Genomic DNA, 142628 nt, shown 5'->3' with positions numbered 1-142628 from the left:
TTTCCCCCAGCTTGCATCCTTGCTTCACTCCCAGGGTCTGTGACTCCCCTCCTTCAGAGGGCTAGAGTCCCTCAGGAAGGGGGACTGGGCATCTTATGTCTCCTTAGGGCAGGAGGAGAGGGAAAGGACAGAGAGGTTGAAGACACCATGGGAGGATGGAAGGTAGACTCCAGAAATAAATTCCCGTCAGAGCATTGCCATGGGATGGAAAGAAGACAGTAGGACACTGGAGGCCAGGAGAGCCCTGCCATTTAATTTTGTGGCTCAAGAAAGGTTGGAAGAGGACTTGGGAGGGTATGGCAGCCTGTACTAGATGGTTTGATGATAGAGTGGCAGGAAACAGAGCCCCCTAAGTTGCAGCAGCAGCAGCAGCAGCAGCAGCAGCAGCAGCAGCCGCCAGAGAGAGACCCAGGAGGGATGCTGGCCAGGTTGTTCCCCTTCCTCCTCCAGGTCTAGGAATCTCAGCAGTGGGGGAAGGCAGGGAGGAGTGAGGGGCAGAGGACAATTCTAGTTATTTTCTAATCAGTTCAGGACTCTTGGGAGTTGGATACATAATGTGTGGGGCCTGTGTCTGTCATGTTTCTTGTGCTCTTGGCTCTGCTACATGTATGATTTTAGGAAGAGAGACAAGGGGAAGAAAGCTTCCCACCCTCTCCTGCCAGGGGGCTTTTCTCTCCTAGGCTGGTGCCTAAGCCACACTAAGTGTCCATTAATGGGATCAATGCTGTCCACTGGGACTGTCTTCTCTCCCATACTATTGGCTTGGAGGCAGAGGGTAGGGACAGGAGATCATTTCTCTTTCCTTGCTTGCTTGAGGAGGAGGGGTAGCTCTAAGCTTCCTTTTTCCATTATCCCTGTCATCAGGGAGCATGGTCAGTGGTCCCCCAAACTTTGGGAGAGATAGAAAGCAACTGACTTCATCTCTTCCTCAGCCTTCCATCTGCTTCCTACCTCATCTCTGTCTCCCTCCCTCCCTTCTTCCCCCATCTGCCAGAGTTCCAGGACTGGAGGCCTTTTTAGGACATGCTGAACTCTCTGAGCTATTTCTAGGCAAATTCTAGGTTATTTTTAATAGCTTGGTCTCTTGTTATTTCCCCCTCCTCTCTGAAAGTGGCCCCTGGTTCGGTCTCCCAGAGCCAAGCTGGGGGCTTTCCCCGAGGAGCCTGACTGCCTAACCCTGCTTTTGCTCCAGCAAGGGGGTGCTCCGCTGCTTTGTGGCACGTGAGAGGCCAGGTTCCTTGCTCGTTGGGTCTCTACCTTTTGAGTTGCCAGTCGCCTTCACCAGCATCCACCGATTGAAAGAAAGGCTTCACCCATTTCGATGACTTTCAGTCTTGCCCCTGGATGAGACCTTGAAGTCTAACCTTTGCTCTGTAGCTTCAGCCTCCTTTATATCTTCCAGTTGTGAAATGGAGTTTTGATAGTATATATGATAGTACTATCAGATAGAGTTGTAGGATTTAAGAGTTCTTAGTATATACAAAACCCTTAGAATAGCGCAAGGCCCAGAGGGAGTGCTGTGAAAGTGTTAGCACCGTGGTTCTCCTATTGTGCTTCACCGAGCTAGAGAATAGCTTCAGTGCCTTACTGCAAACCTGGATCCAAAGGCTTGGGTAGATCTCCCTGGTTGAGTCAGCCTTCAGGCCAAGCACCCTCCCCAGAGGGCCACCCAGATTGAGAGTCAGGAAGGGCAGGCCTTGGGTCAGAGCCCTGGAGTTTGTGTAGAATCGGGAGGTGTGCTGGTAGTGGGCTACTCCTTTGCTTCCACTTAGCCAGGCCCCCTGGGAATCCCGCTGCCCCCAGCTGCCCACATGATGGTGCTTTTGCAGGCAGTGGCTGCAGCTGTGGCTCCTGTTCTGTCCAGAGGCCCGGGTGGCTGGGGATGGTCAGAAAAGTGTGTGGCTGGGGCAGAAATGGAGAGACTAGAGAAGCTGTGTGTGGGAACTCTTGTTCCAGGAAGAGTGGGCTGGTCTGTTCTCTGCTGAGAGTGAGGTTAGCCGTATGTATGCACACCAGCTTCTTCCTCCATAGGGACCCCGTTCCTCCAGCACCCTCCCTACTCTAGACCTCTATGGGAGATGTGAACCCTGAATGCTGATATTAGCTTCTCCTGGTGCTTAGCTATGTGCTGACCAGCGGAGGCGCTGGGTGAATAAGAGAGCCCCAGTCCTCCAAGAGATGGCCATCTCTGAGTTTGGAGGTAGGGGGGATATTCTGGACTTGTCTGAAGGTTGGCCATACCACCTGGTTTCCTTTTCTGTGTGGGGTACCCTCCCCTCCCCTTCCTCCTGTTCTTTTTCTGGAGTGGTCTGTCACAGTGTTCTGGAGATGGCCCGTCATTGGGTATGGTGGAAAACGCATGGGTTTTGGAATTAGGCAGGTGTGGATTTGAATTCCAGCATCCTACTTAATGCATCTCAGTGGGTTTCCTCAACTGAAAGACAGGAGAAGAATCCTCACATAGGATTGTTGTGAAGCTTCAGTGAGAGAATGCATGTAAGTTGCCTAGCCTGATGTCTGGAGCATTGGGTGAAGGGTGACCAATGTTAGTTCCTCATATTCCTGGCATCTAGCCTAGGGCCTGACCCATAGTAGGTGCTGGATACTATTACTTACTGGTCTCGCCAGGGCCTGGCAGATGATAGGTTCTCAATACATAGCTGTTAATGAATGCCAAATGCATGCCCTCTTCCTTGCTGCTCCCCGCCCCCTCCTTTCTCTGGACACTGGCTCTGATGCGGGATGACAGCTGTGAAGAGACCAGAGCTGTGGGAAGGGAGAGTGGCTCTGTGCCCTTCCCTCCCCCTCAGAACTGGCACAGTGCCCCGTAGATGCCTGTCTGCAGTATTGCTGGACACAACTTCAGGCCTTGTCCCCCAGAAAGGGAGATGGAGGAAAAGAGTGTGGGACAGAGGCCTCCAGGTCTGCCTGCTTCCACTTTTGAGTCTGTCCTTCTGTGAAGAGAGATCCTTGTAGTCAGCTGGGTGCCAGTCACCTCACCTTACCCCTTCCTTCACTCCTGGCCTGCGGTTCAGCCCCAGGAGGCCCAGGCAGCCTCCATTCCCAGCATAGTCCTCCCTTGGGGAAGAAGTCTTGGCTGTGATCATGGAAAATTGTCCTGCCAAGAAAGTTGTAGCTGGGAAAGCGTCTGAGGGGGAGGTAGGAGAGGGGACAGGGTGGGGGCAGGGAGGGTGGGAGGAAAGGGGAAAATCATGGATGTGGGGAGGTATGAGCAGAAAATGGGGGGCAGATGAGAAACTTGCCCCTACCTCTATGCCAGCTAGAGTGACAGAGAGAATCCCAGGCTGGCAATGTTGCAGGGGGGATAGGGTCTCTGATGGGTCCCTGATGAAGGGCTGGGGGACAGACCCATATTGACCCCTTTGCTTGGCCTCTGAAACTGGTCCCTGGGTCACCTCGTGGTGCCAGTCAGGACCCCTGTTACTTTTGCTCTCAGCATCCTTGGTATTTCTGGGAGGGCTCCAACTGGACTGGGTTTGGGGAGGAGGGCAGAGCCTGAGGTTGGGGCCCGGAAGTGGGTAGGGAAGGCCTGGTCAGGAACAGGTGCTGGGAACAGGCGGTTCTTTCAAACTAGCCGCGCTGGCCAGGCCACTTGGTTTGGCATGCGTGTGTGTATCTACAGTGCATGTGGGCCCTCATCCAGATAGTATGTGCATATGTAATGTGATGATTGCTTTGCCAAGTGTATTAATGTGCCCTTTGCCAGGACTCGGGGAAACTGACTTCCGGCCTTCCTCCTTAGTTCTTAACATTGGCTTGGTTCAGAGGGGTCAGGTCTGGGCTGCACTGGGGAGGCACAGCGCTCTGGTTGCTAACTCCGCCCCCGCCCCATTGTGCAGGCTACTGGTGGGTGCTCCACAGGCGCTGGCTCTGCCTGGGCAGCAGGCAAATCGCACCGGAGGCCTCTTCGCTTGCCCCCTGAGCCTGGAAGAGACTGACTGCTACAGAGTGGACATTGACCGAGGAGGTGTGGACCCCGTGGGGCTGGGGAGGGAGCATGGCCCGGGGAGGGCAGGAGAGGACTCGGCCTCCTCTTCCCTCTCCTCATTCCTGCTGTCCTGCCTCCAGCTGATGTGCAGAAGGAGAGCAAGGAGAACCAGTGGTTGGGAGTCAGTGTTCGGAGCCAGGGACCTGGGGGCAAGATTGTGGTGAGTACCGCTCTTTGTGACTGTAGGCAGGGGTGGGGGGTGTGCGCGTGATGGTGTGTGCGTGTGCACAGGTGTGCTTATAGAACACAGGCTGGTGTGTGGTATGATGGCCTGATTCCCAGGACCAAAGGTATAAGACATAGTGCCTGTCCTTACAAAGTTAAAACCATCTAAGCATCCATCTATCCATTTGTCAAACTCTTACTGAGAACCTTTTAAGCATCAGGCATTGTACTAGTTCCTGAGAGAGGAAACATAAAGATGGAGGAAAAGCCTGGTCCATGGGTCACAAAGCCTACTGCAGAGTTCTGGAAACTCTTGTTCTCTGTTTTTCTGTGTCTGTTTCTCTCTGTATCATCACTAATACATGCAAATACAATTAATAATCCGAGTCACTGTGGGAGCAGAATACGGTTAATGTTTTTTTTAGATTTTTAAAATTTTTATTTATTTGACAGAGTGAGATAGAGAGAGAGAATGTGTGGGAGAGGGGGAGAGGGAGACGCAGACTCCCCACTGAGCAGGGAGTCTGATGCGGGCTCCATCCCAGGACCCTGGGATCATGACCCCAGCCCAAGGCAGATGCTTAACTGACTGAACCACCCAGGCGCCCCAGAATATGGTTAATGTTAAGTGAGCGGTACAGTCCCCAGTATGTGAAAGTCCAAAGGAGGAGTAGTGAGAAAAGCCTCCTGTGGGGGGAGCAGGGGGTGGAGGGTAGAGTTCAGCCAGCCTTTCAAGAATAAGCAATGCTTCAAGAGTGGAGAGGGGAGGAGGTTCTTCACAGGCAAAGTGGTGGCACTGACAAAGGTCCAGAGCCAGGAACAGCTTGGCATGTCGGGGATAGGCGCATAGGGCGTGATCATGGAGGCACGAGTGCCCTGTGCTGGCTTGGTACCTGGGGGTCCAGGCAGAATGTGGAACAAGGCGTCTTCCTACAGTGCAAGGCAGTGAGTGCAGATGGGATAAGTATGTGTATATTGCCTAATGCTGGGGGTGGGGGTGGGGGGTGGTCCCCAAGTGATGCATGTGTGTCCATGCGCTTGCCAAACGTCTCATGTGGGCTGTGTGGCTCTGGCCGGTCACCAGCCCACATGGGGCAGGGTGTAGGGGGGGCATGACCCTGTGTCGCCCCCTTCCACAGACCTGTGCGCACCGGTACGAGGCTCGGCAGCGGGTGGACCAGATCCTGGAGACCCGGGATGTGATCGGTCGTTGCTTTGTGCTAAGCCAAGACCTGGCCATCCGCGATGAGCTGGATGGTGGGGAATGGAAGTTCTGTGAGGGGCGCCCCCAGGGCCACGAGCAGTTTGGGTTCTGCCAGCAGGGCACAGCTGCTGCCTTCTCCCCCGACAGCCATTACCTCCTCTTTGGGGCCCCGGGAACCTATAACTGGAAGGGTGAGTCACTCCTCAGGGAGGGGACAAGGGAACCAAAATGTCCTCTGACCTCAGAGGCGGGATTGGGGGGCAGCACGTGGCCAAGCATGCCCACACGTTCCCAGCCATGGTGCCCTGGGGCACCGCCACGTCTGCCAGCCCCCTCACGCCAGCACACACACACACACGCGAGGGTGTCTCCTCTCCTTCCAATGGCCGAGTGTTCCCCACCAAGCCAGCATGAGCCCCCACATGCACGGCTGGGCCTGCTTGCTCCAACACCTCAGCCTCACCGCGTCACTCCCATTCCCGTCTCCGCACGCCACCGCTGGCTGAGCTGACACTCGGTGAGTGGGGTGGCGAGTCTGTGGGACCAGAAGCTTGGGCTGGGCCAGGGGCAGTGAGGGTGCTGCAGAGGAGAGGAGGGGCTTCCCTGTGTGCCTGTGGATCCAGCGTCTGGCCTGAGAGGGGCTCCTCACTCCCCCCGCCCCGGGCACTAACAGGTCTGTCCTTGCAGGCACTGCCAGGGTGGAGCTCTGTGCGCAGGGCTCAGCGGACCTGGCGCACCTGGACGACGGGCCCTACGAGGCGGGGGGTGAGAAGGAGCAGGACCCCCGCCTCATCCCGGTCCCTGCCAACAGCTACTTTGGTAGGGATCCCTCCCTGGCCCAGAGCTGCTCTAACCCTCTGCTCCTCTTTCTTGTCCTCCCTCTCCACGCTCCCATCCTTCTGTCTCTGTCTCTGTCTCTGTCTCTGTCTCTCTCTCTGTCTTTCTGTCTCTGATTCTCATCTCCCTGGTCTCTTTGTCTCTCACATATTCTTTCTCTCCCTCTTCCTCTTCTACTGCCTTCTTCTTGCCATTATGTCTGGCTCTGTCTCCCCATTCTGTGGCCCTTCCTCCTTCCCTGGTGTGTCCCCCCACCTGCCCCCCGCAGGGTTGCTCTTTGTGACCAACATTGATAGCTCAGACCCTGACCAGCTGGTGTATAAAACTTTGGACCCTGCTGACCGGCTCCCAGGACCAGCCGGAGACTTGGCCCTGAATAGCTACTTAGGTTTGTAAGCTCCCACCATGTCCCCCTGGGCCCTGTGGGCTTGGCCTGGTCTCCCTTCCTCTCTTGCCCTGCCCTCACCAACACACACCCAGGGAAAGACATATTGGGCCCAAATTTCAAAGAAGCGCTAGGCCCGGTGACCAGGCCTGAGAAGATGCCCAAGGGGGGGATGGCCTAGGGGGCTGTGAACGGGGGGTCTCCATGGAGAAAGAACCAGGTGGGCTGAGACTGTACTGGAAAAGGAGGGTAGAGCTCTAGTGAGACTTTCTCTGAGAGATGGATGGTGGGCACATGCCAGAGAAAGGTCTATCCTTGCTGGTAAGTCTCTTTCGTTGTCTCGTCTGCAGCCCTCTACAAAGGGGAGGAAACCAGGCCTGGGAGGTGTTTGGGTGAATCAAATTCTTTCCCACGCCCCCTTCTCTCCCGTTTATCCTTGTGAAGACTTCCTCTCCCTGTGAGCATGGTGGGAGGAGGGGGCAAAGAAGGTGCATCCGATGGGGCTGGGGCCTCCTGGGTGTGCAGAGGGGAGAGCAGCTCCCTGGGGGACCTTAGGCATGGTGCCCTGCTCTGCTCTTGCCCAGCCGGCCGGCCTTCCTAGCCATTGCCTTTCTCTTTGTTCCCCAGTCCCTGAGGCTGACCTCACTGCACTTCTTGTGCCAAACTCCAGTTTCTGGGTGTGGGAGGACAGCCAGGCCCCTGGAGGGGGAGGCAGAGCAGTCCAGCTGTGCTGGTGATAACTTGGAGGGCACCTGTACCTTTTGGCTCCAGACCTGTGAGGAGGGGGTGGAGTGGGGGGAGCCCAGACACACCTTGGCTCCTGAGTCTTTTGGGGAGGGCTCACTGCTAAGTCACCCCACTCAGGTTTCTCCATTGACTCGGGGAAGGGTCTGATGCGTGCAGAGGAGCTGAGCTTTGTGGCAGGGGCCCCCCGTGCCAACCACAAGGGTGCTGTGATCATTCTGCGCAAGGACAGTGCCAGCCGCCTGGTGCCCGAAGTTATGCTGTCTGGGGAACGCCTGACCTCTGGCTTTGGCTACTCGCTGGCTGTGGGTGATCTCAACAATGATGGGTGAGAGTGGCCACAGGGGAGTGGAGCCTGGGGGAGGCTGGGCCTCTGGCATCTTTCTGACTCCCATGGCTGGGGAGGGAGCCACACTGACTGTCTCCATCTCTCTGTCTCTCCCTAGCTGGGCAGACCTGGTAGTGGGCGCCCCCTACTTCTTTGAACGCCAAGAAGAGCTGGGGGGTGCCGTGTATGTGTACCTGAACCAGGGGGGTCACTGGGCTGGGGTCTCCCCTCTCCGGCTCTGTGGCTCTCCTGACTCCATGTTCGGGATCAGCGTGGCTGTCTTGGGGGACATCAACCAAGATGGCTTTGCAGGTGTGACTGGAAACTGGAAAGCCTTGGGGGAGGGAGGGGCAGAGGCAGGGATGGGGAAGGGCCTCAGAGGTCCAGGGAGAGGCCTTCCGAGGGCTCCGGGACAGGAGCAAACTGGGCTGGCGTCATCCTGAGCTTTACCAGCTGTGTGACTTGGGTCAAGTGAACTTTCTGAGCTGGTTCTATCTGCAGAGAATAGCTAAGAGGCTTAAAAATGATGTGTGCAAGGTGCCCAGGACTTAGTAGCCTCTCAGTAAAATAACAAACATATTATATAGAACTGAGTGACTGAGGGAAAGTTAGGGTCAGGATGACCAATCCCCCACCCCCGCCCCAAGTCTGACTACCTTTTTCCCATACCTACAGATATCGCAGTGGGGGCTCCCTTTGATGGGGATGGGAAAGTCTTTATCTACCACGGGAGCAGCCTGGGGGTTGTTGTTAAACCTTCCCAGGTGAGGGGGTTCGTTGGGATGAGGTGTGGGGGGGAGTGGGTGTGGGGGGAGTTGGGGGGGCACAACAGCAAAGGGCAGGGGGTGGAGCTGGGGGTGCTGCTGTGGGGGAGCTGATGGTCTGGTCCCGCAGGTGCTGGAGGGTGAGGCTGTGGGTGTCAAGAGCTTCGGCTACTCCCTTTCGGGGGGCCTGGATGTGGATGGGAACCATTACCCAGACCTACTGGTCGGCTCCCTGGCTGACATGGCTGTGCTCTTTAGGTGAGGTCCTCCCTCTCCTCTGCCTCAGCCTCTCCCTCCCTGAGGCCTGCTCCTCTCTTTCCCTGCCTCAGAGTCTCATGTTACTTGTGCCCAACTCCCCGTTCCCCAGGGCCAGGCCTGTCCTTCACGTGTCCCACGAGGTCTTCATTGCTCCCCGAGCCATCGACCTCGAGCAGCCTAACTGTGCTGCTGGCCACTCTGTCTGGTGAGGCGGGGCCCAGGGGGAGGCAGGGAGCTTTCAGGGCCCACTTCCCCCACTCTCCCTTTCCCTGCCCAGTGTGGGGCTGCAGCTGGGGCGGCAGGGAGGCGCTGGCCGGTCAGCCTTGCCTGGCTCAGGAGCTCCCCTTGCCCCCACAGTGTGGACTTGAGGGTCTGTTTCAGCTACATTGCCAGCCCCAGCAGCTACAGCCCTATTGTGGGTGAGTGAGGTCCCCCTGCTACTTCCCACCCCGTTGTGTTTCAGGGTGGGTCACTCTGAGGTGGAGAGAAGGGCGTCTCAGAGATGGGGTCAGATGAGAGCAGTTCTCCAGCTCACTGGCTCCTCTCTCTTCTCCACACACCACAGCCCTGGATTATGTGTTAGATGGAGACACAGACCGGAGGCTCCGGGGCCAGGTCCCCCGTGTGACCTTCCTGAGCCGTGGCCCAGATGACCCCAAGCACCAGGCCTCAGGCACTGTGTGGCTGAAGCAGCAGCATGACCGAGTCTGTGGAGACACCATGTTCCAGCTACAGGTGGGCCCTGACCCCTTGGCCTCTGTGAGTCATTGTCATTACATGATTTCTTCTCTTTGATTCCTTTTAGCTTCCTCCCTAACATGTTCACACTTCATTCTTTGATCTCAACTTTTGGGAATCTTCCCTTCTGGGCTGACCTCCTCCTCACCTGCTGCCTTCTTGTATCTTCTGCCTTCTGTGTCCAGAGTATAAGTTCTGTCCTCCCTGAAGATGGAGACGGCAGTTTCTTTTGTCACACCTGGTCCTCAAAGCCCTGGATCCTGGTCTCCTCCCTTTTCCACCTCAGTTGCTCTCCCTCCCCCTCACTCTGGTCTCTACCTCTCTCTCTCAGCTCCTCAAGCTTCTTGACAGCTTTCAGAATCTGTCCTAGGTCTGGCCAGTGCCTGAGGATTGTTCTAGTATGCATGTCCATCTTCCCTCTTCCCAGGAGAATGTCAAAGACAAGCTTCGGGCCATTGTGGTGACGCTGTCCTACAATCTGCAGACCCCACGACTTCGGCGACAGGCTCCTGGGCAGGGGCTTCCCCCAGTGGCCCCCATCCTCAATGCTCACCAGCCCAGCACCCAGCGGGCAGAGGTGAGCATGGGTTCTGGCTTAGCTCAGGAGAAGGAGCTGGAAGGAGTAATGATCATCATCCCTCACAGTGACAAGCATTCATAGCTTCCAGAACTCTTTCACATGCTACTCTAGCAGTTCCTCACGTCTCTAGGTGCTGTGACAAGTAGACCACAACATGGTAAATAGCTCAAGTGATCACATGTTCCTCCTTCGAGGGGACACTGATCCCCCATTCCATGCATTCATTCAGGGGCCTGGGCTGACGGGGATCTGCCATCTTCAGACGTGGCCTCCAAGGTCCTTAGGTCACCTCCATCCCTGTCAGTTGGAAGGGGGAGCATGAAGCTCTTCTGGTCAGTCTGAAAGTGATGCCCTTCACTTCTCTTCACATTTGAAATCCGGAATCAGTCACATGCAGTGTTGGCTAGGGAGATGTGGTCTTGCTGTGGGCTGGTCTGCTAGCCTCTACCTCAGCATCATCCCTTGCTCACTTCAGTGAGGGCCATGTAGCTCAGGGTGGTTCACTGACCAGCTCAGTGCCACACAGCTAGTGAGCAGCAGATCTGAGAGTCGAAGCCCCGTTGCTTCATCTTGTGATACGCCACCCCACTGTGTCCCATGGCGACACATTCGCCTTCTGCCTCACCCCTAGGAATGACCCTCTCCTCGCGTCTCTCCCTAGATCCACTTCTTGAAGCAAGGTTGTGGCGAAGACAAGATCTGCCAGAGCAACCTGCAGCTGGTCCATGCCCGCTTCTGTGCCCGCGTCAGTGACACGGAGTTCCAGCCTCTGCCCATGTGAGGGGAAGTGAAGGGTGGCAGGGGTGGAGGTGGGAAGGCAAGAGATCAAGGAAGAGAAGGAAGTCCCCTCAGGAGGGCCAGGCCGAGGGAGGGCGGAGGCTGATAAGTCAGAAGATGAGGGTCAACAATGGGGCCACAGAGTCTCTCCTGGCAAGGAATACACCTTCCCAGGACGTATAATGATAATGGTAACTCCTACCAATAGCTCCTCTGTGGATGGAGAACAGGGGCCTAGAGAGGTTAAGTTCCTTGGTAGGTAGAAGAACTTGGACGGAATAGCGGTCTCCTGGCTCCCCGTCTGGTTCTCTCGAGTGTGGGAAGGCCTGAGGCTTGGCCTGGTGGGGAGGGCTCTGTGGGGGAGCCAGTGGGAGGAGAGACCAGGGAGCGGAGGTGGGAGGGGAGGAGGCAGGAGAGGCAGGGAGAGGCAGAGGAAGGCGTTCAGATTTAGAGTGTGAGTGGGATCTGACCTCCAGGGATGCAGATGGGACAACAGCCTTGTTTGCCCTGAGCGGGCAGCCGGTCATTGGCCTGGAGCTGACGGTCACCAACCTGCCCTCGGATCCAGCCCAGCCCCAGGCTGATGGGGATGATGCTCATGAAGCCCAGCTCCTGGTCACCCTCCCTGCCTCTCTGCACTACTCAGGAGTCCGAGCCCTAGACCCTGCGGTGAGGGCCTGTGGCAGAGTGTGGTGGGGTTCCTCGGGGGCTCCGGTAACCCAGACTGACCTCTCCCTCTCTCCCCACTGCAGGAGAAGCCGCTCTGCCTGTCCAATGAGAATGCCTCCCATGTCGAGTGTGAGCTGGGGAACCCCATGAAGAGAGGTGCCCAGGTTGGTGTGTCAGCCTTATCCCTGTCCGAGTGTCTCTCTAAGCCCTGAGCCCTTCTGCACCCCCTAGCCTTCCCGGACTCTAATCACTCTCCACTCTTGGCCTAGATCACCTTTTACCTGATCCTTAGCACCTCAGGGATCACTATCGAGACCACAGAGCTGGAAGTGGAGCTGCTGTTGGCTACGTGAGCCTGGGGGCACCTGGCGGTGGTGAGGGGAAGGGCAGCTGGGTTGGTGTCCACCTGGATGGGGCTCTGTTGTTTTCATCTGAGCCCTCGGGGTGGCACCTGTGCCCTGTTGCCCAATGTGTGCTCCTGCCCACTTAACCAGGATCAGCGAACAGGAGCTTCATCCCGTCTCTGTCCGAGCACTCGTCTTCATTGAGCTGCCGCTGTCCATCACAGGGTAAGCTCTGTCCAAAGGGGCACATTGGCCCGAGGGGTGGGCACTACTACTCCCAAGCTCTGGCCTGGGTTCTGCCTCCTGGCCCTCCAATCAGCCAGGCCCCAGGCCTCCTCAGCCCCCTCGTTTTGACCCTTCCCCACTAGGGTGGCCATTCCCCAGCAGCTCTTCTTCTCTGGTGTGGTGCGGGGCGAGAGTGCCATGAAGTCCGAGCGGGATATAGGCAGCAAGGTCAAGTATGAGGTCACGGTGAGTGCTCCTGGTGAGGCCCCTGGTCGGGCCCCTCCCTTCTTAGCGCAGAGAGAGGCTGAGACATGTCACAAGGCTGTAGTTCTCCTACCGTATGGTGGCATGATAGTCCAGTGAGTTCAAGGCCTCTCCTTGCTCCTGGACCTTGATTGTGGGCAGGTGTTGGTGTTGGGGGCCTCGGTTGACCATTTCCTGGTCATCTCTGTGTGGACATCTCAGTTGCTGGTCTGGGTAGGCCATGAGGGTCCTGGGAAGGTTTAATGTCAGGGTCTTTGGCGGAGGGATGGGGCCAAGGGGGAGGAGGACTGATGTCTCTCTTTAGAACTCTGCCCTTGCTTAGCTGGGGCCTCCCCACCCTCTCAGGGACATCTCCAGGCCTTCCTGGTTTTGGGGTAGGAGAGAATGGTGCCTGGTGGGGTCTAGGATCCCAAGTCTTTGTTGAAATTCTGCTTCCGGGGGCCTTCCCCTCAGCTCTTGTCCCCTCCATCTCTGCAGATCTGTGGCCCGCTTAGAAACGGAGTGCCCTCCCTTCACACTCCCTTCTGCCCACAGGTCTCCAACCAAGGCCAGTCGCTGAACACCCTGGGCTCTGCCTTCCTCAACATCATGTGGCCCCATGAGATAGCGAACGGGAAGTGGCTGCTGTACCCCATGCGGGTGGAGCTGGAGGGCGGGCAGGGGCCCGGGCAGAAGGGGCTCTGCTCCCCAAGGCCCAACATCCTCCAACTGGTGAGGCTTAGGCAGGGTGGTCAGGACCACTGAGGCAGGGTGGAGGGGGGTTAGACCTCGGAAAGGATGTTGTGGGGGCTGTGGGAGGCCCGGAGGAAGGCAGTGGGGAGGAGATGCCGTCTCGGGATTGCTGCGTTCAGAGTGATGCTCACTGCTCACATTCCCCGCATCCAGAATGTGGACAGCAGGGACAGGAGGAGGCGGGAACTGGAGCAGCCCGAGCAGGAGGAGCTGCCTGAGCCTCCAGAGCCCAGCACATCCTGGTGGCCGGTGTCCTCTGCCGAGAAGAAGAGAAACATCACCCTGGTGAGGGCAGGGCAAGCATGGGGCAGTCTGAATGAGAGGCGGGGTGTTGGTGATGAGGATGTGGGGGGACAGGGAGTTTTATGGCGCTGGGTGTCCAGGAGGCTGGCCCGTTGACAGGCGTGATGGTCACACACCTGGAGCGAGTTGACAAGACAGTTTATGTCACAACTGTGAAGCAGCTGCTGGCAGCATGGGTTCCCCTGTGACCACCGAGTATTCACCCAGAGCGGGGGTCTTGGCTGGCGGCCAGTTGGCCACACAATCAGTTCCTTGTTTGGCACAGTTTTGTTCTTCAAGTGGATGTGTTGAGCCAATGAGCATGCACTCTGTGCTCATCCCTCGTAGGACGGCGCTGGCCATGAGTGTGGAGCGGACAGATTGTGGGTATTTGGCCTGGCTGCGAGGAGGTGGAAACCCAGGTGTGGAAGGGCGGGCAATAGAAGGAGTCAAAGAGACTGCTGGTAGGGGGATGTGAACAGCTGGGCCAGGTCTGGCGTCGTCTGTCTGGAAGGGAGCTCCACTGTCACACCCTCTCATGGGGGCCCTCAGCTCCCCTGCTGCTGGAGAGCATGGTGGGAGGCACACAGGGGAGTAGCGTAAACTTGCATCATGGTCGGTTCCCTGCTATGGATATTGTTCTGCCTTCTCCACGTGGCTGATTTCCCCCTGAAAGGCCTCCATTTCTAAGAAGAACTTGGAAATGGATTCTTTTACTTAAAATTACTTCTCAACAAACTGACCAAGGATTCTTTAATTGCTCGAAAGTGGCAAAATGAAAGACAATTCAAAGAACTCAAATGCTCTCAAAGCCCTTCTCCTGTACAGGAAGTGTGGTGCATATAACATAATTTTTAGAAAAGATTTTATTTATTTATTTGACAGAGAGAGACACAGTGAGAGAGGGAACACAAGCAGGGGGAGTGGGAGAGGGAGAGGCAGGCTTCCCTCAGGGCAGGGAGTCTGAACCTGATGTAGGGCTCGACCCAAGACCCTGGGATCATGTCCTGAGCTGAAGACAGATGCTTAGTGACTGAGCCACCCAGGCACCCCTGTAACAATTTTTAGGCAGACTGGATCATCAGGTGGGATTGGGCCAAATGGATGTAGGTCAGATCTGGAAGGAGATGGGCTTATGTCCCTGGTCCCCCAGCAGCTCCTGGGACAGCCTCCACCTCCTTCAGTGGGTTTGGACTTACCATAGGAATGCACAGACCTGGATTCAAATACCTGTTCTACTGCTTACCAACTTGCCAGCTGTGCAAACTGAGCCAGGTCACCTGGCCTCTTTTTTTTTTTTTAAAGAATTTATTTTTGGGGTGCCTGGGTGGCTCAGTGTGTTAAGCCTCTACCTTCAGCTCAGGTCATGATCTGCTCAGAAGGGAGCTTGCTTCCCCCTCTCTCTCTGCCTCTTTGCCTGCTTATGATCTCTCTCTGTCAAATAAATTAAATATTAAAAAAAAAAAGAATTTATTTTTAAGGAGTGCCTGGATGGCTCAATTGGTTAAGAGTCTGCCTTTGGCTCAGGTCATGATCCCAGGGTCCTGGGATTGAGCCGTAGCCTCCTTCTCCCTCTCCCTCTACTGCTCCCCCTCCTTGTGCTCTCTGGCACTGTCAAATAAATAAATAAATAAATAAATAAATAAATAATCTAAAAAAAGAAGAAAAAAAGAATTTATTTTCAAGTAATCTCCACACCCAATGTGGGGCTCGAAGTCACAACCCCAAGATCAAGAGTCTCATGCTCCACTCACTGAGCCAGCCAGGTGTCCCTCCCTCCTCCTTTTTTTTTTTTTTTTTTTAAAGATTATTTATTTATTTGACAGAGAGGGAGAGATCACAAGTAGGCAAAGAGGCAGGCAGAGGGAGAGGGGAAGCAGTCTCCCTGCTGAGCAGGGATCCTGATGCGATGTGGGATTTGGGGCTCGATCCAAGGACCTGAGATCATGACCTGAGCTGAAGGCAGAGGCTTAACCCACTGAGCCACCCAGGCGCCCCCCTCTTTTTTTTTTTTTTTTTCTTAAGTGATTTCTTGGGCCAACATGGGGCTTGAACTCATGACCCCGAGGTCAAGAGTTACATATGCTCTATGGATGGAGCCAGTCAGGTGCCCTGCACCTGGCCTCTTTGAACTTGAATTTCCTAATTTGGAAAATGGGGGTGATGATAATATGCACCTTGCAGGACAGCTTTGATAAGTCCCTTGCAGATAGCAGGTGCTCAGTAAATGGGACCGTTGTTCTGTAACACAAGCATTAACTGGGGAAGCTACTCTGTTGCTGCTGTCAGATAAGAGACCTCCTCCCTGCTCCCCATGTATTCCAAGGCCAGACAGACCAGATTTGGGGTAGACTGCTCTTTTGGACCATGGACTTCCTGGAGGAGGTGAGCTTGAGGTCAGGTGAGGAGAATGGGAGAGATAAGAGTGAGGAACAAGGGCAGTAGGGGGTCCAAGGTGTGGGAGCTCATGGACGGACAGCGTGAAGTCTCTGGGCAGATTCTGTGTCCATGTGAGCACCTATATCAGGGTGCTGGGCCCTGGGGAGGCTCAGTGGGCTGGGGTCAAGTGGCTCAGAGCCCTGCCTGTCCTGGTCCCTAGGACTGTGCCCGGGGCACTGCCAGCTGCGTGGTGTTCAGCTGCCCTCTCTACAGCTTTGACCGCGCCGCTGTGCTGCACGTCTGGGGCCGCCTCTGGAATAGCACCTTCTTGGAGGTAAGAGCACCATGGCGGTGGGGCTGGCATCTTCTTCCCCAGACCCACTGCTCTTTCTGCCTTCTCCTTGTCTGAATGCAGCACCCTCTTAACCCAAGACAGGCAGAAATGCCCTCTGCATTGGGCACGATTCCACTTACCGTTTTGGGAGCTGGGGTGGGGGGCCCTGGAGCATTGAGGAGAAGGCGGTCCTCTTCTGCTTCCGTAGGAGTACTCAGCCGTGAAGTCCCTGGAAGTCATCGTCCGAGCCAACATCACCGTGAAGTCTTCTATCAAGAACTTGCTGCTCAGAGATGCCTCCACAGTGGTGAGCTGCGGGCCTGGGCGTGTTGGTGTGGGGAAGCTCTTCTTTCCCTCTGCTCCAGCCCCTGTTCCCTTAACTCTTCATTCCCCAGATCCCCGTGATGGTTTACCTGGACCCTGTGGCCGTGGTGGCAGAAGGAGTCCCCTGGTGGGTCATCCTCCTGGCCGTCCTGGCCGGGCTGCTGGTGCTGGCGCTGTTGGTGCTGCTCATGTGGAAGGTGAGGCTTGGGGCTGGGGATGCTGGGCTCCCCTGGCTGGCTGCGGGCCTTTTGTGCTATGCTTCTCTGTCCCACCTGCCCTCTCATTTTTTTGGCCCACCTGCACCAAACACTTGTATGTCCCAGGGCCTCTGTCGGGCTCTGGATGATTCAGAGAGAAGTCAGATGCAGATCTGGTCCTCTGGGAGTTGATAGTCTAGGGGGTTGGCAAACTTTGTCGGAAGGACCAGGCAGAAGGCACTAAGGCAGGAGAGAGCAGAGGGAGTTCAGAGGTGAGAAAGCTGGAGAGCATGGGGCTTAGCACAAGGTGGGGTCATAGGATCTGGAGGTGGAAGATGAGGTGGGTGGGACCGTGGGAGGCAGAGCCATGGAGGCGGGAGAGTGGAGTCTGATTTAACCAGAGCATGGCAGGGAAGGCTGGGAAGGAAACTGTGACAAAGAAGACACAACAGCACGGAGAACCTTCTCCAGGGACTGCCTCCAGGACTGAACTCAGACCCTCCATGTACTAGGCTCTGCATGGAACCGTCTTCATACGCACAGAGTGTAGACAGAATCCCATTTGTGCCGGGGCTCCCACCCAAAAGCACACACATGCACATGTCAGTACGGAGAATCACATCCCTCACCCATTGTCATACCCCGAACCGCATGCCACATCTGGGCTGTGGGGCACCATGCATGTCTTTGGGGCCCTCTGGAGAACTGCCCCCAGTCCTCCCTGGACCAGTTGTAGACCACGTGTACTGTTTGGCAAATGTGAGTCATCAGCGGACTGGGCCCCTGGATGAGCTTCCCAAGTGCGGGGAACCTGGCCAGCCTTCGGGGAGGTTCATACTTTCATGAAACTGGCTCCAGAATCCCTGTTCCCTGCTTTCTTGGAAGGGGGACAGAGTAGAGATAAGGGCCCCATCTCTCCTGAGTCTTCCCATCCTCCACCTCTTCTGCTCCCCTCTGCCCTTGACATCCCAGTGTGGCTTCTTCCATCGGAGCAGCCAGAGCTCATCTTTTCCCACCAACTATCACCGGGCCCATCTGGCTGTGCAGCCCTCGGCTGTGGAAGCCGGGGGCCTGGGGACTGTGGGGTAATTGCGTGTGTGTGCATGTGTATGTGCGTGTGAGTGTGTATGTATGCGTGTGGTAGAGCCCCCAGCATTCAGGGCACCAGGGTGAAGAAATGAGATTGCACGAGGGTGGTGTGAGCTCTAGAAACGGGGGCGGGAGGTCATTATAAGGGTGAGTATCCACAATCGGAGGCATGTGCAGTGGGGTGGCTGGGCTCATGCAGTATGAGCATGTGGGAGTGCAGGAAGATGCTGTGCATGGCTTCTCTGTGGACATGAGACAAATGTGCAAGGACATGCTGTGCAGTCTGAGCATGTAGGAGCCTCAGGTGGCCCCGAGTGTGAGTGTGCAAGGGGCATATTTCCACTTTGGTATGGAAGGGCCAGCATCTTCATGAGGTAGGGAGGGGTGAGGCCACCCTATTCATGGACCAGAGGGCCCTGCCCCAAGGGAAATGCCATTTGAGTACATGGGATGTGTGTTGGGGCTTGGGAGGACTCATTCCCAGTAGGCAGGGGTCCAGAAAGCCATCTTTTGGTCTCAGATCTCGTTTATGTTCTGGGGCATGCTGTTCGGTCTCTTAAAAGGCTTGAATGGGGCCAATGGTCCTGCTGCTCCATCTTCAACCCCCTCTTCCAGGACCCAAGGCAGAGGTCCTTGGTCCTGCATCTTTGGCCCCTCCTGGTCTTTCTCTGGCCGTGAGCGAGGACCTGGGGGCCCGGCATGAATTGTGGCACCTGTGGGGGTCGTGCACTGCACGGGATGCTGTCTGCCCCAGCTCCGTCCTGCTGCAGCGGTGACGCTGTCCGCCCCAGCTCCGTCCTGCTGCAGCGGTGGAGGCAAGGTGCTGGGCTGTGCTGGGCATCTGCCCCGGGGGCCTCAGCCCTGCAGGCTCCTCACATCTGGCCTGGGGTCCTTACAGATGGGATTCTTCAAGCGGGCGCGGTACCCCGAGGCCACCGTGCCCCAGTACCATGCGGTGAAGATCCCGCGGGAAGACCGGCAGCAGTTCAAGGAGGAGAAGACAGGCACCATCCTGAGGAACAACTGGGGCAGCCCCCGGCGGGAGGGCCCTGATGCGCACCCCATCCTGACTGCTGATGGGCACCCTGAGCCGGGCTCCGATGGGCATCCCGTGTCAGGCACCGCCTAGCACCCTGTGTCCCAGCCTGGCCCACAGGTCCCCTCCACCCTTTCCCCAGATATGGCTCCTTGGGGTGAAGAGGGTAGAGTGGGTTGTTGGCATCCCATCAGGATGGGACAGGATCTGCTTCCTCAGGGGCATAGGCATCTCCCCCCCTCAACAAGGAGCATCCCCCAGAACTTCCCCTTAGAACACTGTGAGATGAGGGTGGTAAGTCAGGAATGGGGTTGTGGGGTAGAAGGAGAAGGACAGTGATGTCCTGATGAAAACGTGGGAGAAGGGACCCTGATCCCTCCCTCTCCCATTCATCCTGTTTAACAGGACCCCAAGAACCTGTCCCCCAGAAAGTGCCTTAAGCCCAGAGGGTTGGGGAGGAGGTTGTGTTGCTGACTCAGGGGCTCTTCCCTCCCTAGTTTTGCCTCTTCTCGGACCTTAGTTTGCTGCATCAACCTAGTGGATTTTGTCTATTTATTAAAAGATATTTGAGGACAAAACTTCTGGCTTCTTTGCTGAGTGTTGCTCCCCCGCCTCCAGGGTCTCCAGGAGAGGACTGCTTCTCTGCACCCCCACAGCTCAGGACAAAGGTGGCAGTGGGAGGGAGGGCCAGGGGGCCCAGCAGGAGCACATGACTTTTGTGACCAGTTCCTGGGGGCACATGACTTTTGTGACCAGTTCCTGGAGGCACATGGCTGTGGTCTCGAAGAGGAAGGGGACCCTTACTACGGGAACAAGGGAGAGGGACAGGGAACCACCCTAGCAGTGGGTGGGCAAAAATTGGGAGACCCAGTCTAGAATTTGTCATGGATATGACAGGATATTGCTTTCCTCCCTGTGGTCAGGTTAGGAATAGAGCTTTTATACTTTGGAAGGAAGGATTGAAATTAGACGCCAGGCAGAGATGGGGGAAGGAAGGAGAGGGGCTGGTGGGGGGAATTGCTTCTCTGACTAGATCCCTCTCAGGAGAAGACAGGTTAGCCGGTGGGGGGATCACTCTGGCTGGAGGCAGGACTCCGGGAAGGGTTATTTCACAGCCTTTCCCATGATGTGGGGCCCAACAGGCAACCACTTGAAGGGAGGGGGCTGGTATTCCATTTGGAGTTGAGAGAACTGGGCACTCTCGAGGTCCTTCCAGGTCTCTCTGGTGAGGCAGCAGCCATCCCCAATGTGTTTCCAGGTGGGCTCTAAAACTTGCTGCCACAGAAAGGCCCAGCTTCCACGTGGCTCAGCCACATGCTCCCAGAAAAAAAACACTCCTCCCTGGGAGAGAAGAGAAAGTTAGCGTCACTTCTTTCCTCCATTCCACAACCTTCCTCCCACCTCACCTCCACCCCGCTCTTGGTGAAGTGGGGGTTGCTGGTCCCCAGGTTTATGAAGCATGTTATTCTGCTTCTGACTTTCTCTGTAGGCCCTGGCTCCTCCCCTCCCACTCAAAAGCACATGTGAAGAGCTGCCCAGTGGGGGTGACGGGTGAGCCATCTTTAAAGGATGACTGAGGGACAGCCTAGCAGAGGGCAGATGGATGGGGAGCTGGAGAGAGAGGAGCAGAGATCTCACTGCAGACTGAGACGTTGTCTTCTGAGACTCAGATGCATACATCCAAACTTATCCTTTGGCCAACATCCTAGGGAAAACTTGCACCTGACTCATGACAAATACTGGGGTTCCTTCCGCCCTTCTCTCCTTGCTGAACCCTCTCTAGGTGATCTCATGCACCCCATGTGCTCTGAATTTACAGGTTGTGACTTCCATATTTTTCTCTGACTCCCAACTGCCTCTGTGGCTTTCCTGCCTGCCTGTTTCAGTGGCACCTCAGACCTAACAAGTCCCAAATAGGTTTCTCTCATTTCAGCAACTGAGACTTCCCTCTACCCTCCCTCTTTCCCTCCACCAGTCACTCATGCCAGAAACCTGGAAACTGTCCTCAACTCCTTTCTTTACCCAGCTCCAAATCATATGGATTCTATGGACTCTAATATCTCTATCCAGAACCCTTTTTTATTTCCCCCACTTCTCCACATCCTGCGTAATCCCTCAGATCTCAATGTAAACATCACTTCCTTAGGTGTCTCTTCCCCCTGGAACCCCGCAGCTGCTGCGTTAAGTGGCTCTCCTGCGGGCTTCCACAGCACCCTATTCTATCCCTTGGAGGCCCGGTCATGTTCACTGTTGACCAGCAGGTGGCGGTGGATGGTGTATAACATGCCCGCGCACCAGAGTCCGGATCCCAGGGCGGCCCTGCAGCTGTCGCCTGCCCCACGCCCATTCCCTTTCCACGCTGCTCACCGGCCTCAGCACTCTGTGGACTTCCTGCAGGACCTTCCTTGGACTCTGCACGGAGCACAGCACCAGGGTGCTGACCACCGCATCCATGCAGCCGTCCGCCAGTCCTTTCATGTCCTCTCCGCAAGCCACCACAAACTGTTCATACTGGAGGTGCCTGTTCTTCGCCATGCTCTTGGTCAGGAACTTCTCGAAGTGAGGGTTTGGGTCCAGGCAGGTGATCCTGCAGCCCGCTGGGTAGAACTGGAAGTTGGTCCCAGTACCGCAGCCCAGCTCCAGCAAGGACACCTTCCCGGAGGCTCCCGCAAGCCCCTTTATCTGGATGAAGAGCTGCTGTTTCTTGCTCCCCATCTTGCGGTTGCACTTGGCCGTCAGTGCGGCCATCAGGTAGGGGAAGCACATTTTGCACAGGGGCTGCCAGCAGCCCAGCAGAGCCAGCAGGTGCAGGGGCAGCGTCAGGAGCAGCACCAGCAGCTGCAGGAGGCGGACCAGGGCGTCCATGACTCGCCAGCTCGGAGCCAAGTTCTGCTGGGACACTGGCCTTTTCTCTGTCTCCAGTGCCGCAGACGGGAGCCTCTCCTCCTCCTGGGTTGGGACTTTGTTCCCTGTGTCCTACTTGTCTGCTTTCTCTTTGCCAGGGTACAGTGAGTGCATGGAATCCCTCCAGAGGGCATGGGTCCTACAGCCCCATAGTTTTTTGTGGAGTGAAGGGACAGGTGGCATTAGTGCTCTGAGTTCTGGGGCCCTGTGTGTTGAGGGTGGGGGTGTGCTGATCATTTCAGAGAGGAGTGGGAAGGGCAGAAGGGGATAGATCTCAGATTGCAGCTTTGTGGGGGCCAACCCGGGACGGGGCTGACACATGGGTCTGTGCTGGCCTCATTCTGTCCCCAGGATCTGGTTATGCAAGCTGGGAAGTCTGATTGGGTTCCCCTGGCACACCCCCAGGGTTGTGTAAACTGTAACATGCCTTTGCCCCAGATAGAAGCCAAGCACAGAGGATTCCGGGTAAGGGCAGATTGGTCAGGAGAAGGAGGGAGACTGCAGGTCGAAAGAAAGGCATTTTCTCAGCTGACTGGTGTTTATTATCACATTCAAGACTGCACTGCTCCAGCAATAGAAGAAAAGAAGGGAGAAAAAGACAGCGTGGGGAAGAAGAATCAGCAAGCCCCGATCCCATTATAACTTGCCGTGTCTCTTTGGGCAAGTCTTTTTACTTTCTGGGCTCCAGCTTCTCAACTGTAAAATGGGGAGATGAAGACAGATTGGATGGGCCTTCTGTAGTTTCTAACAGCTCCTCCTGCTCCTGCATTCGTGTGATCTAAGGGGAGTGGGGGAGGACAGGTGGCAGGTGACCCCAGCTCTCCTCACAGCCCAGGATGGTACTCCCGAGGCTTTGGTCCCAGGCTGCCACTGAGGCAGGGCAGTCTCAGAGCCCAGACTTTGGGGTCACAGGCATCTTAGCAGAAAGTCCCCAAATGATTAAGCTGTGGCTTCTCTTTTGGCAGAAGCCTCCCTCAGAAGCGTGGGGGAAGCTTCCCACAGACAGTTCCACAGGCTGCCCACCAATTGCCTAGTGGCCAAAGGGAATTTTGTATAGAGAAAAGAAAATCAACAGCTTTTTCTCCCTTATTTCTTTTTAGTCTATCACCATGGAGTGTGATGTTTGCTCTGGGTATTTATTAGGGTTATGTGAAATATATTTTAGGGAGAACTGACATACTTTTTTGTCTGAAAGTATGTTCTATTTCCCCAATTGTTCATATCTTCTTTTGTCCTGTCAGTAGTATTTCAAAGATATCTTCATGTAGGTACCTAACATTCATTCATTCATTTCTTTCTTTCTTTCTTTCTTTCTTTCTTTCTTTCTTTCTTTCTTTCTTCTTTCTTTCTTTCTTTCTTATTTCTTCTTTTTAAAAAAATTTATTTGACAGAGAGAGACACAGTGAGAGAGAGAACATAAGCAGAGGAAGTGGGAGAGGGAGAAGCAGGCTTCCCGCTGAGCAGGGAGCCCAATGTGGGGATCAATCCCAGGACCCTGGGATCACGACCTGAGCCAAAGGCAGACGCTCAACAACTGAGCCACCCAGGCATCCCAGATAACAAACATTTCTTAAGCTTATTTCTAGTTATATTACCTTTTTTTTTTTTTTACTAATATAAAAGGAAGTCTCTTCTTTACTTCTATCTTCTAACAGGTTTCTATTTGCATATATATCTCATCATTTTTGTTTCTGAATGTTAGTTTTGTACCTAGTCATCTTATTAAATGCTCTTATTGTTTATTCTTTTTATTTGATTCTTTTTTAAAAAAGATTTATTTATTTTAGAGAGAGAGAGAGAGGGGAGAGTGCGAGTGAGGCGAAGGGCAGAGGGAGAGGGAGAGAGAGGGAGAGAAGCAGACTCACTGCTGAGCTGAGCGTGGAGCCCCACGAGGAACTCAATCTCGGGACCCTGAGATCAGGACAAGCAGAAATCAAGAGTTAGACACTTAACTGACTGAACCACCCAGGCGCCCCTCTTTGGGTTCTTTAAGCATAACATGATCTGTGCCAGTAATAATTATTTACCTCTTCCTTTTCAATTTTTATATCTTTTATTTCCTTCTCTTGCTTAATTGCTTTATCTAATTCCTTAGAGAAATATTAAATAGTAGTATGGGTACTAAATCTTTTTGTTCCTGAAATTAATAGGACTGCTTCACATGCTTTCCCACAGGCTATATCTATTTCCCCTCAGCTTTTCACCCACCCTTTTATTCTTTGCTCTGTATTGCTGGGGTTAAGAGCCTACGTTTACCTGGCTCACTTGCTTGCTGGCTTCTTTGTGAGTTCTGCCAGTAATAAGTACTGCAGGGAGAGCAGACTGTGGGAGGAAGAAGGTGTGTTCGTGCTGCCAGCTGTGCCGTGTAGCAACTGTTGGCAGTGGTGGTTCCATAGGAGCAGTGGAGATGGGGTGCTCCCAGATTCCATCTGCCTGAGCCAAAGGCTGCACCTTTTCAGCCACTCCAGCTGTGCGCTCTTCAGCAGATCTAGAACGTGTGACATTGTCCGCAGGACAGTGGCAGGATTGTGGGCTCCAGGGAAGTTAGCAGTTTCTGATCTCTGGGTATCATCTCTTATTCCTCTTGTCCCCCACTCCACTTCTTAATTTCCCCTTGGGGGGGAGGAAATATATACAAAACCAAGGGGGAAAATATATGTGTATATTTTAAACCAAGGGAAAAACATATATATATATATATATATATATGTGTATATATATGTTTTATATATTTTGTGTGTGTGTATATATATGTTCTCTATATGTTTTATATATATATTTATATATATGTTTTATATATTTTAAAGATTTTGTTTTTATTTATTTATTTGAGAGAACCTGAGAAAGAGTGAAAGAGAGCAGGAGTCGGGGAGGAGAGGGAGAAGCTCAGCAAGGAGTCTGACTTGGCTTGGGATTCGATTCCAGCACCCTGGGATCATGACCCGAGCTGAAGGCAGATGCTTCACCAGCTGAGCCACCCAGGGGCCTCCCTCTTTTTTTTTTTTTTTTAAGGGCCCAGCATGGAGCCCAGTGCGGGGCTTGAACTCACAACCCTGAGATCAAAATCAAAACCTGACCTAAGACCCCGAGATCCAGACCTGGGCTGCGATCAAGAGTCAGATGCTTAACTGACTGAGCCACCCAGGGGCTGCACAGCCAAACTTCCGGAGTCATCTGCTCATGTTATCTCAATGTACTCACTTCCCATTCACTCTTCCACCCACTCCAATCCAACACCATAATAAAAACTGTTCTTATCTTATTTGAACATTGCCAAATCCAATAGCTCTTTCTGTTCTTATCTTATTTGACCTCTTACCAGCCTCAGGAACAGTTGTCTACTACTTCCTTCTTGGAGTACTATCTCATCTAAGCTATCCCAACATCCAGGCCTTCTTGTTTTTATACCCCTGGCTGTTCCTCCTCAGCCTCCTTTCTTAGGTCTTTCTTATCTACTCAACCTCTGTATTTTGTTTCTTTAGGTTCAGCCTTAGATCTCCCTCTGTCTACATTATCTCATTAAGTAATTTCATCCATTTTCATGGATTTAATTATTTACATATTAATCTTTAAAAGCAGACCTTCCCCTCCCCAGTTTCCTTCAGATTTGCATAAATCCAATTGCCTACTTGACAAATTCCTCAATATGTGTCCTGAATGTGTCACTTAACACACCCAAAATGATCCTCTTCAAGTCTCTTCTGCCCATTCTCCTCACCATCTCAATAAATGACACCATGAGCTTCTCAATTGCTTAAGCAAAAACCTAGGGCTTATTTTATTTCTCTTTCTCTTCCTTCTTTCACCCTCCTTCCCCCTCACCTCTTTGTTCTCCTCCTTCTGTTGCTTTCTCTCTTTTTAAACTTTGTATAATGGATGATTCTGAATAAACACAAAAGTTGGCACAGTCAGGGATCCCCATGTATACATCATCCAGCCCTAACACAACCATCAAGCCATGGGTAACCCCTTCTCCATCCACATCCTCATCCACTAACCCTCTTCCACCCTGGGTATCGTTTTGAAGTAAACTCTAGACATGCCATTTCATCTGTAAATATTTTAATACATATCCTTAAAAGATACATAACAAAAAATATAACCAGAATATTATCACACCTAAAAAAGTCTAGCATAATTCCTAGGACTCACTTTTTTGAGTTTCTTTTTCCCTTACTCCCCGATCCAAGCTCTCCCCAAGTCCTGCCAGCTCTATGTCCTCATTTATCTTTAATTCAAGCACTGCTAGCATCTTCACTGGCACAGAGCAGGCCACAGCCCTCGTCTGTGTGGCCCATTACAATAGCCTCATAACTAGTCTCCCCACTGCCACCCCCTGCTTAAAATCCTTTAGTGAATTCCCCTCAGTATTAGCATAAAATCCAAAATCCTTATGGTGGCCCAAAGCCCTGCAGATCCAGCCTCTGCCCACTTCACCCTGTTCTCCCACACTCACCAAGCTTCAGCTATACAGTCTTTCACTTTCTCACATTCTCACTTTTTTGCTTCAGTGCTTTTGAGCTTGTCATTTCCTTTGCCTACTACGTCTCTTTCTCTGCAGCAGTCCTCTTCTCCCTCCTGCCTACTTAACTTTTACTTACCTTGCAGGTCTTAGACTGAAAGCATCCCTCCCTTTCCCCCATCGAGGCCAAGAACTCTTAGCTTAGTTTGTAATGACTGTTTGTTGCTGTTATTATCTAATTAATATCTGTCAATAAGTTCCATGAGAGCAAGGATTATCCCTTTTTTCCTTATCATCACATATCCAGCACCTAGCATGGTGCCGGGCAAGTAGTAGTCACTGAAAACGAGACAGATGAACTAAAGGGACTCCATGAAAAGCTGCTTTTTTGTTCCTTTTCCTGCTTCTATTCTTGCTAGGACCTATAGCCTAGCCTTACACCTGCCTTATAGAACAGATGATGTGTGTCCTGTCTGTAAAGGTCAAGGAGTTAATGATGTCTTTTGATTCTTGCAGCACAATAGACAACATCTAAGGAGTGATGGGGTGGGATTGTCAGAAACATTTTCCAAGACCACTGACTCACCAAGATCCCTGGCTGCAGGGCGTAAGTGCCTCATTGAGGACACCTAACCACTTGTCTTTGTTCCTGGATGCCTGAGAAGACACATCAGGATCATGATCCTCAACAAGAACCCAGGACCCCAAGCAAAGATGAGACTCACTCTCCTTTCCTTTCCCAGTCTCCCAGACACTCTGTGTGTATCTATCTACACTCTCTCTGTGTCTTCAATAAACTACTTTCACTTCCTCTCGGCTTGTATTTGATTTGCATCCTGCATGAAGACAAGCACCTTCTTGGCTGGTCTTGCGTGACCTCCTCCTCCCTTTGGTCCTTGGACCCAGCCAGCCTGCATCAAAAACATGTGTGGTCAATAAACAACAAAGAGTTTTATCACAATTTATAATTGAAAGCTTTCTGTCAATAATTTAAAACCCGCTGTTTCCTCTAGTGAATTAATGTTACATTGTCAGAAAGCATATTTTCCTCTTCATTGCCTTATATACTCAGGGCCATTTCCAGTGTCGGTCTCAGAGATCACTCAATCCATCAGATTTATTAGATGGATGAATAAAAGGTCCATATCACTGAAAAAGGGCCCATTTCATTGAGAAATGTCTGTATCATTGAGGATCTTATATGCCAACCTAAGGTGTTTGGATCTTATTCTATAGGAAATGGGAAGGAGTCATATGGTCTGATGGCTTGTTGGAAGCATCTCTCTGATGACTGGATTTACAGGAAAAAAGACTGGAGGATGGGGGCGCCTGGGTGGCTCAGTGGGTTAAGCCACTGCCTTCGGCTCAGGTCATGATCTCAGGGTCCTGGGATCGAGTCCCACATCGGGCTCTCTGCTCAGCGGGGAGCCTGCTTCCCTCTCTCTCTCTCTGCCTACTTGTGATCTCTCTCTGTCAAAAAAAAAAAAAAAAAAAAGACTGGAGGATGGGATACCAGCTGAGAGATGATTTGCTTTGACATCAGCCGTAGAAACATTTTTTTCTTAGATATATCTCCTTTGGCAAAGGAAGAAAAAGCAAACTTAAATTATCAGGACAACACCAAAATATAAAGCTTTTGCACAGCAAAGGAAACCATTAACAAAACAAAAAGATAACACACTTAATGGGAGAAGATACTTGCAGTGATATATCCGATAAGAGGTTAATATCCGGGGCGCCTGGGTGGCTCAGTTGGTTGAGCGACTGCCTTCGGTTCAGGTCATGATCCTGGACTTCCAGGATCGAGTCCCGCATCGGGCTCCCAGCTCCTTGGGGAGTCTGCTTCTCCCTCTGACCTTCTCCTCTCTCATGCTCTCTCTCACTCATTCTCTCTCAAATAAATAAATAAAATCTTAAAAAAAAAAAGAGGTTAATATCCAAAATACATAAAGAACTTATACAACTCAATGCAATAACCCCCAAATAATCCCATTAAAAAGGCAAAAGATATGAATAGACATTTTCCCAAAGAAGATATCCAGTTGTCCAAAAGATACATGAAAAGATGCTCAACATCACTCATCATCAGGAAATGCAAATCAAAACCACAATGAGATATTATCTCATGCCTGTCAAATGGCTAAAATAAAAAACCTAAGAAAAAAAACAAACGTTGGCGAGGATGTGGAGAAAAAGGAATCTTTATGTAATGTTGGTGGGAATGCAAACTGGTGCAGCCACTCTGGAAAACAGTATGGAAGTTCCTCAAAAAAGTAAAAATAGAATTACCGTATGATCCAGTATTCTACTACTGAGTATTTACCCAAAGAAAACAGAAACTCTAATTCAAAAGGTATATGTGCCCCTATGTTTATTGTAGAATTATTACAATAGCCAAGATGTAGAAGCAACACAAATTTTCAAAGATAGATGAATGGATGAAGAGTCTGTGATATATATGTGTGTGTGTATGTGTATATATATATATATATATATATATATATATATATAACTCAGCATTAAAAAAAGAATGGGATCTTGCCTTTTGCAATAGTGTGGATGGGCCTAGAGTGTATAAGTGAAATAAGTCAGAGAACAACAAATACCATATGATTTCAGTCATATGGGGAATTTAAGAAATAAAACAGATGAACAGAGATGAAGACAGGCAAACAAAAAAACCAGACTCTTAAATACAGAGATGAGACTGATGGTTGTTGGGGATGAGGAGGGGGTTGGGAGGAGGGGTGAAATAGATAAAGGGGATTAAGAGTACTTTTATCATGATAAGCATGGAATAATGCATAGAATTGTTGAATCACTATATTGTACACCTGAAACGAATATAACACTGTATTTTAATTACACTGGAATTTAAGAAATAAATAAAAATTTAAAAAAGATAGATGAGGGGCACCTGGGTGGCTCAGTTGTTAAGGTCTGGCTTTGGCTCAGGTCATGATCCCTGTGTCCTGGGATTGAACCCCACACTGGGCTCCCTGCTTGGTGGGAAGCTTGCTTCTCCCTCTCGCACTCTGTCTGCTTATGTTCCCTCTCTAGCTGTCTCTGTCTTTGTCAATTAAGTAAATAAATAAAAATCTAAAAAGAGAGAGAGAGAGAGATGACTTACAATGGTCTGGGGAAAGGATAATGAAAAATGGAGCAATAGTGGGGACAGAGAGGAGATTTATGTAGGAGGTGGTAAGAGTAGCATTTTGTTTTTCATTTACAAAATTTTGGTAAAATATGCATAATATAAACGTTACCATTTAAATCAATTTTAAGTGTATAGTTAATGGCATTAATTTCACTCCCATTACTGTGCAATCATTGCCACTGTCCATCCCCAGAACTTTTTTTTTCTTTTAAGATTTTACCCACTTACTTGACACACACACACACACACACACACAGATTGAGAGCACAAGTAGCAGGGAGCAGCAGGCAGAGGGAGAGGAAGAAGCAGACTCCTTGCTATGGGGCTCCATCCCAGGACCCCAGGACCATGACCTGAGCTGAAGGCAGATGCTTACTGACTGAGCCACTCAGGCATCCCATCCCCAGACCTTTTTGATCTTCCCAACTGAAGCTCCATGCCTATTAAACAATAACTTCTCATAGCTCTCGGCAACTCACCATTTATCTATTTATTTATTTATTTTTAAAAAATTTATTTATTTATTTATTTGACAGAGAGAGCAAGATCACAAGTAGGCAGAGAGGCAGACAGAGAGAGGGGAGGAAGCAGGCTCCCTGCTGAGCAGAGAGCGTGATGTGGGGCTCGATCCCAGGACCCTGAGATCATGACCTGAGCCGAAAGCAGAGGCTTAACCCACTGAGCCACCCAGGCGCCCCTATATATTTATTTTTATTTTTATTTATTTATTTATTTTTTTTTTTTTTAAAAGATTTTTATTTATTTATTTGACAGACAGAGATCACAAGTAGGCAGAGAGGCAGGCAGAGAGAGGAGGGGAAGCAGGCTCCCTGCTGAGCAGAGAGCCTGATGCGGGGCTCGATCCCAGGACCCTGGGATCATGACCCGAGCCGAAGGCAGAGGCTTTAACCCACTGAGCCACCCAGGCGCCCCTATATATTTATTTTTAAAAAAGATTTGGTTATTTATTTGAGAGAGACAAAGAGAGCACGAGCAGGGGGAGGGGCAGAGGGAGAGGGACAAGCAGAATCCTCACTGCGTGGAGATCCCCATGTGGGGCTCGATCCCAGGATCCCGAGATCATGACCTGAGCTGAAGACAGATACTCAACTGACTGAGCCACCCAGGTGCCCCAAAGATTTATTTATTTATTTTAGGGGGAGAAGGGTAGGGAGAGTCTTGAGCAGGGCAAAGCCTCATGTTGGGCTCAATCTCAGGACACCGAGATGAGAATCTGAGGTGAAACCAAAAATGAAACCGAGAGTCAGACGCTTACCTGACTGTGTCATCTAGGCACCCTGTAAACATTTATAATTCTTAACAGATTATTCTGAGACTTCTGACTCTGGTCACTAGAGGCAATTTATCAGAATAAGGACTTTTGGGGCATCTAGGTGGCTCAGTGGGTTAAGCCTCTGCCTTGGGCTCAGGAGGGAGCCTGCTTCTCTCTCTGCCTGCCTCTCTGCTTAGTTGTGTTCTTTGTCTGTCAAATAAATAAATAAATAAATAAATCTATCTTAAAAAAAAAAAGACTTTTTTTTTTTTTTTTAAAAAGATGGTGAATTTGGTTTTGGCATGCTGACTTGGAGGTGGTATGTCCAGTGAGGAGTTAAATATGTGATTCTGGAATTTTTTTTTTTTTTAAGATTATTTATTTATTTATTTGACAGACAGAGATTACTAGTAGGCAGAGAGGCAGGCTGAGAGAGAGAGGAGGAAGCAGGCTCCCCGCCAATCAGAGAGTTTGATGCGGGACTCGATCCCAGGACCCTGGGATCATGACCTGAGCCCAAGGCAGAGGCTTTAACCCACTGAGCCACCCAGGCTCCCCTGATTCTGGAATTTTGACCCACTGAGCCACCCAGGTGCCCCAGTGGGGCACCTGGATTTTTTTTTTTTTTAAGATTTTATTTATTATTTGACAGACAGAGATCACAAGTAGGTGATTCTGGAATTTTGAAGAGCATTTTAGGCTAGAGATAAATACCGGAGACCCGTTAGGATAGAGGTTGTTTCTGGTTTGGAACTCTAATTCAGCAACTCTTCCTGTCCTTTCTGATTTGGTTGGATACATTGTCATTCCCCCAAGCCAAGTGCCAGGGAGCCATTCTTCCCCTTCCTGTTCTCTCACCCCCGTCCCCATTCAATTCCGCACTAAAGCTTGCTGTGTACTTTCAAATACCTTCTCAACATCCCTTGAATCTCTTTCCTCTCTCTTATCCCAACCGCCAGTGCTGTAAATTCAGGCCCACATCATCGGGTTCCTGGACCATGAAAATAGCTGCCTAGTTTTCAAATCCATTCTCCACACAGTCAACAAGCCTGGTTTACCTAAAGTACAAACATCACCATGCCATGCCCTTATTAAAAATCTGAATTGTTTCCTCATTGTCATCCATAAGATAAAGTCCAAGCTGCTTGCTACAGTAGAAAGGCCTTCTGTGGTCAGTGCTGGTGGACGGCTCAGCCTCTTCTCTGAGGCTGTCTCCTTTGCTAATGTGCTTCGACAACCCCAAGTGTGTGCAGTTCCCCTGCTACCCAGCCCTTTCATGCTGGAGCCTCTGCCAGGCGGGACCCCTACACTCAATTGGCTTACTCCTTCTCTTTGTTAGATTTATTCCGGCTTTCCTTTACCCAGAATGGCTTTCCTGTGGGCTCCTGAATTCTGATACTGTCCTGGGCCTCTTTTCCCTCACACTTTATACAGATACTATTGTTGTACTTACCATAGTGTGCCAAAAATATCTATTTATGTGTCTGTCTCCTTTAAAAGCCCATTGGCTTATTGAGCCCAGGGGACTACGTCTTAATATGTTCCTCTAGTCCCAACACAGTAATAATGTTTTTTGCAGAATGAATGAATGTTGCAGAGGAACCAGATGTATAAGCAGTGAACAAAACACAGATATAGGACACTTTTTTTTTTTTAAAGATTTTATTTATTTATTTGACAGACAGAGACCACAAGTAGGCAGAGAGGAAGGCAGAGAAAGAGGAGGAAGCAGGCTCCCCGTGGAGCAGAGAGCCCGATGCGGGGCTCGATCCCAGGACCCCGGGACCATGACCCGAGCCGAAGGCAGAGGCTTCAACCCATTGAGCCACTCAGGCACCCCAGATATAGGACACTTTTTAAGCAAGTTTTTATTTAAATTCCAGTTAGTTAACATATAGTATATTAGTTTCAGGTGCACAATACAGTGCCTCAGCACTTGCATACAACACCCAGTGCTCATCACAACATACAGCAAACTTTTATGTGAAATTCGAAGCACTATTGCAGGTCATTAGTACAAAATATGCATGGGACAGACTCCAAATTCTGTGCGCTGGAGAAAACTATGAAGGAACAATTTCTCCTCTTCCCTTGGTGACATTAGGGCTGTTGTTACTGTGAAATATTTTTTTATTTTGCAAAATGGCAATATTTAGTATTCCAGAAACTTCTAACTCAAAGTGTAGCCCCGGACCAAAAATATTGGCTTCACATAAGTATTTGTTAGAACTGCAGTCTTAGGCCCCACCCCAGACCTCCTGAATCTAAATCTGCATTTTAACAAGGTCCCTAAGGGACAGGCGGCGCTAGGTAGGGAGAGATAGACCCCGCTAGGCGATCAGGCTCACAGAAATCCCCAAAATGTGCAGGTGTGGGAAAACCAGAGATAAAGGAACAAACTGGACCACTCTGCCCTAGGACTGCTCTGCCCTAGGCGTGGGAGGTGGGTGTCTTTTTTATGATAATCACCTGTGACCCACAAAGAATAACCAGACCCTACAAAGGAGGTGGGCCATTGAAGGTGTTATCACTAGTCCTTGCTCAGTGGTGTTATCAACAGAGAGGTTAAAAGGATTTAAGGTCCCTGGTTGGTTTTCTATAAAAGACCAGTCCTAAAGGCCCTCATTGGGACCCTGTCAGAACACCTTTCACTAGCGAGAGCTTTTTCTGTATCTTCATTTAATAAACCTCTATTGCTTTACTCACTTTCCTTTGTCCCCAAAATTCATTCTTGGACTCTGTGAGACAAGAACCTAGCTCTCCCACGTCACCCAGGTCATTCCTCTGTGTATTCAAGTTTGAGAACCACTATCTTGTAAGAAATCACTTTATTGTCTGAAAAGGAGTCTGAAGCCTCGTGAGCTCAGGAGCTCAGGTCCTTAGTTCGTCTCACTCCTCCGGGAAGCAGTGCTATGGAGGGCTTGGCTGGCTGGACATTCCAGAGCTTGACCTCAGGGAGGAGTGGTGGCAAAGGACCAAAGTAGCAGCTGTTCTCATAGTCAGGTCTAGAGACTGAGCCCCTCACTGGTGGGGTCAAACAGGAGCTGTCTGGGGCCTGCGACTGGGCTTGGGTAAGTAGGACCAAATGGAGTCCAGCCAGGATTAGGCAGGGAGAAGTGGCAGAAGGACCTGGATGGAACCGTTGGGGGAGACAATCAGGGGCCTGGTCAGTGAGCAGTGGTCAGGGCCAGAGGATCAGATGAGCCCATTCCTGGGCTTGGGGCAGGGACTGGGACTGGGAGTTCGGCTTCAGGAATGGGGCGAGGCGCAGGCTTGGAGTAAGGGTCGGAATGTTGAGTGTAAACAACATTCTTGTTAGCTCCAGGCACGAGGTTTAACCTTCATAAGAGGTGGCTGTGCTAAGATGTGCTGCTTTCTCTTGCAGTGGACAGACTTTCATCTTCTGTCCCTGGTTGTAAAAACAACTCCCAGGGAGCAGGTGGTGGAGGGGCAGAGTGGCTGTGGCCCGCCAGCTCCTCAGTGTGCTCTGCTAGGTGTCTATATTTGTTGTGTGACTCCTGCATGTACCCTTTTATGTTCAAATGTGATGTTCTGGTATTCTGCAACAAAAATCATGAAAGCCATCAGGTGTTAGAATGCACACTGTGCATTAGAATGCACTGTGATTTGTGAAGCATTAACACCTGCCCTTTTCTTCTGTTGGGGAAGAGAGTTGTGGATCAGAATTTGGACCTCGCATCTGGCCTGGGAGGGCTGATTGACCAAGTAGAGATACCGCAGCTTTGGGAAGAAAGCAAGTGTTCCTTAGCTCAGTACTGTTAGGGTTATCATTTTGAAGGAATAGGGTCAAGATCTTAATATCAGGGCAATATTTAAATCTTTAAAGTTTTTAAATATTTAAAAAATTTTTAATGTATTTATTTGAGAGAGAGAGCAAGGGAGCGCCTGAGCAGGGGAGAGGGGAGGCAGAGGGAGAGGGAGAGAATCCCAAGCACACTCCCCCTGAGCATGGAGTCTAATGTGGGGCTCAATGTCATGACCTGGATATCATGGCCGGAGTGGAAATCAAGAGTTGGACACTTAACTGACTGTCCCAGGTGCCCCAATATATGCTTTCCTAATACGAAAGTGGATTTTATTGATTTGGGAGAAAAATGAATCCTCACTAGGATGAGGCATGCTTGGTTTTTAGGTAAATTGTGAGGAAGTTGGCTACAGCACACAATGTCTACTTTATGAAATCAGAGATAATTCGAATCTGGTAAAATCTGGACAGAGGAAAGCTTCTGTTAGCTTTTGGCTAAAACCTGAAGTTTGAACATGGGTAGAGAGAGAGCAGAAGGGGCCACAAGAAATCCTTTTCTCCTGGGAAGTGGAGATGCAAGGCGGGGGGGGGGGGGTGGTTAGGGGGAGGTAGGAAAAGAAAAAATGAAAAGATGGGATTGGGAGGGAGACAAACCATAAAAGACTCAATCTCAAGAAACAGACTGAGGGTTGCGGGGGGGAGGGGGGACGGGAGAGGGTGGTGGGGAAATGGACATTGGGGAGGGTATGGGCTATGATGAGTGCTGTGAAATGTGTAAACCTGACGATTCACAGACCTGTACCCCTGGGGATAAAAATACATTATATGTTTATTAAAATAAAAAAAAAAGAAATCCTTTTCTCCTGAAGATCTAGGTCTATAAGGACTCTTTTGCTTGTATGGTACAAGGGAATAGTTTCTTTAGATAAAGCATCTCTTCTAATTGTCTTCTGGACTGTTCTGTAGTAGTTCCCTCTTACAGAGCTCTGTAGCGCTCCATGAGAACGCAGGGGGTGATTTTTTTTCCTTCTGGGGAAGCGCAGAAAGGCAGGAGGACACGATCGGGGCCTGAGATGAAGCCATGAGTTGGAGAGGATGCACTTCTCCTCACCTCCTTGGGTGTGTGAGGAAGCCCCACCACTTTGATCACTGAGCTGTATGTAGGTGGCTCTCCTAGCACGAGAGAACTTGAAGTTGGTGTATCTAAATTCTCACTATGTCCCCAGCCCTGGGAAGCAAAGGACTCCCCAGTAGTCTTACTACTTGGGGAACCAGGAAAACTACAGGACCTGGGCCTCGTATCCATGAGGGGCCTCAAGTACAGTGTTTGCTTTATTGCCAACTAAGGGCACTCTGTCTTTGTGTTTATTAGTTGTAGTCAAAGTTTTGGTTAGTTAAAAATAAGTATCTATTAGGAGTGTTCTGTAGTTCCTCGAGTACAGATCTTTAACCTCTTTGGTTAGGTTTATTCCGAGGTATCTTATGGTTTTTGGTGCTATAGTAAATGGAATCGATTCTCTAATTTGCCTTTCTGTATTTTCATTGTTAGTGTATAAGAAAGCCACTGATTTCTGGACATTGACTTTGTATCCTGCTACATTACTGAATTGCTGTATGAGTTCCAGTAGTTTGGAGGTGGAGTCTTTCGGGTTTTCCATATAAAGAATCATGTCATCTGCGAAGAGAGAGAGTTTGACTTCTTCCTTGCCAATTTGGATACCTTTTATTTCTCTTTGTTGTCTGATTGCTGTTGCTAGGACTTCTAATACTATGTTGAACAAGAGTGGTGAGAAATCAGAAGAGACCCCGAATTGCTAAGGAAATGTTGAAAAACAAAAATAAAACTGGTGGCATCACGTTACCTGATTTCAAGCTTTACTACAAAGCTGTGATCACCAAGACAGCATGGTACTGGCATAAAAACAGACACATGGACCAGTGGAACAGAGTAGAGAGCCCAGATATGGACCCTCAACTCTATGGTCAAATAATCTTTGACAAAACAGGAAAAAATATCCAGTGGAAAAAAGACAGTCTCTTCAATAAATGGTGCTGGGAAAACTGGACAGCTATATGTAGAAGAATGAAACTTGACCATTCTCTTACACCGTACACAAAGATAAACTCGAAATGGATAAAAGACCTCAACGTGAGACAGGAATCCATCAGAATCCTCGAGGAGAACATAGGGAGTAACCTCTTTGATATCAGCCACAGCAACTTCTTTCAAGATATGTCTCCAAAGGCGAAGGAAACAAAGGCAAAGATGAACTTCTGGGACTTCATCAAGATCAAAAGCTTCTGCACAGCAAAAGAAACAGTCATCAAAACAAAGAGGCAACCCACGGAATGGGAGAAGATATTTGCAAATGACAGTACAGATAAAAGGTTGATATCCAGGATCTATAAAGAACTCCTCAAACTCAACACACACAAAACAGATAATCATATTAAAAAATGGGCAGAAGATATGAACAGACACTTCTCCAATGAAGACATACAAATGGCTACCAGACACATGAAAAAATGTTCATCATCACTAGCCATCAGGGAGATTCAAATCAAAACCACATTGAGATACCACCTTACACCAGTTAGAATGGCCAAAATTAGCAAGACAGGAAACAGCGTGTGTTGGAGAGGATGTGGAGAAAGGGGAACCCTCTTACACTGTTGGTGGGAATGCAAACTGGTGCAGCCACTTTGGAGAACAGTGTGGAGATTCCTCAGGAAATTAAAAATAGATCTTCCCTATGACCCTGCAATTGCACTGCTGGGTATTTACCCCAAAGATACAGATGTAGTGAAAAGAAGGGCCATCTGTACCCCAATGTTTATAGCAGCAATGGCCACGGTCGCCAAACTGTGGAAAGAACCAAGATGCCCTTCAACGGATGAATGGATAAGGAAGATGTGGTCCATATACACTATGGAGTATTATGCCTCCATCAGAAAGGACGAATACCCAACTTTTGTAGCAACATGGACAGGACTGGAAGAGATTATGCTGAGTGAAATAAGTCAAACAGAGAAAGTCAAGTATCATATGGTTTCACTTATTGGTGGAGCATAACAAATAATATAGAGGACAAGGGTAGATGGAGAGGAGAAGGGAGTTGAGGGAAATTGGAAGGGGAGGTGAACCATGAGAGACTATGGACTCTGAAAAAGAACCTGAGGGTTTTGAAGGGGCGGGGTGGGAGGGTGGGGGAACCAGGTGGTGGGTATTAGGGAGGGCACAGATTGCATGGAGCACTGGGTGTGGTGAAAAAACAATGAATACTGTTACGCTGAAAATAAATAAAAAATTAAAAAACAAAAAAAAAAAACCAAAAAAAAATAAGTATCTAAAATATATCGATATTTTAGTAACTCTGTTCTGGCATTTCTTTATTTTTTAATTTACCCAGAGCCTGAAAAAGGAAGAGGACTAGTTTTTTCTCAGTCTCCGAGTGGCCCTGCCTACCACATCCAGGTTGTAGATAGAATGTGAAGTCAGTTAAGACAATTGTAGAAAGTTACTCATGGTTCTGTATGTTGTGAAACACTGTGAAAATTATTTACCCTTGGTAACATAGGCACTAAAAACAATGGAAAACCATGAGTGCTAGCTAGTCCTATGGACCAACTTACTACTATCACAAAAGCTGGTGACTGACTCCTCACTCATCCCAGCAGCTCCAGTCCTGCCCAGCTCCTGAGGCACTCCCTGTCGGCACTGGCCCTGCTCTCCCAACATGGCGATTACACCCTCCACCCCCAAAACCTTGGTCGTGGGGAAACAGAGGGCTCATCCTGAGGTTTTATGACTCTGGGACCTGGCAAAAGGCAGACTTGAAGTCTTTGAAATCGTTTTGGTTCTGTTGTTTCTGCAGGACCAACCTCCTTCTGAGATCCCAGGGAACCATGGAGGAAGTGTGATGAAAACTCAGAGCAGGAGGAAGCCCTTCTGGAATGGTGGAGTAAAGACCTCTGAAAACAAGTTTTTCCGTAAAAGCAATAAGAACACTGACAAAAATTGTCAAAATCAGGCGTTTCAGAACTCTGGAAATTAAGGGCTTAACAACCTAAGGAGCATTTTATTTTTTTTAAGAAAAATGGCGGAATCTTGCAAGAACAGTGAGTTTTGCGGTGTTTTAACTTGCCCTGTTCTTACCCTCTTTCCCCAGTTCCACGTAGTATTGAAACCAATGGCCTTGGATCCACAGTAATTGCAAAACCCAGACTCCTAGCAGCTACTGGAAGGTGTAGAATGACCTTGAGCTCCCAGAAGAGCTGTTTTCCAGAGACTTGTTACTCTTTGACTTGTCTGAAAGCTCTCTGGGAAAGTCCCATTTATCAGGGCTTCTCTTTATTTGCTCAGTGAGGAAATCCTTGCCTTTAGGGCGTTGGTTAGATAATCACTGGCAATATTTAAAAATCGCTGTTGCCTGATGTGGCAATCCTGTGGGGCAAACAAGAGGCTGGCTAAAATTATGAAAGGAGGATTTGGGGATGTTGATAGGGGGCTTTGAAAATCTGAGGGTCTAGAATCAGGGTAGCCGTGCAGGGCTGCACATCTGCCACCTCTGGCTGACCTAGGGACTCTATTCAAGCAGGAAATGAAGACTAAGTGGGAGCTGTAAACTGCTGGAGAATCAAAGGCGTGCCAGGACACACACACTCCACCTCAGCAAAGCGGGGAGATTTAACGGTCAAAGTACTTAAGGAAATCTGTTTTGATCGTTAGCTCATTGCTAAGCTAGCCAAGCAGAGAGTTAGGTGGCCACTCGAAACAAAGAATATAGACTTTATAGAATTAGTCCAGGAAAGTCACTCAATAAACAACGATAACAAACAGCAACAACAAAAATCCCCAAGGATGTGGGAATCTGATTTTTAGAGCTACCACAATGTTATTTAAAATGTCCAGTTTTCAACAAAAATTGTGAACACATGCAAATAAACAGGAGAGTGTGGCCCATCTACAAGAAAAAGAAAAAAAAGCCATGAATAGGTTTGCCAAGGAAGGCCAGATGTTAAACACATAATGTACTCTTATCATCTTTTTTATTTTTTAAATTATTTTTTTAACAATTTTATTAATTTATTTGTCAGAGAGAGAGCAAGAGAATGAGAGAGCACAAGCCGGGGGAGCAGCAGGCAGAGAGAAAAGCAGGCTCCCCATACTCAAAAAGCCCAATGCAGGCCTCAACCCCAGGACCTTGGGATCGTGACTGGAGTGGAAGGCAGACGCTTAACTGACTGAGCCACCCAGGTGTCCCAAACTTTTATTCTTTTTCTTGACCAGTCTAGCTGAAAGCTTGTCAATTTTGTTGATCTTTTCAAAGACTCAGCTTTTTGTTTTGCTGATTTTCTCTGTTTTTAAAAAATTCCTACTTCATTTATTTCCACTTAATTTTAAAAAAAAGATTTTATTTATTTATTTGACAGACAGAGATCACAAGTAGACAGAGAGGCAGGCAGAGAGAGAGGGGGAAGCAGGTTCCCTGCTGAGCAGAGAGCCTGATGCGGGGCTCGACCCCAGGACCCTGGGATCATGACCTGAGCTGAAGGCAGAGGCTCAACCCACTGAGCCACCCAGGTGCCCCTCCACTTAATGTTTATTATTTCCTTCACTATAGAGTGAATCCTATATCCCTGTAAAATGTTCTTCTTTATCTTTAGTAATAAATTCTGTTTTAACCTCTATTTTTGCCTGGTATTGGTAGAGCCACCTAACGACAAATAGAGGAAGCCAAACCTGGCCGAACTGAAGGCAGAAATAGACAACTTAACAGTAATATCTAGTAACTTCCACACTCCACTTCCAATAATGGACAGAACAACTAGGAGGAAGATCAACTGAGAAATAGAAGGTATGAACAACACTATAAACCAAGCAACAAGTGCTAGATGTGGAGAAATTAGAACCATCGTTTATTGTTGGTGGAAATATAAGAAAGTGAGGTTATTTTGGAAAACTGGCAACTTGTCAAAATATTACACTTACAACTATCGTATAACCCAACAATTTCATTCTTAGGTATATACCCAAGAGAGTTAGAACCAAATGTCCACACAAAAGCTTGTACGTGAAAGTTCACAGCAGACTTACTAGTAACAGCCCCAAAGTGTAAACAACCCAATGTCTGTAAACTGAATGAATAAATAAAATAAATAAAATAAATTGCCATACAATGGAATATTATCTGGCAATCAAAAGGATTGAAGTATTGATAATATGGACCAAACTTGAGAAAATTATGCTGAACGAAAGAAACCAGGCACCAAAAAAACGGACTTTGCATGATTGATTATATTATATAAAATGCTCAAAATTGGCAAATCCATAAGAGAGATACCAGATTACTTGTTGCCAGAGGTGGAGGTGTGGGAGATTGTGTGTGTGAGGGGAGGAAAATAGGGAGTGACTACTTTGGGGTATGGAGTTACTTTTGAAATGATGAAAATATTCTAAAATTAAATAGTGGTGATGGTTACACAACCCTGTGAATATACTAAAAAACAAACAAAACAACACTGAATTGTATATTTTAAATAAGTGAATTTTTATGCTGTGTAAATTGTACTTCAATAAGGCTATAAAAATAATAAAAATAAAACCGAGTCCCTTCTTTGCCTCTCTGCATTAAAAAGAAAATAAGAGAGATGATTTCTACTGTGGGATCAGTGGTTCTCAGTGATTTTGTCCCCGAAGGGACATTTGGTTGTATCTGAAGACATTTTTTGGGTCACTGTTTTGGGGAAGGGTGCTCCTGGCATCTAGTGGGCAGACATCTGGGAAGCTGTGACTCTACAACGCACAGGACATTCACCAAAGAATTATCTGGCTCCAATCCTCAGTAGAGCCAAGGTTGAGAAATCTTCCCTAAATCAAGCTCTATATCAAGACAGAGCAGGGTCTATGGTGTCCCCTGCCTCTCTCACAGTCCCAGAGGTCCTTTGGTGTGATGGCCTCCCCTGTTACTAGAAGCCATCCTGGGTAACTCACTCTCAAGGCCATGCAAGGATGTGAGCCACGGTCATCTCTTTAGGATTGTCCTTGGGCGAAATTTCTGTCTGATCTGGGCTCCAAGAATAATTGTACTGCCCTGAACAGCCTGTCTCTGTTTTAACTCATGGACACTGTGAACCCTGGAACAGATGAGACTTTCCTTTTTGGATTGGCTGCTAACCAGTTTGGGCCAAACTTGTGGCTCACCCTCAAGTAGGGCATAGGTCTTACATTTTGATTTTTAGTTTTATTCCTGGCCCCATCTTATGTCCCTACCTTTCTTTTTCTTTTAAAAAAGTCTCCTTTCTTTCTCTTTCTTTCCTTTGTTCCCACATTTCGTTTTTGCCATCTGGTGGTGTTCCATCTGTCCTGGCGAGTTATTCATGCTGTGCAACAAGAACCAAGACAAGATGTTAACACATAGAAGTAGTGAGTTTCTCTGTAGCTCTGGGATGGAAGGGGGAGGGAGGAGCAGATAGATAATCGGGCGGAGTTGTGGTGGTGTTACGGGGGCATAGTGAAGACTGTGGGCTCAGAGCAATGACCATGCTCAAAGGGTGCACTTGTCCGTGTTCCAGAAGCCAGGCTTGGTGGTGAGAGCATGAGGAAGCGGGGGACCTCTTGGAGGAGGTTCACTGTTCCTGGTTGCTGTGTGGGATGCTGTGGCCTCTTGGTGTTGGAAGGAGCTGGGTTTTCAGAAGTCACAAAACCCATGTGGGGACAGAGCTGGTAGGAGAAGGGGCCCCACGATGGGCAGGACTGGGTGGTGCTTTAGAGTGTCCTGGACTGCGAACCAGGGGTTTGGCTTCTGGTTTCAAGTCCCAGTTCCACTCTTGTCAGACAAGTGACTTTGCAGTCACACGATTCCTTCAGTTTCCCATCATCAGAACTTGGGAGTAATAGCTGTTAGGCCTGTTTCTAGGGTCGGTGTGTGAGGACCGAATGAGACAATGAAAAGAAATTGCTGAAGTGCTCTGTTCATTTGCTAGGCTGCCAAGTTTTTCTTTTTTTTTTTTTTAAATGTTGAGGGACAAAAGTCATTGCGGAACTATTGTGCTGGTGTGCTTACTGAGACGTGCTCATTTGGAGCAGGTAATTGCTGTTGCCAAGGCCCTGGGGGCTGTGGAGCTGGGAAGCAGGCCTGAGGGAGATGCAGCGGACAGGAGGGAATTAATTAAAACTTACACAACACTCGCGGGGAGCAAGTATTTGGTAATCATTCCAGACACACATCTGGAGGGATGCAAGTTACCGCTTAGGCTTTTATTTTTTTATTTTATTTTATTTTTTTAAAAGATTTTATTTATTGATTTGACAGAGAGAGATCACAGGAGACAAAGAGGCAGGCAGAGAGAGAGAGAGAGGGAAGCAGGCTCTCTGATGCGCGACTCGATCCCAGGACCCTGAGATCATGACCTGAGCGGAAGGCAGCGGCTTAACCCACTGAGCCACCCAGGCGCCCATAGGCTTTTATTTTTTAGAAGATTTAATTTATTTGTCAGAGAGAGAGAGAGCACAAGCAGGGGGAGTGGCAGGCAGAGGGAGAAGCAGGCTTCCCGCTGAGCAAGGAGCCCGATGTGGGACTAGGTCAGGACCTGAGCGGAAGGCAGATGCTTCACTGACTGAGCCACCCAGGTGTCCTTGTTTAGGCTTTTAAAGTAAAAATGTCTCAGGGGTTGGAGAGGCCAGTCCCCGGCCCCCAGCTCTTTCTCTCGGGGGCTCTTAGCAGCTATGAAATCTTCGCTCACCAGTTTCCCTACAAAGAGAAAGCTTGCCTCAGGAGAGTGAGGGGTTCAGGATAAACGGATCTCCTAGACTCATGTGTTCTTTCCTGATCTCTAGAGGGAAGGAAGGTCTAGTTTCTTGGGTCTAATCGTGATGTCTTCAGCTGCATCTTGAGGCCAGTTTCATCTTCTGGTATTTGTGGGGTTGGCTAACAGTTCATTTTCCTTTTCCTTGGCTCTCCTCATGTCCCCCCACGAACACACACTCCGGATGCTGCAGCCAACCAATTTTTCTTTGTAACTGAATAAAAATGTGACCAAGAAAACCTTCTCCTTGCCTTTGTGGTCTATGAGAGGAGGGCCTCCTGAGCCTTCCGTTCACTGAAAGTAATAACTTTCAAGGTGTTTTTCCTTCAGTCCCACACTTTCTCCAAACTTGGTACCCTTTTTTCTTATGGTACTTTTATTTTACTGTCCTCCCAGACTAGGGTGGAAATGGGTATAGTAAACTCATCTCCATGGGGCACAACACTGGTTTGATTATATACCAGATATTGTGCTAAGTGCTTTTCAAGCATTATGTTGTTGAATTCTTTTTTTTTTTTTTTAAAAACATTTTATTTATTTATTTGACAGCAAGAGAATGAGAGAGAGAGAGAGAGAGCGAGTGAGCATGGGGGGGTTGCTCAGAGGGAGAAGCAGACTCCCTCCTGAGCAGGGAGCCTGATGTGGGGCTCAATCTGGGGACTCCAGGATCATGACCTGAGCCGAAGGCAGTTGCTTAACCAACTGAGCCACCCAGGCACCACGATGTTGTTGAATTCTTGCAACAACCCCAAGAGGTAAGAATTCTCTTTATTTTACAGATGAGAATACCAGGCTTCCAAGAGGTTAAACAACACAGCCATGGTCACTCAGCCCGTAGGCGGTGAAGCCAGAAATCTAACCTGGAAAGTGGTCAGTGGCAGGCAGTTGAGGTAGAAAGGGCATGGGCTTGGGTCAGAGCTTGGGTTTGAATCCTGGTTGGATCACTGAATAATGGGACCTGGAGCAAGCTGCACACATTACCTCTCTCTCTGGGCCTCAGCACTGTGATCTGCAAAGAGGGGATCCTGATGCCTGGCTCATTAGATGGATGAGGGGATTTAACTAAAGTGCTTACTCAGCCCGGGGCTAGGCTCAGGGGCTGCTCAGGGAAAGCCACTGTCACAGCTGCACGGAGGGCAGCAGCCTCTCCACTGGCCCCCACCACTCCCCATATCCTGGGGGTCGAGCCTTCAGGTAACCCCATTTCCTTGAGCCAATGGAGACATCAGGTCCTTGTCTCATGGACCTTTCCATTGAGTGGTTCACAACATGGCAGATGCCCTCCCTCTGAGAGAGAGAGAGAGTGAGAAAAACCAAAGTTACAGTCCTTTTGTAACTAGGATCTCTTTGGCTAGAATTAGTGACTCACTTGTAATTAACCATGCACAGCGAAAGTTATGGGATGTCACTTTGGAGATTAGGTCACACGAAGACTGCGACTTCAGTCTTGCTCACACTCTCTCAGTCTCTCCTTTGTTCCCTCACTTGAAGGGAAGGTAGCTGCCACGGTGTGAGCCGCCCTGTGAAGATGCCCACGTGGTGAGGAATTGATGTCCCCAGGCAGTAAGCAGCTAAGGCCTGCCAACAGCCCCGTGAGTGAGCTCAGAAGCACACCCTTTTCCCAGTGGAGCCTTGGGTGAAGGCAGCCCAGTTGACATCTTCCCTGTAGTCTTGTGAGAGCCACAGCACCCATTAACTCACACCTGGACTCCTGCCTGAGAAACCATGAGATAATAAATATCTGTTGTTTCAAGTTACTAAGTTTTGAGGTAATGCTACATGGAAGACTGTGGGGTGATGTGGTTTCAGTGGGAGAAGCAGGGGAGCTTTCTCAGGGGAGGTGTGTCTGTGCTGGGCCTGGATGGGTAGACAGGATATGAACTTGAGGAGTAGATAGAGGAAGATTCTCAAGCTGGGGAATAGCTAATTGGAGTTTTCCAGGAATGTGAAATCTGGTTTTGTGGAAATCACCTCACCTACATTCGTACCTGAATGAAAACATCCTACATGAGGCAGGAGTGGCTCTTCTCTATTAACAGTATGTGCCTGCATTGGGCCTGTGGTCTTTGTGCTGGGCTCCTTCCCATCTTGCCCTCAAGTGGTCTGGCATGAGCTCGGTGGCACTAGGGCACCCCCATCTCAGGGGCATCGGGAAAGTTCCTCGTCTCCGGTCATGCTTTTCCCTCTCCTGCCAGTACTGCCTTTTCTTCCAGCTCTGTTCTGTCTCTCAGTTTGCCTGCTTCCCCTCCACAGGATCCACGTAGAGGCTCAGACATGGAGTTCTGCACTGAAGAAGGATCATGGAAGAAGCTAAGCTTCTTGGTTGGGGGAGGTCCCCTGGGCTTCTCCTGGGGGAGGAAAGGGCTTAGGGCGTGAGCCCTGCCTATTTATAGGATGTCTGACCCCCCTCCCCACCAGTGGCCTCATGTGTCCTTTTGAGCCTCGGACACTGGACTTTGGGGAAGAACAGTTGACCCTTGAACAGGATGGGTTTGAACCACACGAGTCCTGTAGGGTTTTTTTTTTTTTTTTAGTACAGTACTATGAATGTGTTTTCTCTTCCTTACGATTTTCTTAATAACATTTCTTTTTCTCTAGCTTACTTTATTGTGAGAATACAGCAAATAATACATAAAACATACAAAATAGGTATTAGTTGATTATGTGACTGGTAAGGATTCTGGTCTGCAGCAGGCCATCAATAGTTATGTTTTTTGGGAATCAAAAGTTTTAAGTGAATTTTTGACTGTGTGAGTGGGGAGGTTGGCGCTCCTAACCCCCACGTTGTTCAAGGATTGACTGTAGACCCCCGGGTTATGGCACCACTGAAGCATCCTTAGTCCCTCAGGGCCCCAGTTGTGGTGCCTTACACCATGGGTGACTCCTTTCTTCCCTTACCTTGGTCCAAACACAAGGCCCTGCAAAGGGGCAGGTGCCAATTTGAGAAGCTCCTGTTACTGGTGGGGCCTCCTCTGGGGTTCTTATGGCTCTTCTTCCTATATGTAGGATGGTCCCTGCACACACCTGTATGGAACACATGTGCACCCACACAGCACACGTGTACACATGCATGTGCATGTACACAGAGTTGCAGTAGATTGGTAGGTAAAACAGAGGCTGAGGGAGGGCATTAGATGAGGAACCTGCCCTCAGTCCTCGCTCTGTCCCTGTTTCTATCCCTCCGCCATCTTTGTTTCCTCTTTTGTAACATGATGAGACTAGAGCAGATGTCTCCAAGGTGTCTTCTCTCTGTGATCTAGATGCAGACACGTTACATGTGGGATAGGCATTGGGTTTGACAGAGACTGGGTTTGTAGTGTTCAGTTACACTGGCTTTGGGAGCAGATAGACTGTGAGTTCTGGCTCTGCTGCTATCAGGCTGTGTGACCTCAGACAAGACACTTCATCTCTCTCATGCATTCCTCTACTGTAGGGTGGGATGAATGAAACCTCATTGTGTCAGGCTTTGGTGAGGTGATTTATGCAATGATGTCATGACCTATAAATGACACATGTTATTATTGGTCTCAGCTCTGCCCTTAATTCACTGAGTTATCTTAGGTAAACCAAATGAGCTTTCCTAGATCTGTTGGAGAAGGTCATTGAAAAGACGGGACCATTGGTTGACCTGTGAGGTGGGCCCCAGTGATCATAGGCTCCTCGCCCCCTCCCCTGTGCTTGGAGTGTGGGTTTCCCTTGCCTTTCCTGCTCCCAGGGGCTGCTCAAAGGCCACAGCCTTGAGATAGCGACGTGGTGTTGACAACACATGCATGGTATACGTTACTGAACCCAGTTAGGGCCTCTTTATAAACCCTTAAGATGCAGTGGATGGGTACAGGGATCCATTCGTCTTGTTGTCACCCAAGACAAGCCTTGTATGTAAGTTCCCTTTGCTTATTAAAACTGCCACGTACCCACCTGGAGTGGCCTGCCTCTTTCTTCTGTCTCTCCCCAAGCTCTGAGCATGGGGCTGGTTTCAGATTTCACCTGGGAAGCTCCCTAGCAGGTTACAAACTGAGAAGATCTCAGTTCCCTTCTCCGCAGACTGAAGTTGTGATGAGTAGATCTTCCAAGCCCTTTCCTTTTACCACCCTCAACACGCTCCCAGAGGAGCCAAGGTCGAAAATGGTTATTCTAAGATTGGCCACAAGGGGGCGATGCAATTCCATTTTGAAAAAAACCCTGGAATCTGGTGTTCTTTAGGGAAAAAAACCCCTGCCTTTTTGGGTTCCTTTTCAGACTTCGCACGCCCCCTGCTGTTTTTATTTGTAACTCTTTTAAATTGGAAACTTGCAGAAATGCTCAACATCATGGATTTGAAAACAATCTAAGTGTCCAGAGCTGTGTGACTCATAGCTTTGGAAATATTCAGAAACATTCACTTTTGATGAAATTGCAAAATTAAACTATTAATAAAAACATTTCCAAAGGTGTAAGTAGGCATAAATGACTGAAAATAAATCAGACATTTAAAAATATCAAAATACGTTAAAACAAATTTCATCTTTTTCTTCTAACGTTTTATTTTTATTTTTTAAATTTTTATTTATTTTTTAAAAGATTTTATTTATTTATTTGTCAGAGAGAGTGAGCACAGGCAGACAGAGTGACAGGCAGAGGCAGAGGGAGAAGCAGGCTCCCCGCTGAGCAAGGAGCCCGATGTGGGACTCGATCCCAGGACGCTGGGATCATGAGCTGAGCCGAAGGGAGCCGCTTAACCAACTGAGCCACCCAGGTGTCCCTTATTTTTATTTTTTAAATTTTATTTTATTTTTAAACAATTTTATTTATTTGACAGAGAGAGAGCAAGAGCGCATAAGCAGGGGGAGTGGCAGAGGGAGAAGGAGAGGGAGAGGGAGAGGGAGAAGCAGGCTCCTGGCTGAGCTGGGAGCCTGACTTGGGGCTGATCCCAGGACCGGGAGATCACGACCTGAGCCAAAGGCAGATGCATAACCACTGAGCCACCCAGGTGCCCCTCTTTTAATGTTTTATATATTATTTTTTCCTACTGTATGGTCGTTGGATCAAAAAATATTAAGAAGCACTTGGGTGGCTCAGTCGGTTGAGTGAGTGACTCTTGGTTTCTGCTCAGGTCATGGTCTCATGGGTGGTGAGATGAAGACCTGTGTCTGGCTCTGTGCTCAGTGGGGAGTCTGCTTGAAGATTTTTCTCCTCCCTCTCCCTCTGCATCTCCCCCGACTCTCACATGCACACCTGTGCCGTCAAATAAATAAATCTTAAAAAAAAGTGTGTGTGTATATATATATATACACACACACATATATGTGTGTGTATATATATACACACATATATATGTGTGTGTATATATATGTATACACACATATATTATAACCAATACAAAATAAAGGAACATAACAAAAACTCCAAGTCCATTCCATTTAGAGCATATCATTGTTAGTACTTTGGTGTCTATCTGATATTATTGAGAATTTATTGTTTTTTTATCTTGCTTTTTTCACTTAATATGTTGTATACACCTCACCTTTCTCTTCTCAACAAATTAATTTTTAAAAACACCCGTCCCCCCTGCTAAAAGGTTTTTTTTTTTTTTTTTTTTAAAAGCACGGGGACAGGATGGGTGGACAGAAAGAGCTGCTCTGGGGCTGTGAGGAGCAATTGATAATATACTTTGAAGTTGGGTGAGGCAGAGGAAAGTTTCTAAAAAGGCTTTCCTATGTTAAAGACTCACAGGATCCTGGAGACCTAGATATTGTCAAGCTAAAGTTGTTTTTCCCTCTAGCAAAAACATTAACATTAAGACACTTCAGAGTTTTCTAGAGGAATGTTATATTCTGACTGCCTCAAGTATTTGTCAACAGCTGCACGTTAGAAGGAAATTTTTTATCTACATTTCCTTCTTGCCTTTGTTCTCCACGTCATTCCCCCCTGCATAGTTTTGACCCTTTTCTTTAAGGCTGCTGAGGGCGGAAGGTCTTCTCTTCTGTAACTTCTTCCTGCTGAATAGGGGTATAGAGATGTCCCTGCCCGTGGCAGGGACCCTTACACATAGGAGTTACCAAAGGCAGAGGCAGCTGATCCAACATGACCTGAGCTGAAGGTAGATGCTTAACCCACAGAGCCGCCCAGGTGCTATTAAGAAAAAAAAAAAGAAAAAAAAAAAAGAAAAAAAAAAGAAAAAAAAAAAGAGTTGGAAGGGTGGGAGAGAATCCTCAAGAAGACTCCTGGCTGAGAACGGAGCCTGCGGCAAGGGCTTGATCCCAGGACTTTGAGGTCATGGCCTGGGCTGAATCAAGAGTGGGCTGCTTGGGGGTCCCTAGGTGGCTCAGAGGGTTAAAGCCTCTGCCTTTGGCTCAGGTCATGATCTTGGGGTCCTGGATCGAGCCCCACATCGGGCTCTCTCCTTGGCGGGGAGCCTGCTTCCTCCTCTCTCTCTCTGCCTGCCTCTCTGCCTACTTGTGATCTCTCTCTGTCGAAAAAAATAAATAAAATATTAAAAAATAAAAAAAAAGAGTGTGCTGCTTAACAAACTGAGCCACCTAGGTGCCCCAAGGGTTTTGTATTTTGAATGCTTTCCTTAGCAGCTGAGGAGAGGATTGAATCCCTGGGCTGGTTTGGAAAGTTCTACCAGAAGTCAGACCAGTTGCTATCCCAGCAATTTCTTTTCTTCGAGTATTAGCACTGTTTTACAAGAGGATTTTGAAAAAGTGTTTTCTTTCCGGCTTTCCGGGTGCTGGCAGGTAGAAGCCTAGGACCAGTTCTGGGAACGGACCACGACTGAGGGCAGCTATTAGGGCCGCAGGCTGAACAGTTCGGCAGATAGGCACTGATCTGGGAGCTAGAACGCTTGGTTTCTCGGCCCAGATTCGTTCAGAACTTGCAGAGGGACACCAGATCCATACCACCTCTCTGCATCGTGGTCTCTCTGTTGTCCTTGGGGTGGGGTCCAGACCCCGGACTTAACTGCAGGGAATTCCAAGGTGCTTAGACATGGTGATGGGGCAGGAGAAAACTGCTTCCTTCTTCTTGGACCCCAGACAAAACTGCCTTCCCCCTCCTTAGCTTCCCCTGCCTACTTTCCCTCCCTATCCTCTGGGAATCAGGCTCTTGGGGGGCCAGAGCTCCTGGTGATGTGCCGCCTGGGAAGGGTGTCCTGAGGGCCGCGGGGACTCATCTGTGGGTAAAAGCACCCCCGTGCCTTCTCTCTGTAGCCCTTGATCCTGTGTCTTCTCTTTCTCTCTTATTCGCACTCCAGCTCTTCCTCTGCCTCATGATGGATCTATTTTTCTTCTACTTTCCTGCCAGTCTTATTTATTCTGTCCGCTCACCCACCTTTCTGCCCAGTTTTACCCCCACTTTCTCAAAAGGGAGCTGTTCCACCTGTCTCTGCTCTTTGCTCCTAGAGCCCAGTCCTTGCTGAATAGAAGGACCACCCTGGTGTCGTTCAAGTTCCCAGGCTGGAGGAAGGTCTGCCTCCTCCCTCCACTCCCCTGGTGTATCTTCTTTCTGTTCTGAGGGATGTTCCAGGAGGGAATTGCCAGCAGCTCAGGCACTCACCTGTCCTGTTCCTGGGAGCTGGAATGTTCTTGTAGGCTATTTCACGCCTTTCCTGCTGCAGTGGGAGCCTCTGTCTTTGCCCGACTACCTTCTGGTGCCGCACGAGCCCCCTCTTAGGTCCTTCTTCCAGCCTGGACTTGAGGACATGGGGGCTGGCAACGGCACAGCAGTAACAGAATTTGTTTTGCTGGGGTTCTCAGGTTTTGGTTCCCTTCGGGGCCCTCTGTTTTGGGGAGTGCTTTGTATCTACCTGGTTACCTTGTTGGGCAACTCCCTGATCATCCTCCTCACGCTGGCAGACCCTGCCCTGAACTCCCCCATGTATTTCTTCCTTCGCCACTTCTCCATGGTGGAAATCCTCTACACCACAACTACCGTGCCTAGGATGCTGGCTGACCTCCTGGCCTCCTGCCCCACCATCTCACCTGCCAGCTGCTTCACCCAGCTGTACTTCTTTGCCCTCTTTGGCATCGCTGAATGCTGTTTGCTTACTGCCATGGCCTATGACCGCTATGCTGCCATTTGTAGGCCCCTCCGTTATACCACCCTCATGAACCAGGGAGCATGTGTGAGCATGGTGGGGGCCTCCTACCTCATGGGCATCATCACTGGTACCACTCACTCCATCTTCATCTTCACTTTGCCCTTCTGTGGTGCCAACACAATCCACCACTTCCTGTGTGACATTCTGCCTGTGCTGAGACTGGCTAGTGCCAGCACCTTCTGGGGCGAAGTGGGCAATCTTGCCCTTGCGATCGCCTTTATCCTGACCCCCTTCTTACTGATCATAGCCTCCTATGGCTGTATCCTTGCCACCATCCTGGGGATCGCAACATCTCAGGGCCGTCGGAAAGTCTTCTCTACCTGTTCCTCCCACCTGTTTGTGGTCATGCTCTTTTTTGGGACTGGGACTGTTGCCTATATGAGGCCTTGGGCAGGCTCCTCTCAGGACATGGACCAGATCCTTGCCTTCATCTACACAGTTGTCACTCCCATGTTCAACCCTTTTGTCTATACTCTGAGGAACAAGGAGGTCACAGGGGCAATGAGGCGCCTTGTGAAGAGGTACATTTGGAGCCCTTGATTCCCTCGAGTTCTTGACGATAAAGGCCTGATCCTTGGGTATTTTCAGAGGGAGAAGCTAGGACCCTCAGTCCCCAGGACTCTCTGTTCCTGTTCTGTGCATTGTGATTGTGGGATTCCTTGGCCTGCCCAGCTGGAAGGCCCAAGGCACTGACGTGCTGCTCAGCTCCATGTCTGGAAGTCTCCTCTTATGGCCTTGATCTGACTTGTTTGTAGGTGCAGAATGGCAGAAATATGCACTTGAGGGAAGAGTGAGGAGGGAAGGTGACTGTGCCCATGTTGTATGCAGACTGAGCAATTCTGCTCTGTCCTGAGGCTCAGGGCACCTTCTGGGGCTACAATTCCTGGAGATATCTCTTTCTTCTTCTCCCAGACTCCTCATTTGAGAAAAGCCTTCTCTCTTGTATCAGTTGCCTGTGGTACAGAAAGAGCTCCATTTACTCCAGGCACAAGGTCTGGTCTGTGTGACTGAGTTGGTAAGGAAGGAACAGGAGTAGGGTCTGGCTCAGATGCTCAGGTGCCCAGTCTTTCTTGGTGTTGCTTTAGGTCTGGAAGCATCTGTCTAGGACTTTGCTCCTGATTTACAAAGGCTATCCTGGGATCCCTACTTAGCTTCCTTCTCACCTGCTGCCTGACTTGCTCTCTATTTTCTTCTCTGGTCCTAAGGTAAAAGGGCACGAACAATTTCTCTCCCATGACCAATCAAAAGGTCCAATCTGACCCCTAGACTCCCAAGATGATGCTTTTGTTTCTTGTAAACTGTGCCCTATTTCTACCTGGAGGCCACCTTGATTTGCTGGCTGGAGAGACCTGGCACCATTTAATTTTTCTTGGGAAGCCAGTTCTTGTTTGTTCATGAACTCTCCTTCAGCAATAAGCCATAGGAGGGGCCAGTACAAGTGAGGAAATTACTCTCAAGACACTGTAAATGGGGGCCTTTAAAATAGCATTGATTTTCAGTTTACAAAATCACAAAATTGCAGAGAATTTTACATTCAGAAGAAAAGAAAATAACTATTACCATTTTGGTTTTAATGTCCTTGGGAAATTATTGCACTCAGATTTCCCTCCATATGTGTATATAAATATATTTTTAAAAACTAAAAATGGGATTTTATTATTTAAATTATTCTATAACCTTTATTTTCCACTTTATTAAACTATGTGTAGCACTTTACCATACAGGTAGACTTTTTAAAAAAATTTTTTTACTTATTTTTAAAATTTCTTTTCAGTGTTCCAGAATTCATTGTTTATGCACCACACCCAGTGCTCCATGCAGTATGTGCCCTCCATAATACTCACCACCAGGCTCCCCCAACCTCCCATCCCCCGCCCCTTCAAAACCCTCAGATTGTTTTTCAGAGTCTGTAGTTTCTTATGGTTCATCTCCCTTTCCAATTTCCCCCAACTCCCTTCTCCTCTCCATCTCCCCATGTCCTCCATGTTATTTCTTATGCTTCACAAATAAGTGAAACCATATGATACTTGACTCTCTCTGCTTAACTTATTTCACTCAGCATAATCTCTTCCAGTCCCGTCCATGTTTCTACAAAAGTTGGGTATTCATCCTTTCTGATGGAGGCATAATACTCCATAGTATATATGGACCACATCTTCTTTATCCATTTGTCTGTTGAAGGACATCTTGGCTCTTTCCACGGTATGGTGACTGTGGGCATTGCTGCTATGAACATTGGGGTACAGATGGCCCTTTTTTTTTCACTACATCTGTATCTTTGGGGTAAATACCCAGTAGTGCAATTTCAGGGTCATAGGAAAGCTCTATTTTTAACTTCTTAAGGAATCTCCACACTGTTTTCCAAAGTGGCTGCACCAACTTGCATTCCTACCAACAGTGTAAGAGGGTTCCCCTTTCTCCACATCCTCTTCAACACACGTTGTTTACTGTCTTGTTAATTTTGGCCATTCTAATTGGTGTAAGGTGGTATCTCAATGTGGTTTTGATTTGAATCTCCCTGATGGCTAGTGATGATGAACATTTTTTCATGTGTCTGTTAGCCATTTGTGTGTTTTCATTGGAGAAGCGTCTGTTCATGTCTTCTGCCCATTTTTTGAAGTGATTATCTGTTTTGTGTGTGTTGAGTTTGAGGAGTTCTTTATAGATCCTGGATATCAACCCTTTGTCTGTATTGTCATTTGCCAATATATTCTCCCATTCCGTGGGTTGCCTCTTTGTTTTGTTGACAGTTTCCTTTGCTGTGCAGAAGCTTTTGATCTTGATGAAGTCCCAAAAATTCATTCTTGTTTTTGTTTCCTTTGCCTTTGGAGACATATCTTGAAAGAAGTTGCTTTGGCCAATTGTGGAGAGGTTACTGCCTATGTTCTCCTCTAGGCTTTTGATAGATTCCTGCCTCACATTGAGGTCTTTTAACCATTTTGAGTTTATCTTTGTGTATGGTGTAAGAGAATGGTCAAGTTTCATTCTTCTACACATAGCCGTCCAATTTTCCCAGCACCATTTATTGAAGAGACTGTCTTTTTTCCAATGTGTATTATTTCCTGCTTTGTCAAAGATTATTTGACCATAGAGTTGAGGGTCCATATCTCGGCTCTCTACTCTGTTTCACTGGTCTATCTGTCTGTTTTTATGCCAGTACCATGTTGTCTTGGTGATCACAGCTTAATACAAGTAGACTTTTAAAGCATGATTTTAATATCCTTATGGTATCAATATATGGATAGATGCTATAATATTAAGCAACTCCTATTATTGGAATTACTCATTTTTGGTATAAATATTACAGAGATAGAAATCATTGCACTTATATCTTTGTATTCTTATGTCTTTTATGAGCACAAACTTCTAGAAATAGAATTGTTGATTAAAAGCATGTACAGTTTTAGAGCTTTTGAAACATATTGGCAAATTGCCTTCCAAAAAATTTTTTATTGTTTTACAGTACAATTTTAGGGCAAGGAAGTGAATTAAGGGTCAAGAATGTGTTAGTGCTAGATGGCCAGGGGAAAATAAACATGGGGAAGTGTGAATATTTAATATTCTTATAGTGCAGAAAAGGTCTGATGAAGAAGACAAGAACCCGCTTTGCCTCAGTTGACCAAGGACTGGGTGAGACAGGTGGACCGAGAGGCAACATGAGGCATCACAGTCACACCCAAGGATAACTTCCTGACAGAGTTGGTGTCTGAACAAGATGAGGGGAGAGAACTTTTCCTCTACTGTTCTGAGCTGGGGATGTGACAAGAGGAGGGCATGATGAAATCAGACTGGATCAACCCTAGGTGGCTTAAGGCTTTTCTCCCTAGAGATTATGATATTAGCTCTGGAAGCTGAGGTCCCCTATTTTCATGGTCCTGGATAGAACTGTTAGGAACATACAGAATGCTCTGTTAAATTTGGATTTCAGATAAACAACTAAACCATTTTTTAGTATAAGTATGTCACATAAAATATTTGGTCACAGGGATTTAGCACTATTTTATATTTCCAGGGAAAGAAATATTCCGGGGATGCCTGACTTGCTCATTTGGTGGACCCTGTAACTCTTGATCTTTGGGTTGTGAGTTTGAGCCCCACGTTGGGTGTAGGGATTACTTAAAAATAAAAAATATATATATATATATTTTATATATATATATTTTATATATATATACACACACACACACACACATATATTTTTTAAGATTTTATTTATTTATTTGACAGGCAGAGATCACAAGTAGGTGGAGAGGCAGGCAGAGAGAGAGGAAGAAGCAGGCTCCCTGCTGAGCAGAGAGCCCGATGCGGGGCTCAATCCCAGGACCCTGGGATTATGACCTGAGCCGAAGGCAGAGGCTTTAACCTACTGAGCCACCCAGGCGCCCCTAAAATATATTTTTTAAAGGAAATATTTGGGAGATGGAGAGAAGTGAGTTGGGGGAAATTGGAGAGGGAGACAAACTGTGAGAGACTGTGGACTCTGAGAAACAAACTGAGGGTTTTGGAAGGGAGGAGAGTGGGGGGTTGGGTGAGCCTGGTGGTGGATATTATGGAGGGCATGTATTGCATGGAACACTGGGTGTGGTGCATAAACAATGAATTCTGAAACACTGAAAAGAAATAAAAAAATTATTTATTGTTCATCAGAAAGTCAAATTTAACTGGGCATCTTGTATTTCCATTTGTTAAATCTGGCCAACATGTCCCCAGGTATTATTCAAGCAAGGTTGGAACTCCATTTGGAGATGAAGAATTAGATAGAAAGCTCTGCTCACCTCCATTCAGGAAGAAGGAAGGCTCTTGGGAAATAGAGTAGTTTTCTATGACATGAGCTTTGTTTGACCAGAGCTCTGCTCTGAGTACTTGTGTGAACATTGCCCTCCTGTAAGTGCACAAGAGGATGTGGAATTCTGAAGATGGAGGGTCCCATATCTATCCTGGGGAATCAAAGGCATTAAAGAGTAGAATGGGGTCCCTTATTTTATTGGAAAGTCTAGTAGTGGAGAGTATGGAGATGGCTAAGGAAGTTTGACCAGAGGCTAGGTTATAGATGACAGTATGGCACAGTGCTTTAGAGCTTGGCTTTGGCGTGAGGCAGGTACAAGATCAAATCCTGACTGCTGTTTACTATCTGTAAGACCTTGGGAGATTTCTTTCTTTTCTTTTTTCTTTTTTTTTTTTTAAAGATTTATTTATTTATTTGAGAGGAGAGAGAGAGTGTGAGCAGGGGATGGGACAGAAGGAGAGGGAGAGGCAAAGAATCTCAAGCAGACTCCTCACAGAGTGTGGAGCCTGATGCAGGGCTCAGTCCCATGACCCTGAGATCACAGCTTGAGCCTAAACCAAGAGTTGGATGCTCAAACAACTGAGCCACCCAGGTGCCCTGACCTTAAGAGATTTCTTAACATTTTAGGCCTTAATTTCCTTACCTGTAAAATAATGATTATGATTTTTTTTTTTGCTTCATGGGATTGTTGTAAAGATTAAATGTAGCTCTCCCCAATCATTCCTTACTACACAATCACTTAGCAGGGTCTGACACTAACTTGTTAATTTATTTGTGGTTTCTCTCCCTTCACTAAAATATATGTCCTGTAAAGACAGTAATGCTGCCTGTCTTGTTCACCAGTGTATTCCTAGTGCCTGGTACATAGTGGATATTCAGTAAATATTTGTTGACTAGATAAATGAATAAATAAATATAAGAGAACTCCTTAGCATAGTCCATGGCAAATAGTGAAGTGTTTACTAATCTATTTTGATTACTACTGTGATTGTGACTAGTATCATTTGTTATTTCTAGGATGACTTTATTTCTTTTTTAAAATTTATATGAGAGAGAAAGAGAGAGAGAGTGTGAGTGCACGAGTGGGGGGAGGAGCAGAGGGAGAGAGAGAGAAGCAGACTCCCCACTGAGCAGGGACCCTGACATGGGGCTTGATCCCAAGACTCCGGAATCAAGACCTGAGCCAAAGGCAGATGCTTAACCAACTGAGCCACCCAGATGCCCCACTTTAAAAAAAATATTTTATTTATTTATTTCAGAAAGAGAGAGCATGCACAAATACAAGTCTGAGTGGGGGGGAGGGGCAGGGGGAAGCAAACACCCTGCTGATCAGGGAGCCTGATTTGGGACTCAATCTCAGGACCCTGGGGTCATGACATGAGCCAAAGGCAGATGCCTAACAGACCAAGCCATCCAGGTGGCCTCTACGATGACTTTCATAGAGGTTTTTAGATCTTAAAAATTAGAGACTTTCTCCAATAAAAAGAGTTCCCTAAAGTTGCTGGAAAGTCTAAAATGTGTTATGTTGAAAAGAGGCAAGGGAGAAGTGGGGTGCGGGCCTTTGAAGAGAGGGGATTTGGAAAATAGGAAATCCTACTGCAAACTGTGAATGGGGATGGGCCATGAGAGAGGAGGAAAAGGGTAGCAAGTGAGCAGCTCTGCGGTGGAGAAAAAAGGACTCTGGTGGTTCAAAGAGTTGGTAGAAATCCTGGAGAACCAGGCTTAGAAAATGATCAGGAATGAAGAGGACTTTAGAGACCAGAGCTGCAGCTAAGGTCATACCACAAGAGTGGTCTCCTTAGGAAGCTGTTGGCACTGCCACCACTGGTTATTGGTGACTCCTCTGGCACTGTGTGGCCCTGCTGACTCTGGGCCCTGGATGACACTGCTGCCATCACCAAAATGAGTTGTAAACTTTACTCTTCTCTTTGCATCACTTGCACTCGATTTAAAGTCTTGAGCACTAGAACTAGCCAAGGTCATAGACTTGTGTCTTAGCTGCCAGAGTTTAGGGAAAGCCAATATTGTGGCCTTTATTGGCTTCTGTTTAGAAAGGTGGAGACTTGAAAAAAAAAAAAAAGAAAAAAAAAGAAGAAAAAAAAAAAAAGAGAAAGGTGGAGATTTGGCTTCCACAAAGCCCTTCACCACCAACCCAAACTAAATGGCGAGTTGTTCTCAGCAGTGGTGCTAACTGAGTTAGCTTAGTAAGGGTAAGCCCTTTTTTGTCAAGTTCATGCATAGCCTCCTTTCTTGCAATTGTGGCCATTTTATTCACAGGCTCATTATGAATGAACTGGCTGTGATTTGCTGGGGAGGGAGGTAGATGAAATTTTTGTCTTCAGGATGTGCTTGGGCCCTATCTGAGTTTGACACTTACACTTATTTTTTTTTAAAGTTTTAATTTAAATTCTGGTTAGTTAACATACATTAACACTTCTACTTATTGATGAAGTGCTATTGGGAATACCTAGCTTTAGGCTGGGTGGAACAAATGCCACCCAATCTATGGAAGGCAATACAGTTCAATGGGCAGTTGCTGTCCACTGGTCAGGTATTAACTACATAAGGTTGCCTGTGAGAACCACAAGAACAGTTTTGAAAGAAGATATTAATTATTTGTCCCAAAGGGCAAAAGCTCCCAGATCTGTGATTCACCTCTTGGGTTTACCACAGTTTCCATTGTCCTCAAGACTGAGCATCTTAGGGTCTACTGGGTAGTTGAGAGGGCCAGGTTGCAGAACTGTAGCCTGGATCAGCTTGAGAACATTTTCTTGCTCTGGCTTTTAAGACATCTGACAAGTGCTGTATGTTGCTTCCAAAAGCTATACAGCCACAGGGGGTCCTTTTCAATGAGAAAAGTGAGACATGTAAGAAGACATCTTGGGAATGCTTGGGTGGCTCAGTAGGTTAAGCGGCTGCCTTCGGCTCAGGTCATGATCTTAGTGTCCTGGGATCAAGTCCCACACTGGGTTCCTTGCTCAGCAGGAAACCTGCTTCTCCCTCTGCCTCTGCCTGCCACTCTGCCTGCCTGTGCTCTCTCTCTCTCTCTGACAAATAAGTAAATAAAACCTTAAAAAAAAAAAAAAGACGATGTCTTGACATCCCCCCAAAACCTTCACTGAGGTGGCCAGGACCTAAATTTGATAAGATTTATTTCCCAGTCTCCGGTATGAAGGTACTGGAGATATGTCAGATATACCTGACATATCTGTCATAAATGACATATCTGTCATTTGCTTCTCTCCAGGTGCTATGAGCATAGTCGCCTCAACATAAGGGGCCATGTGGTGTCCTAAGCTTGGTGAGATGATGACAATACCCGTGGATTCTGTGGACATTGAGCTAGCCAGCTCAGCTGGTGTAACTCGGAGGCAAGACAAGAAAGAAGAACTTCTGTACCTTCCAGGAGAATGCCTACCAATTCTGGAGGTTTCCCACTTATAAGATAGGGAAAAATGCACTTTCTAAATTCAAAATTCACACACCCAGTTTGAGGTGAGAAGTGGCTTTCTGCCGGTCCAGGCTGTCCTGCTGCTTCTCGGTGCCATTCATTTCCTCTTCTTCCTCCTTTTGCTCTGTTTATTCTCTTTAGCCCCTTGTCCTCATCTTCCTACTTTCTCCAAATTATCAGAGGGAGAATTTACAATGTAGAGCATTAAAAGTGTGAGCTTTAGAGTTAGAAACTCCAATCTGTTACTTCCTGACTGTGTTACCTAGGGAAAGTTCTTCAACACTCTGTGCCTTGGTTTCCTTCTTTTGTTGAAATTGACATAATAACAGAGTCTACACAGAAGTTTATTTACTGTGAGGCTTAAGTTTTTGGGGCTCTTAACTTGTATGGGCTCCCTATAAGGGCCTGGAAAGAGCTCTAGCAATTGTGTATATATGGTTATATATTGTTATGGAAATTGCAAAAGTAACATATTTTAACCATAATCTGTAGCCATTTCTGTCTCCCTCCACTCTGACTTCCCCTCTGTCAGATTTCCCCCTCTGGAAGATAGTGTTCAAGTGGTCATGGATATTCTTGGATTTAAGGCAAAGTTGAGTTGGAGATAGATTAAGTTTGAGTTTGGTGGGATGTGTTTACGTAGCTCACAGTCATTTCTGAGTAGGATAAAGTGATTGCTAGTAGTCCTGATGTAGAATGACTTCCAGGAATATGCCTTTCACCCAGTGTGCTCTATCACTCAGCATTCCAGCACGAAGTGAGGCACCAGAGGTTAACTCATGATAAAAATGTGTCTGATGGTGCCTGGCATTGAAAATCCATGGGTAGTAGAGGAAAAACAAGGTTGGAATGTATGGCTTGAAAAGTTGTTCTAGGGATAAAAACCTTCTTTTTTTAAAATTTATTTTTTAAGATTTTATTTATTTATTTGACAAGGAGAGAGAGATCACAAGTAGACAGAGAGGCAGGCAGAGAGAGGGGGGGAGGCAGGCTCCCTGCTGAACAGAGAGCCCAATGCAGGGCTCGATTCCAGGACCCCAAGATCATGACCTGAGCCAAAGGCAGAGGCTTAACCAACTGAGCCACCCAGGTGCCCCAGATAAAAACCTTCTAATTGAGGAGGAGTCAAGATGGCGGAGAAGTAGCAGGCTGAGACGACATCGGGTAGCAGGAGATCAGCTAGATAGCTTATCTAACCATTGTGAACACCTACAAATCCAATGGGAAATCGAAGAGAAGAAGAGCAACAATTCTAGAGACAGAAAATCGACCACTTTCTGAAAGGTAGGACCTGCGGAGAAGTGAATCCAAAGCGACGGGAAGACAGACCGTGGGGGGAGGGGCTGGCTCCCGGCAAGCAGCAGAGCAACGGAGCACAACATCAGGACTTTTAAAAATCTGCTCCACAGAGGGACATCGCTCCAGAGGCTAAACTGGGGGGAAGCCCAGGCAGGGTCAGCGTAACTCCAGGTCCCGCGGGGTCACAGAAGGACCGGGGGTATCTGAGTACCGCAGAGCTCACAGGTATTAGAGCGGGGAAGCCGGCTGCAGCGACAAAGCCGAGGAGTGAGCTCTCAGCCCGGGGTTACCTTGTGCCGGTTGCAGGCTGGGTGGGCTCGGAGCGCGGCCGGAGGCCACCGAGACGGAAATGACCGGGCACTTTTCTCCAAGTGCCAGCAATTGACTGCTTTCTTCCAGGGGCGACTGCAGGCCAGGGAGGTGGGGCGGTTGGGCGCTTTTCTCTGAGGGCACACTGAAGAGCGGGACCCCAAGTTCTCGGCTCCTCTGGGCCAGAGATTGGGTGGCCACCATCTTCATTCCCGTCCTCCAGAACTCTACGGAAAGCACTCAGGGAACAAAAGCTCCCGAAAGCAAACCCGAGCGGATTACTTAGCCCGGCCCCTGGCAAGGGCGGTGCAATTCCGCCTGCGGCAAAGACACTTGAGAATCACTACAACAGGCCCCTCCCTCAGAAGATCAACAAGAAACCCAGCCAAGACCAACTTCACTCACCAAGAACAGTGGAATTCTAGAGGAGGAGAAAACAAATCTTATCTGGACAAAATGACAAGGCGGAAAAACTCACCACAGAAAAAAGAACAAGAGGCAGTACCGAGGGCTAGGGACCTAATTAATACAGACATTGGTAATATGACAGATCTAGAGTTCAGAATGATGATTCTCAAGGTTCTAGCCAGGCTTGAAAAAGGCATAGAAGATATTAGAGAAACCCTCTCCGGAGAGATAAAAGCCCTTTCTGGAGAAATAAAAGAACTAAAATCTAACCAAGTTGAAATCAAAAAAGCTATTAATGAGGTGCAATCAAAAATGGAAGCTCTCACTGCTAGGATAAATGAGGCAGAAGAAAGAATTAGTGACATAGAAGACCAAATGACAGAGAATAAAGAAGCTGAGCAAAAGAGAGACAAACAAATACTGGACCACGAGGAGAGGATTCGAGAGATAAACGACACCATAAGACGACACAACATTAGAATAATTGGGATTCCAGAAGAAGAAGAGAGAGAGAGGGGAGCAGAAGGTATATTGGAGAGAATTATTGGAGAGAATTTCCCTAATATGGCAAAGGGAACAAACATCAAAATCCAGGAGATGCTAAGAACGCCACTCAAAATCAATAAAAATATGTCCACACCTCGGCACCTGATAGTAAAATTTACAAGTCTTAGCGACAAAGAGAAAATCCTGAAAGCAGCCCGGGAAAAGAAGTCTGTAACATACAAGGGTAAAAACATTAGATTGGCAGTGGTCCTATCCACAGAGACCTGGCAGGCCAGAAAGAACTGGCATGATATATTCAGAGCACTAAACGAGAAAAACATGCAGCCAAGAATCCTATATCCGGCTAGGCTATCATTGAAAATAGAAGGAGAGATAAAGAGCTTCCAGGACAAACAAAAGCTGAAAGAATTTGCAAACACCAAACCAGCTCTACAGGAAATATTGAAAGGGGTCTTCTAAGCAAAGAGAGACCCTAAAAGTAGTAGATCAGAAAGAAACAGAGACAATATACAGTAACAGTCACCTTACAGGCAATACAATGGCACTAAATTCATATCTCTCAATAGTTACCCTGAATGTTAATGGGCTAAATGCCCCAATCAAAAGACACAGGGTATCAGAATGGATAAAAAAACAAAACCCATCCATATGCTGCCTACAAGAAACTCATTTTAGACCCGAAGACACCTCCAGATTTCAAGGGAGGGGGTGGAAAACAATGTACCATGCGAACGGACATCAGAAGAAAGCTGGGGTGGCAATCCTTATATCAGATCAATTAGATTTTAAGGCAAAGACTATAATAAGAGATGAGGGAGGACACTATATCATACTCAAAGGGTCTGTCCCACAAGAAGATCTAACAATCTTAAATATCTATGCCCCTAACATGGGAACAGCCAACTATATAATTAATTACAATTAATAACAAAATAAAAGAAATACATCAACAGTAATACAATAATAGCAGGGGACTTTAACACTCCCCTCACTGAAATGGACAGATCATCTAAGCAAAAGATCAACAAGGAAATCAAGGCCTTAAATGACACACTGGACCAGATGGACATCACAGATATCTTCAGAACATTCCATCCCAAAGCAACAGAATATACATTCTTCTCTAGTGCACATGGAACATTCTCCAGAATAGACCACATCCTGGGTCATAAATCAGGTCTCAACTGGTATCAAAAGATTGGGATCATTCCCTGCATATTTTCAGACCACAATGCTCTGAAGCTAGAACTCAATCACAAGAGGAAATTTGGAAAGAACACAAATACATGGAGACTAAACAGCATCCTTCTAAAAAATGAAGGGGTCAACCAGGAATTTAAAGAAGAATTGAAAAAATTCATGGAAACAAATGATAATGAAAACACAATGGTTCAATACTGTGGGACACAACAAAGGCAGTCCTGAGAGGAAAATATATAGTGGTACAAGCCTTTCTCAAGAAACAAGAAAGGTCTCAAATACACAACCTAACCCTACACCTAAAGGAGCTGGAGAGAGAACAACAAAGAAAGCCTAAACCCAGCAGGAGAAGAGAAATCATAAAGATCAGAGCAGAAATCAATGAAATAGAAACTAAAAAACCAATAGAACAAATCAACAAAACTAGGAGCTGGTTCTTTGAAAGAATTAATAAGATTGACAAACCCTTGGCCAGACTTATCAAAAAGAAAAGAGAAAGGACTCAAATAAACAAAATCATGAATGAAAGAGGAGAGATCACAACCAACACCAAAGAAATACAAACAATTCTAAGAACATACTACGAGCAACTCTACGCCAACAAATTTGACAACCTGGAAGAAATGGATACATTTCTAGAGACATATAAACTACCACAACTGAACCAGGAAGAAATAGATAACCTGAACAGACCCATAACCAGTAAGGAGATTGAAACAGTCATCAAAAATCTCCAAACAAACAAAAGTCCAGGACCAGACAGCTTCCCAGGGGAATTCTACCAAACATTTAAAGAAGAATTAATTCCTATTCTCCTGAAACTGTTCCAAAAAACAGAAATGGAAGGAAAACTTCCAAACTCATTCTATGAGGCCAGCATCACCTTGATCCCAAAACCAGACAAGGATCCCACCAAAAAAGAGAATTACAGACCAATATCCTTGATGAGCACAGATGCGAAAATTCTCACCAAAATACTGGCCAATAGGATCCAACAGTGCATTAAAAGGATTATTCACCACGACCAAGTGGGATTTATTCCAGGGCTGCAAGGTTGGTTCAACATCCGCAAATCCATCAATGTGATACAATACATTAATAAAAGAAAGAGTAAGAACCATATGATACTCTCAATAGATGCTGAAAAAGCGTTTGACAAAGTGCAGCATCCCTTCCTGATTAAAACTCTTCAAAGTGTAGGGATAGAAGGCACATACCTCAATATTATCAAAGCCATCTATGAAAAACCCACCGCAAATATCATTCTCAATGGAGAAAAACTGAAAGCTTTTCCGCTAAGGTCAGGAACATGGCAGGGATGTCCGTTATCACCACTGCTGCTCAACATAGTACTAGAAGTCCTAGCCTCAGCAATCAGACAACAAAAAGAAATTAAAGGCATCCAAATTGGCAAAGAAGAAGTCAAACTATCACTCTTTGCAGATGATAGGATACTATATGTGGAAAACCCAAAAGATCCCACTCCAAAACTGCTAGAACTTGTACAGGAATTCAGTAAAGTGTCAGGCTATAAAGTCAATGCACAGAAATCAGTTCCATTTCTTTACACTAACAAGACAGAAGAAAGAGACATTGAGGAGTTAGTCCCATTTACAATTGCACCCAAAACCATAAGATACCTAGGAATAAATCTAACCAAAGAGGCAAAGAATCTATACTCAGAAAACTATAAAGTACTCATGAAAGAAATTGAGGAAGACACAAAGAAATGGAAAAATATTCCATGCTCATGGATTGGAAGAACAAATATTGTGAAAATGTCTATTCTACCTAAAGCAATCTACACATTTAATGCAATCCCTATCAAAATCCCATCCATTTTTTTTAAAGAAATAGACAAATAATCCTAAAATTTATATGGAACCAGAAAAGACCTCGAATAGCCAAAGGAATATTGAAAAAGAAAGCCAAAGTCGGTGGCATCACAATTCCAGACTTCAAGCTCTATTACAAAGCTGTCATCATCAAGACAGTATGGTAGTGGCACAAAAACAGACAGATAGATCAATGGAACAGAATAGAGAGCCCAGAAATAGACCCTCAACTCTATGGTCAACTCATTTTCAACAAAGCAGGAAGGAATGTCCAATGGAAAAAAGACAGCCTCTTCAACAAATGGTGCTGGGAAAATTGGACAGCCACATGCAGAAAAATGAAGTTGGACTATTTCCTTACACCACACACGAAAATAGACTCAAAATGGATGAAGGACCTCAATGTGAGAAAGGAATCTATCAAAATCCTTGAGGAGAACGCAGGCAGCAACCTCTTTGACCTTAACCGCAGCAACCTCTTCCTAGGAACATCACCAAAGGCAACAGAAGCAAGGGCAAAAATGGACTATTGGGATTTCATCAAGATCAAAAGCTTTTGCACAGCAAAGGAAACAGTTAACAAAACCAAAAGACAACTGACAGAATGGGAGAAGATATTTGCAAACGACATATCAGATAAAGGGCTAGTATCCAAAATCTATAAAGAGCTTATCAAACTCAACACCCAAAGAACAAATAATCCAGTCAAGAAATGGGCAGAGGACATGAACAGACATTTCTGCAAAGAAGACATCCAGATGGCCAACAGACACATGAAAAAATGCTCCACATCACTCGGCATCAGGGAAATACAAATCAAAACCACAACGAGATACCACCTCACACCAGTCAGAATGGCTAAAATTAACAAGTCAAGAAATGACAGATGCTGGAGAGGATGCAGAGAGAGGGGAACCCTCCTACACTGTTGGTGGGAATGCAAGCTAGTGCCACCACTCTGGAAAACAGTGTGGAGGTTCCTCAAAAAACTGAAAATAGAGCTACCCTATGACCCAGCAATTGCGCTACTGGGTAAATATCCTAAAGATACAAATGTGGTGCTCCGAAGGGGCACGTGCACCCAAATGTTTATAGCAGCAACGTCCACAATAGCCAAACTGTGGAAAGAACCTAGATGTCCATCAACAGATGAATGGATAAAGAAGATGTGGTATATATACACAATGGAATACTATGCAGCCATCAAAAGACATGAAATCTTGCCATTTGCAACGACATGGATGGAACTAGAGGGTATTATGCTTAGTGAAATAAGTCAATCGGAGAAAGACAACTATCATATGATCTCTTTGATATGAGGAAGTGGAGATGCAATGCGGGGGTGTTGGGGGGAGGTAGGAAAAGAAAAAATGAAAAGATGGGATTGGGAGGGAGACAAACCATAAAAGACTCAATCTCAAAAAACAGACTGAGGGTTGCTGGGGGCAGGGGGGACGGGAGAGGGTGGTGGGGAAATGGACATTGGGGAGGGTATGTGCTATGATGAGTGCTGTGAAATGTGTAAACCTGGCTATTCACAGACCTGTACCCCTGAGGATAAAAATACATTATATGTTTATTAAAATAAATTAAAAAATAAAAATAAAAATAAAAGTGGGTTGTGGAAAAAAAAAACAACCTTCTCATTATCACCTATGTGAAGGTGTAAGCAAGGAATTGATTTTCATCTTTTACATAAAAAAAAATTCTCTCCTGTTACAGATGTCCCTGATAATGAAGGAATAAATAATTATAAACAAATCTTAATTCTTTTCTTTTTAAGATGGGGATGGAGTATTTGATTAAACTCATATACTTCATTTTAACTAAAATTTGAAAAGATGTTTTGGGTGCTTCAGTAGAAAAGGTGAGATATATAGATACTTGATTTGGATGTGTATGAAGATACCTTGTTTTGTCTCCATCAAATTAATTTATAAAAGAACTGAGAGAAAATCTAGATGAAAATAATGAAATATGACACAAAAGCTATGAAGATAAAAGACAAAACCAATGGAACTTATCCTTATATTGAGAAATGAATTACTGAAAATTTCAAACTTTATTAAAAGCTGTAATTCATCAAGAGGAAGGGGTAGATTTTGCATGAAATATAGGCTTTTGGAATACTAGATTATCTCTGACAGATAGTATTTCCCAAATATTACTGCAGCAGTATCTCCTATCCCACATACACTCCTGTAGGGTGACCTTGGCACTCCCCTAGATTAAGAGGTGGAGTCTCATTCTCCCTACTCTCGAATCTGGGCTGGCCTTCGTTACCCACTTGTAAATAGTGGAAACTGGTGGAAATGATGCTGCGTGACTTCCAGGGTTAGGTCAGAAGGAGCCTCACAGTTTCTGCTGTAGCTCTTTGAATGCTTGCTCTCTGGATGTTTCCTCTTGGGATACTCACTCTTGGAATCCAGCTGCTCTGCTGTGAGAAACCCAAGCCACACATATGTAGGTATTCTGGTTGACAAACCCAGTCAATGAAAGCAGCTGACATGTGAATGAAGAAACTGTTGGGTGATTCTGCTCCTTGCCCTTCAAGTTACTTCCAGCTCTTGAGTCCCTCAGCTGATGACACAGACATCGTGGAGCAGAGACAAGCCATCTGGGTTGTGCCCTGTCTAAATTCCTAACGTGCAGAAATTACAAGCATGACGAAATGACTGTTGCTTTAAAAAAAAAAAAAAGATGTATTTATTTATTTATTTATTTGAGAAAGAGAGTGAGAGAGCAAGCACAAGCAGAGGGAGTGGCAGGCAGTGGGAGAAGCAGTCTCCCCACTGAGCAAGGATACCGACGTCGGACTCAATTCCAGGACCCTGGAACCATGACCGGAGCCGAAGGCAGACGCCCAACAGACTTCATCACTCAGGCATCCCTGACTGCTGTTTTATGCCACTAGATTTGGAGTGGTTTGTTATGCAGCTATGGTGACTCAAATACTACCCGATTAATGAAGCGGAGTGAACCATACGAATGCATTGGAAATAATTTCAGGTTTCTTGCTGGTTAGATATCAAATACTGACCTCAAAGAAGAAAACACAATATTTAATATGTGACTATAATGAGAACCTAAACTGGCTAACGAATCAAATCCGTCCAAAGATTACATAAGATAATTCATTGCCCAAGAAAAATCTTGGAATGTTGTGAAAATTTATAGCTAGTAGATAAAAGAAACTTGATAATGGTTTGGCCAAATTTGACAGCAATCCTGAAAATATACATAAAAGCACCAATAATGAACTGTGAAGTTGAAAAAGTTTTTCTAAAATGTTAATAAAAGAACAACAAATTTTAGTCAACCATGCTAGGGGAGAGAGAAATCATCTTTCCAATCCCTCTGTGGAAAGTGCATTACAAAATCAGTGTCATATGAATATGAAGGCAACGAAAGAGTACGCAGCAAAACAATGTAGGAAGAAAAGATTTATAAAGGTGATCAGGTAGTTAATGAACCAAAACATACTACTTTTCTGGATATGACATTTGTGGCATTGACCAGTTCAAAACAATTTCTAATTTTTATAAATTCTTTTTTCATTCTAAATAAACGTTTGTACCTGATTTTATTTTATTTTTTTTAAAAAAGATTTTATTTATTTATTTGTCAGAGAGAGAGAGCACAAGCAAGGGGAGCAGCAGGCAGAGGGAGAAGCAGGTTCCCCCCTGAGTGAGGAGCATGATGTGGGACTCGATTCTATGACCCTGATTGTGACCTGAGCCGAAGGCAGATGCTTAACAGACTGACCCACCCAGGTGTCCCCCTAATTTTATTTTTTAATATTTTTGTTTTATTTTATTTAATACGGCCATCTCAAATTATATAAGCTTTAGGTCCCACAAAATTGGTATCTATCCCTTTGCCTATCACATAGGTTTTGTATGGGAATTAAATGAGATGATTATGAGTCAAGAGATTGTAATCATGTTACTATATGAGTCTGGTATGTACTCACACACAATATTAGCTGTTATTATTACCATTCATTCTGCCTCAACTACCTTTCTGTGCTTTCTGTTTAGGCCCTAATCACTTCCTTTATGCCTCAAACTTCTACCAGCTCACTGCACTGTATTTTCCCCTTCTTTTCAATGGAGAGTTTGCTAGAATGGTGTGGATTCCAGTTGCAGCAGTGGAATTTGTAAATGGTAGACATTTGTCTTTTTTTTTTTTTTTGTCTTTCTAGCATCTTTTAAACACCCCTGTAATGTTTGGGAAGTTTCCTGCCTTATAAGTCCCCTCTTTCTAAAGTAGTAACCAGGAAACTTGCGTTCCCAGCTACCTTTGCAGCTAGGGCACTGGCTTGTGACTGGGGTTCTGCTGGTAAGTCATACATTGGTTTGGAGCTGAGCAATGGGACAGGGGGATGCAGGATTTATGGTCTGGAGGGTGTGTGGAGAAGTCATCTGGCTTTTGGGGGCAGCTGTGGCAGAGCTCCAGTCCCGAGGGTCATCAGTATGCACTGGGCAGAGTTGGGTGAACTGAGTGCTGATGTCAGGAGTGTGGATGCTGGAGTGCCCTTGTGAGCTGTTGAGTTTCATCCCTGACATGTAGCTGAGGACCCCAGGCTTTCTGCATGGCTAAGTCTTCTTTGATTAATTTTTCTCTGCTTAAGATGATCAGAGCAGAATCTGTTGTTTGCAATTGGATGCCCTGATTAGGAAACTGGTTAGTGGTCCCTGGATCTTTTTTTTCTGCCACTGTTATCTATTCTTCACATCACAGCTAGAATGACCTTTTAAAAACTCAAATCCCATCTTGTCACTCAGGATGAGTCCCCAAATTCATAAGTGACCCCCCCCCATCCATCCCTCATGCTCTGTCCTAGGTAGGGGTGGGATCACATCTGTTATCCTCCTCCTTAGGTTTTCCACAAAATGAGGGGATTTTTTATTCCCTTCCCATTAGGGAATAGAGTCGAAACATCCCTCGCATTTCTCTCGGCTTCACTCACTTCCTGAGAGGAGGAGAACTTACTGGTGATGCTGGAGAAAGAGTTTTGCCCATGCATGACCTAAGCCCTCTTTGGCTTGCTTTCTCAGGCTGGCCTGCTTTATTTAGGCTGCACACACTTTTTCCCTCTTCAGGTGGCAAGCTTGAGGCTGGGCTTGCTTGGAGTGACTTGTAATTTGTACAGATTTTCTGCCTGTAACTGGGGGAGGGTGGTAAATGTGGGGAGTAGGAAGCTCATTTTGACTTTGGGTTCAAGCCATAAAGTCCAATTCAGTAAGAAAGCTGAACTTCTGCTCCCTCTCTATTATCAATATATTTTCTTAGTTGGTAGAAAACCCAAAAGGGAAAGAGGTTAACTTGTTAAATGGACCTCCTCATACCCCAGCAATTTCTCTCTTCCTCCTGTTTTGTCTCTTCCATGTTACTCCCTATACTCAGTTGTAAAGGATGCCTTGCAGTTTCTAGATTGTGCCACGCTCTCTGTCACCTATGGGCTTCTGTACATTTTCTTCCCTTTCTTACCTCTACCTGTGGATAACTTCTTGTTATTCAGACTTCAATTAAGATATCCTCTCCTACCTGAAGCCTTCTCCATCTCTCTCAGACTGGGTCAGGATCTCTTCTTTGCTTCTCACCACCTGTCTTGCTGCTCTTTTTGGTACACATCTCATATAGAATTATAAGATTGTAATTGGTGAGTGAAGTTGTGTTTTATTCCCCTCTGTCCTGAATTCCTGGGACACAGCTTGACATAGTATTTTCTTTTTTAAAATTTTATTTATTTATTTTTGAAAGATTTTATTTATTTACTTGACAGAGACAGTGCACGAGTGTGGGGAGGGACAGAGAGAGAGAGGGACAAGCAGAGTCTTTGCTGAGCAGGGAGCTCAATGCAACGTGGAGCTCCATCCTAGGACCCTGAGATCATGACAGAGCTGGAGTCAGATACTCAAATGACTGCCGTCTAGGTGCCCACTGACATGGCATTTTCTGAATGAAAAACTTGATCTTCCTAAAGGTGCATCATGGCACACTGGAGGGCCATTCATATTGGAAGTGTTCTGTAAGAGAATGATCCTCTAAGTGCTTAGTTTCTGCATGCATGGGGTCTTGGAACAGACAGCTCTCCAGCCGGTTGGATCTGACTATGAACAGCCTTGCCTGGGACTCCTCAGGGGGAAGCCCAAAAGGAGTGGGATTTGGGAATGCATGCCGAGGTTCCTGCAGTTGCTGAGAAAAATGAGCCATAGCCATTGCTTGGCCTCGGTAGGCTGAGCCACCCAGCATGGGCTCTGCGACCTTCATGTCTACTCCAGCAGCCAGCTCCTGAAGGTCCTGCTGCCTCCTGTGGACGAGGGGCCCATGGAGCTGTCAAGGAGTTGGGCTTTCATGTGCTCAAGGAATACAGAATGTAGTCCAAGGTGTTGCCCTCATGGGTTGGAGGGTGGGGAGTCTAGGGGACCTTCTGAGAAGTCAGCTGTCCACAGTGGTCCTGAATATCTGTCTTCATGCATATCCAATACTTTTGTCTGTTACTTGCTGGCCTCACTGTGGTATTTAAGCTGGCCTCATGGAGGCTGCTCTAACAGTGCCTGTGCATTCTGCGCAGTAGAGCTCCAATGGTGCTCTGTTGAAATACTTGACACGAGAAAGTACGATTGGATATTAAATCCTTTTTGATTATTACAAAAATTTTCAAAATTATCATTTGTCAGTACAAGAAAAGGAAGAGCTAGTAAACATAAATATGCCCTTGCATGTAATTCCAATTATTGCAAAATTTTGAGTGACTTTGAAAAGGTTTTCCAGTTTTGATCACCCACGTCTGTGAGTAGTTTTCTTTGATGGTGACCATCAGTTATTATTATTATTTTTAATTTAATTTAATTTTTTTTCAGTGTTCCAAAATTCATTGTTTATGCACCACACCAGTGCTCCACGCAATACGTGCCCTTCACAATACCTACCACCAGGCTCACCCAACCCCCCACTCCACTCCCTCTAAAACCCTCAGTTTGTCTCTCAGAGTCCACATTCTTTCATGGTTTGTCTCCCTCTCTGATTTTCCTCAACTAATCAGATCAAGATCTGATCTGCATCAAGATAAAGATCTTGATCAGGAGGCATTTAGTCATTTTCAAGCACAAAATCTAGTATAAAAATTATGTTTACAGAACCAAGCTGAAGTTTCCTATAAAAATATGAATATTTTATTTGGAAGTTTTATGCAAAACCAGTATTTAAAAACTTCCATATTACTATTTTCCTTATAATTATATAGTGAGAAGAGAGTACAATGAATTTTTTTTCCATCAAGTCCTATCTATATGCCCTTGATTACCTTCAGTTTACTCTGGTGTGCCACTCAAATATTAACACTTTCTATGTGTGCCACAGTGTGAGGAAGGTTGAGAAGTATTGCACTGAGTGGCTTCTTTCAGCAAGACTTCCAGAAACACCGTCAAACGATTATCAATCATTAACCTTTCAATGCATGTTTATACATCTTTATAATTATTCTCATTATATTATGTTTCTGCCGGTTTGCTTTCTCTCCATTCCAGTCTCTCCATGAGCACCCCCAGATCAGGAGTCCCAAGAGAGCAACGTATTTTCCGAATATCAGGAATGCCATAGAGCTGTGGGCTCCTTGACTCTGACTCTTTGTCTGAGGATGTTCTCTGACCCTGAAGTTCCCTTTAGCTGGTCTTTCTTTTTCTTTTCTTTTTCAGATGGTCTTTCTAAACAGGGTCCAGATCATTTTATTCCTAGTACAGTACACCAGATTTAAGGTTTTCCCTTTGATGCCTCCAGCCTTCAAAGTGATTGAGTCAGTCAAAAATCTTTTTTTTTTTTTTTTTTTTCTGGGGTTGAAACGTCTTTTCAGTAAAATTTTTCTATAAAAAACACAAACATCATATCCTCCTTACTAGGTAGGCTCCTTCAAGGTGTAATGGTTATCAGGTACCTTACATTTTTGTGTCTCTCCATAGGTCTAGTGTAATACCTGGTTTTCCTGCTTAGCACTTAGCATACGTAATTGTGAATATATATATATATATTTTTTAATTTTTTTTATTTTAATAAACATATAATGTATTTTTATCCCCAGGGGTACAGGTCTGTGAATCGTCTGGTTTACACATTTCACAGCACTCATCATAGCACATACCCTCCCCAATGTCCATTTCCCCACCACCCTCTCCCATCCCCCTTCCCCCCCGCAACCCTCAGTCTGTTTCTTGAGATTGAGTCTTTTATGGTTTATCTCCCTCCCAATCCCATCTTTTCATTTTTTCTTTTCCTACCTCCCCCCAAACCCCCCCACCTTGCATCTCCACTTCCTCATATCAAAGAGATCATATGATAGTTATATTTCTCCGATTGACTTATTTCGCTAAGCATGATACCCTCTAGTTCCATCCACGTCGTCGCAAATGGCAAGATTTCATGTCTTTTGATGGCTGCATAGTATTCCATTGTGTATATATACCACATCTTCTTTATCCATTCATCTGTTGATGGACATCTAGGCGCTTTCCACAGTTTGGCTATTGTGGACATTGCTGCTATAAACATTCGGGTGCACGTGCCCCTTCGGAGCACCACGTTTGTATCTTTAGGATATATACCCAGGAGTGCAATTGCTGGGTCGTAGGGTAGCTCTATTTTCAGTTTTTTGAGGAACCTCCACACTGTTTTCCAGAGTGGTGGCACCAGCTTGCATTCCCACCAACAGTGTAGGAGGGTTCCCCTCTCTCCGCATCCTCTCCAGCATCTGTCATTTCTTGACTTGTTAATTTTAGCCATTCTGACTGGTGTGAGGTGGTATCTCATTGTGGTTTTGATTTGTATTTCCCTGATGCCGAGTGATGTGGAGCATTTTTTCATGTGTCTGTTGGCCATCTGGATGTCTTCCTTGCAGAAATGTCTGTTCATGTCCTCTGCCCATTTCTTGACTGGATTATTTGTTCTTTGGGTATTGAGTTTGATAAGCTCTTTATAGATTTTGGATACGAGCCCTTTATCTGATATGTCGTTTGCAAATATCTTCTCCCATTCTGTCAGTTGTCTTTTGGTTTTGTTAACTGTTTCCTTTGCTGTGCAAAAGCTTTTGATCTTGATGAAATCCCAATAGTTCATTTTTGCCCTTGCTTCTGTTGCCTTTGGCGATGTTCCTAGGAAGAAGTTGCTGCGGTGGAGGTCAAAGAGGTTGCTGCCTGCATTGTCCTCAAGGATTTTGATAGATTCCTTTCGCACATTGAGGTCCTTCATCCACTTTGAGTCTATTTTCGTGTGTGGTGTAAGGAAATAGTCCAATTTCATTTTTCTGCATGTGGCTGTCCAATTTTCCCAGCACCATTTGTTGAAGAGGCTGTCTTTTTTCCATTGGATATTCTTTCCTGCTTTGTCTAAGATTAGTTGACCATAGAGTTGAGGGTCTATTTCTGGGCTCTCTATTCTGTTCCATTGGTCTATATGTCTGTTTTTGTGCCAGTACCATACTGTCTTGATGATGACAGCTTTGTAATAGAGCTTGAAGTCTGGAATTGTGATACCACCGACTTTGGCTTTCTTTTTCAATATTCCTTTGGCTATTCGAGGTCTTTTCTGGTTCCATATAAATTTTAGGATTATTTGTTCTATTTCTTTAAAAAAATGGATGGGATTTTGATAGGGATTGCATTAAATGTGTAGATTGCTTTAGGTAAAATAGACATTTTCACAATATTTGTTCTTCCAATCCATGAGCATGGAATATTTTTCCATTTCTTTGTGTCTTCCTCAATTTCTTTCATGAGTACTTTATAGTTTTCTGAGTATAGATTCTTTGCCTCTTTGGTTAGATTTATTCCTAGGTATCTTATGGTTTTGGGTACGATTGTAAATGGGACTGACTCCTCAATTTCTCTTTCTTCTGTCTTGTTGTTAGTGTAAAGAAATGCGACTGATTTCTGTGCATTGACTTTATATCCTGACACTTTACTGAATTCCTGTATAAGTTCTAGCAGTTTTGGAGTGGAGCCTTTTGGGTTTTCCACATATAGTATCATATCATCTGCAAAGAGTGATAGTTTGACTTCTTCTTTGCCGATTTGGATGCCTTTAATTTCTTTTTGTTGTCTGATTGCTGAGGCTAGGACTTCTAGTACTATATTGAACAGCAGTGGTGATAACGGACATCCCTGCCGTGTTCCTGACCTTAGCAGAAAAGCTTTCAGTTTTTCTCCATTGAGAATGATATTTGCGGTGGGTTTTTCATAGATGGCTTTGATAATGTTGAGGTATGTGCCTTCTATCCCTACACTTTGAAGAGTTTTAATCAGGAAGGGATGCTGCACTTTGTCAAACGCTTTTTCAGCATCTATTGAGAGTATCATAGGGTTCTTACTCTTTCTTTTATTAATGTATTGTATCACATTGATGGATTTGCGGATGTTGAACCAACCTTGCAGCCCTGGAATAAATCCCACTTGGTCGTGGTGAATAATCCTTTTAATGTACTGTTGGATCCTATTGGCCAGTATTTTGGTGAGAATTTTCGCATCTGTGCTCATCAAGGATATTGGTCTGTAATTCTCTTTTTTGGTGGGATCCTTGTCTGGTTTTGGGATCAAGGTGATGCTGGCCTCATAGAATGAGTTTGGAAGTTTTCCTTCCATTTCGATTTTTTGGAACAGTTTCAGGAGAATAGGAATTAATTCTTCTTTAAATGTTTGGTAGAATTCCCCTGGGAAGCCGTCTGGTCCTGGACTTTTGTTTGTTTGGAGATTTTTGATGACTGTTTCAATCTCCTTACTGGTTATGGGTCTGTTCAGGTTATCTATTTCTTCCTGGTTCAGTTGTGGTAGTTTATATGTCTCTAGAAATGTATCCATTTCTTCCAGGTTGTCAAATTTGTTGCCATAGAGTTGCTCGTAGTATGTTCTTATAATTGTTTGTATTTCTTTGGTGTTGGTTGTGATCTCTCCTCTTTCATTCATGATTTTATTTATTTGCGTCCTTTCTCTTTTCTTTTTGATAAGTCTGGCCAGGGGCTTATCAATCTTATTAATTCTTTCAAAGAACCAGCTCCTAGTTTTGTTGATTTGTTCTATTGTTTTTTTAGTTTCTATTTCATTGATTTCTGCTCTGATCTTTATGATTTCTCTTCTCCTGCTGGGTTTAGGCTTTCTTTGTTGTTCTCTCTCCAGCTCCTTTAGGTGTAGGGTTAGGTTGTGTATTTGAGACCTTTCTTGTTTCTTGAGAAAGGCTTGCACTGCTATATATTTTCCTCTCAGGACTGCCTTTGTTGTGTCCCACAGATTTTGAACTGTTGTGTTTTCATTATCATTTGTTTCCATGAATTTTTTCAATTCTTCTTTAATTTCCTGGTTGACCCATTCATTTTTTAGAAGGATGCTGTTTAGTCTCCATGTATTTGCGTTCTTTCCAAATTTCCTCTTGTGATTGAGTTCGAGCTTCAGAGCATTGTGGTCTGAAAATATGCAGGGAATGATCTCGATCTTTTGGTACCGATTGAGACCTGATTTATGACCCAGGATGTGGTCTATTCTGGAGAATGTTCCATGTGCACTAGAGAAGAATGTATATTCTGTTGCTTTGGGATGGAATGTTCTGAATATATCTGTGATGTCCATCTGGTCCAGTGTGTCATTTAAGGCCTTTATTTCCTTGTTGATCTTTTGCTTAGATGATCTGTCCATTTCAGTGAGGGGAGTGTTAAAGTCCCCTGCTATTATTGTATTACTGTCGATGTATTTCTTTGATTTTGTTATTAATTGGTTTATATAGTTGGCTGCTCCCATGTTAGGGGCATAGATATTTAAGATTGTTAGATCTTCTTGTTGGACAGACCCTTTGAGTATGATATAGTGTCCTTCCTCATCTCTTATTATAGTCTTTGGCTTAAAATCTAATTGATCTGATATAAGGATTGCCACCCCAGCTTTCTTCTGATGTCCATTAGCATGGTACATTGTTTTCCACCCCCTCACTTTAAATCTGGAGGTGTCTTCGGGTCTAAAATGAGTTTCTTGTAGGCAGCATATGGATGGGTTTTGTTTTTTTATCCATTCTGATACCCTGTGTCTTTTGATTGGGGCATTTAGCCCATTAACATTCAGGGTAACTATTGAGAGATATGAATTTAGTGCCATTGTATTGCCTGTAAGATGATTGTTACTGTATATTGTTTCTGTTTCTTTCTGATCTACTACTTTTAGGGTCTCTCTTTGCTTAGAGGACCCCTTTCAATATTTCCTGTAGAGCTGGTTTGGTGTTTGCAAATTCTTTCAGCTTTTGTTTGTCCTGGAAGCTCTTTATCTCTCCTTCTATTTTCAATGATAGCCTAGCCGGATATAGTATTCTTGGCTGCATGTTTTTCTCGTTTAGTGCTCTGAATATATCATGCCAGTTCTTTCTGGCCTGCCAGGTCTCTGTGGATAGGTCCGCTGCCAATCTAATGTTTTTACCCTTGTATGTTACAGACTTCTTTTCCCGGGCTGCTTTCAGGATTTTCTCTTTGTCGCTAAGACTTGTAAATTTTACTATCAGGTGACGAGGTGTGGACCTATTTTTATTGATTTTGAGGGGTGTTCTTAGCATCTCCTGGATTTTGATGTTTGTTCCCTTTGCCATATTAGGGAAATTCTCTCCAATAATTGTCTCCAATATACCTTCTGCTCCCCTCTCTCTTTCTTCTTCTTCTGGAATCCCAATTATTCTAATGTTGTGTCGTCTTATGGTGTCGTTTATCTCTCGAATCCTCTCCTCGTGTTCCAGTAGTTGTTTGTCTCTCTTTTGCTCAGCTTCTTTATTCTCTGTCATTTGGTCTTCTATGTCACTAATTCTTTCTTCTGCCTCATTTATCCTGGCAGTGAGAGCTTCCATTTTTGATTGCACCTCATGAATAGCTTTTTTGATTTCAACTTGGTTAGATTTTAGTTCTTTTATTTCTCCAGAAAGGGCTTTTATCTCTCCGGAGAGGGTTTCTCTAATATCTTCGATGCCTTTTTCGAGCCCGGCTAGAACCTTGAGAATTGTCATTCTGAACTCTAGATCTGTCATGCTACCTATGTCTGTATTGATTAGGTCTCCAGCCTTCGGTACGGCCTCTTGTTCTTTTTTTTGAGGTGAGTTTTTCCGCCTTGTCATTTTGTCCAGGTAGGATTTGCTTTCTCCTGCTGTGGAATTCCGCTGTTCTTGGTGACTGAAGTTGGTTTTGGATGGTTTGTTGTTCATCTTCTGGGGGAGGGGCCTGTTGTAGTGATTCTCAAGTGTCTTTGCCGCAGGCGGAATTGCACCGCCCTTGCCAGGGGCCGGGCTAAGTAATCCGCTCGGGTTCGCTTTCGGGAGCTTTTGTTCCCTGAGCGCTTTCCGTAGAGTTCCGGAGGACGGGAATGAAGATGGCGGCCTCCCAATCTCTCGGCCCAGAGGAGCCGAGAGCTTGGGGTTCCGCTCCTCAGTGCGCTCTCAGAGCAAAGCGCCCAATAGCCCCGCCTCCCTGGCTTGCGGTCGCGCCTCGAGGAAAGCAGTCAATTGTTGGAGCTGGAGAAAAGCGCCGGGTCGCTTTTGTCTCCGTGGCCTCCGGCCGCGCTCCGAGCCCACCCAGCCTGCGACCGGCACAGGGTAACCCCGGGCTTAGAGCTCACTCCTCGGCTTTGTCGCTATAGCCGGCTTCCCCGCTCTAATACCTGCGAGCTCTGCGGCACTCAGACACCCCCAGTCCTTCTGTGACCCCGCGGGTCCTGGGGTTATGCTGACCCCGCCTGGGTTTCCCCCCAGTTTAGGCTCTGGAGCGATGTCTCCCACTGGAGCCGACTTTTAAAAGTCCCGATTTTGTGCTCGGTCGCTCCGCCGCTTGCCGGGTGCCGGCCCCTCCCCCCGGGGTCTATCTTCCCGTCGCTTTGGATTCACTTCTCCGCAGGTCCTACCTTTCAGAAAGTGATCGATTTTCTGTTTCTGGGATTGTTGCTCTTCTTCTCTTTGATTTCCCGTTGGATTTATAGGTGTTCACAATGGTTAGATAAGCTATCTAGCTGATCTCCTGCTACCCGATGTCGTCTCAGCCTGCTACTTCTCCGCCATCTTGACTCCTCCTCAAAAATCTTTTTTTTTTTTTTAATGCATCAGTCAAAATTCTTGACAAAGCAGAAGCTGCCAGGGTGATAAAACAGAAGAATATTTGATTAACAAAATATAGAGGGATGAGGACCATGCTAGAGGCTAAGCTTCTAGGAATAACTTCCAAACATGACCTGGTCAGCTGACAAAAAATGCTACCTGGGGCTGCCACCAGGGACCAGATGCCACTTCTATGCCAGAAACTTGCTGTTGCAGCTTTCTTTGCTGTCCTCCAGGAAAAAGTGCTGCTCCTTGCCTCTTGTGGGCACCAGCTACTAAGTCAGGCATGGGTACATTTATTGGTGGAACTAGGTGAAACTAGGAACTAGGAACTCTAGGAGGGCTGGGAAGAGTTCTCAGCTGCACAGAGGGTTTCTCTGCCCAGCGGACTTCTAAAGAGGAGAATTCTCCAAACGTCAAAAGAGGGTCAAATGCTAGGTGGCCAAAAGGAACGTTAAATGTTTATTCTCTAGGTCCTCTCCAAGATGGCCCGAGGCCTTCACCCAGTCTGAGATGCTGGCGAAGGAGGTATGGGATCAAGCTGATGGTACACACTGGGAGGGGAACAAGGAATCCAGGGAAATCCTCTTGTCAGGCTGGACATTCTATCACCCTTTATGGATGATGTCAGAAATCAAGGGTGGAGAAAGACAGGGAAGAATATTTAAATATTTATGTGGAATATTCCAAGGGGGGAATAGCTGTCTCTCTTCTAAAAGGCCCCAGAGCATAAGACTATACTGTGTTTCTGGGAGAAAACTAGATCGAAGAGCCAGGCAAACTTCTTCATGGGCACTGAGTAGGTGACTGAGTTAGTGTCAGTTTTATAGACATTTGTCTTCATAACTGACACAGACTTCTCACCACTGGTATAGACACAGCAATCACCTTGTTCAGGGATCCAGAACAATCTAGAAGATGCTCTTCCCCGTAAATGTTCTTTCTTGTGAGCACCATTTCCTTCCACTCTATCTTGTCCTAATAACCCATGCTCTGATAGTGAGTCTGGGGTGTGGGACAGGAGGTAAGATACAGATCTATCTCTGTTTTTAATTCCAACACTTTCTGCCAGGGAGCCTTATTTCTTTGAGGGCCTGCATGGTTTCTGTTCAGCTGGGGTTTAAGTCCAGCACCCGAAGGAGAAGGAGGAGTTGGTGAGTGAGCAGACATCCCCTGGGTCCCTTCAGGGTGAGGAGACCTGCCTCTTGGCCATGTGGCACAGGGCGCCTGCCACCTCCTTGTTCCGAAGGGTATAGATGATGGGGTTGAGCATAGGCGTGATGACTGTGTAGAAGAGGCTGAGGATGCGGTTCATGGTGACAGAAGAGCCCGCCCGGGGCCGGATGTAGGTGATGCTGGCTGTTCCAAAGAAGAGGCAGACCACGAGCAGGTGGGAGGAGCAGGTGGAGAAGACCTTGCGGCGGCTCTGGGTGGAGGCCATTGCCAGGATGACCCCCAGGATGCGGGCATAAGAGGCGACGATCAGACAGAAGGGGACCATGATGAAGACCACAGTGGCTGTCACCACAGAGATTTCACTCCTGTGCTTCCCAGCACTCGCCAGCCTCAGTACTGGCAGGATGTCACAGAGGAAGTGCGGGATGATGGGGCGGCTGGGGAAAGGCAGAGTGAAGATGAGGGACGAGTGGGTGGTGGCTGTGATGACGCCCATGAGCCAGGAGACAGCCACCATGGCCATGCAGGCCCTCCAGCTCATGAGGGTGGAATAGTGCAGGGGCCGGCAGATGGCGGCGTAGCGGTCATAGGCCATGGCTGTGAGCAGGCAGCACTCTGAAATGCCCAAGACAATGAAGACATACATCTGGGCTACACAACTCTGGAAGGAGATGGCCCGGGACTGTGGGGAGGCCAGGTCAGCCAGGGTCCGGGGCACGATGTCCGTGGTGTACAGGAGCTCCAGCACTGAGAGGTGACGCAGGAAGAAGTACATGGGGGAGTGCAGGGTCGGGCTGACCTGTGTGAGGAGGATGATCATAGAGTTACCCAGCAAGGTGACCAGGTAGAACAGAAGCACCACCCAGAACAGGGGGCCCTGCAGGGCCGGGAGGTCAGAGAATCCTAGAAGGAGAAATTCAGGCAGAGTCTGATTTTCCTCAGCCATCACTTCAGGCCAGAACCTACGGCACAACCAAGGAAGAGATATTTACACAGAAAAAAGCAGCATGTCTGTAATTTAGTAAAGCACTTCTCATACAGTCCCTCTGGAATCAACGGAGAGAATTAGGGTCTCTACTTTATGGAGGATTCCATTTTGTCTTGGAGGAGGTAAATAATTTGCTGAAGTAATACCAAGGGAGTTGCAGGCCTGGGACTTGAACCAAGGTTTCTTGGCTCCAAATTTGCTGCATTTCCCACTGTTCCTGATGCTCTGAACCTTGGTGAAGGGCCTAATTCCCAGGGGGAGAGACCCCTGCCCTGTACTTTGGGTCTTTCTTTGGAGTGGAGATGGAGCAGTGCTATGTCCTAAGCCCCTTTGTATTTCCTGGACTGAACCCCCAACCTGAAAGAGACAATGTAGCACCTGCATTATGGGCTCAGCCAGGGACTGTCCTAAGATGGTATCTGATGATCACCGTGGAGGGCTTCGGATTTAGAATGCCATGCAATGACGGGATTGTGATAATACTGCCTAATTGTATCATGCTGTGGGATTCTATCAGGCCCCCTGTCACAGATCACTGGGTTTCAGCCTGCGCCCTGTGAAGGGAGGGGGCCAGGGATGGGCCACACTGTATTTGGCTCCTTCTTATCTGGGTCTCTGTGTTGAGCTACACCAGCTACTCTGTTTTAGCATGCTAGTTGGTCTCCCAAGCTTTTACACAGAGTGTGCCCCTGCAGAGAATGTTTCTAAGCATTCTGTTAAAATCCTGCTCATCCTTCAAGCTCAACTCAAATTCCACCTCCCCTATGGCAGCTTTTCTGTGCCTCAAGGTCAGAAATGATTACTTGTGGCATTTTGGTATTCTATGTGTCAATAAAGGTTATATTTTTCAGCATGGTTCCAGGCTTATCAACATCTTCGTGGGATGCTGGGCAGTGTCTGTGGGCACATCTGCAGTGATAGGGAGCTGACCATCTTTGGCGCTAGCCCCATCTAACTTTGGCCTCCTCTGCTTGTGGGATGGATCTTTCATTATATTTGTCTTGGCTAAATTTTTAGCATTTTACAGAATGTGTCACCCCCTCTTGCTCCAGATAGCTCTTCCCCCATTTGAAGATAACACCTTCCTCTGTGTTCTTGTGAGTCATTAGTTGTGTCTGGGTCCCAGCCCTTTTTAGTGCAATCTCCACCGTAAGGTCCTGCAGGACAGTTGAGGAAATTATAGGGGGCCACCTGTTTTAACAGCTATGGGTGCTTTCCAAGTGCCTGGTCCCTGCCAGGCGCCATGCCAAAGGGCTTAACATTCTCGAAATCACTGGATCTTCATAATCACACTATGACATAGATACTTTCTCCATTTTATAGACGAGCAAATGGAAGCCCAAACAGCATTAATACTTTTCTTTCTTTCTTTTTTTAAATTTATTTGACAGACAGAGATCACAAGTAGGCAGAGAGGCAGGCAGAGAGAGAGGAGGAAGCAGGCTCCCTGCCGAGCAGGGAGCCCGATGCGGGGCTCGATCCCAGGACCCTGGGACCATGACCTGAGCCGAAGGCAGAGGCTTTAACCCACTGAGCCACCCAGGCGCCCCTTAGTACTTTTCTTGAAGTCACTCATCTAGTAATGGAGGACGTTGGGGTTTGAACCCAGCCCCACCTAATACCAGAGTCTGTGCCTTTAATCATCTCTCTATTGTCATAAAGGCAGTTTAATTGCTGGATAACTAACAGGAGATCTTGCACATGCCAAGCGCTCTGCCAATTATTTATTAGATAAATGAATGAATCCTACTTATAAAGATGGGTGAACTGATGAACAGAAAGATGAAGTGATCTGCCTTAAGTTAGGCAGTCAGTGAGACAGACAGGACACTGGGCCCAAGTCTTGTAGAAATCTGGGTTCCCAGCATTTGCAGGGCCTTATCACCCATGTTCACCCCATACACGAGATTAGCCCGGCCATCTCCATTGTTAGGCAGGAGAGTCTCACACTTTCTGCCTATTGCTCATAGACCCAACCTTCCTCCCACCCCCAGTTTGTCTGCTTACTGTTTTTTTTTTTTTTGCCTTACGTCATTTACTCTACAGCTTACACTTAGAGATTACTGGTGTGCTGGGCATTGTGCCCTATCTCAGGGGCCTTCATAACAGCTCTAATGCTAGTTGTTATCTCATCATTGCAGAGAAGGGACCAGAGCTCTGAGAATTTATATTGCCGACAGAACCTGGCAGAACCAGAATACTAACTTGGAGCCTGAGGTTTCAACCATCATGCCCACAGTATCTCCAGCGAGGCCTACAGCCTTACCCTACACTTCTGGGAGATAAACTCCATCTAGTGGGTTTGGACACAAGTAATATCTGAGTCCATTGGTTCTCTTCTCTTCTGGTTATAACCCTTCAGAGGCTCACACCACTAATAATAATGTATGGAAGAAATCTTGTTATTTTCAAGTTTAAAAAATGTTATTTTTGCAATTAAAATACTTAAGAAATATTTGGAGTAAAGTCGTCTATGATTTCCGCACCTGAATTAATTTCTTTTCTTTCTTGTATATTACCTTCAAGTCTTTGTCTCACCGCAAACCCATTTTACATGCTTGTAATCATAGTGTATATACAATTTTGTCTTTTTCCTTTCCTTTTTTTTTTTTAAAGGTTTTTATTTATTTAAGTAATCCCTATGCCCAATGTAGGGCTCGAGCTAACGACCCCGAGATCAGGAGTTGTGTGCTCTTCTGACTGAGTCTGCCAGGTGCCCTTTTCCATTTCCTTTTTAACATTTGCTTGAAGCATTTTGCTCTGTGGTCTTTTTTTTTTTTTTTAAAGATTTTATTTATTTACTTTTGTGTGTGTGTGAGAGAGAGAAAGCACGCGTTGGGGGCAGAGAGAGAAGTAGAGGGAGCCTGAAGCAGGACTCTATTCCAGCACCCTGGGATCATGACCTGAGTGGAAGGCAGACGCTTAACTGACTGAGCCACCCAGGTGCCCTTCTGAGTGATCTTATTCAAAGTTCTTATTCAAAGTTGAATTTCTCCACCACCATTTAATCAACACTTCTTATACTCTTGCAACTTAAATTCTTCCACTGGATGTATTTGTTCTTTTATATAATGATGGAAACAATATCTTTGTGTATTGTCTCATTTTGTTTCTGTTAACTTATTCCCTTAGGAAAAATTTCTAAGAGTGGTAATTGGCTAAACATTTTAATGTCCATATATGTCTTGACATGTAATATGTACTTTTGGATTTCCTTTAACTGAACGCAAGTGGCCATGCCAGCCTTCCTTCCCTGAGTAAAGCTGGGATTCTTCTTCATCCTGTCTGTCCTCATTAAGTCTCTCCCACCATCATCACCTCATCTTTTTTTTTTTTTAAAGATTTTATTTATTTATTTGAAAGACAGAGATCACAAGTAGGCAGAGAGAGAGGAAGGGAAGCAGGCTCCCTGCTGAGCAGAGAGCCCGATGGGGGGCTCAATCCCAGGACTCTGGGATTATGACCTGAGCCGAAGGCAGAGGCTTTAACCCACTGAGCCACCCAGGTGCCCCCGTCACCTCATCTTTGCCACACCGTGAGCATCTCTTTAGCTCAGTCCTCTAATTACATTTAACCCCAAGATATCATCTGTGAAGGGAGAAAGGTAAGTTTCTCCTTCCTTAATTTATTCTCTCTCTTCCCTGCTCTATCCCCAGCTCCATCTCCCCTGTTTGCAGTCTGCCTGTGGTCATTTCCCTCTTAACTTCTCTTATCTCCAGTACATCCTGAAACAGTTGGGACAATCTTCAGAGAGACACCGGCCCTGAGGCCACTCTTATTTTCTTTAAAATCTCCCATAGAGGGACAAAGAGAAGGACAGAGAGCCTTTTTGGGTCATAGAGAGGGGCTGAGGCTCTCTTTCTTTTTTAAAAAAAGATTTTTATTTATTTACCAGAGAGAGAGAGAATAAGCAAGGGAGGGGCACAGGTAGAGAGAGAGAGAGAGAGAGAGAGAAGCAGACTCCCCGCTGAGCAGGGGTTCAATCCTAGGATCCTGACATCATGACTTTAGCCAAAGCAGATGCTTAACTGACTGAGCCACCCAGATGCCTTTTAAAAAAAAATTATTTTTAATTGTGGTAAAAACACATAACATAAAATTTACCATCTTAACCACTTGTTAGTAGTTTAGTAGTGTTTAGTAGTGGTTTAGTAGTGTTAAGTACATTCACATTGCACACTGAAAAGAAATAAAATAAAATGATTAAAAAAAAGAAATGAAAGAAAGTATATTAAGTATATTCACATTGCTATGCAACGAATCTCCAGAACTTTCTCACCCTGCAGAACTAAAACTCTATACCCACCAAACAACTTCTCATTCTCTCCTCCTTGAAAACCTCTTTTGAAAACCGAACCTCTCACCCCCAATGCCTTCCGTAAGTCTTAGTGACATAGGCAGCTGGATAAATCAATCAGGTAAGTGGTCTGTGGATGGAGCAACAGATAACTTGTGTTATTTGGCTAGATGGACAGAAGGTGAATGGATGAAGGTGTGGCTGTCTGGCTGTATGAGGCCTAGAGAGCCCTAAGTCCAGGAGGTGAGGCTCTCAAAAGGGGGCAGGAATGGATAGTAGCTCTTTAGGTGTAGATCTGATATCTTAGGGGCAAGGGAGCTGGGATTTTGGAACCCACGGAAGGATGTGGGAAATGGGGGGAGGACTGCCTTTATGAAGTCAGGGAGGTCTTGGGGAGCATAGCCAGACAACTTATCTTTGTTCTTTCAGACTTTTTTTTTTGCCTGAAACATTAATAATGGGAGTTGCACATGGGTTTGTGCTTGTGTGTGTGTGTGTGTGTGTGTGTGTTAGGGAGGATACAGGACAGCAAAGGAGGATGTGAGTAGCTCTGTGGATGGGGACCATTAACAGGAAACTGGGAAAGAATGTCCTAAGTTTTCATCAGGCGCTGACCATAGACAGTCTGGAGACTATGCCTGCCCACCTGATTTACCTACCACTTGTGATCCCACAGACTTGCATGCGCTCGCTGCCCACTGCCTCACTTCCACCTCTTCGCCATACACATGTCATCACACATTGAAAGGTTTGCATAGTCTGAGAATGGACACACTTGCCTTGCTGTATTATATGCAGTTTTATCTGGGATCCCCATCCCCTTCCCTTTCTCATTCCTTCTCCCTGTCCAGCCAGCCTGGTGGCCCCCGAATCACACCTTTGCAAACGCAATGGTAAGGATTCGGGAAACTTCAGCTGGATTCTTTTCTCCAGTGCCCAGGGACATGTATTGGCTCCCAGCCCACAGAGAGAGGTTCTAAGGCCCTCTGTTCCTCTTCCCTTTCTACCCTTGACAGGGTCTAGCCTTGTCAGAGAAGGGCCAAGGCTGCCCAGCACTGTGTGGGGGCACATACCTGGGGGAGATGGAAGAGGTCAGCTTGCCGGGGTAGGGGCTGCTGGGTACAGACTTGGGCTCTGCTCTTCCTTCCCCTCTTGGAAGTCTCAACCTCTGTGGTGCCCATAGTTATTCTCCAGCTGCTGTTATGTCTTCACCCCCTTGGGACTAGGAGGCCCTGACTCTTGGCATTTCCCTAGGTGACTCTGAGCTGAGGTAGTATCATGGGCCAGGTGATTCTGCCTGGGTCCCCAGTGCCTACTGTATCCTCTCATCTCTCCTTGATCTTGTCTTCCTTGGCCAACCTGGATCCTGTTCTCTTTCCTCACACCTTGTTCCCTCTCCTGTCTAACTTTCACCTTCTCACTCATTTAGGGTCTCCTTGTTCACAGATTGCATTAGATTTGAGGGTCTCCCTCTGATATGTCTAGACTCTCCATGGCTAATTCATTCATCTGCACGAAGTCTTGGCTTCGAGTTAAATGTGGAAACTTATGGAAAATTCTAGAAGTTAACTATAGTGAAACATGATTTAGTCACATTAATCTCTATTCTTAGTTTTCTTTTTAGATGGAAAGTGTTCCAGTGAAGACATTGTTTGTCTGGTTGCCCAGGCAGGCAGGGAGGACAGGATTTCCATCAATCTCCAGGTCTCTTGTGTTACTGCAGACATTCTTAGTGGTGCCATTAAACAGAGAGTAAGCATTCTGAATGTTTTCAGTCTGGGAAGGGTTTTGAAGTTCAGGGGTAGAAGAGAGGTATTACCTGAAATAGCCAGGGCCAGTCCCTCAACTTCTGATGCCCTCTAGTGGACACTGGCTTCTTTTCCATTTCTTAACCCCCGTTTTCTGCATTTGTCCCTACAACTCCACTGAATCTTACTAAAACCACTGACAATCCTGTTTTGTCAAATCCACTGGCTAATTTTCAGTCTTCATCTCAATCTCTCAATGGTATTTGGTTCGCTCTCCTTCTTAAAACATTTTATTTTTTAACTTCTGGGACTCCCAAGCACACATCTTTGACTCTGACTTCTCCTTGTATACATAGTTGAGTATCTCCCTTTTGATGTCTCAGAGCATCTCAAACTTACTGTGTCTCAAGTAGAACTCTTGCTCCTCTTCTGAGCTTCCTCATCCCAGAAAGGGAGCTGTTCTCTCCCAGTTGCTCGGATAAAAAATCTAGCCCTCCACTTTAATTCATTTAACACTCCACATTCAACTTCTCAGCGACTTCTGTCAGTTCTGCCTCCAAAATGTAATCCCAACCATCTCATCATCTCCACGGCTAGAATCTTAGCCCAGCAAACTGTTCCTCCCTAGGGCCATCCTGTTCTCCAACTTGTCTCCACCCAGCCAGTGTGATTTTCTCCAAGTGTAAGTCGATGATATCATTCTTTTCCCTTAAATCCTCCAGCAACTCAGTAACTTCTGTTTAGATAGAATAAACTGCAAAGCCCTTCCCTTGATTTATAAGATGCTAATAATTCGGTCCCTGTGTATTAAGCATGTCTTTTTATTCTGATGTTTTGACATCTGGAACCTTACTCATCCTGGCTAGACTGCCCCTCCCAGGGTCAGCTAATTCCTAGAGATAACCAATGACTCATCTAGAAGTGTGTCTCTCATATGCAGACCAACAATCCAGAGGCCGTACTCTCTGCCACCGCCTTTATTGGGTTCTAACACCCTAGGCCCACATATTCCTGGGACCTAATCATCCCAGAGTCAGGTGCCAGACAACTAGAGACAGCCCCTAAACTTAGAACTGGCTGAAATTATCCAAACTAGGTAAACCGAAACTTGTCTAGTCTGTGCCTTGCCTGTTCCTTCCCTTGAAAATCACAACACAGGCTCTTGTCCATAGGACCTCTCACTCCCTGCTGATCTACCCTGGTGCTTCTCCATGTGGCCCTGTGTGAAGCAGCATGCCCTCCTCTTGGGAACTGTGAGTAACAAACTATCTCTTCATTGGGAATTGTCTTCTGATCTGTTGCCCTCATCCTAGTGGAGAAATAACAATGAAACCTACATTTTACGATTTTCCCTTCCACTGTGCTCCTGCCACACTAGCCTTTGTCCTCGTCCTTATCATACTTCTGGTTCTTTTTATTTTATTTTATTTTTATTTTTATTTTTTTAAAGATTTTATGTATTTATTTGTCAGAGAGAGAGTACACACAAGCAGGCAGAGAGACAGGCAGAGGCAGCGAGAGAAGCAGGCTCCCTGCTGAGCAAGGAGCCCGATGTGGGACTCGATCCCAGGACTCTGGGATCATGACCTGAGCCGAAGGCAGTGGCTTAACCAACTGAGCCACCCAGGCGTCCCATATACTTCGGGTTCTTCACACTTGCTGTTCCCTCTGTCCAGAGGCTTTGCCCTACATCTTCCACAGGTGCCTTCTCATTATCATGCCTCCGCTCAAATTTCACCTCTTTAGAAAGACTTTCCAAACTGCCTGAGGTATTGCAGCACCATGCCCCGATCGTCCTATTTCATATCCCAGGCAGAACTGTAATCTTTGGTGTTTTTGTTTGTTTGGGTGTTTAGTGTGTGTCTCCCTCACTGAGAAGTATGGTCTGCACAGGCAGGGACTTTGTTTCATTCAAAGCTGTTGCTTCAGAGCTTGGAAGAGCCGTGGGTTGGTAGCTTCGCAGAGATGCTCTGACAGGTGTTACTGAGGACACATTCAATTCCATTTCACCTCTTTCATAGCAGAGCAACTCTTTTTGTCTCCTGCAGTCGAGAGAGCTAAAGATGACAGTCCTCAAACTCCCTTACAGCTCTTATTTGTCTAAGAATTTCTTAGTTTCAATTTCAATTTTTTAAAACATTGGAGTATAGTGGACACACAGTGTTAAATTAGCTTCAGGTGTACAACAGAGTGACTGAACATCTCTCTGTTATGCTCTGCTCACCACAAGCATGGCTGCCGTCGGTCACCACACATCGCTGTTAAAATACTATTGACTATATCCCTTTTGCTGTACCTTTCATCCCTGTGACTTATTCATTCCGTAACCGGAAGCCTGTACCTCCCACTTCCTTTCACCTATTTTTTGCCCATCTCCCCAAGGCTGCCGTCTCTGGCCAGCATGTATGGTAAGTACCCTATAGGGCCAAGTTTCTTTCATTTTTTTTAAAATTTATTTACTTATTATTATTATTTTTTTTATAAACATATAATGTATTTTTATCCCCAGGGGTATAGGTCTGTGAATCGCCAGGTTTACACACTTCACAGCAATCTCCATAGCACATACCCTCCCCAATGTCCATAACCCCAATCCCCTCTCCCGACCCCCCTCCCCCCAGCAACCCTCAGTTTGTTTTGTGAGATTAAGAGTCACTTATGGTTTGTCTCCCTCCTGATTCCATCTTATTTCATTTATTCTTCTTCTACCCCCCTAACCCCCCATGTTGCATCTCCAGTTCCTCATATCAGGGAGATCATGTGATAGTTGTCTTTCTCCGATTGACTTATTTCGCTAAGCATGATACCCTCTAGTTCCATCCACGTCGTCACAAATGGCAAGATTTCATTTCTTTTGATGGCTGCATAGTATTCCATTGTGTATATATACCACATCTTCTTTATCCATTCATCTGTTGATGGACATCTAGGCTCTTTCCATAGTTTGGCTATTGTAGACATTGCTGCTATAAACATTCGGGTGCACGTGCCCCTTCGGATCACTACGTTTGTATCTTTAGGATATATACCCAGTAGTGCAATTGCTGGGTCATAGGGTAGTTCTATTTTCAACTTTTTGAGGAACCTCCATGCTGTTTTTCAGAGTGGTGGCACCAGCTTGCATTCCCACCAACAGTGTAGGAGAGTTCCCCTTTCTCCGCATCCTCGCCAGCATCTGTCATTTCCTGACTTGTTAATTTTAGTTGCGCCATGTTTCTAAAGCTGCCACCCGCCCTTGCCTCAAGGCCAGATAGGCACATTTGCTTTTCCACTGGTCCTATTGTGTACCCACTGTCATTGTCCCCCTCTGCGTTGGTTTGGAGGATGGTATAGCACCCACAGAAGCCCTTACTAAATTCGTTCAGCAAGCCTTAAATGATAGCCAGCCAAAAATGTCTTTCTTTTTTTTTTTTTATATATATATTTTTTAATTTTTTATTTTAATAAACATATAATGTATTTTTATCCCCAGGGGTACAGGTCTGTGAATCATCTGGTTTACACATTTCACAGCACTCATCATAGCCCATACCCTCCCCAATGTCCATTTCCCCACCACCCTCTCCCGTCCCCCTTCCCCCCCGCAACCCTCAGTCTGTTTCTTGAGATTGAGTCTTTTATGGTTTGTCTCCCTCCCAATCCCATCTTTTCATTTTTTCTTTTCCTACCTCCCCCCAAACCCCCCCACCTTGCATCTCCCCTTCCTCATATCAAAGAGATCATATGATAGTTATATTTCTCCGATTGACTTATTTCGCTAAGCATGATACCCTCTAGTTCCATCCACGTCGTCGCAAATGGCAAGATTTCATGTCTTTTGATGGCTGCATAGTATTCCATTGTGTATATATACCACATCTTCTTTATCCATTCATCTGTTGATGGACATCTAGGCGCTTTCCACAGTTTGGCTATTGTGGACATTGCTGCTATAAACATTCGGGTGCACGTGCCCCTTCGGAGCACCACGTTTGTATCTTTAGGATATATACCCAGGAGTGCAATTGCTGGGTCGTAGGGTAGCTCTATTTTCAGTTTTTTGAGGAACCTCCACACTGTTTTCCAGAGTGGTTGCACCAGCTTGCATTCCCACCAACAGTGTAGGAGGGTTCCCCTCTCTCCACATCCTCGCCAGCATCTGTCATTTCTTGACTTGTTAATTTTAGCCATTCTGACTGGTGTGAGGTGGTATCTCATTGTGGTTTTGATTTGTATTTCCATGATGCCGAGTGATGTGGAGCATTTTTTCATGTGTCTGTTGGCCATCTGGATGTCTTCCTTGCAGAAATGTCTGTTCATGTCCTCTGCCCATTTCTTGACTGGATTATTTGTTCTTTGGGTATTGAGTTTGATAAGCTCTTTATAGATTTTGGATACGAGCCCTTTATCTGATATGTCGTTTGCAAATATCTTCTCCCATTCTGTCAGTTGTCTTTTGGTTTTGTTTACTGTTTCCTTTGCTGTGCAAAAGCTTTTAATCTTGATGAAATCCCAATAGTTCATTTTTGCCCTTGCTTCTGTTGCCTTTTGGCGATGTTCCTAGGAAGAAGTTGCTGCGGTTGAGGTCAAAGAGGTTGCTGCCTGCATTGTCCTCAAGGATTTTGATAGATTCCTTTCGCACATTGAGGTCCTTCATCCACTTTGAGTCTATTTTCATGTGTGGTGTAAGGAAATAGTCCAATTTCATTTTTCTGCATGTGGCTGTCCAATTTTCCCAGCACCACAAAAATGTCTTTCTTGAACACTGAAATGTCTCTAATGAGAAAAGCTGTGCTCCGAAATAGAATGACCTTGGACATTATTACAGCCTCAAAAAGAGGCACCTGTGCTATTATCCAAACAGAATGTGTGTGTTCATGAGTCTGCTGATGGACCCTCTTTATTAAATCACACGAGGACACAAGTGATGCCCTGAGTGATCCAACCTCCCACCTAAGGGACTTAATGAATCAGTGAGTGATTCAGATTAGGGGACTCTGGGTGGAAAAAAATGGTCTCTTATTTTGGGAATCATTCTGTGAATCTTGTTTTTTTTCTTGCATGTGCCTATATTGCTCTGTGACACCTGTGTCCCATGCATCCAGGTAGCCACCCAACGTGACACCATCACACCAGGAAAACCCTTTGCTGCAGAAGACGGAGAGTGGGGCATGCAAGATTGTAAGAGCTGGTCCCCAGACATGCAATGCAGGAGGAGGTCATCGGGAGGATATGACCTCGGGTTGACCCCAGGGCTGCATCTGTGCAATGGGGGGCTCCTTATTCCCTCCCCTGTCCTTTGAATGTGCGTTCCTCCCTCTGTGGGGAGCCATTTTCAAGGACATAATGTTGAGGGGACAAGGTGTTGTTGAGACCTCCTGGATGGTGTTCGTTACCAAACCGGGTTAAGTCCTCCATACCAACTTCTACAATTCTGGTGGGCGGGAGCCGAGATCAACGTGTCTAGTGGCTGCTGGAGACCAGCCTGTAGGTAAGTTTCCTTGCGTGGTAAACCTGCCACCTGCCAGTCGGAGCTGCGTCTTCTTTAGGTTTCTCTTTGTTCTCGGTGGATCCGGCCCAGTTTATGCACTGACAGCTCAGAGCTGCCTCTGCTAGGTCAGGAGACCAGTGTCCCAGGTTCTGGGTGTGGGGACCCCAGAAGGATTTTGTGTGATGCCCGGCAGTGTGCCCCGGTTCCCCTGTGCCTAATGACAGAAACTGGTTCCCTGCTCCAGAGGTGGCATTCCTGCCTCATTCGCAGAGAAGCTCCCTAGAGAGGGGTTTGTAGTAAGGCTCTTTGTGTATGTGAAAACTAATCTGACAAGTCCAGAACAGACAGGTGGACAGATGGATTGCCGAATAGATGAGTCCATAAAGGGATGGATGGCTGACCACGTGGGCAGAGGACGGGTAGCTGGGGGTGTGGCTGGTGGGCTGGATTAACTGGGTGGCCAGGGGGCCTGTGAAAGCAGGAGGTGGCACTCTTGGATGAGGGGTGAAGTAGAGGCTCCTAAGGGGAGGTTGGCTCCACAGGGGCAGAGGACGTCTGTCTTGATGTCAACAGGAAGTCGTTTGGAATTTGGAACGAAGAAAGATAATCTTTTTTCAACTTGGGACCTGAGAAAGAATGTCTAAGATTACCTTTTGTCACTGGCTCTGGGAATGGAGCCTGTCATGTGTGTAGTGTCTGTGCTGGGAGGGAGATGTGGTCAGACAGCGGGTGTAGACATGTCCTGTGCAGCTGGAGTGTGACGGGCCTGTGGATGTCTGTGATGTACCCAGGGTGTGCTATGTGGAAGAGACTGTCTACAGAATCCCCTGGACTGTTTTCCTCAGCCTGATGTGCAGCTTCCATCTGGGGATGGCTGGGAATGCCTTTCACTCTCTTTTGAATTGGAGCTCCTGCTTCCCGGATCCAAGGTCTTTTTCTTTCTGAGTTTGAATGGGGTACATTCTCCAGTAGCGTTAGGTGTTTTTGGGTGATGGACAGGAAATGTAGTATTTGGGACTTTGCACATCTGAACATTCTTTATTCTAATGTGCTTGATTGAGAATTGGCTGGGTATAATAGTCTAGGTGTGATTAAGTAGTTAATTAATTATTTTCTAAAAAAGAATTTTGAAGGTATTATTCCATTATCTTCAAGATACCAATGCGATTGTTGAGATAGCTGAATCCTTACATGATCATCTCCTCTTTACGATCAATAATCTTTTCTTGAAAAACGGATGTTTTTTGGGTGAAAATGCTACTTGGGAACTTATTTCTCATCATTTTAAATGGGAAAAAATATTTTGTGATAATGTCGACCCTAAGCCTCCAATTTCCTAAAAAATAGTTCAACACAATAAAAGGTAACCAAAGTATAACACACAATAACAAGTTATCATGTTCGGTTGTAAAATGCTTAAAAAATCACCCCGACCATCAGTTAATATGGTTGTTCACAGATGGTTGCCTTGTATGGAACAGAAACTCTCTTCTGGCCGACAACAGCCAGCATGCACATTCTTTTTCATGATGCTCATTTCAGATCATATCTATGTAACTCAAGGCTTTTACCGCAGTGTTTTGCTAAAGTGCTTGCAGTGTTAGCAATGTAAATAGAAAACTCTCTTACATAAACACTAGCTGGGAATGGTGCAATTGTTAAAATGTTTCCAATGCGTCACTGTAAACTCTTTAAAATTACTTTGTTAACAGGGCATCTGGTGGCTCAGTCTGTTAAGTGTCTGCCTTTGGTTCATGGCGTGATCCCAGGGTCCTGGAATCGAGCCCCATGTCGGGCTTTGCTTCCTGTCTCCCTCTGCCGCTCCAATCCCGGTGCTTGTGCTCTCTCGCTTGTTCTCTCTCTCTCCAAAAAATAAATAAAATCTTAAAAAATTACTTCTTAACAGAGACAAACAGGAGCTTCTTGTCCCTTTTCAGCTTAGACGCTGCTGCAGATCTCTCCTCTCCCACTTTCCCTCTCTCTCTCTCTATCCAGTCTGTCTGAGCACATTCATACGTTCATCTTCTATTTTTTTGTCTTTTAATTTTTGATGTTGAATTTATTGAAACTGTTGTAACAACTTTGAGATCATAGTCACTATGATTAATACCCACAACTTAAAAAAATTGTCAAATTAGCAATCATGAACTCCACACATTCAAATTTGAGTGGTCATGTAAAATTAACCACACATGCAATGATATACGTGTACACAACAATACTTACAATAGCTGAAAACAATTTTGAATTGGGGACAAAGGGCTCTCAAAAAACTTTTATAATTAGATTTAGTTCCCTTATGTACTGTTGAATTTCTGCCATAAATGCTTTTACCAAATCATAATAAGTTTGCTCTCTTGAGGTGGAAGGCTCTTCATCAGTTAAAGATAATATATCTTCTATCTACCTCTTGATGAAACATGTCCACTAATACCTTATCAGCACACATTGCCACTTTAATATCTTGTTTTGTAATTTCATAATGCCCTGTATTTTGTACATAATTCCCCACCAGCTTTAAAATGTCTGCAGAAATGTCTTCTAATACTGCTACTATGTAAACAGAAACCTGGTGGTCAATTTTGTAACCTATGACTTCCTTTAATAAAGGATGAATTTTTTCTACTGGGAGAGATAAAGGGTTTTTTCGCTTCCTCTTTTCAATAGTCAATTGGGCATCAGCTATTGCCCTCTTAATAACTGGATGAGGGAAACTTTTTTGAACACATTGCTCTAACTTTGGGGCAGAGCTTGGTGTAGCATATTTAATAATTTTAAGATTAATTCTTCAACATATTGAAGAACATCATAACTAGACCCAAGAATCTGATGAATTTGCCCCTGGACGGTTTTCAGCGCCAGCACCAGCAGCCCCCACCACTTGGGTGTGTTGTCCTCTCTGAAAAACTTGTATGGCAGGAGCTGCCCATATTGTCATCTTTTTTTTTTTTTAATGTCCAATTGGCCAACATATAATACCTCATTAGTTTTTGATGTAGCGTTCAATGATTCATTAGTTGTGTATAACATCTGGTGCTCATCACCACATGTGTCTTTCTTAATACCCATCACCCAGGTAACCCATCCCTCACCTCCCCTCCCTTCTGTGACCCTCAGTTTGTTTTCTGGAGTCAAGAGTCTCTCATAGTTTGTCTCCCTCTCTGAATTCTTCCCATTCAGTTTTCCCTCCCTTCCCTTGTTGTCCTCCGAGCTATTCCTAATGTTCCACATATGAGTGAAACCATATGATAATTGTCTTTCTCTGCTTGACTGATTTCACTTAGCATAATCCCCTCCAGTTCCATCCATGTTGATGCAAATTGTGGGTATTCATCCTTTCTAATGGCTGTGTAATATTCCATTTTATGTATGAGACACATCTTTATCCATTGAAGGACATCTTGGCTCCTTCCACAATTTGGCTATTGTGGATATTGCTGCTATGAACATTGGGGTGGATGTGCCCTTTCTTTTCATTATATCTGTATCTTTGGGGTGAATACTTAGTAGTGCAGTTGCTGGGTCATAGGGTAGCTCTGTTTTTAACTTTTTGAGGAACCGCCATACTGTTTTCTAGGTTGACAGCACCAGCTTGCATTCCCATCAGCAGTGTAAGAGGGTTCCGCTTTCTCCACATCATCTTCTTCTTCTTTTTTTTTTTTTTAATTTTATTTATTTATTTGACTGGCAGAGCTCACAAGTAGGCAGAGAGACAGGCAGAGAGAGAGGGGGAAGTTAGGCTCCCCGCTGAGCAGAGAGCCCGATGCGGGGCTCGATCGCAGGACCCTGGGATCATGACCTGAGCTGAAGACAGAGTCTTTAACCCACTGAGCCACCCAGGCACCCCTCCACATCATCTTCTAAATAGAAGTTTCAAAAAAATGTTTTTTACATCTTTACAAATAAAATCTTAAGTCTTTATAAAGTTTTAAAAAAATTTATACTTATTTTTCTGCATGTGGCTGTCCAATTTTCCCAACACCATTTGTTGAAGAGGCTGTCTTTTTTCCATTGGACATTCTTTCCTGCTTTGTCGAAAAATGAAACTGGACCATTTCCTTACACCACACACGAAAATATACTCAAAATGGATGAAGGACCTCAATGTGAGACAGGAGTCCATCAAAATCCTTGAGGAGAACACAGGCAGCAATCTTGTTGACCTCAGCCGCAGCAACTTCTTTCTAGGAACTTCGCCAAAGGCAAGGGAAGCAAGGGCAAAAATGAACTATTGGGACTTCATCAAGATCAAAAGCTTTTGCACAGCAAAGCAAACAGTTAACAAAACCAAAAGACAACTGACAGAATGGGAGAAGATATTTGCAAATGACATATCAGATAAAGGGCTAGTATCCAAAATCTATAAAGAACTTAGCAAACTCAACACCCAAAGAACAAATAATCCAGTCAAGAAATGGGCAGAGGACATGAACAGACATTTCTGCAAAGAAGACATCCAGATGGCCAACAGACACATGAAAAAATGCTCCACATCACTCGGCATCAGGGAAATACAAATCAAAACCACAATGGGATACCACCTCACACCAGTCAGAATGGCTAAAATTAACAAGTCAGGAAATGACCGATGCTGGAAAGGATGTAGAGAAAGGGGAACCCTCCTACACTGTTGGTGGGAATGCAAACTGGTGCAGCCACTCTGGAAAACAGCATGGAGGTTCCTCAAAAAGTTGAAAATAGAGCTACCCTATGACCCAGAAATTGCATTACTGGGTATTTACCCTAGAGATACAAATGTAGTGATCCGAAGGGGCACGTGCACCCGAATGTTTATAGCAGCAATGTCCACAATAGCCGGACTATGGAAAGAACCCAGATGTCCATTGACAGATGAATGGATAAAGAAGAAGTGGTATATATATACAATGGAATACTATGCTATTTCATTTCAAAAGAAATGAAAACTTGCCATTTGCGTTGATGTGGATGAAACTAGAGGGTATTATGCTTAGTGAAATAAGTCAATCAGAGAAAGACAACTATCGTATGATCTCCCTGATATGAGGAAGTGGAGATGCAATGTGGGGAGCTTGGGGGGTAGAAAAAGAATAAATGAAACAAGATGGGATCAGGAGGGAGACAAACCATAAGAGACTCTTAATCTCACAGAACAAACTGAGGGTTGCTGGGGGGAGGGGGTTCGGGAGAGGGTGGCGGGGTTATGGACATTGTGGGGGGAATGTGTGCTGTGGTGAGTGCTGTGAAGTGTATAAACCTGGTGATTCACAGACCTGTACCCCTGGGGCTAAAAATACATTATATGTTTATAAAAAAATAAAAATATTTAATAAAAAAAATTTATACTCAGAAGGAAATTCTTAAGTAGTAAGTAGTTTTGCAGAACCCATTCCCTGAACACTTGAAAGTGTATTTGTAAATAACACTTTCAAGATCAGGGTTTCTGTCTCCCTTCTTTCTTTCTATTTTCCCCCATTTCCTTCTTTTCTTCTCTTTTATTTCACCCTTTTCTTCCTTCCTTCCTTCCACCTCCTCCCCCCTTCCTCCAGTCTCCCACCCCTAGAAGGTGCTGTCTCATCTAGGATAAGCACAGAGGTGACTGTGCACATATTAAAGCAGAATGAAAAGTTAAAGCAGTACAGAGCTCCACCCTCTCCTTCCCTTCATAGAAAGACTTGGCACCTGTTATTAGAAAGGAAGAAAAAACTCCACGTCACTGTTTTTCCCTGTTTGAGCTATGCAGCAAGAGCAGACAGCAGATGTATACTCAATTCCGACTATTTTCTTTGAGGATTTTACTTTGGTCTTTTAATTTTTATTGAGAGTCCTTAGATGGCTATTGGGAATTGTATCTAAACAGAATTCCTTAATCTGTGAGTACTCGGCTTCAGTGTTCTAAACAACAATATTTATATTCTCAGTCCTGGTAGATCAGAAAACCTACTCAACCATTTAATTAATCTTTCCCATTAATACCAACATGCTACTTAAATTAATAAAGTCTTCATAGACAGGCTTCTCCCTAGATCTGGTACTTTCTTTGATTAAAGTTAAAATAAAAATACATTTAATTAAGCCTTAAAATAAAAATCCCCATAATTCTTAACCTTAACAGGCTAGAAAGAACTACTCAACAATTTAAAAAATCATTCTACTAATACCTCTGCATCACTTAAATTTCTAAATTTCCTATGGGCAGACATCTCCCTAAATCTGACTTGTTAATGTTTAGTTATTAAAGCAAGGCACTGAAAATGCCTAGGTGAGTTTATTAACTCCACAAACACAACTTTTAATTAATTTTTATTAAATTAATTTTAACCAAATTACACACGACAGTATCTGCATCACAGAGAGAATGCCCTCCAAATCAACAGCTATTAAAAGGAGCAGGCATTAAGAACAGTAAAAAAGGGACGCCTGGGTGGCTCAGTTGGTTGAGTGGCTGCCTTCGGCTCAGGTCATGGTCCCGGCATCCTGGTATCGAGTCCCACATTGGGCTCCTTTCTCAGCAAGGAGCCTGCTTCTCTCTCTGCCTCTGCCTGCCACTCTGTCTGCCTGTGCTCACTCTCTCTGACAAATAAATAAATAAAATCTTAAAAAAAAAAGAACAGTAAAAAGTAGCTCACAATGCCTTACATAACCTGATCACGCCCATATGGGACATAGCAGTGATAAAAATTAATCCATAAATTAAAGTTTGACTAAGTTATATTGGCTAGGGTTGGTCAATTTTGTGCCAGCCACTGTAGTTGACATTTTCTAAAACAAAACAAAACAAAACAAAACAAAACAAAACAAATCAAAACAAAACAAAACAACAAAAATTCTTAATAGAGGGAGGTGTTTGTTTAGATAATTCCTTTGACAGTGGTTCCATTGTTTGAGAACTTAAATCCTCTGAGTTTTCTAAACTGTGGTGTGAGTGTGACATTGTAAAAATAGAAAATCCCACTAGAGAGAGCCATTTACCAGATTGTCTCTGGTTCCCTGCCTTGAGAATCTGGTTTCTTCAGCAGGTACACGTTTTAAGTGGCTTTCTGGGTCTTCAATCTCTCTCCGCATTCCTGTTCTGGTGGGGTGCCTCACAAAAGAGTTATCTTCACATCCTGATAACTTCAAAGTGGAAGGTGGAATGTGTTTATGAGGTACTGATACAATGTGCTGGGGCTTGAGATAAGAACAAAATGTGTGCATGCAGAGCGTGTGCCTGCTTTGGACTTGGCTCATAAATTGTGTCTTTAATGGGTTTGGAGAAGGAAAGGGATACATTCACTTAAGACTGATCTGGGCTGAGAAGTGAGTGAATCAGCACATCGTCTTCCTCTCTGACTGCTTCCCGCAGCTTCTGAGAAGAAGACACATAGCCTGGGGAGCTCTGGGTCTCTCTCGTGTAGACCATGACCTTCGTATGAGACTTTTATTCTCTGGGAACAGAGTTCCTGGAAAAGGGTGTCCTAGAAATGCTCCTGACAGGAGTGTGGGGACTTGAGGCTCCAGGTGGCTTCTGAGTTTTCTGGGAAACTCATTGCACATAGAGAATGTTCAAATCAGGCTTCTTGGGATAAGACTTTCAAAGTCTACTGAGGAAACATCCCCATTTGAGTCTTACTTTAGGGGCCACACTGCCTGGGAGAAAGACATGGAATGCCCCAGAAGAGAAGTAAATAATTTTGCCTCAGTTTGCTTTAGGGCCTATTTCTTGGTAACTTTCTCTGGCCTGCAACTATAGACGAGAAGAGGTAGAGTTCTCTTTCCTGACCTAACCCAGTCAACTTGAACTCACTTCTTAATCTTGGATCCTTAACCAAGAAACAGTATGTGTTTACCATATATATTTACTTTTGCTTGGTGTACTGGTTAATTTTTATTGAATAATAAACCACTCAAATACTTAGTGGCTTATAACAACCACATTTATTTGGTTCATGATTCTGTGGGTTGCCAACTTGGACTGGGCTCAGTTGGGTGGTTCTTCTCTTGCTTTTTGATGGGCTCATTCATGCATTGCCAGTTGGCTGCTGGCCACCTGGGCAGGGTGTGTGTGTGTGTGTATTTACTATTATTAGTAAACAATAGTAAAGGCAATGGTGGCAAGGAGGCCTTGGGTCTTTTAACATCTAGAGGATAGCCCAGACTTGTTTACATGGCAGTCAGAGAGTTCCCAGGGCTTTTTGAATTTCTGCTTGCATTCTATTTGCTATTGTCACAATGTGTGAAACAAGCCACATGGCCAAAGCCAGAGTCCATATGGGAGGGTAGTACCAAAGAGAATGGTGGTAGAGAAGCAAAGAATGTGAGACCATCTCTTGCAGTCTCTGATAGTTGGTCATATTTGACATGTGGCCTGTGTGCTGAGTGTTGAAATACAGGGATAGAGTGAATCTGAGAACCCTTTTGAGGGAAGAGACAGTAGGGGTGGGTGACAGATTACAGGGAAGAGTCAGTGATGACTTCAAGATGTCTAGCTCTAAAGACTGAAAGGATGGTGGTGCCACAGATATAAATGGGAATGATTTGGCACTAGTTTGGGGAACCAATGCCTCTCAGAGGAGGTGTTTCTCCCTATTACCTCAAAGGAATCAGCATGGGGAAGCGAGTGTACAAAGGCAATAGGGACTCAATTCTGGGGTGACGGACCAGCTCTAAGGGGTTGGGGGGGGGCAAGAAATGGGCTAGAAGCATCAAATGTTTTCTATTGCAGACTATTTTTTAGAAGAGGAAACCAAGGCTCAGAGAGATGAAGTATCTTGTTCAAGGCCGCCTAACTAGAAAGCAGGAGAAGTAGGATCTAAATGCAGGCCTGCTTAGGTTGAGAGTTTGTATTCTTTTTAATTCTCCATGCCCCGTGTTGTGTCTTTTGAGGTAATAGAGATCCAGGATCCCTCCTTCTCTGAGAGAGGGGCAAGGATGAGAAAGCGGATACAGGGCCCGAGATGTGCTGAGTTGAAAGGAGAGGGTGTTTCTGAGCTTAGGCTGCACAACCTCATCATTTCCTGAAAAGTAGGTGATAAGCTCACCAAAGGAAAAAAGTGGGAAGGAGCAGGAATCATACGATTCAAGAGAGAAATATTATCGCATAGAGATATTTGTCAGGGATTTCAGAGGTGAGGAAATGGATTTCTGAGCAGCCCTGAGGGCCAGGTTGAAACCCAATTGAGCCTGGTCTCAGGGCCTCATATTTCTTTGGGATCATGCTATCTTGGAAGTAGAGGAAAAGCAGGCTGACATTGGGGTGAATGTGATGGGCTGGGTGTGAGGGACTTGGGGAAAGGTTAGGAGGGTGAGTGTGGCCTAAGTGCTGGAAGTCTTTCTGGAGTCTGAGGAAGTCTGGGACAGTGTGTGCAGCTCAAATTTCCCCTCAATGTCTCCTTCAGAGCCTGTCTTCCTGGAGTTTCAGAGCTGCCTCCCCATACAGAGGAGCATTTAGATACTGCTGTGTTTTTGAGTGGTCCCTGTTTAGACTCTTGCCCCAGTCCTACCCACTCTTTTGTCATCTTGCACTGAAATAAAGTTCTCAGACGCCAATCTGAGCAGCCGTGCAGGGATGCCACTGCAAGGGAGAGCAGCAGCAGCTGAATCCTGCACATAGCTTTTATTTATTTATTTATTTATTTATTTATCTATCTATCTATCTATCAGAAAAGCAAGGACAGATGCCTCCAAGTGTGGGAAAGGAGTACCAAGGGATGGCAAATATCCTGAAGCTGTAGAGCAGATCTGCACCCTCTCCTACATGCCGGCACGCAGGGAGGCAGTCATGGGGTAAGGGAGGAGTGGGAAGTTTGGGCTGGCAGTCACCAGGTGCAGAAAGGGGGGACTGGGATTACATTCTTTCATAGCTCCTCACTTGTGCCCTGCCACTGGGGATCATGGGATCCTGTTTCTACCGGGCCATTGTGTTCAATAGCCTGAGCATGGGAACACTTGATGTTTCAATGGTTTTCACAGTCACCCCTCAGGTGACAAGATTTTACAATTTATTTTCCACATCTCCTTTTGCTTTCCCTCCTTCCTTGATCTCACAAGGAGCATTGGTTTTTGTCCCACAAGCGTAGTTCCACCAACAACCAAGTGAGTGAACTTGGAAGCACATGCCCCCTCAATCATGCCTTCAGATGAGGTCACAGCCCTGGTTGACAGCTTGACTACAACCTTATGAATCACCTTAAGCTAATCAGCCAGATTCTGGCCCACTGCAACTATGAGATAATGATCGTTTGTTGTTTTAAGCTACTGAGTTTTGTGGGTAACTTGTTAAGTGACAATAGGTAATCAATACAGATTTTGGTATCTGCAAGTGGGGTCCTGCCATAACAAATACCTAGAATATGTGAGTGGCTTTTGGGATGAGGCAATGGGTGGAAGCTGGAAAAGCTTTAAGGATTTCAAAGAGGACTATTCATGAAAGCTTAACCTTGAAAATACTTTTTGTAGTGTTTGGGTTCTGAGGAGAGTCATGTTTCCCTGGAAAGAGCCTTGTTAGTGCTGTCATTTATTTTGGAGCCAACCCATTTTCCTGATCAGGTCTTTCACTACTTGCTTAACTTGTTGGTTCCTGAGAGTATAGATGAAGGGATTCAAGAGGGGGGCAATAATGTATTGATTAGAGACACTCCTTTGTTGAAATCAACCCCCTTGCCTGGAGAGGGCTTTACGTACATAAAGAAGCAGCTGCCATAGCACATGGTGACCACAATGATGTGGGAGGAACAGGTAGAGAAAGCTTTCTCTCCTGGACAGAGGGGATCCTGATGATTGTTCGGATGATCTGGACATAGGATATGGTGATCAGCACCAGAGTGCTGACCAGAGCCACCACGGCCAGGGTGAAGTCCACCATCTCTAACACCTGTGGTCCGCTGCACACCACCTCCATGAGAGGTGTATAGTCACAGAAGAAGTGGTTGATGTGGGTGTCACAGAATGGAAGCTGACTGGTCAGGATGACAGGCACGATGATGAAGGAGAACCCTGCCAGCCAGCAGGTGAGGATAAGCTGCGTGCAGACTCTGTTGCTCATGAGGATGGAATAGCGGAGGGGCTGGCAGATGGTGATGTACTGGTCATAGGCCATGGCCGTGAGGAGGAGGAACTCTGTAGCCCCCAGGAAGATATGGAAAAAGTCCTGAGTGATGCAGCCAGCCAAACTAATGGTCTTGGTCCCTGTGGCAATGTTGAGCAACATCTTGGGCACGATGACGGTCTGGAACCAAATTTCTAGGCAGGATAGATTCCGGAGGAAGAAGTACATCGGGGTTTGCAGGCGGGTGTCCAGCAAGGTCAGCCAGGTTTCCAGAGACAGTCACGAGGTAGGCGAGCAGCAGGAGCAGAAAAACTGCCACCTGAAGCTCTTTGGTGTCTGTCAGGCCTTGGAGGAAGAACTCAGTCACTACGGTCCGACTGGCCATGGTGGACCACAGCACTTTCCACAAACGTGCAAGCCTGGGAGGATAGGAGCATCAGAAATTAGGATGAAGAAGAGAAAAATTTCTCCCAAGGTCCATCACTCCTTTGCCTGTGCACTGTCTCTCTGTGGATTAAGGGAAGTGGAGCAGAAGTTTCTGGAGACACTTCTCTAGTCAGAAAAGTCACCCCTTTCAGAATCTTTGAGGAATTATTGAATGTCAGTGACTTTCTCCTCTCCCTTGCTTCTTCCCTTCCTCTTTTCTTTCTTTTATTCTTGGCTTTTATTTCCTCTGAGAATGGCTACAAAGAATTCTCTGCTGTTTTCCCAGTTCTCTTTAGAACTGGCAGACATCTGTTCATCCTCCAAGATCCAGCCTGTCACCTGCTCTCTCCAAGCTCCGATTAACACATGGGTTGTGCCTCTGCTATATTTCTGTAGAGTCAGTGATGTGGGATAGAGTTTGTCTTCCCCACCAGACCACAAACACCTTGAGCTCAGGGACTGTTTGTGTTCATCTGTGTATCTCAGCACTTACCTTTCCTTCCTCAGTAGATGCACTGGCTTTCTCAGATCTGTATTCACAACAAAATCTTCCACTTTCTAAGGCATGGCTCACATATGTAGCATGTATTTTGGAATAAGAAGGGTTTTTTGCTCACCTTGCTGTTTGATTATAGTGAACCCTTATTAAAAATTGTCTGGTGGTGCCTGGCTGGTGCAGTTGATTAAGGGTCCGATTCTTGGTTTCAGCTCAGGTTGTGATCTTAGGGTTGTGAGATCGAGCCCCTCATCAGGCTCTTCACTCAGTGGGAGTCTGCTTCAGACTCTCTCCCCCTCTGCCCCTTCTCCCTGCCCCCTCTCTAAAATCAATCAATCAATCTTTAAAAAAATTGTCTGACGTTTGCATCTGAAGTATCTTGCTTATTTTTACTCAGACTCCTTTCCTCCCCCACCAGCTTTGTTGTGGTATAATTTACAAATAAAGTTGTAAGATATTTAAAGTATACAATGTGATAACTTGATGTATGTGTATATTGTGAAAGGACTCCCCCCACACAGTTAATTAGCACATCCATTACTTCACATAGTAACTTTTTTCTTCTCTTTTTTGGTGACAACATTTAAGTTCTATTCTCTTAGGAAATTTCAATTATACAATGTAGTATTATCACCCATAGTCACTATATTATACATTAGACCCTCAGACCTTATTCATCTTATAACAGAAAGCTTGTACCCCTTTACCAGCCTCCTCACCCATTCCCCCCACCCTCCAGCCCATGGTAACCATCATTCTACTCTGTTTACACGAGTTTAACTTTTTATTTAGATTCTCTATATAAAAGATACCATACAGTATTTGTCTTTCTCTGTCTGGCTTATTTCACTTAGCATAATGGCCTCCACGTTCATCTATGCTATTGCAAATGGCAGGACTTCCTTTTTTTGGAGGCTGAATAATATTTTATTATATATCTATATCTATATCTATATCTATCTATATCATGTTTTCTTTTCCATTCATCCATTGATGGACAGCTAGTTTTTTTCTATACCTTGGCCACTGTGAATAATGCTGCAAAGAATATGGGTATCTTTTCGAGATAATGATTTTGCTTCCTTTGGATGTATACCCAGAAGTGGGATTGCTGGGTCACGTGGTAGTTCTGTTTTTAATTTCTTGAGGAACCTCTACACTGTTTCCCATAGTGGCTGTGCCAGTTTACATTTCTGTCAATAGCACACAAGGGTTCTCTCTTCTCTGCATCCTCACCAGTACTTGTTACCCCTTGTCTTTTTGATAATAGACATCCTGACAGATGCAAGGTGACATATCACTGTGGCTTTGATTTGCATTTACCTGATGATTAGTGATGCTGGCATCTTTTCATGTATTTGTTGGCCATCTGTATGTCTTCTTTGGAAAAATGCCTATTCAGGAGTTCAGACCCTTTCTCATACTGATTCCTGGCATGTATAGTTTACCCGTGAAGATTGCTAGGGTGGTTCACACCAGTTTTGATAAGAAAAGTAAACCTGAGTGAAATAAGTCAAGCAGAGAGAGTCAAGTATCATATGGTTTCACTTATTTGTGGAGCATAACAAATAATATGGAGGACAAGGGTAGATGGAGAGGAGAAGGGAATTGAGGGAAATTGGAGGGGGAGGTGAACCATGAGAGACTATGGACTCTGAGAAACAACCTGAGGGTTTTGAAGGGGCGGGGGGTGGGAGGTTGGGGGAACCAGGTGGTGGGGATTAGGGAGGGCACGGATTGCATGGAGCACTGGGTGTGGTGCAAAAACAATGAATACTGTTACGCTGAAAATAAATAAAAAAGAAAAAAAAGAAAAAAAAAGAAAAGTAGGGGCGCCTGGGTGGCTCAGTGGGTTAAAGCCTCTGCCTTCGGCTAATGGTCATGATCCCAGGGTCCTGGGATCAAGTCCCACATTGGGTTCTGTGCTCGGCAGGGAGCCTGCTTCTCCCTCTCTCTCTCTGCCTGCCTCTATGCCTACTTGTGATCTCTGTCTGTCAAATAAATAAATTAAAAAAAAAAAAGAAAAGTAAACCTAGTAGAAATTAACTATTGGCCCAGGGCCATGCTGAGAATCTAAAAAATAATAATAATAAATAATCTAAAAAATAAGTGCAAGCCACTTGATTGTTTCCTTGCCTTGATCAGATTCTCAGAGGCTCTCAGGCATATTGTATTATGAGTAGAAAAGAGATTGTTTTCTGGGGAAATCTGTGGAATTCTTATGAGGGACTTTTTTTCTCACTCCTTTTCATTTGAGACCAATGGCCAAGACTGCCTTGGTCCCCCTCACTGCTCTTTAAATGTGGAGGGTACCCACATTGTGGGGTGTGCCAGATTATTGATGTATGGGAAGGAGGTATGAGAGTCTTCTAGTTCAATATATTTTGTAAAATTTAAGGTACAATTCAATGTGAATTACACTATTATTTTATGTGCTATTAAGAAAGATGCTACCCCAACCAAACAGTGACCCTCTGCTAAAATAACATTGATCATAAGATGCCTTTGAATTTCAGAGATGTTGAAATGAATGTCTGGAAGTTGATAAACTATGGAATTTAGTTTTAGCTCATTAAAAAATTCTGTTTCTTCAGGGATGCCTGGGTGGCTCAGTCAGTTAAGTGGCTGCCTTTGGCTCAGGTCATGATCCCAGGGGACTGGGATGGAGTTGCCTATCTCCCCTCCCATAGCCAGCCAGTGTTTGAAAAGAGGCCCATTTTCTTTTTGGAGAGGATTATCCTTTAGCTTCATTTTTAAAAAAAGGTTTCTGAGCTGGTGGTTTTCTTAGAATGAGTGCAAGGAAGCTCCCAGGAGTAGTAGAGAACTTGCCTAGTGTTTCAGAAACCTGGGTGTTGGGTCATTTCTGGGCCCTGGCAAGGGAAGCCATGATCTGCAACAATCTCCCTTTCTGCACAATGACTGGTTATCTGAGAAGTGGCCTCAGGAACTCACCAGACCAGGGACAACACAAGCTTGTCAGGTCTCTGAGGATCCCTCAAGGAGGGAGCAGGGAGTGTGCAGTCTGGAAAGTCCTATGTGGTTTCATGAAAAGAGCTCATTTGCAGCAAAATGTGGAGACAACTCTGTAGAAATAGTCAGAGGATTACAATCTATAGAAATCTTTTCTTGACTCATTCTTTTTTTCTCTCTGGCCTCAGCAGCAACAGTCCTAAAACATAGCTATCCAAGAAGAAAATTTTGTTGCTTACTCAACGTCTAAACCACGCAGCAGGAGGGAGGGAGAGTATGAGATGGGACTGGAAGCTTCCTGTCTGTGCTGTGGTTATGGTCCCCCCCATCCTCCTAGAATCTAAGGTTCTGAAGCTTTAGGGCATGTAAGAGGCTTCTGAAACAGGTTACTTTCAATGAAAGGGGACATATGCTTTATAGACTCTTTTATTATAGACTCAGGGGATCAATTCTGGGAAAACAAGTGATGCTCCGGGGAATTTGTAATCAGAATTCACTAATTTGCTCAAGATATAACTGTTTTGGCCACAAATTGTAAGCAGTGCAATTTGTCAAAAATCCCCAGAGAAAATGACAAAATACTACCTAAGACTTTGCTCCTTGATGAATATTTGTGTCTCTGTCAAATATTGATCATGTAGTTGGTAATAACTGTTGGTAATTCTTTAAAAAAGATTTTACTTATTTATTTGACAGACAGAGATCACAGGTAGGCAGAGAGGCAGGCAGAGAGAGGAAAGGAAGCAGGCTCCCCGCTGAGCAGAGAGCCCGATGCAGGGCTCGATCCCAGGACCCTGGGATCATGACCTGAGCCAAAGGCAGAGGCTTAACCCACTGAGCCACCCAGGTGCCCCAGTAATTTTTTTAAATTAAGTTTTTAATTTTAAATCCAGTAGAGTTAACAGGCAGTGTTATATTAGTTTTAGGTATTTAGTATAGTGATTCAACAATTCTATACAGTTTTCTATCCTGATATTATCATGATAAATGTGTTCTTAATCTCCATTACCTATTTCACCTACCCCCCAACCTCTGTTTTTTTTCTATAGTTAACAGCCTGTTTATTCTGTTTATAAATATTTTTGAGAACTGATAAGTAGGTCAGAAGGCATCAAAGACAACTTTGCTATCCTTGAATCCAAGTGTAGACTTCTTGGTAGGGTAATCTATTCCCATTGGTTGCTAAAACTCATAATTTGGCAGATTTTAACACAAAAAACCATATTACCACCTTATTTTTTTATTTTTTATTTTTTATTTTTTTAAAAGATTTTATTTATTTATTTGACAGACAGAGATCACAAGTAAGCAGAGAGGCAGGCAGCGAGAGAGGGAGGAGAAGCAGGCTCCCCGCTGAGTAGAGAGCTTGACATGGGGCTCGATCCCAGGACCCTGGGATCATGACCTGAGCCAAAGGCAGAGGCTTTAACCCACTGAACCACCCAGGCGGCCCCCCCCTTTTTTAAAAAATTTTTTTATTTTAATAAACATATAATGTATTTTTATCCCCAGGGGTACAGGTCTGTGGATCATCAGGTTTACACATTTCACAGCACTCATCATAGCACATACCCTCCCCAATGTCCATTTCCCCACCACCCTCTCCCGTCCCCCCTCCCCCCAGCAACCCTCAGTCTGTTTTTTGAGATTGAGTCTTTTATGGTTTATCTCCCTCCCAATCCCATCTTTTCATTTTTTCTTTTCCCACCTCCCCCCAACCCCCCGCCTTGCATCGCCACTTCCTCATATCAAAGATATCATATGATAGTTGTCTTTCTCCGATTGACTTATTTCGCTAAGCATGATACCCTCTAGTTCCATCCACGTCGTCACAAATGGCAAGATTTCATGTCTTTTGATGGCTGCATAGTATTCCATTGTGTGTATATACCACATCTTCTTTGTCCATTCTTCTGTTGATGGACATCTAGGCTCTTTCCACAGTTTGGCTATTGAGGACATTGCTGCTATAAACATTCGGGTGCACGTGCCCCTTCGGAGCACCACGTTTGTATCTTTAGGATATATACCTAGTAGTGCAATTGCTGGGTCATAGGGTAGCTCTATTTTCAGTTTTTTGAGGAACCTCCACACTGTTTTCCAGAGTGGTTGCACCAGCTTGCATTCCCACCAACAGTGTAGGAGGGTTCCCCTCTCTCCGCATCCTCTCCAGCATCTGTCATTTCTTGACTTGTTAATTTTAGCCATTCTGACTGGTGTGAGGTGGTATCTTGTTGTGGTTTTGATTTGTATTTCCCTGATGCCGAGTGATGTGGAGCATTTTTTCATGTGTCTGTTGGCCATCTGGATGTCTTCTTTGCAGAAATGTCTGTTCATGTCCTCTGCCCATTTCTTGACTGGATTATTTGTTCTTTGGGTATTGAGTTTGATAAGCTCTTTATAGATTTTGGATACTAGCCCTTTATCTGATATGTCGTTTGCAAATATCTTCTCCCATTCTGTCAGTTGTCTTTTGGTTTTGTTAACTGTTTCCTTTGCTGTGCAAAAGCTTTTGATCTTGATGAAATCCCAATAGTCCATTTTTGCCCTTGCTTCTGTTGCCTTTGGCGATGTTCCTAGGAAGAAGTTGCTGCGATTGAAGTCAAAGAGGTTGCTGCCTGCGTTCTCCTCAAGGATTTTGATAGATTCCTTTCTCACATTGAGGTCCTTCATCCATTTTGAGTCTATTTTCGTGTGTGGTGTAAGGAAATAGTCCAACTTCATTTTTCTGCATGTGGCTGTCCAATTTTCCCAGCACCATTTGTTGAAGAGGCTGTCTTTTTTCCATTGGACATTCCTTCCTGCTTTGTTGAAGATAAGTTGACCATAGAGTTGAGGGTCTATTTCTGGGCTCTCTATTCTGTTCCACTGATCTGTCTGTCTGTTTTTGTGCCAGTACCATACTGTCTTGATGATGACAGCTTTGTAATAGAGCTTGAAGTCTGGAATTGTGATGCCACCGACTTTGGCTTTCTTTTTCAATATTCCTTTGGCTATTCGAGGTCTTTTCTGGTTCCATATAAATTTTAGGATTATTTGTTCCATTTCTTTGAAAAAAATGGATGGGATTTTGATAGAGATTGCATTAAATGTGTAGATTGCTTTAGGTAGAATAGACATTTTCACAATATTTGTTCTTCCAATCCATGAGCATGGAATATTTTTCCATTTCTTTGTGTCTTCCTCAATTTCTTTCATGAGTACTTTATAGTTTTCTGAGTATAGATTCTTTGCCTCTTTGGTTAGTTTTATTCCTAGGTATCTTATGGTTTTGGATGCAATTGTAAATGGGACTAACTCCTCAATGTCTCTTTCTTCTGTCTTGTTGTTAGTGTAAAGAAATGTGACTGATTTCTGTGCATTGGCTTTATATCCTGACACTTTACTGAATTCCTGTACAAGTTCTAGCAATTATGGAGTGGAGCCTTTTGGGTTTTCCACATATAGTATCCTATCATCTGCAAAGAGTGATAGTTTGACTTCTTCTTTGCCAATTTGGATGCCTTTAATTTCTTTTTGTTGTCTGATTGCTGAGGCTAGGACTTCTAGTACTATGTTGAACAGCAGTGGTGATAACGGACATCCCTGCCGTGTTCCTGACCTTAGCGGAAAAGCTTTCAGTTTTTCTCCATTGAGAATGATATTTGCGGTGGATTTTTCATAGATGGCTTTGATAATATTGAGGTATGTGCCTTCTATCCCTACACTTTGAAGAGTTTTAATCAGGAAGGGATGCTGCACTTTGTCAAATGCTTTTTCAGCATCTATTGAGAGTATCATATGGTTCTTACTCTTTCTTTTATTAATGTATTGTATCACATTGATGGATTTGTGGATGTTGAACCAATCTTGCAGCCCTGGAATAAATCCCACTTGGTCGTGGTGAATAATCCTTTTAATGCACTGTTGGATCCTATTGGCCAGTATTTTGGTGAGAATTTTCGCATCTGTGTTCATAAAAGATATTGGTCTGTAATTCTCTTTTTTGGTGGGATCCTTGTCTGGTTTTGGGATCAAGGTGATGCTGGCCTCATAGAATGAGTTTGGAAGTTGTCCTTCCATTTCTATGTTTTGGAACAGTTTCAGGAGAATAAGAATTAATTCTTCTTTAAATATTTGGTAGAATTCCCCTGGGAAGCCGCCTGGTCCTGGACTTTTGTTTGTTTGGAGATTTTTGATGACTGTTTCAATCTCCTTACTGCTTATGGGTCTGTTCAGGTTATCTATTTCTTCCTGGTTCAGTTGTGGTAGTTTATATGTCTCTAGAAATGTATCCATTTCTTCCAGATTGTCAAATTTGTTGGCGTAGAGTTGCTCGTAGTATGTTCTTAGAATTGTTTGTATTTCTTTGGTGTTGGTTGTGATCTCTCCTCTTTCATTCATGATTTTATTTATTTGTATCCATTCTCTTTTCTTTTTGATAAGTCTGGCCAGGGGTTTGTCAATCTTATTAATTCTTTCAAAGAACCAGCTCCTAGTTTTGTTGATTTGTTCTATTGTTTTTTTTAGTTTCTATTTCATTGATTTCTGCTCTGATCTTTATGATTTCTCTTCTCCTGCTGGGTTTAGGCTTTCTTTGTTGTTCTCTCTCCAGCTCCTTTAGGTGTAGGGTTAGGTTGTGTATTTGAGACTTTTCTTGTTTCTTGAGAAAGGCTTGCACCGCTATATATTTTCCTCTCGGGACTGCCTTTGTTGTGTCGCACAGATTTTGAACCGTTGTGTTTTCATTATCATTTGTTTCCATGAATTTTTTCAATTCTTCTTTAATTTCCTGGTTGACCCCTTCATTTTTTAGAAGGATGCTGTTTAGTCTCCGTGTATTTGCGTTCTTTCCAAATTTCCTCTTGTGATTGAGTTCTAGCTTCAGTGCATTGTGGTCTGAAAATATGCAGGGAATGATCCCAATCTTTTGATACCGGTTGAGACCTGATTTATGACCCAGGATGTGGTCTCTTCTGGAGAATGTTCCATGTGCACTAGAGAAGAATGTATATTCTGTTGCTTTGGGATGGAATGTTCTGAAGATATCTGTGATGTCCATCTGGTCCAGTGTGTCATTTAAGGCCTTGATTTCCTTGTTGATCTTTTGCTTAGATGATCTGTCCATTTCAGTGAGGGGAGTGTTAAAGTCCCCTGCTATTATTGTACTACTGTCGATGTATTTCTTTGATTTTGTTATTAATGGGTTTATATAGTTGGCTGTTCCCATGTTAGGGGCATAAATATTTAAGATTGTTAGGTCTTCTTGTGGGACAGACCCTTTGAGTATGATATAGTGTCCTTCCTCATCTCTTATTATAGTCTTTGCCTTAAAATCTAATTGATCTGATATAAGGATTGCCACCCCAGCTTTCTTCTGATGTCCGTTCGCATGGTACATTGTTTTCCACCCCCTCCCTTGAAATCTGGAGGTGTCTTCGGGTCTAAAATGAGTTTCTTGTAGGCAGCATATTGATGGGTTTTGTTTTTTTATCCATTCTGATACCCTGTGTCTTTTGATTGGGGCATTTAGCCCATTAACATTCAGGGTAACTATTGAGAGATATGAATTTAGTGCCATTGTATTGCCTGTAAGGTGACTGTTACTGTATATTGTCTCTGTTTCTTTCTGATCTACTACTTTTAGGGTCTCTCTTTGCTTAGAGGGCCCTTTCAATATTTCCTGTAGAGCTGGTTTGGTGTTTGCAAATTCTTTCAGCTTTTGTTTGTCCTGGAAGCTCTTTATCTCTCCTTCTATTTTCAATGATAGCCTAGCCAGATATAGGATTCTTGGCTGCATGTTTTTCTCGTTTAGTGCTCTGAATATATCATGCCAGTTCTTTCTGGCCTGCCAGGTCTCTGTGGATAGGTCCGCTGCCAATCTAATGTTTTTACCCTTGTATGTTACAGACTTCTTTTCCCGGGCTGCTTTCAGGATTTTCTCTTTGTCGCTAAGACTTGTAAATTTTACTATCAGGTGCCGAGGTGTGGACCTATTTTTATTGATTTTGAGGGGTGTTCTTAGCATCTCCTGGATTTTGATGTTTGTTCCCTTTGCCATATTAGGGAAATTCTCTCCAATAATTCTCTCCAATATACCTTCTACTCCCCCCTCTCTCTTCTTCTTCTGGAATCCCAATTATTCTAATGTTGTGTCATCTTATGGTGTCGCTTATCTTTCGAATTCTCTCCTCGTGGTCCAGTATTTGTTTGTCTCTCTTTTGCTCAGCTTCTTTATTCTCTGTCATTTGGTCTTCTATGTCACTAATCCTTTCTTCTGCCTCATTTATCCTAGCAGTGAGAGCTTCCATTTTTGATTGCACCTCATTAATAGCTTTTTTTATTTCAACTTGGTTAGATTTAGTTCTTTTATTTCTCCAGAAAGGGCTTTTATCTCTCTGGAGAGGGTTTCTCTAATATATTCGATGCCTTTTTCGAGCCCGGCTAGAACCTTGAAAATTGTCATTCTGAACTCTAGATCTGTCATGTTACCAATGTCCGTATTGATTAGGTCTTCAGCCTTCGGTACGGCCTCTTGTTCTTTTTCTTGAGGTGAGTTTTTCCGCCTTGTCATTTTGTCCAGATAAGATTTGCTTTCTCCTGCTGTGGAATTCTGCTGTTCTTGGTGACTGAAGTTGGTTTTGGCTGGGTTTCTTGTTGATCTTCTGGGGGAGGGGCCTGTTGTAGTGATTCTCAAGTGTCTTTGCCGCAGGCAGAATTGCACCGCCCTTGCCAGGGGCCCGGCTAAGTAATCCGCTCGGGTTTGCTTTTGGGAGCTTTTGTTCCCTGAGTGCTTTCCATAGAGTTCTGGAGGATGGGAATGAAGATGGTGGCCTCCCAATCTCTCGGCCCAGAGGAGCCGAGAGCTTGGGGTTCCGCTCCTCAGTGCACCCCCAGAGAAAAGCGCCCAACCGCCCTGTCTCCCTGGCCTGTGGTCGCGCCTTGAGGAAAACAGTCAATTGCTGGAACCTGGGGAAAAGCGCCCGGTTGCTTCCTTCTCCGTGGCCTCCGGCTGCCCCGAGCCCACCCAGCCTGCAACCGGGACAAGGTAACCCCGGGCTGAGAGCTCAGTCCTCGGCTCTGTCACTGTAGCCGGCTTCCCCGCTCCATTACCTGCATATTCCGCGGCCCTCAGACACCCCCGGGACCTGGGGTTATGCTGACCCCGCCTGGGTTTCGCCCCGGTTTAGCCCCTGGATCGATGTCTCCCAGTGGAGCAGACTTTTTTTTTTTTTTTAAAGATTTTATTTTTTATTTATTTGACAGACAGACCACAAGCAGGCAGAGAGGCAGGCAGAGAGAGAAGGGAGGAAGCAGGCTCCCCGCTGAGCAGAGAGCCCGACGTGGGGCTCGATCCCAGGATGCTGGGATCATGACCTGAGCCGAAGGCAGCGGCTTTAACCCACTGAGCCACCCAGGCGCCCCTGGAGCAGGCTTTTAAAAGTCCTGATTTTGTGCTCCGTTGCTCCGCCGCTTGCCGGGAGCCAGCCCCTCCCCCCGGGGTCTACCTTCCCGTCGCTTTGGATTCACTTCTCCGCAGGTCCTACCTTTCAGAAAGTGATCGATTTTCTGTTGCTAGAATTGTTGCTCTTCTTCTCTTCGATTTCCTGTTGGATTTGTAGGTGTTCACAATGGTTAGATAAGCTATCTAGCTGATCTCCTGCTACCTGATGTCGTCTCAGCCTGCTACTTCTCCCCCATCTTGACTCCTCCCCCCCGCTCCCCCTTTTTAAAAAGATTTTATTACCACCTTATTTTTTAAAAAAGATTTTATTTATTCGAAAGGCAGAGATCACAAGTAGGCAGAGAGGCAGGCAGAGAGAGGGGGAAGAAGGCTCCCTACCAAGCAGAGAGCCCTGATGCAATGCTCGATCCCAGGACCACGCAGTCACAACCTGAGTTGAAGGCAGAGGCTTAACCCACTGAGCCACCCAGGCGTCCCCATATTACTACTTTATATTCTTTATCAGTTTTTGAAACAGGCATCCATGGCTTATTATAAACAAAAACAAAAATTTGGGAAAAAGTTAAAAGAATGGAGTCATATTACAGAACTTGCTCTTTCTAATATCTAACAAAAGTAAACATGAAGATGAAAATAAAATTACAATAGATTAATAAATTTTCAAATGGTATAGTGAATTACATTGATGGATTGTTTTTATTTCATTTTAAAATGAAAGTACCATGCTGTTTTGATTACTACAGTTTTGTAATATAACTTGAGTAAGAACATTTTTGGAAAGCTGAGTGCTTCCACATAGTTTAGTAACATCCTAATGCATTGTAGAACGCTGGTTACCATTTGAGGTACAAGCAGAACATCATCTGGTTTGTTTACATGCTTTGTGTGTGGTACTATTGTTGAGTGGTGCTTCTTGAACATTTAAGAAACAAGCTCTACTGGACTGGTTGTGAGAGAAAATTTCCAGAACCACAGAAAATAATGAAGAGTGCATGGTATTTAGAATAAAAGGTCTTTTATGTAAAGGTGTTCCTATTTGGAACATCTGGATTTCTTTGATGACTAAGCTAGAGATTAGTGATGACTTTTAATTTATTACAAATTGTTGGGGGAACATGATCAAAAAGACATGACTGAGGCTGGTTGACCTGTGAGCTGGACATGGTACTTGGAGGCTCCTCACTTTATTTATTTAGAGATTTTATCTATTTATTTGAGAGGGAGAGAGAAAGAGACAGTGCATGAGCAGGGGAGGGACAGACTCTTTGCTGAGCAGAGAGCTTGTCTCAATCTCAGGACCCTTGGATCATGACCTAAGGAAAAGGCAGACACTTAATTGACTGAGCCACCCAGGCGCTCTGAAATTATACTTACTTAAAATTCTTGCTGTTTCTGTTCCAGTAATAACTTCTTTGTATCATGTGTTGTCCAGTGTGTAATCTTGCTTCTCTCCCTCAGTGGATATATTCCTAAGATGGGTGGTTATTTTGGCTTCTGAACTCATGACCTCTGTATAGCGTTAGCTCTACTGTCTAGTGATGCATATAAACAGAATCTGAAGCCTTGGTTTGTGACCTTCTGGATAAATTATTTATTTATTTATTTTAAAAGAAGATTTAGTTAATTTATGTATTTGAGAGAGAGAGAGAGAGAGAGAGAGCAGGGGAGCAGGGGAAGGGGCAGTGGGAGAGGGGGAAGAGCAGGTAGAGTCTGTGCTGAGCACAGAGCCAGATGCGGGGCTCGATCCCATGAGCCTGAGATCAAGACCTGAGCCAAAATTGAGAGTTGGGCACTTAACCGAATGAGCCACCCTCTTCTGGATAAATTTAAAGAAATGACAAAAATGATTCTCAGGCCAGATAGCCCAAATCATTATAGAATTGTTCTTACATAACCTTTCATCCTAAAAAGTACTCTTTTTTTTTTCTTATGGATTTTATTTTTAACATTTTGCAAGGAGCAGCATTGGGAGAATACTACTTGTTTTGATGTGTAATCTGTAGTCCATAATCTCTGGGGGTTTAGGGAGAGTGGATAGAGGAACCGGTGCTGAAGTGTGATGGCCCTTGTTTTCATTATCTACGTGCTCTAGTGCAGCTCTAATGTTATCCTGAGAAGGCTAGTAGCTAAAACCGTTTCTTTTGATTCTTCTTTCAAAATAATTTTAAATTGTATTTTATTTTAGTGAGAGTGAGAGGGCGTGCATGCAAGAGTTGGGTGGTGGAGTGGCAAAGAGAGAGGGATGGAGAGAGTCCCAAGCAAGCTCCATGCTCAGCACAGAACCAATGTGGGGCTCAGTCTCACTATCTTGCAATCATGACCTGAACCAAAACCAAGAGTCAGCCGCTCACCTGACTGAACCACCCAGTGACCCCTCTTTTGATTCTTGTCTACAGAGGTGACAGGAGTGATAAAGCCCACCAACTCAGACATTTAGAAATTGAACATTCCAAAGGCTCAGCTGCAGAATCAGTAAACTCATTCCTTTGCTGATCTATGACTTGGATTACATTCCAAATATGGGCTGGCATAAAGCCAGTTTAGTGAACAGTTGCAGAAGAGCATGACCTGTCTTTTTTTTTTTTTTTTCTTTGACAAGCTTATTTAGAGGGTGATATGTTCCCTCTCAAATAATTTCTAAATGTTTATATTATGAAGGCTGGGTGAAGCCCTGCTTAGTGTTCTTAAATTTTGCATTACACCAAGTACCCTTCTTCCTTATCTCAGCGTACTTAGAGATCTTCAGAGCACATGGAGTTGATGTAGTCAGTTCTAATAATCTCCTGCCAAATGTTCTGATTGGCTTTATGTCAAGTGTGGATAAGTCGATCTGTCTACCGAAGGATTCAACTGGCCATAAGAGAGATGTAAATAAGCTGGCCTTGCTGCAGAGGGATTTCAAGTAGAATGACCAACATGTTTACAGTCCCATTATATTAAACCAATCAATTTAATACCTATTCTTACTAATTAAGCTGCAGTTTCTTGAGAAGGATATTGTTCATACTGTCCCAATGGATATCACTTATTAAATACTTAAGTATTGGCTTTTAAATGCTTTATACTTATTTTCTCATTTAATGCTCAAAAGTATTGTATATGATAGACGTGATTATTATCCGCATTTTAGAGTTTGAGAAAAGTAAGCCTTAGTGAGGTCTATCTAGTAACAATCCCAAGGCAACTCTTGTAGAAGGTTGAGAATCTGGGATTTGAACTAACATCTATATTTTTGACCACTATATGGTATTCTGTTCCACTTCATCATAGATTTTGGTAGAAATGTGGATTTGGGTGAACCTAATGATTGAAATGTGGCTATTTAAGAACATTTCTGTATCAGTTGATAGCTCAGTGAATTTGTATTGGTTTGTGCCCTCTTGGGAGCTTCCCAGGTGGAATGTGAAACCAGCACTCATACTCACAGGGCAGGGAGAGATGGAAGAAAGAGACAGACCACTCCGGGTGGGTAAGTGGCAGTTTTAGTAAGCAAAGGGAGCTTATATAAGAGGCTTGTCTTGGGTGGTATCAAGACAAATGGATTGCTGCACCTGTCTGCTGCATCTTAAGAGTTTATAGAGGCCCTAACTGGGTTCAGTCATGTAAATGGTACAGGTGTTGTCAACATCACATCACCATCGCAAGGCTGTGTCCTTGGAGCAGCCCCTGGGAGTGAGAAAGGCAAGTGGAAGCCACATTGTAAGCACAGGGGAGGGAGCATATGGTCACCCCCAGGTCATGGGTTAATCAATGGAATTATGTCTTTTTGATGATGTTCCCCAACACTTTGTAATAAATTAAAAGTCATCACTAATTTCTAGCCTAGCCTCTAAAGAAATCAGATATTCCAAATAGCAACACCTTTACATAAAATACCTTTTATTCTAAATACCATGCACTCTTCCATATTTTCTGTGGTTCCGGAAATTTTCTCTCATAGCAGTCCAGTACAGCTTGTTTCTTAAATGCACAAGAAGCATCATTCCACTCACCAATAGTACCACATATAAAGTACGTGAACACACCAGATGATGTTCCACTTGTACCTCAAACAAAATCAACATTCTACAATGCATTAGGATTTTACTAAACTCTGTGGAGGTACTCAGCTTTCTAAAAAATGTTTTCAATTAGTTTGAAGTTGAGGTCCTACCACCACCAGTTCATATTCAAGCTGTTGTGAACTTGAGTAGATGTGTAGAGTTCTTGGTAGGGTAGTCTATTCCCATTTGGTTGCTAAGACTTATACATTCTAAATTCTAAATATAAAACCATATTTTTTTCTAAAGATTTTATTTATTTATTTGACAGAGAGAGATCACAAGTAGGCAGAGAGGCAGGCAGAGAGAGAGAGGGGAGGAAGCAGGCTCCTTGCTGAGCAGAGAGCCTGATGTGGGGCTCGATCCCAGGACCCTGAGATCACAACCCGAGCCGAAGGCAGAGGCCCAACCCACTGAGCCAACCAGGTGCCCTAAATATAAAACCATATTATATTTTATATGCATTATCTGTTTATGAAACAGGTATCTGCAGCTTATGTTATAAACGAAAAAACTTGGAGAAAAGTTAAAAGAATGGAGTCATATCACAGAATTTGGCCTTTCCAATATTTAACAAAAGTAAACAAACATGAAAATAAAATTACAAGAGGAAAGAACAAATCACCAGAAACTACCAAAGAGAGAAAGAGAAAGAGAGAGAGAGAGAAAGAGAGAGAGACTGGGAGATCTCAGCCATTAACTTAAAATGATCCTAGCTAGAAAAGCAACAATAGATCCTGTCTAGAAGCAGAAGGTTTTTGACCTTGGCTCTAGAAGCCTCTTCTATCCACAGCTTCTGGAGAGTGGATGTGGAAGTTGACAAAATCTTGAGGGTTTTCTCATTTGGAGAGAAGTGGACCAAATGTATATCCTTTTAATTTTCCTTTAGAGAAGGATGAAATTTGTAATGGCCACAACTGAAAGATGAACGACAAAGAGGAGGAGAATCAAAATTATTCACACTTTGTCCAAAGCATAGTCTCCAGGGCTTGCTGAGGAAGAGCAATGCCAATGCCAGATTTCCTTCAAAATAATTCTGAGGATATAACTTCCTTTCTCAAAACTTCTCTTGACTCACCAGTGTCCACTGACTCTGTAGTTTGTAATTAAATAATACCTTCATGATGGTCCCTTCCTCTCATTCTAAATTCTTATCCGTCCACTCTTCTAAATAAGCAATGTCCTTTGCCTTTTAAATTTCAGGTCATTTCTGGAAAATAGTTAACTCCCTCCAACTGTTCTTTTTATGGATTCTCATTTTTGCTCCCTAATAGCACTTACCTTGTTCTTTTATTTTTGGTAAACTTACTACATAAATTTACAGTTTAACACCTTTCTGCCATTCTAGGCTGCAGATTCCTTGAACTTAGGACCTATGTCATTCCTATATTTATCCTCAAGGGCCAGTTCAGCATCTGAGACATAGTAGACACTTAGTACCCATTTAGTAAGTGCAATATATTTTTCATGGAAACATATTGTGTTTTAAAGCTTCACAATCTTTTTGATGGTGTCCTTGAATGCTTGCTTCACTTGCTGATTTCTTAGAGTATAAATGAAGGGGTTTAACAAGGGAGTAATTGAGGTAATGAGCACAGCCATTCCTTTGTTGAAGGCACCTTCTTCTTTTGCAGAGGGATTGATGTACATAAACATGCAGCTGCCATAGGAGAGGCAGACGACAATCATGTGGGAGGAACAAGTGGAAAAAGCCTTTGTCCTTTGCTGGGCAGAAGGGATCCTCAAAATGGTCCTGATAATGAATGTGTAAGAAAATGTCACTAGCAGTAGAGTAATCACCAGAGTCACAACTGCCACGAAGAGGACCATCACTTCTAGGAGGCTTGTGTCTGAGCAGGCCAGCTCCAGAAGGGGCCCATAGTCACAGAAATAGTGATTCACAACATTGGAAGCACAGAAATCTACCTGGCTCATCAGGATGATTGGGGGTAAGATAGCTAGTAATCCTCCCAGCCAGGAGCAGAACACGAGTTGTATGCAGACCCTGTTGCTCATGATGGTTAGGTAATGCAGGGGTTTGCAGATGGCAACATAGCGGTCATAGGACATAGAAGCCAAGAGGTAAAACTCTGTTGCCCCAAGAAATATAGCAAAAAAATATTGAATGAAACATCCAACAAAACTGATGACTTTATTTCCTGTTGTCACACTGGTCAGAAATCTGGGAATAAAAATGGATGTGAAGGAAACTTCTAAGAAGGAGAAATTCCGGAGGAAGAAATACATGGGGGTCTGGAGGTGAGGGTCTACTAGAGTAAGAATGATGATAGTCAGATTTCCTAGGACACTTATCATGTAGATGAGGAACAGAAAGATGCATATCACAGCCTGGACCTCAGGTTGATTTGTGAAGCCCAACAGAATAAATTCAGTCAATGTCCTGTTTTTCATGGTTGACCTTTAGGAGATCTGAAGGAGAGAGGTGAGTGATGAAAACTCAAGTTTGTCAGGGTAGGAGAGACAAAGCTGAACCTAATGAGTCATATCATATATTCCTCTCTATGCAGTTGACGTAAACCAGTATTGCATTACACTGACCTTGGCTCCATGGAAGCCCAATTATCTTCTATGTGAATGACCTTATTCCTAAAGTCTTTTTAATTCCCCAAGCTGATATATTCCCAGACACTTACCAGACTCTATTACAGAACAATTACTCAATTTTTTTTCAGAAGAATAACATTTTTGAACCTATTCTTTAATCCCAAAATGTTTACAAAATCTGAATATTTAAGCCACTTTCCTCTGACTCTGTTAATTTTCATACTTCTTTGCTCTTGGTAGAACTATTTTTTATCAGATTCTGCTTTCTGTGCTTCCCTTTCTCCTCATTGTGCTCTTCCCCCTTTCCTGTAGTATTTGATGTTTCACTGGCTCTCTGCCATAGATCCTCATCTCCATTATTGTCCAAATCTGACTTCCTTGTTTCAGCAACCATTAGGACATTCCTTACATGGATATGGTTGAAGGTTTTGATGCATAAGTGATTTTTTTCCCTCTACCCCTATTTCTTTGGAAGCATACTTTTGTAATAGATCTTTAAGATCTTTGGTTCAGTACTCTCTCATAATATATTGTGAGCATTTTTGACTATATGAACAAGGCTCTGGTGTCAATAAATCATATTAATTAGAATTTTCTTATATGTCTCTCTGTCATGTTCCAGGTCTTATAGGTAGATTTGGGATATATCTCTGAGAATAGAGATTTTGAAATATCCACAGGCAGCACCTCAAAGTGGATTTTGCTAAGTCTTAATGAATCCTCAATGGCAAAGTAAGGATGACAGTTTATCATGCCTAAACATTTCCTGTTCTCTATTCTTGGCATATAGAAACCAGGAAAAGGGACATTCATGTTTTTTACAAGAAGAGTCCTTTATAGATAAATTGGCAATCTCCCAAGAAGGAAACTTTATGTGCACATTTGGATTTTTGTGATTCAGAGGCAAAGGCAATAGAAAAGACCCATCTAATTCACATGCATACAAGTTAGAAAAAAATCACGTCCTCGGAATCCTTCTTGACAGTCTCCCTATTACTCCATACAGCTGTTGGCGGTCCAAGGTGATATTAAACTTTGACCTGATTTGCCTTCAGCCCTTCCTTCCCTGTTTGTACTAACCTGTGGTCTTTGGCAAGTACTGCATTTTCATCCTGATTTTCACAATTGATTGACTTCATGATCCACATTTATAGGATAATAATATCAGTGACTTTAAAAACATACAGTGCTCATGCCCTTGACAATTTGAATGACTGCAGTGGGATGTTTCCCTTGTTGTTCCTAAGAGGTGAATCAAAGGTTAGATGTGCCATGTTAGTCCCTGAATAGTATCAAATTTAACATGCTGTCTATTGGCTTCCCATCAACATTCTGCCCTTCTCTCTTTCTTTGTTGTTGGAGTCACTAGCCATAGGTGGCTATTTATTTATTTATTTTAAGAAATTGAATTATAATTGACATACAATATTACATTCATTTTCTGTATGCAACATAGTGATTTGATATTTTTATGCATTATGAAATGGCCACCACAATAGGTCTCATTACTATCTGCCACCATAAAAGCTATAAGAACACTATTGATTATCACTTATGTTGTACATTATATCCCTGTTACTTATTTATTTTATAACTGGAAATTTGTACCACTTAATCCTCTTCACCTATTTTACTTCCCTCCCCCCAGCTTCTCCACACTCTGGTAACCATCAGCTCACTCTTGTATCTATGAGTCTGTTTCTCTTTTGCTTTGTTGGTTTTATTTCTTAGATTCCACAGGTAAACATTTCACTCTTCTCTTAATGAAAGTACCCAAGTGTTTGGGGCTTGCTTAGGAAGCGTATTACCTTCCATTCTATGAATCCAAACCAGAATCCAATCATAGATTCTGAGAGACACAGTCCTTCACATATATAATAAGAAAGAAAAACAAATAAATAACCTACCTCCCAGCGGGACACCTGGGTGGCTCAGTGGGTTAAAGCCTCTGCCTTCAGCTCAGGTCATGATCTCAGGGTCCTGGGATTGAGCCCCACGTCAGGCCCTCCGCTCAGTGGGGAGCCTGCCTTCCTCTCTCTCTGCCTGCCTCTCTGCCTACTTGTGATCTCTGTCAAATAAATAAATGAAAATCTTAAAAAAAAAACCCACCTCCCAGCAATGATAGAATTAGAAGAGTGGAATTTGATAGATAGAAAATTCCTTAATATTTTTATGCTAAAGGAGATTATTTTGAAGTCAGAAAGCAAGGCTTGGGCTTCTCTGCAGTTTCTATGTTAAGCAGAACGACACAGATTTTATCTGCTCTTTTGAATATAGGCACGTGGGAATCGATTTCCTGAAGAAGCTAAGCATGCCCTGTGGACTTAAGTTTAAATGCTTCACATGAACCTCAATTGTTGACAACTTTGAGAACAAGTTGTAAACATATGGCTGAGGAGAGAAGGTCTAGAGAGACCATGATAACGGGTTCCATGAGAGAAGCTGCTGGAGACATGATGCTTGTGAAGTTTAGAGCGAAAGAGCAAGATCCCTGGGGATTGGTGTGCCTGGCCTACTCATTCTTCCTATTATCTCTTCCTTTAATAACCCAGTTTGGCCAGTGCTCAAACCTGAAATAAATGAATTCACTTCACAGTGAATTACCATAATCTTAATGCCATCATGGCCTCCATTAAGATCTGCATGCCTAATTTTACTGAAATAATAGGAATCAGCACCTGGAAAATATTTTACTGTTACAGATTTGGTTGATATGTTCTACTCTATAAATAGTTCTTTATCTTTGAAGAAATGATACATTTTATTTATCTCCCCATGAGATATTTGGGGAGCCTTGCCAATGCCCACACCTTTATAGATCTTAACCATGTTCAACTTATTCCAAGAACACAGGTATGACATTATATCGATAACATCCTTCTGCAAGGATATGCAAACTTTCCAGTAGGGATAAGCCGCTGCATGCTGCAAAATTCAAGGCACTTCTATTTCAGTAGAATCTCCGGACATGACTTGTCAGCCCAGGGATGATCGATACCTGGTTCAGGAAGGAACCAACTCTTCATTGACATCAGCCCTTACTACTTTAGAGTAGACTCAACATTTAGTGTGTTTATTTGGGTTTCAGAGGTGAAATCTTCCTCATTCACAAACTTTCTTTAAATTCATTACGCTGGGGGCGCCTGGGTGGCTCAGTGGGTTAAGGCCTCTACCTTCAGCTCAGGTCATGATCCCGGCTTGCTGGGATTGGGCCCCACGTCGGGCTTTCTGCTTGGCGGGGAGCCTGCTTCCCCCTCTCTCTCTGCCTGCCTCTCTGCCTACTTGTGATCTCTCTCTCTGTCGGGTAAATGAATAGAATCTTAAAAAAAAAAAATTCATTATGCTGTTACTCACAAATTGGCTCACTTTGAATGGGCCATTCAATGACAAAAAGCTGTAGAGGCTGTCTAAATTGCAATCAAATAGGCACTTGCATTGGTGTACACCCAGAAGCTCCATCACTGTAGAGGCTTCAGCAATCTCTTTGCATTCCTTCCAGAGTTTCTGGATCCACCACAGTGGCCTAAATTGTTCATGGGTTTCTGGTGTAAGAAACTGCTTTCCTTGACTGAATCAACACACCATCAGGATGGCAACTGTTGGTTGTATAGTGGGCTCTTCTTGAGATAAATGCTTTCACAGGTCCTGAGCTTGTGATTCTCTGAACCCAGTTGTCTGTTGTGCCTTTGGTCATTGAGATAGCACTCCACAAAGTTGGCATGGCCTTAGGGGCCTCATTAGGAAAAGGAAAATGCTAATTATGAAGCCAAACTGGGCCCTCTGGCATATCCCACCTGTAGGTCCTCAGTCCTTTGCTAGATGCAATGGTGCCAAGAGGTCACCCCTCTTCCATATCTACTGGCTACTTAGGGACCCCCATGGGGTTATCTGAATGATTAGGAAAGGGAGTCTGTAGTCGTTATAGGTGTCAGCACCACTGCCATGCTTGATAGAGCCACTGAAGAGCTGCTGCATCCCATTTCCTAAACTGGGACATCCCTAATCAAGGACGGGACCCACGTTCAGCAGTTATCTTAGCACTAGAGGGTGTCCTGGCCAACACTTGGTCCCTTCTGCACATTTTTATAGATTCTAGGCCATTGTCAATGGTATGGTCATCTGGTCTGACTGATGGCAGGAATAACAATTCCTTATCCAAGGTGTTCCCCCCTCTCTGTTGAGGTAAAGAACTTTGGAAATTTCTTGCCTCCCAGATACCCAAAATACAAATCAAGCCCACACATATTCTCCACATACTAAAATTCACTTTTCAGGGGCTTATTGCAATGTACAGGCAGATAGATTGGCTTTGATTTCTGAGACACATATTGGACAACCTCAGATCTGATCTAACTTTGGACTGGTGCGCCCATGAAATATCAGGCCACAGAGAAGCCACTGCCCTGAGGTCCTCAGAAGAATTAAAGAGACTCTCCTCCTCAGCCCTGAGTGATGTAGTGACTGACTCATGTACCGCATGTGGGAAAATGTGCCACTGTCTATACAGTTGAGAAGACTCGTGTCCCTGGGGACTATCCATTAGCCAATGGTAAATAGATTTTATGGGGTCACTGACTCCCTCTATGTACTATTCTCTGACCATGGTGAGCATTTAGAAGGGACTATTACTCATCTATCCTTCCAGACATGTTACCAGTGAAGCCTTAACAGGAGCATTAACAAGACACTTACTCACTTTAGTGTTACAGACATTACTAATATTAACCTAGGCACTTATTCACTTCTGAAAATAGGCAATGCTGGGCTCTTGAAACAGCATTCATTAAAACTCCCCACCTTTTCCTCCCCAACCACATTACAAGCCTCAGGCTGCAGGCCTTAGAGAGTGCAGTAAAGGCTTTCTTAAAGAAACCTTGCTAAATTTACAGAACAGTACATGATCTGCTCACTGACTCTCACTGCCATCAGCAACCTCAGTTATGCTCAACTTCTGACACTTAGGACCCCTTGCTTTGTCCTGATCATCGGGCTTACTAGCACCTTATAAATAGAAACCTCTCCATACAAGATGTTCTGTCAAAACAGTCACTCCTGTTAGGCCTTTGGTTTCATTGTTATACACCCCCCTCATATCCCACTCCCAGACCTTCCTCCTGACATCACCTGTGAGCCTTTTGTGCCAATATTTTATTTTGGGCAATGGGATTTCCCTCAGTCTCAATACCAACATGATCTTTTTTTGCTAATTGTGCTCACTTTGCTCAGGATCCTGGGAGTCACGGACCTTGCCTCAGGTGCACGCAGTGCCCCTGCAAAAACTTACATTATTAATGCCAGCCAGGAAATATCTAAGATACTTTATAAACACATGCAACAGCATGTATGAATTTACCATTAAAATGATTTATGCATTTTACTACTGATAGAAATTCAGGTTGTTTCCATTTCAGGGAAATTCTGTATATGCTGCAGTGAGCATTTTTATATACACATGCTATGGAGTATGTAAGGTTTGTTTCAGAAATATATCAAGATTATTTAGGAGTGCGTTTAAAAATTTTCAAATGGGGATGCCTGGGTGGCTCAATCGGTTAAGCTCTGACTCTTGATTTCAGCTCATGCTGTGATCTCAGTGTCGTGAGATCCAGTCCCAGCTCTGGCTCCATGCTCAGTGGGAAGTCTGCTTGAGACTTTCTCTCTCTGCACCTTCCCCCAGTCATGCTCTCTCTCTCTCAAATAAATAAATAAGTAAATAAAATCATTGGGGCGCCTGGGTGGCTCAGTGGGTTAAAGCCTCTGCTTTTGGCTCAGGTCCTGATTGGGATTGAGCCCCGCATCGGGTTCTCTGTTCAGCGGGGAGCCCACTTCCTCCTCTCTCTCTCTCTGCCTGCTTTCTGCCTACTTGTGATCTCCCTCTGTCAAATAAATAAATAAAATCTTTAAAAAAATAAATAAGTAAATAAAATCATAAAAAATTTCAAACATATTACTGTTTTCTGGTTGTATTTTTATACTGATTTCTGGTTTAAGTACACTGTGGTCAGAGAACAAATCCCTATATCCAATCTTTTGAGATTTCTTGAGATTTTCATTTTGGTCCTGTTATTCTAAAAACATTTCTTTTTTTTTCTTTTTTGTTGTTTGTTTGTTCTTGAAAAGAAAGTGGATTTTGGATTTGTTGGGTGCAGTATATTTCTGTATTTTTATTAAGTCCAGATTTTAATCTTGTGCCTTAAGTGTATATATTTTTTGTCTTGTCTTACTATTGACTTCATGGCTAAAAAATTCCACCATGATTTTATTTTATTTTTACAGATTTTATTTATTTATTTGAAAGAGCATGAGTGGCCAGAGGGGCAGAGGGAGTGGGAGAAGCAGACTCCCTCCTGAGTGGGGAGCCAGATGCAGGGCTGGATCCCAGGACCCCAGGATCATGACCTGAGCCAAAGGCAGATGCTTAACTGACTGAGTGACCCAGGCACTGCTTAACTATCTTTCTTAATAAGTCTACCAATTTTTATTTGGTTAATTTTGAGGTTTAGTTAGTTGTTAGGTACACAAAAAATGATCAAAGTCTATAGTTACTTAATATCTTTACTCTTCTCTCAGTCAGTAAAAGAAATATAGGGCTTTATCTCCATTTCATATCTCAATTAGTATGACATTTTATTTTTTATTTTTATTTTTTAAAAAGATTGTATTTATTTACTTGACACAGAGAGAGATCACAAGTAGGCAGAGAGGCAGGCAGAGAGAGAGAGAGGAGGAAGCAGGCTCCCTGCTGAGCAGAGAGCCTGATGTGGGACTCGATCCCAGGACCCTGAGATCATGATCTGAGCCGAAGGCAGAGGCTAAACCCACTGAGCCACCCAGGTGCCCCTTATATTTTTATGCTCTATATTTTGTTAAAACCCCATACTATATGACTATTACTGATTTTGCAGATGTTGACTTAGATTTACCTGTATATTTACATTTTTATTTTTATCCATTCTTTCTTCTGTGTGATTTTTTCCATTGTAGACCCTAATACAGAGAGATCCTCAGAGAGAGCCTGTATATCTTTTACTAGTGTCCCAAGATAGTGGCATCTTGAAAAACTATAGCATAACCAGTATATTAATATTTTAATAATCCATTGATCTTTTATGATTTGTTATGGCCTGGTTCTTCTCATGGCAAATGTTTTTAGTTTTTTATATGTGAAAATCTCTTTATTTCATCACTTTTAAAATAAATCTTTTATTTAAATTTAACAGGCATTAAAAAAGTACACAAAAGGAAGTACCTATATTGAGTAAATATCACATCTAAATAACCAGCACCCCAAAATTTAATTGTTAGATGTCTTGGTGTGTATTTCTTTGAATTTATTCGATTTGAAATCTGATCAGCTATTTGACCCTAAAACAACGGAATGCTCATTCTTCTTGAGTGCACATGGAACCTTCTCCAGAATAGACCACATACTGGGTCACAAATCAGGGCTCCACCAATAACAAAAGACTGAGATTATTCCTTGCATATTCTCAGATCACAATGCTTTGAAACTGAAGCTCAACCACAAGAAAAAGTTTGGAAGGAATTCAAACACCTGGGAGCTAAAGACCACCTTGCTTAAGAATGCTTGGATCAACCAGGAAATCAAGAAGAACTTAAACAATTCATGGAAACCAATGAGAATGAAGACACTTCACTCCAAAACCTATGGGATGCAGCAAAGGCAGTCCTAAGGGGTAAATACATAGCTATCCAAGCCTCCCTCAAAAAATTAAAAAATCCAGAATACACCAGCTGTCTCTACACCTTAAAGAACTGGAGAATCAACAACAAATTAAACTAACTCCGCACACAAGAAGGGAAATAATCAAGATTAGAGAAGAGATCAATGAGAGAGAAACTAGAGACCCAGTAGAATGTATCAATGAAACTAGAAGCTGTTTTTTTGAAAGAATCAATAAGATCGATAAACCATTGGCCACACTAATCCAAAAGAAAAGAGAGAAAGCTCAAATTAATAAAATTATGAATGAAAAGGGAGAGATCACAACTAACACCAAGGAAGTAGAAAGAATAAGTTAAGCAATCTAGATGAAATGGATGCATTCCTGGAAACCTATAAACTTCCAAAACTGAACCAGGAAGAAATTGACAACCTGAATAGAACAATATCTAGTAAGGCGATTGAAACAGTGATCAAAAACCTCCTGAAAAACAAGAGACCAGGACCTGATGGATTCCCTGGGGAATTCTACCAAACTTTCAAAGAAGAAATAATACTTATTCCCCTGAAGCTGCTTCAAAAAAAAGCAGAAGGAAAACTTCCAGACTCTTTTTATGAAGCCAGCATTACCCTGATCCCCAAACCAGGAAAAGACCCCACCAAAAAGGAGAATTTCAGACCAATATCCCTGATGAATATGGTTGGTCTGCTATTTGAATCTGCAGGTTTATGTTTTTTTTTTTTCTTCCAAGTTTGGGAAGTTTTTGGCAATTCTTTTTTGGAATCCTTTCTTATCTCTACTCTCTTCTTTCCTTCTGGACTAGAGTTTTACCAATTTTAGCTCTTTTCTAATTGTCCCATGGATGTCTGAGTTTTTGTTCATTTTTAAAAAATGTATTTAGGGGGCACCTGGGTGGCTCAGTGGGTTAAGCCTCTACCTTCGGCTCAGGTCATGATCTCGGGGTCCTGGGATCGAGCTCCACATCGGGCTCTCTGCTCTGTGGGGAGCCTGCTTCCTCCTCTCTCTCTGCCTGCCTCTCTGCCTACTTATGATCTCTGTCTATCAAGTGAATAAATAATAAAAATCTTAAAAAAATTGTTTAAAAATGTATTTAGTTTCTGTCCTGAGTAAATTCTACTGATCTGTCTTCAACTTCACCTATTCTGTCTTCAGTCATCTTTATTAATGAGGTCACTCAAAGAGTTTTCAAAATTTCTGTTACTATACTTTTAAGTTCTATACTATAATTTCCTTTAATAACTTTCTTTATAAGATTTTCTATTTTTCACTTATTTAAAGAGAATTCACAATTGCAGTGAACATTTTTATGATGGTTGGTTTAAAATCCCTGTGAGATAATCCCCAAATTTGATTCATCCTGGTGTTGGCATCTATTGATTGTCTTTTTTTCATTTAAGTTGTATTTCTGGTTCTCTGTGTGATGAACAATTTTTTAGATTTTATTTATTTATTTGTCAGAGAGAGAGCACAAGCAGGCAGAGTGGTAGGCAGAGGCAGAGAGAGAAGCAGGCTCCCCGCTGGACAAGGAGCCTGATGCAGGACTTGATCCCAGGACCCTGTGATCATGACCTGAGCTGAAGGCAGTGGCTTAACCAACTGAGCCACCCAGGTGTCCCATGATGAACAATTTTTTAAAAAAATATTTATTTATTTTAGAGAGAGAAATAGTTCCAGAGAGCTCCAGACAGAAAGAGTGTGCAAGTGAGGGGAGGGACAGAGGGAGGGGGGAAAGAGAATCCTCAAGCAGACTCCCCACTGATCACACATCCTGATGTGGGGCTTGATTCCAGGACCCTGAGATCATGACCTAAGTGGAAAGCAAGATTCAGGCACTTAACTGACTGAGCCACCCGGGTTCAGTGTTAAGTGTCACCAGGTGCCCGTGATGATCAATTTTTGATTGTTTTCTTGATATTCTGGATATTTTATTATAATATTCTGAATCCTATGTAATGTTTTTTAGCAGCCAGTCTCTTTGTTGAGGTGTAGCACAAGGCCAAGTGACTGCATAGTTTCAGTCTTTTCCTCAGTGCTGCCACAACCATCCTGTCAAAAGTGGAGTACTCTAGACCTGCTGCCCCATGGCAGATGGGTGGGGTCCAAGTGCAGCTTCCTTCTTGACCCCAATGACACCTTCACACTGAAAGTAAGGCATTGATTCACACTGTCTTTTTTGCCTTTAGTGGGGGTGTACACTCAACAGGGAAGGTAAAGCAGAGATCTGACTCATGCCACTCTGTTGTGGCAGCATGGGACATCCCAATTCCCTGATAGTCTTTGCTGGCCAGGGAAAGTGGGTGAGTGGGTGGCCAATTAGCCTATGACCTAGTATGACCTAGTGACCTAGTGTGTACTCTATTCTGGAGAATGTCCATTGCATACTTGAGAAGAATGTGTGTTCTGCTGTTTTAGGATGGAATGTTCTGAATGTATCTGCTAAGTCCATCTTGCCCAGTGTGTCACTCAAAGCTATTGTTTCCTTGTTGATTTTCTGTTTAGATGATCTGTCCATTGATGAAATTGGGGTGTTAAAGTCCCCTGCTTTTATTGTGTTACTATCAATTAGTTGTTTTATGTTTGTTATGAATTGTTTTATGTATTTGGGTATTCCCATATTGGGTGCATAAATATTTACAACCATTATATCTTCTTTTTTTAAAAGATTATTTATTTATCCATTTGACACACACAGAGAGAGTGTGTATAAGCAGGGGGAGCAGTAGAGGGAGAGAGAGAAGCATGCTGAGCAGGGAGCCAGATGTGGGGCTCAGTTCCAGGACCCTGGGATCATGACCTGAGCTGAAAGCAGACATTTAATTGACTGAGCAACCCAGGCGCCCCAGAACCATTATATCTACTTGTTGGATTGTCCCCGTATAATTATATAGTACCCTTGTCTCTTTTTATAATCTGTTTTAACATCTAGTTTGTTCAATATAAATATTGCTACCCTGGCTTTCTTTTGACATCCATTTGCATGATAAGTATTTCTCCATGTCCTCACTTCTGATCTGCAGGTGTTTTTAGGTCTAAATTGAGTCTCTTGTAGGTAGCATATATATGGGTCTTTTTTTTCCCCCAAAATCCATTCTGACACCTGCCATCCTTTGATTGGAGTGTTTAGCCCATTTACATTCAAATAATTATTGATAGATATGTATTTATTGCCATTTTATTACTTATTTTGCCATTGTTTCTGGAGATTTTCTCTGATCCTTTCTTGTCTTTCTCTTCTTCATGTTTTGTTGATTTTCTTTAGTGATGTATTTGGATTTCTTTCTATTTATTCTTTGCATGTTTATTAGGGTTTTTGATATTTGGTTACCATTAGATTTGTATATACCCGTTTCTGGAAATAGCAGTCTACATTAAGTTGATGATCGTTCAAGTTTGAATGCATTTTTTTTTTTAAAGTACACTCCACACCATCGTGGGGCTTGAAATCATGAACCCAAGAGGAAGAGTTGCAAGAGTTACTGACTAAACCATCGAGGCACCTTGAATGCATTCTTTTCTCCTCTTCTCCCCATGTTTTAGGTATATGTTATTATATTTTTTATCCTCATTTTTGGTATGAATTCTTTGACTGATTTTTACTGCTTTTGGATTTCCTTTATATTGTCACTTTTGGTCTCTCCTTTCCACTCACAAAGTCCCTTTTAATATTTCTTGTGGGGATGGTTTAGTTGTCACAAAATCCTTTAGTTTTTATTTATCTGGGAAACTCTCTCATTCTATTCTGGATGATAGCCTTGTTGGATAGAGTATTCTTGGTGTAGATTTTTTCCATTCAGCACTTTGAATGTATCATGTCAGTCCTTTCTGATGTGCTCTGTTTCTCTTGAGAAATCTGTAGCTAGCCTTGTGGGTTTTCCCTTGCAAGTTAATGACTTCTTTTGTCTTGTTGCTATTAAGATTTTTTCTTTATTAGTATATTTTGCAAATGTAATTACAATGTGTGTTGGTGTTGGCTTGCTTTTGTTGATTTTGATGAGAGTTCTCTGTGCCTTCTGGATCTGGATGTCTGCTTCCTTCCCCAGATTAGGGAATTTTTTTTGCTATTAGTTTTTCAAATAAATGTTTTTCCCCCTTTTCTCTTTCTTCTCGTGGGTCTCCTTTAATATGAATGTTATTATGTTTGATGGAATCACTGAGTTCCCCAAGTCTATTTTCATGTTGCATAATTCTTCTTTTTCTCTTTTGTCAAGCTTCATTATCTTCCATTATTTTGTCTTCTAGGTCATTACTTCATTCCTCTGCTTCTTCCAGCATGTTGTATGTTGCATTGAGCCTGTTTCCAATCTCATTTATTGCAGTCTTCATCTCTGATGGATTCTTTTTAACCTTTTATCTCTATGGTATGGCTCTCAGTGATGTCTTCTATTCTTTTCTTAAGCCCAGTGAGTATCCTTACGATTGTTGTTTGAGATTCTCCATTAGACATGTTAATTATATCTGTTTTTCTGAGATTCTGGCTGTGGCCTTGGGATAAATTCTCCTGTCTTGGCATTATATCTAAGTCTCTGTCTTTTTCTCTGTGTTAGAAAAGCCAGTTAAGTCTCCTGCTTCTGAAAGTAATGGCTTTATGAAGATGAGGTTATTCAATGCCCTGGGCCTCGTGCTTCAAGGGATGTCTCCTGTGTGTGCTGCCTGCAGTCTTCTGTGAGATTATGGCTGCTCTATCCTTCAGGCCAGTCATCTGCAGAGGCACTCCTTGCATGCTGTTGACAGTGTTTGGTTTTGGCCTGAATGTGGCAAGTTTTAAGTAAGTATGCTCTGGTCTGCTTGTGAAATGAGACCTGTCACCACCTCCACTGGAACTGAGGCCCTAATAAACTACTTGGTGTGGGCAGGGATTTGTGCTGATCTTCTGGGTGTGGGACCTGTTGTTGTGGGACTGAGGGAAGCTTGACTGAGAAGGGCAGTTCACCTGGAATGTAGGGGCTTGGTGTAAGCAAGTTAGGTAACCAGTGTAGGTAATCTTCTGCTTCCTGACAGGCTCTGTGTTTATGCTGAGATCTTGGTAAGGGGAATGGTGCTGGTCAGCTGTTTTGTTCCCAGAGAGGTGTCTCCATGAATGCTGTCTCTCAGAGACTTCCTCCAAGAAGTATGAATAATTTCCCCACTGTGTGCCCCAGGCATGCTTCAGATCACTGTTTCCACATTGTCTACCCCCAGGTTGTTTTCCTGCTTTCTCTCCAGGAGCAACAAAGTGGCTCTATCCTAGCCAAGCCGCCTGTCCTGTACAACTTAGGCATCTCTTCAATAAATGGTGTTGAGAAAAGTGGATAGCAACATTCAAAAGGAAGAAACTGGACCACTTTATTACACCATACAAAAATAAATGCAAAATGATTAAAGACTTAAATATAAGACCCAAAACCATAAAAATCCCAGAAGAGAACACAGGCAATAACTTCTTTGATGTTAGCTCTAGCACCTTTCTAGATAATGTCTCCTGAAGCAAGGGGAAAAAAAGCAAAAATAAAGTATTGGGATGTCATCAAAATAAAAACTCCTGCATAGTGAAGGAATAATCAACAAAACTAAAAGTCAACCTATGGAATGGGAGAAAATATTTGCTATTGACATATATTACAAAGGGTTATATCCAAAATAGGTAGAGAATTTATAAAACATAACACCCAAACCTGGAATAATCCAATTAACAAATGGGCAGAAGACAAGAATAGAATTTTTTTCAAAGACATCCAGATGGCCAACAGACACATGAAGAGATGCTCAATATCATTTGTCATCAGAGAAATGAAAATTGAAACTACAATGAGATATAACCTCACCCCTGTCAGAATTACTAAAATTAACAACACAAGAAGCATCAGGTGTTGTTGAGGATGGAGAAGGGGGACCACTCTTACACTGTTGGTGAGAAGGCAAACTGGTACAGCCAGTCTGAAAAACAGTTATGTAGGTTCTAAAGAAATTAAAAAGAGAACTACCCTATTATCCAGCAATTTAATTACTAGGTAGTTACCTAAAGAATACAAAAATACTAATTCAAAGGGATACATGATCTTTAACCTCTTTGGTTAGGTTTATTCCGAGGTATCTTATGGTTTTTGGTGCTATAGTAAATGGAATCGATTCTCTAATTTGCCTTTCTGTATTTTCATTGTTAGTGTATAAGAAAGCCACTGATTTCTGGACATTGACTTTGTATCCTGCTACATTACTGAATTGCTGTATGAGTTCTAGTAGTTTGGAGGTGGAGTCTTTCAGGTTTTCCATATAAAGAATCATGTCATCTGCGAAGAGAGAGAGTTTGACTTCTTCCTTGCCAATCTGGATACCTTTTATTTCTCTTTGTTGTCTGATTGCTGTTGCTAGGACTTCTAATACTATGTTGAACAAGAGTGGTGAGAGTGGGCATCCTTGTCGTGTTCCTGATCTCAATGGGAAGGCTGCAAGCTTTTTCCCATTGAGGATGATATTTGCTGTGGGTTTTTCATAGATAGATTTGATGAAGTTCAGGAATGTTCCCTCTATCCCTATACTTTGAAGCGTTTTAATCAGGAACGGATGCTGGATTTTGTCAAAAGCTTTTTCTGCATCAATGGAGAGGATCATGTGGTTCTTCTCTCTTCTCTTATTGATTTGTTCTATCACATTGATTGATTTGCGAATGTTGAACCATCCTTGTAACCCAGGGATGAATCCTACCTGGTCATGGTGGATAATCTTTTTAATGTGCTGTTGGATCCTGTTTGCTAGGATCTTGTTGAGAATCTTAGCATCCATATTCATCAGTGATATCGGTCTGAAATTCTCCTTTTTGGTAGGGTCTTTGCCTGGTTTGGGGATCAGGGTGATGCTGGCTTCATAAAAAGAGTCTGGAAGTTTTCCTTCTGCTTCAATTTTTTGAAACAGCTTCAGGAGAATAGGTATTATTTCTTCTTTGAAAGTTTGATAGAATTCCCCAGGGAATCCGTCAGGTCCTGGGCTCTTGTTTTTTGGGAGGTTTTTGATCACTGCTTCAATCTTGTTACTAGATATCGGTCTATTCAGGTTGTCAATTTCTTCCTGGTTCAATTTTGGGAGTTTATAGTTTTCCAGGAATGCATCCATTTCATCTAGGTTGCTTAGCTTATTGGCATATAACTGTTGATAATAGCTTCTGATGATTGTTTCTACTTCCTTGGTGTTAGTTGTGATCTCTCCCTTTTCATTCATAATTTTATTAATTTGGGCTTTCTCTCTTTTCTTTTGGATTAGTGTGGCCAATGGTTTATCGATCTTATTGATTCTTTCAAAAAACCAGCTTCTAGTTTCGTTGATACGTTCTACTGTATCTCTGGTTTCTACCTCGTTGATCTCTGCTCTAATCTTGATTATTTCCCTTCTTACGTGTGGAGTTGGTTTGATTTGTTGTTGATTCTCCAGTTCTTTAAGGTGTAGAGACAGCTGGTGTATTCTGGATTTTTCAATTTTTTTGAGGGAGGCTTGGATGGCTATGAATTTCCCCCTTAGGACCGCCTTTGCTGTATCCCATAGGTTTTGGAGTGAAGTGTCTTCGTTCTCATTGGTTTCCATAAATTGTTTAAGTTCTTCTTTGATCTCCTGGTTGATCCAAGCATTCTTAAGCAAGGTGGTCTTTAGCTTCCAGGTATTTGAGTTCCTTCTGAACTTTTCCTTGTGATTGAGCTCCAGTTTCAAAGCATTGTGATCTGAGAATATGCAGGGAATCATCTCAGTCTTTTGGTATCGGTTGAGCCCTGATTTGTGACCCAGTATGTGGTCTATTCTGGAGAAGGTTCCATGTGCACTTGAGAAGAATGAGTATTCTGTTGTTTTAGGGTGGAATGTTCTGTATATATCTATGAGGTCCATCTGGTCCAATGTGTCATTCAATGCTCTTATTTCTTTATTGATTTTCTGCTTCGATGATCTGTCTATTTCTGAGAGAGGCGTGTTAAGATCTCCTACTATTAATGTATTCATATCAATATGACTCTTTATCTCGATTAATAGTTTTCTTATGTAATTGGCTGCTCCCATATTGGGGGCATAGATATTTACAATTGTTAGATCATCTTGGTGGATAGTCCCTTTAAGAATGATGTAGTGTCCTTCTGTATCCCTGACTACTGTCTTTAGTTTAAAATCTAATTTATCTGATATGAGAATCGCTACCCCGGCCTTCTTTTGAGGCCCATTGGCGTGAAAGATGCTTCTCCATCCCTTCACTTTCAGTCTGGGTGTATCTTTAGGTTCAAAATGGGTCTCTTGTAGACAACATATGGATGGGTCCTGTCGTTTTATCCAATCTGCAACCCTGTGTCGTTTTATGGGTGCATTTAGGCCATTCACATTGAGAGTGATTATTGAGAGATACGTTTTTATTGACATTGTGTTATCTTTGAAGTCTTTCTTTCTGTCGATTGTCTCTATATTTCTGTTCAATGCTATTCTTAGGATTTTTCCTCTTTTATAGAACCCATACATGCACCCTGATGTTTATAGCAACATTACCTACAATAGCCAAATTGTGGAAATGGCCCATGTCCAACAATCAATGAGTGGATAAAGAAGATGTGGTATATATTTACAATGGAATATTACTCAGCCATAAAAGAATGGGATCTTGCCATTGCAATGACATGGGTGGAGCTAGAGAGTATAATGGTAAGCAAAATAAGTCAGTCAGAGAAAGACAAAAATACCATATGATTTCATTCATCTGTGGAATTTAAGAAACACAACAAACCACCAAAAGGAAAAGGAAGAGAGAGAGGCAAGCCAAGAAATGGACTCTTAACTATAGAGAACCAACTGATGGTTACCAGAGAGGAGATGAATGGAGGGATGGTTTAAATAGGTTGCAGGGATTAAGGGGTATACATGTACAAGCACCTGGTGTTGTTGGGAAGTGTTGAGTCATTATACTGTACACCTGAAACTAATATTACAGTGTATGTTAACTAACTGGAATAAAAATAAAAATAAAAAAAACTCCTATAAAATGAAAAAAAAAATTACACACATTTGATGTATACACCTTAATGAGTCTGCATTGACAGATATTTTGAAGCCAGTCATATTTCTGGCCAGTGGTCATAATATATTATCATTTTTAGTATATTGCTTGATTAGGTTTGGTAAATTTTATTCAGACTTTAACATCTACATTTATGGAGGATATTGATGTGAAGTTTTTTGAAATGTATTTGTTTGGTTTTGGTATCAGGGTAAGGGGGGTCTCCGATGAGTTGGGAAGTACTTCTTTCTTCTCTAATTTTCTGGAAGAATTAATGGAAAATTGGTATGATTTATTCCTTAAGTGTCTGGTAGAAAATACTAGTGGAGATACCCAACCAGGTGTTTTCTTTTTGGGAAAGATTTTAATCATATATTCCTTTTTTTCCATTTTATTTTTTTTCTTTTGAGTGTTAATCATATTTTCTATTTCTTTAATATTTGGTTGTTGGGCTCTTGAAAATGTGCATTTTTTCTTTTTATTAAGTTTTAAATTTTAATTCCAGTATGATTAACATATAGTGTTATATTAGTTTTATGTGTATGATGTACTGATTCAGCAATTCTGTACATTACTGAGTGCTTATCTTGAAAACTGTACTCTTTAATCCCCATCACCTATTTCACCCATCTCACCACCCACCTCCTCTGCCATGAAAGATGGTAATGGAAGGAATAAAAAGGCTGAGGTAGATAGAATGATGTAAGAACATCAGATCCACTAGAAGATTTGTTCTACAGGAGGGGCAATGGGATGCATCACGAGGGAGATAAGGAATGTGCTGCTGAGAGGGATACCAGCATCACCAGAAAATTCAGTAATGACACTTATTCATCAGGGATGATGGTAGGACAGATGGTCACAGAGCTGGGCTTGTTAATTTTCATGGGTGTGATGGGACCCAAAGGAGTAGAGGCCAAGTGGCTCCACTTGACTGTCAGAAGCATTTACAAGGATTGGCAAAGTCAGTGGGGTGACCAAATGACTCGAACAGCAGGAAGTTGTGGAGATAGTCAATAGATTATAGCATCCTAAGGCCTCCCTAAGTAGCACCTGTAACACCTCCAATCTTCTCAATTTCATTTATGAATGTATTCTCTAAAAGTCAGTCACACTTTGCCACACTCCAGCTTTTACAGATTTTGGTCATTGTTAACAAGGTCTAAGATATCACTTCACCTGATTTTTCCTTTATTTTTTTATTTTTTAAAAAGATTTTATTTATTTATTTGACACAGAGAGAGATCACAAGTAGACAGAGAGGCAGGCAGAGAAAGAGAGGGGAGAGCAGGATCCCCGCTGAGCAGAGAGCCCAATGCGGGACTCAATCCCAGCACCCTGAAATCATGACCTGAGCTGAAGGCAGAGGCTTAACTCATTGAGCCACCCAGGCGCCCCCTGATTTTTCCTTTAAATTGAGTCCAAAGATTCCTTAGTTAACAGTTTTCCTTCTGATTTCAGCTCTCAAATGAGAGTCAGAAATGTCCTTGTGAACAATCACGAGATTCCATGCTGTCCCCTAAAGTAGGAAATATTTTCTGTAGGAGATGCTAGGAAGAGGTAATCTTTAAGAACTATAAGATGGAGAAGCTTGAGAAAGCAAATTGGTAAACACCTGAGAAAGATTATCTGGAGTAGAATTTGTTTTTGTATATGACCTTATAAATTACATTTTCTGGGAAGTCCCTAGGAATTTCTGACAAAATGTGCCTACAAGTTTTTGATAGTTATTGGTAAGATGAAGAGCTTCATGTGGAAAAATAGACTTATTCATTCAGCTGATCACCAAATTTATGATAAGCAAAATAATTTTTAATCAGATAGTTGTTTTTGTATGTACTTTAAAGATATTTTTCCCTAGTTTTTGCCTTTATTAAAAGATATGTATCAGAAAAAATATCTTTGAATATTTTTTTTCTTGCTTGTGAATTTGAAATAAAATTTTGGTACACATGCACAATCCATTGATATGAACAATTACTTTGAAAGAGATTTCAGAAACTCAAGTTATCAGTTGGAGTAACTTCATGAATTTCATTCAGAATTTTCATTGATTTTGAGGCCATTAAAATGAATAAAGATGCACTATTTTCCTGGTGACATCCTTGAAAGCTTGTTTTACTTGTTTGTTCCTTAGAGTGTAAATGAATGGGTTCAATAAAGGGGCAACTGAAGTATTGAGCACAGCTGCTCCCTTATTGAAGGCAATTCCTTCTCTTGCTGAGGGTTTTATATACATGAAGATGCAGCTGCCATAAGAGAGGGAGATGACAATCATGTGGGAAGAACACGTAGAAAAGGCCTTTTTCCTTTGCTGAGCAGAAGGGATCCTGAGGACGGTCCAGACGATGTTTGTATAGGAGAGAATCACCAGTACCAGGGTGACCACCAAGGTGACAACTGCTAAGATAAAGTCAAGCAGCTCCAGGAATCTTGTGTCTGAGCAAGATATTTCTAGGAGGGGTCCATAGTCACAATAGTAATGATTCAGTATGTTGGAGGCACAGAAATCCAGCTGACTGGTGAGAATGATTGGGCATATGATGATTAGAAATCCAGCCAACCAAGAGCAGAGAACCAGCTGGATGCAGACCCTGCTGCTCATGATGGTCAGGTAATGCAAGGGTTTGCAGATGGCCACATAGCGGTCATAGGACATGGCAGCCAGAAGGTAAAACTCCGTGGCTCCGAAGAAAATGGCAAAGAAATACTGAGTGAAACAGCCAGCAAAGCTGATGGTCTTGCTGCCAGTTGTGATGCTGAACAGCAGCCTGGGAGTGAAAGTGGTTGTAAAGGAAATTTCTAAGAAGGAGAAATTCCGGAGGAAGAAATACATGGGAGTCTGGAGGTGGGAGTCTAGTAGTGTAAGGGTGATGATTGTCAGGTTTCCAATGATGCTGAATATGTAGGTGAGGAGGAGAAATATAAAGATTACAGGTTTGATCTCTGGGATGTCTGTTAGTCCCAACAGAATGAATTCTGTCAGAAAGGTTTGGTTTTTCATTGTTAACCTTTGCTGCCTGTGAAGCTGAGAAGGAGACAAACGAGTGAGAAGGATAGCAAAGTTCAGGAATATTGAGTGAGGATGTGGATTTACCTTGGAATTTGTTCATGGGAAATTCTTTTGTCCAGCTGACTAAAGGAGAATGTTGGTCTCAATCTGGCCCTTCACAAAATCTATATGATAAAGTCCCCATTTAGGAGGTTTTATTTCTGAGGCCTTTTCCTTAGAACAGCACATGGCCACCCAGCTTTCTTAATGCATATTGTGTATTTTTTTCTTTCCTTCCTTCCTTCCTTTCTTTCTTTCTTTCTTTCTTTCTTTTTTTTTAGAGATAGAGATAGAGATAGAGATAGAGATAGAGAGAGATAGAGATAGAGATAGAGATAGCATGTGAGTGGGGGTTAGGGGAGGAACAGATGGGAAGGGAGAGAGAGAGTCTTAAGCAGGATCTATACCCAGTGTGGAGCCAGTGCTGGGCTTGATCTCATTATCCTGAGATCATGACCTGAGCTGAAATTAAGAGTCAGATGCTTAACCAACTGAGCCACCTAGACACCTGGCATACTCTGCATTTTCATTTTTACTCTCTTTTTCTTACTTTTCCTCTCATATCTATGCAGCCCTTTTTCTATGATAGGAATGTCCCTTTCTTCAGCCTTATTGCTTTAATTATTTGCTTCATTGCCCTCTTCAACATACTGGATATCTGTCCTATCTTTTGTTCTATCTGATAACAATCCCCAGCTGTGCAATGCAGGAGTGGCTAGTTCTTTTTATGTGTTCTGGCTTTTGTGTCTGGCAACAGGGCTTGAGAAAGCTTTGGAACATTGAATTCTTTTCTGTATGAAGCCCTTTCTCCTGGTTTTAACTGATGGGAAAGAGATGAGATATTTAATAATTCCAGGAATGCTTTCTTTAACTGCTTTAAGTACTCAGGGAGGAATGTTTATCTAGACCTAGATCCCTTCTTATACTGCTTCAGGCTCTAGGACATAGATAAAACTCTGGTGTAGACAACTAGGGAAAGGTCACCCTGGTCCTTAAGATTAGAAGGATTGCTCCCAGGAAAGAACTTGCTAGGTTCAAGGATGCTTTTGGGCATTTACCTTGCGTTCTGATCTTCCAGATTCCCAGAAACTAAGGAATGTCAAGGTCCTTTCTGAGGTGAGTGGTTATCTGGAACAAATTCACAGTGGAGCCCATCCATGAATGTGGATCATTGTTATCATTGGACTGTAAGGTCTAGGAAATGTCACACTCTGACTGGGAGGCTCAGACTTTTGTTCACTAGC

The 142628-nt window shown here is 44.5% G+C and overlaps 5 protein-coding genes and 1 long non-coding RNA gene across 11 annotated transcripts in view; 3 read left to right on the top strand and 3 right to left on the bottom strand.

Moving 5' to 3' along the window:
* The window catches only part of ITGA7 (integrin subunit alpha 7), a gene marked incomplete at its 5' end in the record, with an annotated part of 19892 nt that extends 654 nt beyond the window's left edge, over positions 1–19238 (top strand). Inside the window, 25 exons of one of the 5 annotated variants that reach the window (XM_080809974.1) lie at positions 3861–3988; positions 4090–4169; positions 5314–5569; positions 6066–6197; positions 6484–6603; positions 7465–7672; positions 7791–7984; positions 8348–8436; positions 8567–8694; positions 8804–8899; positions 9052–9113; positions 9260–9429; positions 9860–10009; positions 10674–10789; positions 11266–11458; positions 11542–11622; positions 11728–11807; positions 11953–12027; positions 12171–12273; positions 12826–13002; positions 13177–13308; positions 15905–16018; positions 16227–16325; positions 16414–16539; positions 18527–19238. In XM_080809974.1, coding sequence (XP_080666100.1) covers positions 3861–3988; positions 4090–4169; positions 5314–5569; positions 6066–6197; positions 6484–6603; positions 7465–7672; positions 7791–7984; positions 8348–8436; positions 8567–8694; positions 8804–8899; positions 9052–9113; positions 9260–9429; positions 9860–10009; positions 10674–10789; positions 11266–11458; positions 11542–11622; positions 11728–11807; positions 11953–12027; positions 12171–12273; positions 12826–13002; positions 13177–13308; positions 15905–16018; positions 16227–16325; positions 16414–16539; positions 18527–18757 — 3340 coding nt within the window. In that variant the 3' untranslated portion in view covers positions 18758–19238. Of the gene's footprint in view, positions 1–3860; positions 3989–4089; positions 4170–5313; positions 5570–6065; positions 6198–6483; positions 6604–7464; positions 7673–7790; positions 7985–8347; positions 8437–8566; positions 8695–8803; positions 8900–9051; positions 9114–9259; positions 9430–9859; positions 10010–10673; positions 10790–11265; positions 11459–11541; positions 11623–11727; positions 11808–11952; positions 12028–12170; positions 12274–12825; positions 13003–13176; positions 13309–15904; positions 16019–16226; positions 16540–18526 lie in introns of all 5 variants that reach the window. The other 4 variants (XR_013967209.1, XM_080809973.1, XM_080809972.1 and 1 more) reach the window with 4 other exon arrangements.
* Positions 19203–21529, bottom strand: TMT1B (thiol methyltransferase 1B; the record flags this gene model as incomplete). Its single annotated transcript, XM_080809975.1, has 2 exons — positions 19203–20005; positions 21032–21529. 2 exons carry the CDS (start codon positions 21527–21529, stop codon positions 19769–19771), a joined length of 735 nt encoding a protein of 244 aa, XP_080666101.1. The 3' UTR covers positions 19203–19768.
* Positions 20975–26841, top strand: LOC308346893. Of its 2 annotated transcripts, none has more exons than XR_013967210.1 (2): positions 20975–21617; positions 26547–26841. It is a non-coding gene; the product is annotated as an uncharacterized lncRNA (long non-coding RNA). The 2 variants fall into 2 exon arrangements; XR_013967211.1 differs by having other exon boundaries at positions 20975–21667.
* A 23874-nt stretch (positions 26842–50715) lies between these two features.
* Positions 50716–51654, top strand: LOC308348255 (olfactory receptor 10P22-like; the record flags this gene model as incomplete). Its single annotated transcript, XM_080812234.1, has 1 exon — positions 50716–51654. The coding sequence occupies one exon, from the start codon at positions 50716–50718 to the stop codon at positions 51652–51654; it is 939 nt and encodes a 312-aa protein (XP_080668360.1).
* A 28535-nt stretch (positions 51655–80189) lies between these two features.
* On the bottom strand, positions 80190–81128 carry OR10P1 (olfactory receptor family 10 subfamily P member 1; the record flags this gene model as incomplete). The annotated part of the gene is made up of 1 exon (XM_080810964.1): positions 80190–81128. One exon carries the CDS (start codon positions 81126–81128, stop codon positions 80190–80192), a length of 939 nt encoding a protein of 312 aa, XP_080667090.1.
* A 39423-nt stretch (positions 81129–120551) lies between these two features.
* On the bottom strand, positions 120552–141336 carry LOC308347480 (olfactory receptor 6C4-like; the record flags this gene model as incomplete). Its single annotated transcript, XM_080810954.1, has 2 exons — positions 120552–120602; positions 140455–141336. The coding sequence occupies 2 exons, from the start codon at positions 141334–141336 to the stop codon at positions 120552–120554; spliced, it is 933 nt and encodes a 310-aa protein (XP_080667080.1).
* Positions 141337–142628: the final 1292 nt, after the last annotated feature.

Source organism: Martes martes, assembly GCF_963455335.1.
Source record: "Martes martes genome assembly, chromosome: 8".
In the NCBI taxonomy this organism is placed as follows: Eukaryota; Metazoa; Chordata; class Mammalia; order Carnivora; family Mustelidae; genus Martes; species Martes martes.
The sequence above is the reverse complement of the archived record's forward strand: the minus strand, read 5'-3'. Positions and strand labels throughout refer to the sequence as shown.